Source organism: Ovis canadensis, chromosome 1, assembly GCF_042477335.2.
Source record: "Ovis canadensis isolate MfBH-ARS-UI-01 breed Bighorn chromosome 1, ARS-UI_OviCan_v2, whole genome shotgun sequence".
Taxonomy (NCBI): Eukaryota; Metazoa; Chordata; class Mammalia; order Artiodactyla; family Bovidae; genus Ovis; species Ovis canadensis.
The window spans coordinates 194,156,509-194,291,167 of record NC_091245.1 but is presented as its reverse complement, the minus strand read 5'-3'; the positions used below and the strand labels follow the sequence as shown (position 1 = coordinate 194,291,167).

At 38.9% G+C, this 134,659-nt stretch overlaps 3 protein-coding genes, 2 long non-coding RNA genes, 2 other non-coding genes and 1 pseudogene across 8 annotated transcripts; 3 read left to right on the top strand and 5 right to left on the bottom strand.

Annotated features, from left to right (window-relative positions):
- Positions 1-4,397: 4,397 nt before the first annotated feature.
- LOC138422340 (uncharacterized) lies at positions 4,398-33,262 on the bottom strand. The gene is made up of 3 exons (XR_011249841.1): positions 33,056-33,262; positions 14,573-14,655; positions 4,398-4,920 (listed from the first exon to the last, which is right to left on the bottom strand). It is a non-coding gene; the product is annotated as an uncharacterized lncRNA (long non-coding RNA).
- Positions 13,217-13,288, bottom strand: TRNAD-GUC (transfer RNA aspartic acid (anticodon GUC)). Its single transcript has one exon. It is a non-coding gene; the product is annotated as a tRNA-Asp (tRNA).
- Positions 13,996-14,102, bottom strand: LOC138431354 (U6 spliceosomal RNA). Its single transcript, XR_011253623.1, has one exon. It is a non-coding gene; the product is annotated as a U6 spliceosomal RNA (small nuclear RNA).
- On the top strand, positions 25,129-32,005 carry SMCO1 (single-pass membrane protein with coiled-coil domains 1). The gene is made up of 3 exons (XM_069557001.1): positions 25,129-25,312; positions 28,765-28,914; positions 31,080-32,005. The coding sequence occupies exons 1-3, from the start codon at positions 25,263-25,265 to the stop codon at positions 31,522-31,524; spliced, it is 645 nt and encodes a 214-aa protein (XP_069413102.1). The 5' UTR covers positions 25,129-25,262; the 3' UTR covers positions 31,525-32,005.
- RNF168 (ring finger protein 168) lies at positions 32,973-50,899 on the top strand. Its single transcript, XM_069556694.1, has 7 exons — positions 32,973-33,683; positions 33,997-34,333; positions 38,074-38,154; positions 40,829-41,004; positions 43,553-43,674; positions 45,404-45,485; positions 48,178-50,899. The coding sequence occupies exons 2-7, from the start codon at positions 34,033-34,035 to the stop codon at positions 49,135-49,137; spliced, it is 1,722 nt and encodes a 573-aa protein (XP_069412795.1). The 5' UTR covers positions 32,973-33,683; positions 33,997-34,032; the 3' UTR covers positions 49,138-50,899.
- A 6,140-nt stretch (positions 50,900-57,039) lies between these two features.
- LOC138430892 (small ribosomal subunit protein uS14-like) lies at positions 57,040-57,369 on the bottom strand (annotated as a pseudogene).
- Positions 57,370-62,543: 5,174 nt separating this feature from the next.
- On the bottom strand, positions 62,544-84,534 carry LOC138422331 (uncharacterized). 2 transcript variants are annotated; one of them, XR_011249836.1, is made up of 3 exons: positions 83,686-83,831; positions 63,405-63,498; positions 62,544-63,299 (listed from the first exon to the last, which is right to left on the bottom strand). It is a non-coding gene; the product is annotated as an uncharacterized lncRNA (long non-coding RNA). The 2 variants fall into 2 exon arrangements; XR_011249835.1 differs by lacking the exons at positions 62,544-63,299; positions 63,405-63,498 and adding an exon at positions 67,539-68,088 and having other exon boundaries at positions 83,686-84,534.
- UBXN7 (UBX domain protein 7) lies at positions 83,848-134,450 on the top strand. The gene is made up of 11 exons (XM_069556877.1): positions 83,848-84,056; positions 103,285-103,432; positions 106,750-106,817; positions 116,887-116,952; positions 118,459-118,571; positions 123,751-123,897; positions 125,231-125,321; positions 125,969-126,096; positions 130,600-130,993; positions 131,111-131,190; positions 132,475-134,450. The coding sequence occupies exons 1-11, from the start codon at positions 83,984-83,986 to the stop codon at positions 132,634-132,636; spliced, it is 1,470 nt and encodes a 489-aa protein (XP_069412978.1). The 5' UTR covers positions 83,848-83,983; the 3' UTR covers positions 132,637-134,450.
- The last annotated feature ends 209 nt before the right edge of the window (positions 134,451-134,659 follow it).

The window sequence follows — 134,659 nt, the reverse complement described above, 5'->3', positions numbered from 1 at the left end:
GAAACAACCTAAGTGTGTATCAAAGGATAAGTTAAGATGTGGTACATATATGCAATGGAATACTATTCAGCCGTGAGAAAAAGAAGTTCTGCCTTTTGGAACAATGTGGATGGATCTTGGGAAAAATTTGCTAAGTGAGATATGTCAGAGTAAGACAAATACTGTATAATATCTATTATATGTGGAACCAAAAAAACCCAAAAGAATAAGAGAGTGAAGTGGTCATTACCAGAGGCCAGGGGTGGGAGAATGGGAGAGATGTTTAAGGGTACATATTTGCAACTAGTGTATAAATAAGTCCTGGAGATCTAGTACACAGAACAGTGATTACAGACAACAGGTTGTGTTATAAACATTAGACTTGCAAAGAGACTAGACCTTGGTTGTTCACAGCAGTGAAAGAGTTGATAACTATGATGAAGTTGAAATGTTAGCTATTGCTTCAGTGGCAATCATATTACAATATAAATATCAAATAGTGTGTTGCACACCTTAAACTTAAACAATGTTGTATGGCAAATATAGCTCAATTTAAAAAAGAAAAAGTTGGGACTTCCCTGGTGGTCCAGTGACTAAGTAACTGCCTTCCAATGCAGGGGGCACAAGTTCCATCCCTGGTGCCAAGGGGCAACTAAGCCCATGTGCTGCAACTAGAGAGGCCCACACGCCATGATGAGGAGCCCCTATGCCGAAATGAAGATCCAGCACAGCCCAAAATGAAGAAATTTTTTTTAATTAAAAGAGAAAAAAAAATTACTGGGGCTTCACTGTAGGTCCAGTGGTTAAGACTCCATGCTCCCAATGTAGGGGCATGGACTCCATCCCTGGTCAGGAAAACTAAGATCTTATTCGTCACATGACATAGCCAAAAGGAAAAAGGAAAAAATTATTCAGATATAGTAGAATGTCATTATGTCAGATACAGGGGTTATATAACCGTAGATGATGAGGAGAGCCTTTTTTCTGTAGCTTGTGTGTGTACTCACCAAAGAATGAAAATTGAATAAATTGGTATTTGAACTGAACATATTTTTCTGAAGGACTAAAGCAAACATCTGTGACACAGGATCCTGGCTTCATCTTGCCATTTGATGACACTCCTCTGGGATTCTGTCCCTCCCTCTGAAAACAGGAAGTAATAGATGACACCCATACCTACCCAGGATCATTCTTGTATCTTGTGGTCCTTTCTCAGCCAAGCTCTGAGGCTGGCCGAAGTGTTCCCCAACTATACATCTTAGATTCAGGAGCTAGACAGAGCTGCAAACAGTATAAGCGTATGCAGACATATGCTGACATTATGAATTATAAAGACACAGGTGATGGCAGTTTCCTCCCTTCTCGATTATTTCTTGATTATTGATACATACAGTTGTTTGGAAAGAGGAATTAAAGCTATGAAGAAATTTTGTTTCTAATATGAAAATACAGGATGATATACAAGGAGAATTTGGAAGGTCACAAGGCTGAAGTCCTTTAACGTGAAGGGTTTGGGGAAGTAGCAAGCCATGTTCTCACTGGTCAGGTGGTACCCATGTAGCAGGAGGAAAACCAGAGAGTGAAACTGAGGTCTGACTGTATTCCCAGGGATCTGCAATTCTCCAGTATACTTTCTGTTTACTTTAGCTGCTTTGGCTTATGTAATTGACATCAGTAAAACTAAACCTTTTTTTAATATTAACGTGCTTTTGTATGTTTTGTGACTAAAAAAAGTTTTATTCTAACCATGTAAGAGAGGAGACAGCTGCTCTTTTGAACACTGGAAGTAATAGTTTTATGGCACTGGTAGAAACGAAAATGTAGCCTTAGAGAGCAAAAATTTTTAATCCATAATTTTGAAGGGAGTTTTTAAAACACCAGTTCAGTTCAGTCGCTCAGTCATGTCCGACTCTTTGTAACCCCATGAATCGCAGCACACCAGGCTTCCCTGTCCATCACCAACTCCTGGAGTTTACTCAAACTCGTGTCCATTGAATCAGTGATGCCATCCAGCCATCTCATCCCCTGTCGTCCCCTTCTACTGCCCCCAATCCCTCCCAGCATCAGGGTCTTTTCCAGTGAGTCAACTCTTCGCATGAGGTGGCCAAAGTACTGGAGTTTCAGCCTTAGCATCAGTCCTTCCAATGAACACCCAGGACTGATCTCCTTTAGGATGGACTGGTTGGATCTCCTTGCAGTCCAAGGGACTCTCAAGAGTCTTCTCCAATACCACAATTCATAAACATCAATTCTTCGGTGCTCAGCTTTCTTTATAGTCCAACTCTCACATCCATACATGACCACTGGAAAAATCCATAGCTTTGGCTAGATGGACCTTTGTTGGAAAAGTAATGTCTTTGCTTTTTAATATGCTGTCTAGGTTGGTCACAGCTTCTCTTCCAAGGAGTAAACATCTTTTAATTTCATGGCTGCAGTCACCATCTGCAGTGATTTTGGAGCCAAAAACAGTCTGTCACTGTTTCCATTGTTTCCCCATCTATTTGCCATGAAGTGATAGGACCAGATGCCATGATCTTAGTTTTCTGAATGTTGAGTTTTAAGCCAACTTTTTCACTCTGCTCTTTCACTTTCATCAAGAGGCTATTTAGTTCTTCGCTTTCTGCCGAAGGGTGGTGTCATCTGCATATCTGAAGTTATTGCTATTTCTCCCGGCAATCTTGATTACAGCTTGTTTCATCCAGCCCAGCATTTCGCATGATGCTAATGCTATAAAAAGTAGGAAATACAGAAAAAGATCTTGTGGCTTTCAGTTAGACAAAGGTTTCTTAGGACACAAAAAGCATGAACAATAAAAGAAAAAAGTGAAGTCCAAGTTGGACCTCACCAAAATGGAAAACTTCTGCTCTTCCCCTCTCCTCAAAAAAAAAAATCTGAAAATAAAAAGTCAAGCCATAAACTGGGAGAAAGTATTTGTCACATATCTATTAAAGGACTTACATACATATTCATTAAGTTCTTACAACTTAATGAAAAGACAATCCAGTTTAAAAATGAACGAAGGATTTGAACAGACACTTCACCAAAGTGAATTTACAAACAGCTAATAAGTACATGAGAAGGTAAGAAGATATGGACGTCCCTCGTACTTCAGTTGATAAAGAATCCGCCTGCAATCCAGGAGACCCTGGTTTGATTTCTGGGTCAGGAAGATCTGCTGGAAAAGAGAAAGGCTACCCACTCCAGTATTCTTGGGCTTCCCTTGTGGCTCAGCTGATAAAGAATCCGCCTTCCATTCCAGAGACCTGTGTTTGATCCCTGGGTTGGGAAGATCCCCTGGAAAAGAGAAAGGCTACCCACTCCAGTATTCTGGCCTAGAGAATTCCATGGACTGTATAGTCCATGGGGTCGCAAAGAGTTGGACATGACTGAGTGACTTTCACTTCACATGAGAAGGTAGCTGACATCAATAGTCACTAGGTAAACACAATATTACAAGGTTATATCTATACATATCCATCAGAATAGCTAAAATTAAAAAGACTGACAATATTGGAAAGGATGCAGAGCAACTGGAACTCTCTTATATTGTTAAGAATAAAAAAATGGATCAGCCACTTTGGAAGAAAAGTTTGGCAGTTTTTATGAAGTCAAACATACTTACCTATGACCCACCAAGTCCACTCCTAGATATTTGCCCAAGAGAAATAAAAATTTAGGTCCATACAAAAGTCCCTACTCAGAAGTTTATAGCTACTTATTCACAATGGCCAAATTGAAAATGAACCAAATGTCCATCAACTGGTAACTATTTAAACACATTATAGTATGTCCATATCATGGAATATTACTGAGAAGAGGAACAAACTGTTGATACATGCAAGAAAATTTCAAAAACATTTTGATACATAAAGGAAGTCAGACCAAAATACTGTATCATTCTACTTAAGTGACACTCTAGAAAAAGCAAAGCAGAAAGCAGATCAGAGGTCACCAGAGGTCAGAGGTGGGTATAGAATTGATTGCAAGTAAGTACGAGGGAAATTTGGGGAGTAATAGGGGTGATGTTCTGTGAGGTTTACCATGATTGTGGTGGTGGTCACATGACTATAAACATTTGTCCAAACTCAACAAACTGCACTTCTCAAAAAATTATTTTATTAAAAATTTTTTAATTATTTATTTATTTGTTTTGGGCTGCTCTGGGTCTTCACTGCTGTGTGCAGGCTTCCTCTGGTTGAGGAGAGCACAGGCTGCTCTCTAGCTGCAGTGAGCAGGCTTCTCCTTGTGGTGGCTTCTCATGTTGAGGAGCACAGGCTCCAGAGCCTGCAGGCAGCTGTGGCACATGGGCTTAGTGGCCCCACAGCAATATGGAATCTTCCCAGACCAGGGATTGAACCCGTGTCCCCTACACTAGCAGGCAGATTCTTCACCACGAGACCACCAGAGGTGTTCCTGTATTTTTTTAAATTTTTGAATTTTATTGTACATAAGTTATATCTCAAAACTGATTTTTTAAAGATTGCTTGCTATAAAAAGTACATTTTCAAGACAAGATTCTTAGTGTGTTCTTTCCAAACCTATTACTTACCAACCAATGTCCTTATACATAGAACATTTGAAGTTTTCATGCTTTTGAGGTTTGTCTTTCTTTGAGTTATCACTAATTTTTGACTTAAAATTAGAATTTTTTCCCCATAGATTTTACATGCTTTTTACATGCTTGCTTTTTCTAGTTTGAAAGTTGTGTTAGAAATAACAGTACAAACAGGGTTTAAACTGGGCACATTTTCAACAGAAACACTTTGGTTGTTCAGCAGGCACAGGTCCCCCAGAATTAAAAATGTCACTCAATATGTGTCAATAAATGCCCTCCCCAATCTTCCATCGTCATTGCTCCACTCATCAACAGCAGTAGCAGAAGTAAGAGGAAAAACGTATCTTCTAAATCATGTTGTTAACAAGGGTTCAAAGAATGGAGACCTGGTAGAAGCAAAAAAAGAAAGAAAAAAAGCTTTTATTTGGGGTTTGTTAAGACTTCAGCCTGGGAAGCACAAATCTAAGAAAGCACTTGAAATGTGTTCTTCTGGACTACAAAATGGAGGAAGCTTATACAGGCAAAAACTGCAAGGTCACAGTTAGTTACATAAATTGTCAAGAATTAGGATTGGATCTGGCAAGTAAGGGTGCTTGTTAAGCAAGGATTAGTTGGGGTTCAAGACGATTACGTAGTTGCTAAGTAGAGTTGGGGGGCTTTGAAACTACAAGGTTGCATCTAGGAGCTGCTAGTAGATATTGTTTTGAAAATGGCTGATGGTGTCTGAGTTATATACAGTTCCGAAGGTTCAAGTTCTCAGTGATACAGGGACATGTCTAAAACCACATCCACAATGGCCACCCAGCTCCATTTTGGATGCCTGAACCATAGTTACTCCCATTTTAGTTTTTAAATGATCTTAAATATGTCATCAGTGTCTGCTTTGGAAAAAACTCATAAAATCTAAAAATTTTGCAAAATACATGGCAGGTGTAACTATTCAGGTTATTGTGTTTCTTTCCATCTAAAAGTCACGAACTAAGAATGCATGCATTAAGTGATAGATGTAGTTCAGTTACAGAAATGTTTTGTCACTGAGTCATTACTCTGCCCAAGGTAGTATTAATTTGCCAAATGAAAAAAAAAATCTCCTCTAAAGCAGTTAGTGTCAAATCCATAATAGAGGTGATTTAGTTTCAGCAAAATAACATCAGCCATCGTAATAAATTATTACTGGCAATTTTATTAGTTGTGATTTGGTTTGTGTTCAATATGTAGGTTTGTTTTGATTTTGTAGTTACGTAAGAGTTGTAAGAATCTCATACCTAATATTGGATTTGGACAAACAACTTTGGTATAATAATTAAATAACAATCAATCATAGAAGTCTAATAAGTTTTTTCTTTTGAAAGTGGACAGTACTCAAACTTGAATGCATTGGCTTGCACACAGAGTCCTGAAAATCCTCTTGAGTAGTCTTTGGCGTCTCTAGGTAAGACTAAATCAGTCAGGTTGCTGGGGAAGGTGGGAAAGTAGCAAAGTTAGAACCAATAGTGTGTTCTGGAGTGTGTTCTGAAGGAGCATTTTTCAGTATAAATTCTAAGGTAGCCAAGTAGAATAACTAGTCACATTTTCAGTAAGAGGTTTTGGAGTCAAGAAGGAAGCCCGGGTTTCCGGTTTCAGTGACTAGGTGGATCCTAATGCCGTAAATCTAGGTAAGGAGCACAGGAGGGTGAACAAGTTTGACTACTTAGACCTGATCTGCCCTGACTTGCCCTGACTAGCACTTCTGGTGTCATTACCATCAGTTCTCCAAAATGACACATAGCCGCTATTATTTGTCAGTACTCTTTGGTTGCACGAGACAGAATCCCACTGGAGAGGCAGGGGGTGGTTTGGGGTCTGTTACCAGAATAAGCCAGAGAGAGGACTAAGCAGACAATTCTGTTTCTCTTTGTTTCCCTTAAACCTCTTACTCCTAGGCTTGCTCCCTTTTGAATAACATATTCTAATTTTCTGATTGACGTTACTGATTTTCATGAGGCATTAACTTTTGGTTCTAAGAATTTTCAGTATTTTCCCTTTCTGCATTGCTCTGCAGAGATTTAGCTCCCCCTAGAGACACAATCCTGTGGCTGCAGTCCACGGGGTCTCAGGGAGTCGGACACTTTCTCCTCTCTGGGTCAATCTAATTGGAGCAAATCAAACTGTTTTTCCCTATTTCTTTCATACATCATCATTTAAGATCATCAAGAATTCCAGTTCCAGAATCTGCCCTTGTCTCCTTGCACAATATCTATTTCTGGACAGCTTTCATAAAGGAGAGCACTTTTGGCAGGTTAACCAGGGAAATTGCACAGGCTGACAGCAATAGCAAACTTGAACAAGACTGCAATGCCAGTCTCAGGAATATGCATGCCATTGGCTTCTGCATGGGATTATATGCAAAATCTTAGAGCTCTGATTCACCTCATTTGTAAAGCTTGAAACAAATGGAAACAGCTATTATTTGATGTTTCCCTTGAAGACACTTCCAGCTCTGGTTTCTGTTTCCCAGAGGCCTAATGTTACAATCCTCTTGATGTCTATGATTTTATACTACCACCAAAGGTCAAACAAGAGATAAACAGACAGTAGGTTTACTGCTATTTTGTCTCTTCTTTGTTACCCACAGTACTTTTATAATAATCCTGTTTGGAGGGGAAAAAAAAAAGAAGAGGGGAGGGAGAGAGGAAGGGAAAACGGAAAGAAGGCAGGCTGGCTCTTTCTTTGTAGGATGACATTTCCTTCAAAGCTTGTGTCTTTTGAGACCAAGGTATCACCATAATTTTGTTTGTAAATCAGATTCACCAGTGAAGATTTTTTAAATATTTAGATGCCTGTGCCCTATCACTCAAATACCTGATTCAGTACCAATTTCTATTTCATTAGTTCCTTTATTAATCCCTTCATTCTTCTATCTTTAGCTTTGATTTCCTCTTTTTCAGACGTCTTGAGACGGATACTTAGAGCTCACTGATTTTCCTTCTAAGTGTGGTGTTACCTGCATCCTTCCAGCTACATGTACCACACTTTCATTATTGTTCCAATCAGTTCAGTTCAGGCTTTCAGTCAGGTCTGACTCTTTGTGACCACATGAACTGCAGCACACCAGGCCTCCATGTCCATTACCAACTCCTGGAGTTTAACCAAACCCATGTCCATCGAGTCAGTGATGCCATCCAACAATCTCATCCTCTGTCGTCCTCTTCTCCTGCTGTCCTCAATCTTTCCCAGCATCACGGTCTTTTCAAATGAGTCAGCTCTTCGCATCAGGTGGCCAAAGTACTGGAGTTTCAGCTTCAACATCAGTCCTTCAAATGAACAACCAGGGCTGATCTATTTTAGGATGGACTGGTTGGATCTCCTTGCAGTCCAAGGGACTCTCAAGAGTCTTCTCCAACACCACAGTTCAAAAGCATCAATTCTTTGGTGCTCAGCTTTCTTTATAGTCCAACTCTCACATCCATACATGACCACTGGAAAAACCATAACTTTGACTAGATGGACCTTTGTTGGAAAAGTAATGTCTCTGCTTTTTAATATGCTGTTTAGGCTGGTCATAACTTTCCTTCCAAGGAGTAAGCGTCTTTTAATTTCATGGCTGCAATCACCATCTGCAGCAATCTTGGAGCCCAGAAAAATTAAGTCAGCCACTGTTTCCACTGTTTCCTCATCTATTTGCCGTGAAGTGGTGGGACTGGATGCCATGATCTTAGTTTTCTGAATGTTGAGCTTTAAGCCAACTTTTTCACTCTCCTCTTTCACTTTCCTCAAGAGGCTCTTTAGTTCTTCACTTTCTGCCATAAGGGTGGTGTCATCTGCATATCTGAGGTTATTGATATTTCTCCCAGCAATCTTGATTCCAGCTGTGCTTCCTCCAGCCCAGCATTTCTCATGATGTACTCTGCATATAAGTTAAATAAGCAGGGTGAAAATATACAGCCTTGACGTACTCCTTTTCCTATTTGGAACCAGTCTGTTGTTCCATGTCCAGTTTAACTGTTTCTTCCTGACCTGCATATAGGTTTCTCAAGAGGCAGGTCACGTGGTCTGGTATTCCCATCTCTTTCAGAATTTTCCACAGTTTATTGTGATCCACACACTCAAAGGCTTTGGCATAGTCAATAAAGCAGAAATAGATGTTTTTCTGGAACTCTCTTGCTTTTTCCATGATCCAGTAGATGTTGGCAATTTTGATCTCTGGTTCCTCTGCCTTTTCTAAAACCAGCTTGAACATCAGGGAGTTCACGGTTCACGTATTGCTGAAGCCTGGCTTGGACAATTTTAAGCATCACTTTACTAGCGTGTTGAGATGAGTGCAATTGTGCAGTAGTTTGAGCATTCTTTGACATTGCCTTTCTTTGGGATTGGAATGAAAACTGACCTTTTCCAGTCTTGTGGCCACTGCTGAGTTTTCCAAATTTGCTGGCATGTTGAGTGCAGCACTTTGACAGCATCATCTTTCAGGATTTCAAATAGCTCCACTGGAATTCCATCACCTCCACTAGCTTTGTTCATAGTGATGCTTCCTAAGGCCCATTTGACTTCACATTCCAGGATGTCTGACTCTAGGTGAGTGATCACACCATCATGATTATCTGGGTCATGAAGATCTTTTTTGTACAGTTCTTTCATGTATTCTTGCCACCTCTTCTTAATATCTTCTGCTTCTGTTAGGTACATACCATTTCTGTCCTTTATTGAGCCCATCTTTGCATGAAATGTTCCCTTGGTATCTCTAATTTTCTTGAAGAGATCTCTAGTCTTTCCCATTCTGTTGTTTTCCTCTATTTCTTTGCATTGATCACTGAGGAAGGCTTTCTTATCTCTCCTTGCTATTCTTTGGAACTCTGCATTCAGATGCTTATATCTTTCCTTTTCTCCTTTGCTTTTTGCTTCTCTTCTTTTCACAGCTATTCATAAGGCCTCCTCAGACAGCCATTTTGCCTTTTTGCATTTCTTTTTCTTGGGGATAGTCTTGATCCTTGTCTCCTGTACAATGTCACGTACCTCCATCCATAGTTCATCAGGCACTCTGTCTATCAGATCTAGTCCCTTAAATCTATTTCTCACTTCCACTGTATGGTGATAAGGGATTTGATTTAGGTCATACCTAAATGTCTAATGGTTTTCTGCACTTTCTTCAATTTCAGTCTGAATTTGGCAATAAGGAGTTCATGATCTGAGCCACAGTCAGCTCCTGGTCTTCTTTTTGCTGACTGTATAGAGCTTCTCCATCTTTGGCTGCAAAGAATATAATCAGTCTGATTTCAGTGTCAACCATCTGGTGATGTCCATGTGTAGCGTCTTCTCTTGTGTTGTTGGAAGAGGATGTTTGCTATGACCAGGGCGTTCTCTTGGCAGAATCTATTAGCCTTTGCCCTGCTTCACTCTCTACTCCAAGGCCAAATTTGCCTGTTATGCCAGGTGTTTCTTGACTTCCTACTGTTGCATTCCAGTCCCCTATAATGGCAAGGACATCTTTTTTGGGGTGTTAGTTCTAGAAGTTCTTGTAGGTCTTCATAGAACTGTTCAACTTCAGCTTCTTCAGTGTTACTGGTCGGAGCACAGACTTGGATTGCCATGATACTGAATGGTTTGCCTTGGAAACGAACAGAGATCATTCTGTCATTTTTGAGATTGCATCCAAGTACTGCACAACATTTTAAATTCCATTGTGATTTCTTCTTTGAGATATGGGTTATTTAGAAACATAGTAAATATTAACATGTTTTCCCCTGATATTGGGAACAAGAGAAGAGAAGGATATGTCCATCCTTCATTTCTATTTGACATCCTCCAGAAGGTCCTAAGTAGTATGAGGTAAAAAAAAGAAAAAAAAAGCTTAAGAATTAGAAAGTAAGAAGTAAAACTGTCATTCACAGACAATATGGTTGCGCATGCAGAAAATCAAAGAATCTACAGATGAATTACTAAAATTAAAAATAAATTTAGGGTGCTGAATAAAAGGATAAATTTATAAAAATTGCCAATATTACTATATAACAGCAGCAATAGGGAAAAAATTTTAAATGTCATTTACAATAGCATCAAAAAACACCAAATATTTAGTATTAAGTCTAAAGAAATACATGCAAAAGGTCTACAGAGAAAGGTGCAAGATGTGATTGAGAAAAACTGAAGAAAATTTAAAAGTTTTTCTCATATTTATGAATTAGATGATTAAATATTATAAAGAGATCAATGTAACCCTAATCAACCTCCCAGCTAGTATTATTATAAGAATTAGTAAGCTTGCTGTAAATTTTATATGAAAATGCAAATGGTTCAGAACAGCCCATTCTTGAAGAACAGACGTAGAAGACTCACTATGTGATATTAAGGCTTATTATATAAAGCTACAATAACTAAGACTGTGGTATGGGCACAAGAGTAGATAAACAGATAAATGGGACAGAATAGAGGACAGAAATAGAAGCTTATAAATATGGAAACTTGATTAATGACAAAGGTGCACTGCAGAGTAGTGAGAACAGGACAGTCTTGGTAATAAATGGAATTGGGTCAACTGCATATCCATATGAAGGAAAAATGCATCTGATCTCTTCTTCAAACTCATCAAAAAGCTATTTCTAGATGCGTTGCAAATCTAAATGTGATAGATAATGTAATAAAGCTTCTAAAGAGAAAAAGAACATTTTCATAACCTTGGGAAAAGGAAAGATTTCATATGTAAGATGAAATGAAAACATTGATAAATGAAACATTGATAAATGGGGCTACATTAAAATTAAGAACATCTGTTCATCAAAACATCATTAAGAGGGCAAGCCACAGAGGGGAATAAGATATGTGCAATGTGTATAACTGACAAAGGACTCTGAGTAAATGATTAAGTGATCAATCAATAAGAGAAAAAAGCAAATCCAATAGTAAAATGGGCAAAAGATGTGAATGGGCCAGTAGATATCCAAAAGAGCAATAATTATATGAAAAGGTGATCAGTTTCATGGAAACCAGAAAATACAAACTAAAACACACCCACCAGAATGGCTAGCATCTTAAAAACTGACAATATGAGGTGCAGATGATATATGGAACAACTGAGACTCTCATACACTGCACATGAGAATAAAAATTGGTACAACCATTTTGCAAAACTAATTGGCTACCTGTGTAAACTTGACTATCAGCACAGCTTGTGACTCAGCAATTCCATCACTAGATATATACCCAACAGGAATTCTATACTGAAAGACATGTACAAGAACGTTCATAGCAGCATTATCTATAATAGCCCACCAATGGCAACAACTCAGATGTCTAACAACAATAGAATATATAAGTAGATGGTGATATAGTCATACAATGGAATACCATACAAAAATGAAACTAACTACTTCACTCAACAACAAGGATAACTCTTCCAAACATAATGGTAAGCAGAAGGAACCAGTCAAAAAATAATACATACGTCAAGCCATGACAGAGTAACTGGTACCAGACTAAAGCTCCTGCAATAAGAAATTAGATGACTGTACAATATATATGAAATAATATGCATGTCTTCAGTCATTGGACCATAGGCAGCCCGGGAGAGTGATTTCTGAAAGAAAGGAAAAGTGAAGTGAGCACTACAATTTTCCTAGCTTTCTACCTGGTGGCATTTACCAAATATCAGCATAAGAAGAGGGATTCCAAGTAAAGCATGACAGACTTGCTGAGCTGAGGAGAAAAGAGTCAGAGCTTGTAGAGAGTGAGGCAACTAAAATTTCTGGAACCAGACTACAAGAGAGACGGGAGCAGATATATGCAAAGAAGGAGACCCAGAAATCTGTGTAGGAGTTGCAGTGTGTCTTTTGCCAAATATGAAGCCAAGGAAAGAAACCTATAGGGGAGAATCTTTCCTTGTCTCTTCCTACGTTCCTACCAACCTTCGGTGTTCCTTGGCTTTAGCTGTAGGACTACAATCTGCCTTTGTCCTCACAGTGGCAACCTGCCATTGTGTGTGTCTGTCTTTTCTCTTCTTATAAAGACACTTGCTATTGTCTGAAAATGTTCCCCCCAAATTCTTATGTTGAAACCTAACTCCGGAGGAGATGTGGAGACTTTGGAATGTGCTTAGGTCATGACGGTGGAGGCCCCATGAATGGGATTAGTAAGTTTTACAGTACGAGCTTTATAAAAGAGGCTCCAGAGATATCCCCAACCCCTTCTACCACTTGAGGACACAGGAAGAAGAGGCCAGCCAGGAAATAAGAAGTGTATCCCCACAGGAAGGCAGCCATGCTGGTACCTTGATCTTAGAGCTCCCGGCCTCCAGAACTGTGAGAAATAGTGTCTGTTGTGTATAAGCTATTCAGTCTGTGGTGTCTTGTTATAGCAGCCTGTAGGGGCTAAGACAACACTAGTCTTAGTGCTGTGTTAATGACCCACCCTACTCCAATCTGATCTTTTTTACTTGCAAATGTCTTTTTATTTCATCTTCATGCTGAAGGGTAGTATTACCAATCATGGGTTGATAATTTTTTACCCCTTGTTTTTGTTTGGTTTCATCAGTTTCAAGATGATAGTTCAATTTCTCCTGACTGGTATTTTTTCTGAGAAGTCAGCAGTAATGTTTATCTTTGCTTCTCTGTATTTAATTTATCATTTATTCTTCAGTGCTTTCTATTTGTTTATAATCCTGTGTATTTTATTTTATTTTGGCCATTGCATAATGAGCTTGTGAGATCTTAATTCCCTGACCAGGGATTGAACCTGGGCCCTATCAATGACAGCACAATGTCCTAACCGCTGGACCACCAGGGAATTCCCTATTCTTTTGTGCTTTTAAAATATTCTCTTCATCACTGTTTTTCAACTTGATTTTGTTGTGCTTTGGTATGAGTTTTGTCAGTATTACTGACAAATTAAAATTATATTTAAAGTGTACAACATGATGATTTGATATACACTGTGAAAGGAGTCCCCAATCCAGTTAATTATCACAACTATCACCTCTTTCTTTCTCTTCCTATCTGTCTTTCTTTTTCTTTCCTTCTTGGTGAGAACATTTAAATTTCACTGTCTTAGTAAATTTCATTTATACAATACAGTGTAATCAACTATAGTCACATTGGTATGCTTTTCCTTATGTATATTCTGCTTGGACTTCTTTGAACTTCTTGGAATTTAATGTGTCACTAAATTTGAAAATATTTCTGACATCAAATGGCTTTTGCTGCTTCCCTCTCTTGTTGGAACTCCAGTACACATATGGCAGAACTCTTTATTATCGTCTCACAGATTACTGAGGCTCTAGTTAGTTATTTTTCAGCCTTACTTCTCTGTGCTTCAGTTTAAAAGGTTTCTAGTGCCCTGTCTTCAGACCCGTTGCTCCTTTCATCTCCAGTGCATAATTTACCCAGTAAATTTTTTAATACATTTTAAAAAATATAAATTTATTTATTTTAATTGGAGGTTAATTACTTTACAATATTGTGTTGGTTTTGCCACACATCAACATGAATCCACCAAAAAATATGGAACGCTTCACGAATTTGCACGTCATCCTTGCACAGGGGCCATGCTAATCTACTCTGTATCATTCCAGTTTTAGTATATGTGCTGCTGAAGCGAGCACAATACATTTTTTTAATGCTATTTGTTTTGGCTGTGTTGGGTCTTTGTTTCTGCACGTGGGCTTTCTCTAGTTGCAATGTGAGGGCTTCTCTTTGCAGTGGCTTCTGGTTTAGCAGAGCACGGGCTCTAGAGCATGCAGGCTGCAGTAGTTGTAGTAGGTGGGCTTATTTGCTCCACAACATGTGGAATTATCCCAGACCAAGGATCAAACCTGGGTCCCCTATATTGGCAGGCAGACTCAACCACTGGACCACCAGTGAAGTCCAACCTAGTAAATTTTAAATTTTAGATTCCGCATTTTTCAGCTCTAGGAATTCCATTTGGTTCATGCATTAGTCTACTGGGGCTGCCATAATAGAATACCACAGACTGGATGGCTTAAACAGCAGGAAATTGTTTGTCACATTTCTGGAGGCTAGAAGTCCAATAACAAGGTGCTGATAGGTTTGGTTATCCCCTGAAACCTCTCACCTTTGCTTGCAGATGGCTGCCTTCTCACTGTGTCCTCACATGGCCTTTCTCTCATGTGTGTACCTCCCTGCTGACTCTTCTTCCTGTAATGACAGTAGTCACATTGGATTAGGGCTCCACCCTTATAATGTCATAAAATTGTAATGATCTCTTTAAAGTTCCTATTTCCAAATCACATTGGGTGTTAAGGCTTCAACATGCAAATTTACAGTGAGGGTAGGGGATACGATTCAGTCCATAACATTGCATAATGGAATATTATTTGGCAATAAAAAGGGAATGAAATACAAGCACAGGCTATAATATGGGTGAACCTTGGAAACATGCTAAGTAAATGAAGCCAGTTGCAAAAGACTACATATTGTATGATCCCATTTATATGAAATGTCCAGAATAGGCAAATCTACAGAGACTGAAAATAAACAGTTGCTAGTGCTGGGGGCAGTGGGGTGAAGGGTTGGGAAGAAACAGGTAGTGACTGCTGAGAGATATAGGGCTTCTTTTTGTGATGATGTAAATGTTCAAAATTGAGGTAATGATAGTTGCACAACTCTGAATATGCTAAAAACTCTTGAATTGTACATTTAAAATGAGTCACTTGTATGATATATGAATTACATCTCAGTAAAGCATTACAAATACATACTGTATGATTCCATTTGTTAAAAGTTCAAAAATAAAACTAATGTTTAATGAGAGATTGTGGTTATCTTTTAGAGAGAGAGGAAAAGCAATAAATGAGAGGGGCCACAAAGGCCATGACAAATCTGGCATATTAGCAACATTCTTTTTTTTTTTTTTAATTTAGCTTAAGGTTACATGAGTGTGTTCACTTTGTGATAAATCATTAAAAGGAAAAACACCATTTCCTCTCTATATGCAATACTTCTGACACCAGATGTGTGGGGTTTTCCACACCAAACAATTCTCTAGTTCTTGGCAGACACTGGCTGGATGTCCTACAATTTAACCCAGTTCTAAAACTAACTGCCTGGAGTTGGCACAGACCCACAGGTTAAGGGCTGAGTCACACAAGATTGCCCCCACTTCAGATGCCAAAGTGTAACTTGTACTTCTGAATAACTGGGGGGCTACATATCAGGGGTTCCTGTGACCGCCTCAAGTTTGGCAATTTGCTAGAATGGCTCACAGAACCCTGGAAAACAGTTTACTTACTGTTGCCAATTTACTGGGGTTTCCCAGGTGGCATTAGTGGTAAAGAACCTGGCTGCCTATGCAGGAGATGTAAGAGACGTGGTTTCAATCCCTGGGCGGGAAAGACCCCCTGGAGGAAGGCATGACAACCCACTCCAGGATTCTTGCCTGGAGAATCCCATAGACGGAGGAGCCTGGTGGGCTACAGTCCATAGGGTTGCAAAGAGTTGGACATGACTGAAGTGATGTAGCATGCATACACGTGCCAATTTATTACAAATAATAAATTAAAGAATACAAATAAACAGCCAGATGAAGAGATACATAGGGTGAAGGGTCCTGAGTTATAGGAACTTTTATCCCTGCTGAGTTTGGGGTGCACCACCCTACTGGCATATCGCTGTGTTCTTGTTCACCAAACTGGAAGCTCCCCAAACCCTTTGATTAGGACTTTTATGGCAGCTTCATTTCATTGGCATTAGTGATTGCCTTAACATTTAACCACTTCTCCTTCCCCAGAGGCTGAGGGGAGGAGCTGAAAATTCCAACCCTCTAGTCACATGGTTGAGTCTCTTGGTAACCAGCCCCACATCCTTAGGGCTTTCTAAAACTCACCTCACTAACATAAACTCAGGTACTGTTGAAAGGGAGTTGCTATGAATAACAATGGGCACTCCTTTCACTTTTATCACTCTGGAGTCATTTCAGTAACTGGGAATTAAACCAAATGTTATAATAAAAGATGCTTCTTTTACCTGTTTTAGGACCTAAGGACAAAAAACAATTATAACAAGAGATGTTCTGTTACTCTTACCACTTAGGAAGTTATAAGAGTTTTAGAAGCTCTGTGCCAAGAACCAGGACAAAGACCCAATAAGTATTTCTTATTATATCATAACATCACATCGAGCGTATTGATCTTAAAAGTAAGTTATTTTACTAGCAAAAAATGGGTTTAGTTGGGAATAGCAGAGAGCTGCAGTTCAAGACAAACAAGCCACAGCAAAAACCATAAGCAAGTTCAACAAACAAAGGAGAAGAACATTATTTTATAGAGAAAAAGGAGGAAGTATAAGATTATTATCATGAGTGAAAGCCCATTGGAAAAAAGTGGGAGTTCAGGGTGATGACAGTTTCTTATTGGTTAAGTTGCTGGGGTAGCTGATTTCTTGTAGGATAATCAACATACACCTTGTCTGGTTGGGGCCTGTAATTGATGATTCTTTCTTGTTGGTGATTCTTCTATTGGGGTCTGTAATTGACAGTTTTCCTGTAATTAACTGACTTGAGTGGTACTGCATAAAAGCTCCCCCTTCCACCTCTCAGTGCCATTTTAGTGACATTTTCCTTTATTAATTTTCACAAACTTATGATACACAGTGTTCTGTGTGTGTTACACTTCAATGTTTTAAAAACACTTATTCATTTAAAAAATACCAACATATTCGGAGTGGGTAAACTATTTGTATGTTTTTCGCAAGTTCCTTAATGGAAGTTTCCATAAGAACCCCACTGTCTATGAGTATGCCTGTCACACTGACACATCTGGGGATCAGTAGTCAATCTAGCAAGTAGAGTCTGCGGAGATTCTTTGAGATTAACATTTGAAAAAGAAATGTCATACAGAAAAATAAAAAGTAAAGAAATGTCATACAAGTATAGACGGATAGAATACAGGTGAATTCTATAGAATACAGGTGTATTCTTAATTTGGCTTTACCCCAGAGCAGGACCTAAGATGAGAATTGCATTTGGCGTGTGAGATGATTCCATTACCTAACTCAGGTTCGGCTGCTAATGGCTCAATAATCCTATACAGAGAGAAAAATGCTAAATAAAAGGAAAGGTAGGTTGATTGAGGAAGCTGGCAATCCTGGGAAAGAAGTAGACTCATGTCCAAATGAACCAACTCCCTACTCCCCAGAAATTATTTAGGGAAAAGAGGAGGAGGATACATGCTAAGAGAGGTTATGGGATGTGTGATCAGCTCATGGACATTCTTCTGATTGATTGGTGGTGAGATACTCAGGAGTCAACATCATCAACCTTCTGGTTCCAACCAATCTGGGATCTACGTGCTTGTGGACAGGAAGCAGTTAACTTCTTCCATCTGGTGGGGGCTTCATTGTCTGCAAAATACCTCAAAGAATATGGCTCAGAATATTATCTAAGTCCTTGAGGAAGAACTAAAGTTCCTTGACTTTGCTTGATGACTAAACTATTATTATTTTGTCTTGTTTGACTGTTTTCCTTTGTTTCTGCGTTTTCTCATTTCTCTGATTAAATTTATTCTTCAGAATTCATGGAAGGCCTAGGAGGCTAAAATTTTTCTACAAACAAGAGGCAGGCAGGGGACCTCCCTGGTGGTCCAGTGGTTAAGAACCTGCCTGCTAATGCCGGGGACCCGGGTTCCATCCCTGGTCAGGGAAGATCCCACATCCTGCAGAGCAGCTAAGCCCATGTGCCACAACTGTTGAACCAAAGTGCTGCAACTATTGAAGCCCGCATACCTAGAACCCATGCTTCACAATGAGAGAAGCCACCACAGTGAGAAGCCTGAGACAGCAGCTAGAGAGTAGCCCCTGTTTGCCACAACTAGAGAAAGTCCACCTGTAGCAATGAAGACCCAGTGCAGCCATAAATAAATAAATTAAAAGGCAAGTGGAGGACGTGTACGGGGGCGTGGGTAGTGCTGTGTCCTGGGAAGGCCCTATAGGGTCCTGCTCAGTTACAATTCCAGGAAGCGCCCATAGTACAGAAGTAGGAAAGTGAGACAGAGAAGGGAAGGAAGCCAGCACAGAGTACAGGTTCCCTCTGTGGGTAATTAAGGGTCAATCCTTCGAAAGTCCTTTGATAATGGCCTCTATTTTAAAATACAGAAATAGGGACTGAGAGATATTAAGTAACCTGCACAAGCTCACAGATCTAATTTGAAGGGGTAGAATAAGAATTTATACCAATCTGATTAGAGCCCAAGGACAGTTTGGCCTGAAGGACAACAAAGTTTTAGAAACTGGGATTTAGAAATAAGAGGAAAGAAAACCAAGCAGATTGCAAGCAAATGGAATGATTGCCTTGAGTCAATGCTGTTGTCTGGATCTTGCTTTTATCCAATGACTGGGCCAGATGAAAGACTGAGTCTGGTCATGGACATGATAAAACGTATGGAATTCTCTTTCAAGAATATGAACTCAAACATTCTCAATGAATCCTTTTTGTAATCTTTATAAATTTGCAAGCTAAAGAAATCTTCTTCTGATGTACAGCTGTAGACAAATATCTGGACTGAATGCATTTTCCTGAAGTTTGAACAGTGAGCAATCTAAAAATGTGGGGGAAATTGGGTTGGCAGCCCCCTGACAAAGTGTTCAATATCATTTTAACAAGTCTTATTTCTATCCACATGAGTACGCTTGCCTGGAAAATCCCATGGATGGAAGAGCCTGGGAGGCTGCAGTCCATGGGGTCGCTGAGGGTTGGACACGACTGAGCGACTTCACTTTCACTTTTCACTTTCATGCATTGGAGAAGGAAATGGCAGCCCACTCCAGTGTTCTTGCCTGGAGAATCCCAGGGACGGGGGAGCCTGGTGGGCTGCCGTCTATGGGGTCGCCCAGAGTTGGACATGACTGAAGTGACTTAGCAGCAGCAGCAGTACTACTCTTAAAAGAACTTGTAGAGCAAGGTGGCTATTAGTAAACTTTATGGTAACTTAATATCTGGCAAAAACTCCTGGGTCTTTTCCCTGAGTCAGAAATAACACTACTCACTTAGCATCTGTACTTTGAGTTCAGTACTCAAAGTATTCAATTGTTAGTATTTGATTCAGCTCTAGGATAAACAACGAAAACCTGCTGCTGCTTTAGATGCTTATTTCTCAGATGCTTGTTTTCACCAACCAAAGTACTATTTACTTCTCATCACTGCTGTTTAGTTCTTGAATACAGCGTTCTTTCAAAGACCTGTACCCTGCAACAGAAAGCAGATAGGAATCTAGGTTGCAACTTTGCTATAAAAAATGTTTGTGGGAAAAAATTTTTTTAAGACACAATTGATAAAGAACTATTGTTCAAAATATACAAAGAACTTTTAAAACTCAACAATAAGGAAACAATCTGACTTTTAACAAGGCAAAACCCTTGAACAGACATTTTACCAAAGATGGCAAGTAAGCACAAGAAAAGATATTCAGCATCATTTGTCATTAGGGAATTGCAAATTAAAATAATGATATACCACTATACACTTATTAGAATCACCAAAATCCAAACCAATGATGACACCAAATGCTGGTAGGAATGTGGATCAACAAGAACCCTAATTACATTGCTGGTAGAAGTACAAAACAGTACAACCACTTTGGAAGACAATTTGGTTGTTTCTTACAAAACTAAACATACTCTTACAATGCAATCCAGCGATCAAGATCCTTAGTATTTACTCAAATAAACTGAAAACCTATGTCCACAGAAAAACCTGCACATTATTTATAGCAGCTTTATTCATAGAGACCAAAACATAGAAGTGTCCAAGATTCCTTCATAGGTGAAAGGATAAAAGAATTGTGATACAGACAATGGAATATTGTTCGGAGATAAAAATAAATGAGCTATCAAGCCATGAAAAGACATGAAGAAAATTTAAATGCATATTACTAAGTAAAAATAAGTCAATCTGAAAAGACTACATACTGTATGATTCCAGCCATATGATATTCTTGGAAAGGCAAAATTATGGAGACACTGAAAAGATCAGCAGCTGCCAGAGTTTGTGGGAAGAGAGAGAAGAATAAATAGGCTGAGCATACAGTGAAACTATTCTGTATGACATTCCAATGGTGAATACCTATACTGTATTTGTCAAAAACTATATACTAGACAAGGTTTCCCTGGTGGCTCAGACTGTAAAGAATCTGCCTGTAATGCAGGAGACCTGGGTTTGATCCCTGGGTCTGGAATATCCCCTGGAGAAGGGAATGGCTACCCACTCCAGTACTCTTATCTGGAGAATTCCATGGACAAAGGAGTCTGGCGGCATACAGTCCATGGGGTCGCAAAGAGTCGGACACGACTGAGCGACTTGGCACACACAGACTGGACAACACCTAGAATGAACCTAATGTAATCTAGAGACTTTGGGGGATAAGGAGGTGTCAGTGTAGGTTCGTCCCTTATAACAGATATACGCTATGGTACAGGCTGTCTATCATGGCGGGGGGGTGGGGCAGATGTGGTTAAGTCTGTGTGAGGGCAGGGATATATAAATTTTACCTGTGAACCTAAAGCTGCTGTAAAAAAATAAAGTTCACTAGCTAAAAAAGTTTGAAAACCAGTATGACAGGGGACAAGGAGGGTGCAGAAGGCGAGACTGGCAGAAGAGATAAGAGATTCAAAATACTGGGCAGACAACAGGCCAAATAGCAGAGAGGCAATCGAGGATGCAGCAATCAGCAGGCCCTGTTTAGGCGTACACAGACAAGAAGCGCCGGTGCAAGTGTGAGGAGGGGACCAGTCCTGCATCTGGACAGGCAGGCGGCATCCTGGAGGAGGCGGCGCTGGGGGTGGAACTGCCAGGCTCTGATCCCACAGCAGAACCGTTTGCCCTCTACCCTATTTTAAACGTTCTTCCAGGGCCTGGGGGTGGTTCCCCAATGGCTTACTCTGAGTGATCTGAGGACAGAAATGCCAGGTTACGTCAGAGTTTCCACCCATTCCTCTCTTCCTTTCCTGTTTTATTTCCTTGTCAAGATACTAGCCACAGGTCTACCCAGAAGAAAACTAATGTTAGTTCTAGAGAAGTGAAGTGCTTCCGAAGAAACCCCAGCAAAGAAGTCTCTGATGTATAAGGTCTCCTTGGTGGAAATCCCTGACTTCTGGTGGTTAGGTTGCCACACTTCCACTGCAGGGGGCCTGGGTTCAATCCTTGGTCAGAGAACTAAGATCCTGAATGCTGTGTGATGGGCATCCTACACACCTAGACAAAGTCTCTTTCATTCGCTGAGTTCCTTAAGGACCAAGTCTGAACTATAAAGGCTTAATCAATAAGGCAAAGTTGCTATTCCTTATAATAAGCATACTATGGAGAAGGCAATGGCACCCCTGTCCCATGGGTGGAGGCACCTGGTAGGCTGCAGTCCATGGGGTCGCGAAGAGTCGGACATGACTGAGCGACTTCACTTTCACTTTCCCCTTTCATTCACTGGAGAAGGAAATGGCAACCCACTCCAGTGCTCTTGCCTGGAGAATCCCAGGGAAGGGGGAGCCTGGTGGGCTGCCGCCTATGGGGTTGCACAGAGTTGGACACGACTGAAGTGACTTAGCAGCCCCAGCAGCAGCAGCAGCAGCAGTGAAACAGTTCTAGGGGAGATAAATTCAGTGACAGCGTCTTTCTTCTTTTTTATTTAACTTTACCATTTTCCCAGTCTCTTTCTTCCCCTGACTCCAAGTCCCTGGCAATCACTTTTCTACTGTTTATATGAGTTTACCTTTTATTTATTAATAGATTCCACATATAAATGATACCATGCAGTACTTGTCCTTCTCTGACATTTTGCTTAGCATCATGTCCTCAAGGTCCATCCACATTGTTGCAAACATCAGGATTTCCTTCTTTCTTGGACACTTAGCTTGTTTCCATATCTTGGCTATTGTGAGTAACGCTGCAGTGATCATGGGCATGCAGGTCTCTCATAGACACCCTCTTTTAATTTCCTTTGGATGTGTATATCCAGAAGTGGGATTGCTGGATCATATAGTAGTAGCTCTATTTTTAAGTTTTGAGGAAGTCCCTGAGCTGGTTCCCCTCATGGCTGTCATAGCTTGGATGCTGCAGTCCCAGGCATCACGTGAAGGAAGACCCAACAATATTGAGGGGTTAAGAGAGCATTTTCTTCCATGTACTTCTTTTTATCATTAGAAAAACTCTTCTTCCAGTCACAAGAGGACAGGATTCCCCTTATATAAGGAGCTAGAGTAGTCAACATCATAGAGATGAAAAGTAGAATGGTGGTATCAAGGGCTAAGAAGAGGGCAGAATGTGAAGCTGATGTTTAATGGGTGCAGAGTTTCAGCTGCAGAAGATGAAAAAGTTCTGGAGGTGGATGGTGGTGATGTTTGAACAACAGTGTAAGTGTTCTTAATGTCACAGAACTGTACACTTAAAATGGTCAAAAATGGTAAAACTTTTAAATTGAGATATAATTGACATATAATATTGTATTAGTTTCAGGTGTAAAACATGATTCAACATATGTATGTTTACGTAATAATCACCACACTGAGTCTAGTTAACTCCATCACCATAAATAGTTATAATTTTTTTTCCAGTGATAAGAGCTTTTAAGATCAACTCTTAGCAGCTTTCAAAAATACAAAACAGTGTTATTAGCTATAGTCACCATGCTGTACATTACATTCCTAGAGTTGATTATAACTAGAAGTTTGTAACTTTTGACTACTTTCCTTCATTTTTCCCACTGCTCTCCACCAAAAAAAATGGTAAATTTTATATTATGTGCATTTTATCACAAGTTACAAAAAAAGTTTTTTCTCAGAAGCCCCACAGTAAACCTCCTCTCACATTTCATAGGCCAGAATTCTGCCACCTGCCGCTTCCTAAACCAATGATAATGGCAACATTAATGAAATTACTGATTGGCTTGTTCTCATCAAGATTTACCCTCCTTGTGACTGGATAGGGTGGATCCCAGAGACCCCTGAAGCACACAGCTGCTGAATACTTGAACAATATTTGGATTTAGATTCTGTTAATGAGGAAAAATAACGAAGATGGGGAGATATTGGGGATGATGGCCACTGGATAGAACACCAAGATCCTGGCAAGGTTTTCCCACTGAGACAAGGAAGGACTTGATTCCTTCAGGGCACCCAGGCTTCTCTGAAGATTCACATGAGACTTACTGACTCCAACGCCCAGGGGTCCTTGAGCAGTTATATTGTCTCTCAAATCTCTTCCTGAGGACAGACATTGTAATTTCATCACCTCACAGCTGACTGTGATATCAGTCTCCTGAGGGACATCTCTGCCTCTGGTTTTATCCCTATTTGGATCCATCTTAAACACCCATACTAGAATAACTTTGCAGAACCAACACATATGTCCAAACTCCTTACCAGGCTATCTAGAACCATCCACTTTTTTTGTAATCCTTGTTTTCAGCCTCCCTACTAGTATGCTTCTTAGGGTAAGGATTTTGCCTTACTCTTCATTTTATTCCCAGTACCTAGAATAGTGCTGGTCATTCAGTCACAGGTTTTATCCATTCAATTGGAATTTATGGCAGTCAGCAAATATTGAATAAATGAATAAGTTATTCAATGAATGAATATATCCATGACCTGACTCTTAATCAGTTTAAATGCTGTTGTTTTTCTTTTTCTCACATACATTTTTTGCTTGAGAGACACTCACTCATTGTTCCCTGACCACATCACATAACCTTGCCACCCACATGTGTGATTTTATTCAGTTTCTCCGGTTTGTAATACTCTTCTCTCTCTTCTCTGATAATCAATGACCTACATTTCCTTTAAGGCCAAAACCAAATTTCACCTTCAATGTGAGTGATACTCACATCCAAGGCTTCAGTGACATACTCTCTCATCATATATGATTTTTATGGTCTGTATCTACTCAGCACACAATATTTTTATCTATTTTTTCTTTTCAATATATTTATCTTTTAAATACCTCTTCAGTTAGTATTTAAACCTTTTGAATTCAGAAATCTGCTTTATGCCTGTTTTTATTCCTAATACTTAATCTAATACTATAAGCTTAATAAATATTTATTAGTTTCTAAGGATGGTTGGAGAAGGCAATGGCACCCCACTCCAGTACTCTTGCCCGGAAAATCCCATGGATGGAGGAGCTTGGTAGGCTGCAGCCCATGGGGTCGCTAAGAGTCAGACACGACTGAGTGCTTTCATACATTGGAGAAGGAAATGGCAACCCACTCCAGTGTTCTTGCCTGGAGAGTCCCAGTGACGGCGAGCCTGGTGGGCTGCCATCTATGGGATTGCACAGAGTCGGACACGACTGAAGCAACTTAGCAAGGATGGTTAGATAAAAGGTCTGAAGCTTCTTTAAAACTAATTTAAGTTCTAAGTGAATAATTAACCTCTTAAAATTTGAGAGTAGTATTTCCATCAGATTTAATCCTAGTATATGTATACATTTGTGTACCTATATATCCATTTACCAGAATATACACTGAGTCACAGTTACATCTGGTTGTTTTACTATGTTGATGTACTATGGGTCATTTTTCAAAGGCAAATATTATAGTGCATCCCAGGACACCTGTGTTCACACGATCAGTTCTTTGAAACTATATTTGGATGTACAAGCTATTAAAAGCTTCTTGTACTGAGTGACCTTTCAGGCAGAATTTAGATCGAATACTCACACTGCTGCTGCCTGTTGCTGAGTGGATAGCAGCAGAAAACCCTGGATTCAAACCTCTGTGGGGCTTTTGTTTTGCTTGTTTTGTTTCTTTTCATTTTGCCTTAAGAAGATGAACAATGAAACCACAACCCTGATATCCTTAAAGGAGGCAATGAAAAGGTTGCTAAGGGCTACAGGGAGGGAGCAAGCATGGGTCAGCTTTTCTGGGAAGATGGGTAGGAGAAGAATGAAGAATAAAAACAGGCAAATAGCTACAGGCATGCTAATTAGAATTCTTTTTCTGTTAATGTGTTCAGGTTCAAAAATTGTGTCCATTAATAATAAAAATCTCCTCCTAGGTGCTATATTCCATTCAATTAATGCATGCACTATATGCTGGGCTTACAAAAATAAGCAAAATGTGATTTCTGTCCTCAAGGAGCTCACAGCCTTTGGAATAACAGATTTATTCAAAAATGCTTACAATTTAATGTGACTGACCTTATAATGGTGATGTTCCTAAAGGGCTATGAGAACATGAAGAGAGGAATGAATTTTGCTTTTGATAGTGGGAAAAGGAACCCTTCATAGAGGGACGTTTAGACTGGATCTGAAAGTGTGAGTAGGAGTTTGCCAGAAATAAAAATATGGGAATTCGAGGGTGAGGAAAGTCTGTGTAAACCCCAGATGTTTGGACTATCATACCGTATTCAGTCAGCAGCTAGATGTCTCATGTGACTGGTGACTAAGTCGTGCAAGAGGACTGACAGAGGATGGGGCAAAGGTTAAAGAGTCTACAATTCCTGCTGAGGAGATCTGACTTGACTCTAGCAATGTCACTAGGCAAGTCAGGGCAGCATAAAATGTATATAATAGTCAAGTTATGAGAACAGAATTGTGTTTTAGAATAGCTCTCGGGGATGGATTGGAGGTGAAAAGCAGAAATCTAGTTAGACTATTGTAATCCTAGGTTGAAGTGAAAGATGGTGATTAACTGATTTACTAGAGATAGAGAGGAGGGAATAGATTAGAGATATGTTGATGGAGAGAAAGGGGGAAAATAGTGAGTTATTCTGAGATTTCTAGTTCAAGGAATTGGGTAGATGGTGATCCCATTAACTGAGCGGGACAACTGTCACAGAAATGCAGATTTGCAGACATGTTCCTTAGGATTTATTTGAAACAATCTAGGAATGCCTTTGAACGATCAAGGTTATGGTTTTTCCAGTAGTCATGTATGGATGTGAGAGTTGGACTGTGAAGAAAGCTAAGCGCCGAAGAATCGATGCTTTTGAACTGTGGTGTTGGAGAAGACTCTTGAGAGTCCCGTGGACTGCAAGGACATCCAACCAGTCCATTCTAAAGGAAATCAGTCCTGGGTGTTCTTTGGAAGGAATGATGCTAAAGCTGAAACTCCAATACTTTGGCCACCTCATGCGAAGAGTTGACTCATTGGAAAACACTCTGATGCTGGGAGGGATTAGGGGCAGGAGGAGAAGGGGATGACAGAGGATGAGATGGCTGGATGGCATCACTGACTCGATGGACATGAGCTTGAGTGAACTCCGGGAGTTGGTGATGGACAGGGAGGCCTGGCGTGCTGCGATTCATGGGGTCACAGAGTCTGACCCGACTGAGCCACTGAACTGAACTGAACTGAACTGAACTGAACTGCAGGATGCCTTTTGGTGAAAGGATTCCAAATAATTGTTTCAATTTATGTAAACCTATTACTGATTGACAAGCTAGAGTTTATCTCTAGAGTTCAAGCTGGAGATGACTTATAAGAAGTACATTCTTAAAGGTCTAAAAGTTAATACAAAGAGTTTACCAGATTTAATAGTTTTGACTTGTAGCCAGATTGCTGGCATATTAGGTCATGTAGGCCTATGTTCCTATGAAAATGCATATTTCATACAGAGCCTTGAAAAAAGTGAAAATGTTAGTTGCTCAGTTGTATCTGACTTTTTGCAACCCCATGGACTCTACACTGCCAGGCTCCTCTGTCCCTGGAATTCTCCAGGCAAGAATATTGCAGTGTAGCCATTCCCATCTCCAGGGATCAAACCCAGGTCTCTCGCACTGCAGGCATATTCTTTACCATTTGAGCCACCAGGGAAGCCCAAGAATATTGGAATGCATAGCCATTCCCTTCTCCAGGGGATCTTCCCAATGAAAATGCACATTTCATACAGAGCTTTATCTATATGCATATAGAATCCAGAGCAATGAGAAAATTCCATTGCTGCAATTTCTGAAGATGGAGTGCAAGGGGAGGGGTTTACTTAGTAAATTCGGCTTAAGACAGTTGAGTCTGATACTACCATCTAAGTGGAGAGCTTAGGACAGGGGTGCTGAAGTGAAGTGAAGTGAAGTAAGGTGGCTCAGTCATGTCCGACTCTTTGCGGCCCCATGGACTGTAGCCTACTACGCTCCTCTGTCCATGGGATTTTCCAGGCAAGAGTGCTGGAGTGGGTTGCCATTTCCTTCTCCAGAGGATCTTCCTGACTCAGGGATCGAACCCAGGTCTCCTGCACCGTAGGCAGACGCGTTACCCTCTGAGCCACCAGGGAAGGACAGGGGTGGTACCTGAAGCTAATTAACCTTGGAATAAAGTGAAGACCAAGAAGAGAAGATGGTCAAGGACAGAACCCTAAGCAATCACAGCAGTATTCAGGTCACTGGGGACATAGAAACTCAGGAAACTGGCTGTGTATCACTTCATGAAAGACAGTGTGGGTGACTTCACGCAAGTGAGTTGTGGGGTTTCAGGTCTTTGTGGTTCAGTTAGATGTAATTTTTGTGCCACAGCGCCCTCTAATGATCAGGGTTGTTCAGAGCAACTCAGGTGCCCCTTTTGCTGTTAAACTGCCTAGCATTTCACCAATATCACAAATGTCATAGAAGACATGTTTTATTACTTCTGTGTAAGACCTCTGCTGGGTATTGGGGCACAAGCATAAAGATGTTCAAGAAATAGTCTACGATCCTCTCTCTTCAAGAGTTTACAATTTAGATCACGAAAAGCTAACTCTTAAAAATAAAGGAAGAGGTGGGGAGTGACAAGTAATAGAGACAGTGTCTGTGACAGAGAAGCAGGCAAGGAGCAGATCTCCAGGTAGAAAGGCCGAGGGATCCAAGCAGGCATGGCGTGAGCTTATGCCTGATGGACAAGACTTTGACAGTCAGAATAAGGTGGAGAAAGCCACCTTAATAAATACGGGTCTCAGCACTTGTTAATAGCTATATGATGGTTAAGTCCTGATCTTTTTGAGACTCAATTTCTTTATCTGTAAAATAGTAAAAATGACTGCTTCACTACTTATGGTTGTGATGAGAATCAAATTAAAGTTTGTATAAAATATTTCTTAAAGTATGAAGTACAATATATTAATAAAGATGAGGCAGATAGTTGAGATAATTAGACAATTCACATGTTCGGCAATATAAGGAATGCAAGAACTAGGATGATGACTAGAGAGAATGGCAAATGGGAACATCTATCCATAACTGTTTAAAATTTAAGCAGCTACTGATAGTGACTGGAAATAATGTATTGTAGCTTTATCTTTAGGCAAAATCTTAGTTTTGTGCTCTGACCCAAATTAACCTTTGATTCTGTTATACTATAGAGTAGACCACAAGCTCCAAGCTTTAGAAGCACATTTTAAAGAACTGGACTTCATCAAGGATAATCTGACACAGAAATTCGAAGATCATAGCAAGACTTTGGCAAACCAGGGAGCCCAAGATGAGCTATGGACAGCAGTTCTGTCACTCAAGTGAGTATCTAATCAGAAATCAGTGGAATTTTGTGGTTTCATGAGAGCTTGTAGTGGTCGTTCTAAAACTGCGCTTCTTAATATGGTTCCAACAATGGGTTGTGAAGAAATCATATTTTTTCAGGCTCATTCATTCAAAAAAGATTGAGTGCTGGTTTACTTCCCATACTGTGGTACACATCTCAGAGTCCCTTGCTTGGCAAAGTTTGAATAACACAGAGATGGATAATGTAAGTGCTCTGCCATTGAAAAATTTGTCGTACAAGTGGCCTGAGATCTAAGCTACCCAGTTTAGTGCAAATCCTCTTTTCTTTAAAAAAAAATTATTTTAATAGTATATATCTGTTAATTCTAAATTCCTAATTTATACTATGGTAACCATACAATTATTTTCTGTGTCTGTGAATCTATTTCATAAGTTCATTTGTACTATTTTCTTAGATTCCACATATAAGTGATATTGTGATGTTTGTCTGTCTTAGTACTGTAACCTCTAGGTCCATCTTGTTGCTGCAAGGATATTATTTCACTCTTTTTTATTGCTGAGTAACATACCATTGTAGATATATACCACATCTTCTTTAGCCATTCATCTGCTGATGGGCACTTAGGTTGCTTCCATGTCTTGGCTTTTGTAATAGGGCAAGCCCTATTTCTAAAGTATTTTCTAAACTATAACAGCTGCTTCTGTTCTGAACCCAAAAGCTGGGTTGGCCTCTTGGTGTGTGTTGGGTCAAAAGACACAACCAAGCCAAAGATTTGGACAAGGAAGGATTTATTACTTGCAGCAAGTAAGGAGAACAGCAGGGATCTTTCCCTAAGCAGTGTCTTCCCAAATATCAAAATCAGAAAGTTTTAAGCTAAGGATAGATGCATATTCATGAAGGAGCTTGAACAGAGGAGACCAGCACAGAACTGGGGCAAAGGTTGACAGAATTCAAGCTTTAATGATTGAAGTCAAAAGGGTCAGAAAAGGTCAACATCATCATTCTATCCTCCACCTGGGCTCCAAAATCACTGTGGATGGTGACTGCAGCCATGAAATGAAGACACTTGCTCCTTGGAAGAAAAGCTATGACAAACCTAGACAGTATGTTAAAAAGAGGAGACAATACTTTGCCGACAAAGATCTGTCTAGTTAAAGCTATTTGAGAGTTGGACCATAAAGAAGGATGAGCACCAAAGAACTGAGGCTTTCAAACTGTGGTGCTGGAGAGGACTCTTGAGAGTTCTTTGGATAGCAAGATCAAACCGGTCAATCCTAAAGGAAATCAATCCTAAATATTCATTGGAAGGACTGATACTGAAGCTGAAGCTCCAATACTCTGGCCACCTGATGCAAAGAGCTGACTCATTGGAAAAGACTCTGATGCTGGTAAAGATTGAAGGCAGGAGGATAAGGGGTGACAGAGGATGAGATTATTGGAGGGCATCATCAACTCAATGGACATGAGTTTGAGCAAATTCCGGGAGATAGTGAAGGACAGGGATGCCTGGTGTGCTACATACAGTCCATGGAGTTGCAAAGAGGTGGACATGACTGAGTGACTGAACAACCACCACTGCCACCTGGGTGGGGCTTTAGTTCCTGCAGAACTCTAAGATACATATCAGATTGTTACGTATATCCTTTTAGGAAGAATTGGGCTTCCCTGATGGCTCAGATGGTTAAGAATCTGCCTGCAATGCAGGAGACCCAGGTTCAATCCCTGGGTCAGGAAGATCCCCTGGAGAAGGAAATGGCAGTCCATTCCAGTATTCTTGCCTGGAGAATCCCATGGACAGAGGAGTCTGGTGGGCAACAGTCCTTGGGGTCACGAAGAGTTGGACACAACTGAGCAACCAACACTTATCACTGAACTATTGTTTCTTGATATCCTTTCCTTTGTTCCAACATTCCATCACTTCCCTTAAGATCATGAATTACTGAGACCTGTTCTAGGGCAAGCACTGTGGCCAGGCTTAGATCACAAAACTGCTTAGATAAACAATGGCTTTTATGTCAAGAGATCCAAGTCTTGTTCTCTTTCACTGGAAACCTCTAACCCAATCTGTTTAAAGTTCTCCTAGTATGTTTATACTTCTTTGAATTATCCTAATAAAATTCACTTTATGGCTGCACATAGAGAGTTCTACTGCTTAAGAAGTGCCCACATTTTTTGTAGGTTCACTTCAATGGAATTGAATATTTTATACAGCTACGTCATTGAAGTACTTGTCCACTTGCACACTTGTGTGCTTGAGAAGCTGCCAGATCTGGTGAGAAGTCTTCCCACCTTAGCCTCCATCCTTAGACGAAAAGTCACGAACAAGCGCATCAGAGTTGTATGGGAGTCTGTTCTGGAGAAGTATGGGTTGCAAGAAGCAGATATCACAGCACTGTGTATCTTCTTTGTAGCACATGGTAACAAGGCAGAACACTACATTGCTAAAGTAAGGCAGATGTATATAAGAGATATCAATTTCATGATCTCTAATATGGTAAAGAACCAGGCTCTGCAGGATGGTTTGCTGAAGGCTGTGCAGGTCATTGAGAAGGGGAAAGCAGAAATGGCCCCTCAAGAGAAAAAGTCAACCCTAAAAGAGTTGATACCATCAGTCAAAAGCTAATCTGTTACACTGGACTCAGAGATTCCATGTCTAGTATAATTTATCTTGCAAATGGGAAGCAATACATATACACAATTTAATACAGGCTTATTTTTATAGCAAAAGTGAAAAGTGTTAAATCATAATACACTGGTACAATGGATACTTTCTGTGTAGCAATATAAAAGAATGAAGAAGCTTTCATGTAACTGTATAGTAACACAGAGTTATCGCCAAGATGTGTTTTAAAATATTTCCAACATTATTGCTCAGTGGGAAAAAAAGGGCAAAAACAAATACATAGGCTACTATATCTATAAACTTCTGGAGAAATACATTAAAAAGGGGTAACATTGTTTGTCTTAGGGAAGAAAACTAATTAGAGGCTAGGGATCAAAGGCAGGAAGAAGTCTTTTCACTGTTAATTCATTTTGTACTTTATGAATTTTGAAACATGTGAATGTATGATGTAGTAAATAAAAAAAATCTACTATATTTCGTATGTTGATGTGTATTTTCTTTCTGGTACAGTTCCATAGGTATTTTATACTAGAAAGGGAATTCCCACACAGTGATCATATATTTTATAATCTTTTTTAAACAAATGCCATGCAATATGTAGTGTCAACAATAGAAACATTTTAAAGTATGGATCCTGCCCTACAGGCAAAAGTTACTTAATTTAGAAGGTACAAATTCAGGACAACCAGAATGAGTAACACCTTGGAGGGAAGTTAGGTAGAGAAGGATAAATAATACAAGATGTGTTACCTTGCTGGTTCCTCCTTGAAAATAGGTTGGTTGCCAGATACATGCACTTAGTCTTATCCTTCTCCAGACACATTGTTTAGAGAAACCATGCCACAAAGGAGAGAGAGACTGGAACTATGTCTTGGAAGTGTTACTAAATCAAACTTGGGTCTGCAACAAAGCCAATCTACTGACATGCGGTTGTGTTAAGATAAAGTACAGCATTTATTGCAGGGCACCAAATAAAGAGAACAGGCAGCTTGTGCTTGAACAGACAGCATTACCAAGTCCGAGCTGGTTCTACTCACTGACCAATAAGATGGCAAACTAATGTCTCAAAATAACCATCCTATCTGGGTCTGGATGCCAGGTTCTTTTACAGAATGAGTGGGGTGGAGGGGGTGGGGTGAGGAAGAGAAGTAAAAAGCCCCTTCTTCTTGCAAGTATCTCCTAGAATGGCAAGTCTGGGGAAGGTATGTGTCAATTTCTTCCTTCCTGTAGCCATCCACAGGTGAGCAGGGTCCTGAACAAAGGTCCTGATTTAACAGTCAGGCAGAGGGGCAAGGTCCCCTGAGGCAGGCCATCATGTATAAACAGTACAGAAGGGTACTACAGAAAGGTAGGCTGAGGAGTACAGAGGGAAGAATTTTCAAGTTACCGCTCGGGTCTCAGTTTGTTTTGAGGTTTCCCTTTTTCTGCCCAGAGTCCAATCTTGCGACACTGCCCGGTTTCCGCCGTCCCCGGGAGCAGAACCACGCGAGAAAATTAGAGCCACAACGACCCGAGGGGGGCGGTGGCTCACCGGTAAAAGAACCCGCCAATGCAGGAGCCGCAGGAGACAGGGGTTCCATTCCAGGTTTGGGAAGATCACCTGGAAAAGGGCATGACAACCCGCTCCATTATTCTTGCCTCAAGAATCCCAAGGACAGAGGAATCTTTCGGGCCATAGACGATAGTGACGCAGAGTCCAAAAGGACTGGACCGACTTAGCAAGCAAGCACACACGCCTACCAAGGGGAGGGGCGGGCTCTCTCCCGGCCGGGGGGGGGCGGGGCCAGCAGGGCAGGCAGTGCGCGCGCAGGCCCGGAAGTCCCGTCTGCGGAATGTTAGCTGTCTGTGTCCTTTGTCGGTTTTGTATGGTGGGAGGGGCTGTTTTGGCGGGCAGTCGTGACGCCACTAGCCCTTGCGGGATTCTAAGGCGCCGCCGCTAAGATTAGGCTTTCTGGCTGACTTTAGAGAGGACAAGGGGTGGGCTCAGAATCCAAGTAAGGCGCGAACGCGGACCCGCAGCAGCGGTGAAACGGAAGTCCTGCTCCAACGGAGCCCGCGTCCGGGGGGAGCTGCAGTCTTCCTCGAGCGATGGCCCGAGGGCTGTGCGCCTCGGCGGCCTCCGTCTTGGCTGCCAGGAGCTAAGGGAGCGTTCTCACCTGGTAAGTGGGAGGAGGGGAACTTGGCGCGTGAGCTGGAGCCCACTTTCCGCCCTGCTGCAATGATTGTTAATGCCTGGGAGCAGCCAAGATTCATTTGTTTTCTTTCCGGATGTTTATCTTAAACATGGACAAATACACCGCCTTCCAGGGTCGTACTGTTTACCTGACCTGTAGAACACCATTTTTACTTCTAGACATTTGATGCTTTCAGTCTCTGAATTATGGCAGACTACTGGGCATAATATTTAAAACGCAAAACTGTTACTTTGCTTTTTTCTTATTCGGACCGGAAACAAGATTCTTTCTCTTTCAGGTATTGATATTGAATATGCCTTATTAGCATATTAAAATGGCTGTACGCAAAGACTCCATCCCTTCCTTGTTAGAATGTCAATGCCAAATCTGTGTGGAAATCCTCTTTGAGCCTGTGACACTGCCTTGTAACCACACGCTCTGTAAACCATGTTTCGAATCGACTGTCGAAAAGGCAAGTTTGTGCTGTCCCTTCTGTCGCCGCCGGGTCTCTTCGTGGGCTCGGTACCGTACCCGAACAAATTCTCTTGTTAATATGGAACTGTGGGAGACAATTCAAAAACACTATCCAAAGGAATGCAAGCTAAGAGCCTCTGGGCAAGAATCAAAGGAAATTGGTGAGTAAAACCCAGCGCGTTTGTTGTCTAAAAACCAAGGTCATTTTGAAAGCCAACGGCCACTAATCCATTTTTTAAAGGATGAAACAGAGAGCCAGTTAGTATTTGTCTAAAATTTTCAGAGGTATTTGGGTTTTTTTGGCCTCAAAATGTTGATTAAGGTCAATGGCAAGATTTTGTTCATTGTTATAATGCCCAGCCTGTGTTCACTTGGTGTTTGTTCGATTAAAAGTGAAAAGAAAAACCCAAAACAAAAGAATTGCCCGATAGTCTTCAGTCGGTGTGAAAAGTTATATAGTCTCAGAGGAGCCACAATCGCAGTATAGCAACAGCAGAAGTAAGGATTCTTGTGTTAATGTCTTTTTCACTTTCAATTATTTTCTCTAACTTGCTTGCCTATATATTGCCATTCATTTAATTCTTAAGCTTGCAGGGAGCCTAAAACAGCTTTCTGTGGCCATCTAGTTCAGCCGTTTTTATTCAAAGGTCCTCCACAGTGTGGACTCTTCTTTATGCCCCAAACTGAACACTTTATGTGCTCAATAAGTCATGCGATGTTTCTTGTTTAGGCTTTGAATGCAATGCTTAATACTTACCTTTTTTTGAAATTCTTTTTACTTATTGTCAGTTCAGTTCAGTTCAGTCCCTCAGTCATGTCTAACTCTTTGTGACTCCAGGGCCTGCAGCACACCAGGCTTCCCTGTCCCATCACCAATTCCCGAAGCTTGCTCAAATTCATGTCCGTTGAGCTGGTGATGCCATCCAACCATCTCATCCTCTGTTGATCCCCTTCTCCTCCTGTCCTCAATCTTGCCCAGCATCACGGTCTTTTTCAGTTAGTCAGTTCTTCCCACCAGGTGGCCAAAGTATTGGAGTTTCAGCTTCAGCATCAGTCCTTCCAGTGAATATCCAGGACTGATTTCCATTAGGATGTACAGGTTCAATCTCCTTGCAGTCCAAGGGACTCTCAAGAGCCTTCTCCAGCACTACAGTTCAAAATCATCAATTCTTTGGTGCTCAGCTTTCTTTATAGTCCAACTTTCACTTCCATACCTGACTACTGAAAAACCATAGCTTTGACTCTACAGACCTTTATTGGCAAAGTAATGTCTATGCTTTTTAATATGCTATCCAACTTGGTCATAGCTTTTCTTAGTTTGCCATTTTTATCATTTTTAAGTGGACGCAGTAGTGTTAATTACATTCACAGTGTTTTGCAACCATCACCACTATGTTTCCAAAACTTTTTCATCACTTAGCAGCAGACAGACTCTAACCATTAAGCTATGACTCCCACTCTTCCCCACGCCCTTTCCAGAGTTCTCTGTGAATTTGCTTGTTTTTTTAATTTCTGTGAAGCCCCAGTAAAACACACACACCATCTGTTTAGCAGAATTAAACATCATAGACATCATTTACCACAGAATTAGCTCATAAAATGTTCCCATAAACCCCAAAAGATACCAGGACAAATCACCAAAATCAGATCTCCGTGGTATAAGCAAGAAGGAAGCATCTGGGCTGTTTGATGGATCTGAGAACAAAAGAACTTCAGAATAAGCAATAGGTATTCATTGGGAAGGGCTTCCCAGGTGCCTGGGCAGTAAAGAATCCATCTGCTGGATACAGGATGCTTGGGGCTGGTGCACTGGGATGACCCAGAGGGATGATATGGGGAGGGAGATGGCAGGGGGATTCAGGATGGGGAACATGTGTACACCCATGGTGGATTCATGTTGATGTATGGCAAAACCAATACAATATTATAAAGTAATTAGCCTCCAATTAAAATAAATAAAGTTAAAAAAACAAAAAGAACCACCTGCCAATGCAGGAGATGCGGATTCAGCCCCTGGATCAGAAAGATCCCCTGGAGAAAGAAATGGCAACCCACTCCAGTGTTCTTGCCTGGGAAATCCCATAGACAGAGGAGCCTCATGGGCTACAGTCCATGGGGTCCCCCCAAAAATTAGACACAACTTAGCGACTCAACAACAGCAATATAAGTGTATTCATAAAATATGTGATCTGTTATGTCTGGCTTCTTTCACTTAGCATAATGTTTCCAAGGTTCATACAAGGTTCTATTATTTATTAGTACTTCATTCTTTTTTAGGGCTGAATAATTTTTATATATATATTTTTTCATTCATTCATCAATGAACATTTGGGTAGTTTTCACCTTTTGGCTGTTTGAATGGGTGCTGATATGAATACTCATGCACAAGTATTTGTTTGAATATGTTTTCATTTTTTGTGTATATAGGAGTGGAGTTGCTGGATCATATGGTAATTCTATGTTTAGCCTTTTGAGGATCTGCCAAACTTTTTCACAGATCTGCATCATTTTAAATTCCCTTCACAATGTGTAATGGTTTCAGTTTCTGTACATCCTAACCAACACTAGTTCTTTTCTGCTTTTTAAAAAATTTTTTTCATTTTTTATAGCCATCCTAGGAGGTGTTAACTGGTATCTTAGTGTGTTTTTTAAAATGTGGTAAAGTATACATTACAAAATTTACCATTTTAACCGTTTTTAGACATTCAGTTCAAGGCATTGAGTACATTCACATAGGTGTGCAAGCATCACCATCATCCCTTTCCAGAACTTTTTCATCTTCAAAAACTGAAACTCTGTACCCATTGAACAATAATTCCTCAGTTCCTCTCCATCCAGCCCTTGGCATCACCACTGTTACTTCTTGTCTCTATGATTTAACTACTTTATGTACCTTATATAAGTAGAATCATAGTAGCTATTTGTAGCTTTTTTTGTCCCTTCCCTCCTGCCCTCCCTTTCTCTTTTTCTCCTCTCTCTCTTTTTCCCAGTATGGGCAATTTGGCGACTTCATTTAAAAAAAATAATCCAAGTATAATTACCTTACAATGTTATATTAGGTTCACTATTTCACAACAGTGATTCAGTAATTCTACATAGTACAAAATGATCACCACCTTCTTTCACTTAACATAAAGTCAGACTTTATGTTGTAGCATGTGAATGAATTTCATTTCTTTTTATGGCTAATATTTTATTGTATGTGTTTACTGTGTTTGTTTATCCTTTCATCTGTCAGTGGGTCATTGGGTTACTTCCATCTTGGGCTTCCCCCTTTTGGCTATTGTGAATTAACATTGGTGTACAAGTGTCAGTGTCCCTGCTTTCAACTCTTTTGAGCATGTACCCGAAAAGAAATTGCTGGATCATGTGGTAATTCTATGTATTACTTTTTTGAGGAACTGCTATACTCTTCCATAACAGCTGTACAATCTTAAATACTCCTGCCAGCAAGGGCAAGAGTTCCTTTTTGTATCTTTGTTAGCATTTGCTACTTTCTGGTTTTGTTTTCTTTGTTTGATGGAGTAGTGGGGAGATGCTGTCTCATTGGTTTTGATTTATATTTCCCTAATGACTAGTGATTGTGAGCATCTTTTCATGTGCTTGCTGGCCATTTGTATATGTCTTTTTTGGAGAACTATCTGTTTGCTATTATTGTGGGATTGTTTTTTTAAAATTCCTTTACTGTTATTTTAATGGCTTCTAGAGAAAGAGCTTAGTATACATATTTGTGTGCCATTTTGAACCAGAAAACCTCTGGCCTTTTTAAAAATGGAATTCCATATTGTACACTTATTTTAATTTTGCATTTTATATTAATATGGGTTTAATGGAAGCTCAAAGCTAGCTATAGAATTCTGTAATTGCCTATAATGTAATTTTCTCTCTTGATCTGAAACAGTTGATGACTATCAGCCAGTCCGCTTATTAAGTAAGCCTGGGGAATTAAGAAGAGAATATGAAGAGGAGATAAGCAAGGTAGGTCGTAAATGTTCTTTTTTGGAAAAATTTTCTGCTATGTTTTTGCATATAGTTTTATGTGCCTATATAAATAAATAATAATATATACTGAAATGTTAATGATTTTAATATAGTTTATAAAGGCTTCAGTTGTTTTATTTTAATGTGGACCATTACAGTTTTGTTTCTGTTTTGTTTTGCTTTTTGGCTGCAAGTCATGTGGGATCTTAGCTTCCTGACCAGGGGCTCAAACCCTCACCCTCTGCTTTGGAAGGCAAAGTCTTAATCTCTGGACCTCTAGGGACATCCCAAAGCTCCAGTTTTTACATGTGTTCAAAATAGTTAAAATTAGTTTTAGTTTATTTATATGTGTTTGGTGCTCTTCTTATGTGATAGTGATCTATAAGCATTTAAGTGTGAAGGAGATTTTTTAAACTTCCCTGAAGCTTTAAGCATAAAGGATGGGAAAACGGTGGTAGATTATGGTGTCTTAAGTCCATTTAGGCTCAAAACCACCATAGACTGGGTGAATGAAGCAACAAACTTGATTTCTCACAGTTCTGGATCTGGTGTTGGGCAAGGGTCTGTTTCCTGGCTTCTCAACAGCTGCCTTCTCACTGTGTTCTTACATGGTAAAGAGAGGGAGGGAGAGATCGATCATCTCTCCTGTCTCTTCTTCTAAGGCTACTAGTCCCTTTCATGAGGACTCCACCCTCATGATCCTGTTACCTCCTGAAGGCCCCACCTTTAAATATCACATTGAGGAGTTAGGGCTTCAGTATATGAATTTTAGAGGCACAAACAATGCCTTTAGATGAGGAAAGCATAAAGGGCTAATTGTGAAGTTGTTTTTCAGTCTTTCAGTCATGTCCGACTCTGACATCATGGACTGCAGCACACCAGGCTTCCCTGTCCTTCACCAGCTTCTGGAGCTTGCTCAAACTTATGTCCATTGAGTCAATGATGCCATCCAGCCATCGTCCTCTGTCATCCCCTTCTCCAGCCTTCAGTCTTTCACAGCAACAGGGTCTTTTCCAGTGAGTCGGCTCTTTGCATCAGGTAGCCAAAGTATTGGAGTCTCAGCTTCAGCATTACCCCTTCCAATGAATATTCATGGTTGATTTCCTTTAGGATCGACTGGTTTGATCTCCTTGTTGTCCAAGAGACTCTCAAGAGTCTCATCCGCACCACAATTCAAAAGCATCAATTCTTTGGTGCTCAGTCTACTTTCTTTGTCGAGTACCTAATTAGGAAAAGAGGGGTCTTTGGATTTCACTAGTGCTAGGAGAGCCTTAGTACTCTTCTACCCTGATTAGTCTAGAGCAGTGTTGTCCAATAGAAGCATGATGTGGGTTCATACACAGTTGAAAGCTTCCTATTAGCCACATTTTAATTTTTTTAAAAACATGAAATTAATTTATATATATATTGTACCTGAAATATTTTATTATGTAGTCAGCATAGAAAGTATTGATTATTCTTATTTAGTCTTCAACTGTGTATTTTGTACACTACATCTCAATTTGGACTAGTCACATTTCAATGGCCACATGTAGCTAGTGGCTACTGTATTAGACCATGTGAGCTCTACAAGAGCTAATAAACAATCATAGTATTTAATTGTCAGCGTATTGTCTAAACAATATCTTTAAGTAAGGGTTTAAGAAATAATGTTCACAACAATGTAGTGAGAACAGGTTTTATCAGGATGATTTTGGGTATAGATGAAAAAAACTAATTTATTGGAATTCCAGAGATTAGTAGGGACTTCAGGGCTGGTTTCATCCACAGCTCTGGTTCCAATTCTTTGCTCACTTCTGTTGCCTGGCTTTATCCTCAGGCTAATAGCAAGACAGCTGCACATTTCTGAACCTCAGCTGCATATACAATGATACGCAGAGGAAGAAACAGCAGTCTCTTCCAATGGCTTTCCTCTAAGAGCAAGAAAACTTAACAAGTCTTTCCTCCTGTATCCTTCACTTGAATTGAATCGAGGACTTACTTATTTTCAAGTCAGGTCTTTGGGTTTCTAAAGTAATTCTTAACATTATTTCTTCCAGGAAGTATAGTTTAAATGCCCCCAAGCATGGTCTTAGGTCCAGAAAGCTGAGTTTGAGCCTCCACTCTGTGACTTACTGAGCTAAGAAAGTTAGATCACTTACTGATCTATTAAAGTTTTTCTGTCTTTCCTCATCTGTAGATCATATAATGACCATTGTTGTTTTTTTAGCAACTACTGCACCCTTGCCCACCGTGTTTGGAGATTCATCCCAACTTCAGGGAGAGACCCTGATTAGTTTAATTCAGTTTTTATCATTCCATTCCCTTGCTAGTGTTTGGTTCAGAAACCTATGCCAAAGTTAGAACGTGACCTTCTATTACCTAGGGAAAAATATCCACTAGGAAGACTTCCAAAACTGTATTATAGTGTAATAGAAACTGTGATAAGGACTGAAACAAGGAGGGATGAGGCTTTGATCAAGATTTCATTGGACCGACTGGGGAGGCTTCCTAAAGGAGACTTCCTGAACTACTTTACAGGAAATTGCCTCTCTAGATTTGACCTTAATTTGAGGGATTTTATTTCTTGCCAATTTGTTGTTTCTTTTTTTTTTTGCTATTCTTATTAAGAAATATTGCAAGTGTACTCAAAAGTTCAGAGAAGGATTGTTCTTTATTAACTCTCTTTAAGGTAGAGGCAGAGCGGCGAGCCTGTGAGGAAGAAGAAAACAAAGCCAGTGAAGAATACATTCAGAGATTACTGGCAGAGGAGGAAGAGGAGGAAAAGAGACAGGCAGAAAAAAGGCACAGAGAAATGGAGGAACAACTGAAAAGTGATGAAGAACTGGCAAGAAGACTAAGCCTTGATATTGTAAGTTTCAAGAAAGAACTTTGAAGTATCTCCATTATTACTGCTTTGTTTGATTTTGAACAGTCTAAAGAGGAAGCATTCACCATAACTGAAACTATTTCTGACATATTTGCTCTACCTAAAACAAAACTTTTTTGGCATGTTGTTACCTATTTGCTCTAATCCAAGTATGCGGTTTTCTGGTTTGTTTGGGGATTTTTTTGTTTGTTAAGAATTTTTTTTTTAATGTAGATCATTTTTAAAGTCTGTTGAATTTGTTACAATATTGCTTCTCTTATTCTCATGTTTTGTTTTTTTGCCATGAGGCATGTGGAATCTTAGCTCCCTGACCAGGAATTGAACCCGTACCCCCTCATTGGAAAGCAAAGTCTTAACCACTGGACTGTTGAGGAAGTCCCCCAAGTATTCTATAAAAAACTTTTATTTTTCATAAGTAAATTCAGTTATGTAGGAAGCTGTTTAGTGGAAAATGAAAAGTCCATTTCCCCCTCCCACTTCTCCACTCCTGTTCTTATTCCATTACATCAGGCTCTTTCCCCAAAGGTTAGCACTATTAATGGTTTCTTTCTTATAACTTTTTTTTTTCACCTAAAAATGATATATGAATCACACTGTTTTTTTTTTTTTCCCTGACTTTTTTTTTCCTTTTGAATGTGGCTTTATTTAGTATTTTATGTTCACAAACTTCTTCATCATTTTACATGTAAATGGGAAATGGCATCAGTCAGCATTGCAGAGGTAACAAATGATCCCCATATCTCAGAGTCTTTCAACCACCCACATTTATGACTTGTTCATGATTCATGTCAGCTGATTTGGTGGTGTTCCATGTGAAGAGGGAGTCCTCTTTAAGCCATGCCATTCTTATGGAAGAGGAAAGAGAATAAAAGCCAACCATGCAGTGGTTCCTAACGCTTCTGTTTAAGCATCATGATAGTTTACATGCCATTTAATAAAGCAAATCACTTGACTTGGTCCAACATCAAGGGTCAGGAAGACATTTAGTTTCATAAGAAACTTTCCTGACCTTTTTCACTTGATATTTCATAAGAGATTTTTCATATTGCTACATATAGTCTATAATTCTTTTGTAATAGTGGTAAAATATTCCATTGTATGGATGCCAATCACTTTTTGAAAGTGAAGCACATTAAATTCTTTTTTGTCCGTGCTGCGCGGCTTGTAGGATCTTAGTTACCCAATCAGGGATTGAACCCATGCCGCCTGCTTGGAAGCACAGAGTCTTAAACACTGGACCACAAAGGAGGTCCCTAAATTCTTACATAACATATTAAACCTGGATTTTGTTATCTCGCCATGGTTAAAAATTACTGCCTAGGGCACAGTGAATTAAGGGAAGGATGATAGAACACATACTGTAAGACCAAAGGATACAGTGAGACCCAGTGATTTGAAAGGACCTAGCAGAATCACTTGAAGTTCTTTTAAAATACAAAATCTCTGGGGATGGGATTTAGGGAATATCACTCCCCTCTGGGGGTGTGTGTGTGCAGGTTTGAGAGCCTCTAAAAACAGTTCTTCTGCTTTCAAACAACAGATATCTTAAAATATACTTACCAAAGTGAAGTATATCCAGAATTGATTTTTTCCCCCATTTTTTGAGAGGCTTGCCATTCATAATATAACTGAGTTTTAGAATGTCCACCCTTTTAAAAATTATATTTCCTTTTAAAATTTAAGTGGAATAGCTTCAGAACTTTACACAGTTGAGAAATTAAGTAAAAGACATAGACCATGGAACTTCCCTGGCAGTTCAGTGGTTATAACTCAGCACTTTCACTGCCATAGCCCTGGATTCAATCCTTGATTGGGGAACTAAGATCCTGCTAGCTGAGCAGCAAGGCCACAAAAAAGACCAATAGAATAACAAATGGGATAAGAAAGAAAATATATCAAAGAGGAAACCCTGGGGTCAACTTTGTCTTTCAAGAATTATTGTTCTAATTCTTGTTTTCACTAATTCTAATTCTTGTTTGGGATTATAAGAGCAAATCTATTGATATTTTGGAATAAAAGTTTTTTGGTTCAAGGCCAAATGTCAACCACCACCAAGTATGTTAATTTTTCAAATGACATAGTAGGAAACTTATGGGTCTGTCATGAGATAGGAAGTAAATATTCATGCTTATTTATTGGTATGCCCTTAAATTCCCAAATTAAATTATTTTTCATAAAATAACTTTTATTCCAGGTATAGCCCCAGCTTTTTCAATTTTCCCCTATAGGTTAAAGTAGTTATAAATATATGAAATTATTCATTAGAAAAATTAAAAAATGATCAGTTAATGAGATTAGTATCATCATGCTCTTTGTTTATCGAACGTAGGGTAATAATGCAATTTAGACCAACTTAGATAAATTTATTAATCTTGTTTATACTAATTTTTGCATGGCCAGTATTATTTCACAGGATATATAGAATTTAAGCATAATGAGCATAATTCCTGAAAAATTCTATTGTGGATTCTGAGTTAATTAATAGCTTATTTTATTTTAAAATTGTTCTATGCTTTTTCTGTTGTCAAAGAACAATTTCTGTGAGGAAAGTGTTTTGGCTTCGCCTTTGAATTCCAGAAAATCTGATCCAGTCACAACCAAATCACAAAAGAAAAGTAAGAACAAACAAACAAACACTGGAGATATTCAGAAGTAAGTGAATATAGAACACTGCTGTATCAAAATTTGGTCCATCAGCTCTGCATGAAAACCCTCTAGATTGTCTGACATTAATATAAAGTGAAAATAAGAGAGATGCTCACATAGCTTACATTTCTGGCTAACATGAAGAGAAATGTGAAACTTTTTTTTATCTTGACTGCTTAGGATTTCCATGTTGGTACCATTTTCTCAAAATCAATCTGTTGGATTCCTTCTTCTCTTGGTTTGGATTCAAATGAAAAAAAAGTAGTCCAATATAAGGTCATCTTCATTGAAAGAGTTTACAGTTTGGCATCTAGATCTTACCCCACTCTGTTTTTCCCAGTTTATATATTACATTTCTTCCCTACTGTACAAAAAACATGAGTCAGGTAGTCAATAGTAGAGTGAATTTAGTTGCCCCACTGTGCCCCTCTTAGCAGCAAGACAAGTTGATAAGCTTTCCCATAGTAATTCATAGTCGAAGAAGTTTATCAACTACAATCTAGACTTCAAAAACATGTAAGGGCTTTTGGTTCAACTAGATAAATATGTGCAACTGATTTACCCCCTTCCAAAATTCATAGAAATTTAGGATTTGAGATAGTGGAAATTTGAGACAGGGAGATGAAGATTTATAGGGAGAGGGCAGTGTTAAATGAGGTGGTTGCTATTAAGAGAAAAAGCAGACATGTAGCCTCAATATTGTTAATGCTGATATTATGTAAAGTAGAAATCAAAAGAAAAGCCATTAAAAGAGAAAAGCAGGGATATTTCAAATTGATATAATATTATTCAGCATAAAGGATATAGGGGGCTTCCCAGGTGGTGCTATTGGTAGAAGAACCCGCCAGCCAATGCAGGAGACATAAAAAGGGACAGGCTTGATCCTTGGGTCAGGAAGATCCCCTGGAGAAGGAAATGGCAACCCACTTCAGTATTCTTGCCTGGAGAATCCTTTGGACACAGGAGCCTGACAGGCTATAGTCCATAGGGTCGCAAAGAGTTGGACATCAGTTTGAGAAGCAACTTAGCATGCACACACATAAAGGATATAATTGTCATAAATCTTCATGAATCTAAATATATACTTTGAAATATATAAACAAAAATGTATCACAAATACAAGAATAAACTGATGGTTAGATAGAGACATGCTCTTATGCTAACATATTGATAAATCTCATATCTCTAAGCAGATAGTTGATATAAATTTGTATGTAATAAAATCTCTATACCAAAATGGTAAAGAATCTGATCATGGACCATTTTTCAGAGATAAAAAGTGTAGAATTTCTGACATTAAAAAGAAACTAACATATTCTTTCTCCTAATTTAAAGTGTCATTTCCGTTACTTTTGGAAAGACTGTACAGTCTTAGGTTGTTTTGATGCCAGGACCTACCTATTTAGATTCTTTTGAGAATTAAGGAATAATTTAAATTTGACTTTTGCTTCCTTTTCTCCTGTTTTTCACTAAAATATCAATACTCGGACTTTTAAGTTTTGTTCCAGAGCTAGACCAAAATACCTGAGACAGGGAGATAAAATAGCACTTTTTCTGAGAAATAAGCCAAGTAGCAAGTGAGACAGCTTTAAGCATAAATAGCTAATCTGGCTTTATTTCATTGGATACATGCCACTTGTGTTTCAAAGCATTCAAATTTGGCAAACTTTTTATATATATATATATATGTATATTTTATTGAAGTGTAAATAACTTCGAACTCTTTTTTCTAAAGGTATTTGTCACCTAAATCTCAACTTGGGTCAGCATCACAGTCTGAAGTTGCACAGGAAGACAGAAAAAACTCCATGTCTAAGGTTTGTGGATGCTAAAGATATTCTTGGCTTGGCAAGTTTATTAATGGTATAGATCGTTAATACTTATAGTTTCCTACTTTTTTTTTAAAAAAAGTCACTGTAGTAAATGGAATACACCTTCTTAATCATCTTAGTCTCACCTAAGCTAGGAGTCAGCAGATTTTTTTCTCTAGAAAGCCAGATAGTAAATATTTTAGGCTTTGTAGCCCAGGTGGTCTCAGTCACAACTATTCAGTGATTTGTTTTCACGTGGAAGCATCCAGAATAAAATGTAAACAAATGAGCTTGTTTTTGTTCCAGTAAAACTGTTTACAAGAACAGACACCAGGTTGGATTTTGTCCATGGGCAAAATTTGTAGATCCCTAACCTAGATCATCAGACTCACAAAACTAAATAGGCTACCCCTGGTACCAGCTTCACTTAAAAGATAACAGAATGGGAAATAAAGCGTGCTAGTAGGGCAGCATCAGGCATATCTGTTCAGCAAGAATCCTCACTGCAGAGCTCCTAAGTGATGGCCTGGAAGTGAGACCATGCAGAGGAGTGTAGTCACCATGAAGATTTAGAAGTCCCATGCCCCATAAGAGTCAATTATTTACTGTAACGACTCATGGGTGTAGCTTCCAGAGGTCCTGGTAAGGAACACAGCCAATCAAAGAGTTCTAAGTCGTTTACCACAGCCCTGAACCTTGGCTTCCTGTAGGGGGTTAAAGACCCCTCCTAGGTCTCCTAGTACAAATGCAATTCAACAATAAGGGTCATTTTTATCATAAGCTATGAGGCCTAGTGACACAAGTGACATTCCACCTCTATCATATTTCCAGGAAAATAGCACTAGAAAAAATGAGCTGACACCAAGATCAATACCTACATAGAATGTTTGTTAACCAAAGTTTTGTTAATAGGTTCATAAATTTTTTTCAATTCAGGTAGGTGGTTTTATAGTACCTAACACTTAATGGACATTTAGGTGCCCAAAAATGTATATATTTTCTTTAATCTTCATCACAACCACCAATTCTGTAAGGTATCCTTGTGTCCAATTATAATTGAGAAAACTGAGGCATGCAGAGGCTAAAGAATTGCTCAGAGTCCTGTGAAAGTGAGAGTCACTCAGCCATGTCCAACTCTTTGTGACCCCATACACTGTACAAATCCATGGAATTCTCCAGGCCAGAATACTGGAGTGGGCAGCCATTCCCTTCTCCAGAGAATCTTCCCAACCCAGGGATCTAACCCATGCCTCCCACATTTCAGGCAGATTCTTTACCAGCTGAGCCATAAAGAGTCTCTTAAGTAGAGGTAATAGAGGGAAATTCAAGTCCAGATAGTCTGGCTTATGCTGGGGCTAACGATTGATGGAAGGAGGCATTGAAGGCTGGGATTTTTTTTCTCCCTATCCTGATATTAATACTCACAGCAAAACGTGGTAGGCAGCTTAGAATTTGTCCAACCCAGACTACATTGGTTCACAAGAAATGTTATGAGGAACAATAAATGCAAAGCAAAGTAGGTAAAAGAACAGAGTTAAGATCTTGAACAATAAATAACTTTTGTCTTGAAGCAAATTCTCATTGAAGCCTTTCTTAAGGCTTTCCCATGGTCAAAACTAATCCTAGATCTTAATTTACCCAAGACCTGTAAGTGAGAAGAATTACACTGGCTAAAGCAAGGGTTCTTAACCTAAGGTCTGTGGGTAGAATCCATAGAGTAAATATGAACCTGGATAGAAGAAAAAGTTTATCTTCCACCTGACCTCTCATTTTAGTGTTTCCTGTAGTCATGAATCGGAGAAGGCAATGGCAGCCCACTCCAGTACTCTTGCTTGGAAGATCCTATGGACGGAGAACCCTGGTAGTCTGCGGTCCATGGGATCGCTGAGTCGGACTCGACTGAGCAACTTCACTTTCACTTTTCACTTTCATGCATTGGAGAAGGAAATGGCAACCCACTCCAGTATTCTTGCCTGGAGAATCCCAGGGACAGGGGAGCCTGGTGGGCTGCCGTCTGTGGGGTCGCACAGAGTTGGACACGACTGAAGCGACTTAGCAACATAGTCATGAATATAAGCAGCAAACCATAATACTGTCAACAGTACCTGTGTCTTTGTCACCAATAACATATTACATTTGTTGTAGATCTCTTGAAACATTTATACTCATCCCTCCTTCAGAGTTACAAATTATTAGACTTGTTACTAGATCTTATTATTTAATGTATTAATGATATGCATTATTATATCATAAGATTTTAATGATTATGTTGCAATATAAATTGATCCCTGTGTATTTATTTTTATGTTTTAAAATATTATTCTCAGAAGAGGTCTGTCAGCTTCACAAAAATGCCAAAAGGAAGAGGGTTTGTGACACAAAAAGGTATTAAAAGTCCCTGGGTTGGAGGAAGTTTAAAAGATGAAAGGTCAAGTCATGGTGCCAGCTGCTGGCCATATATAAAACTGGCTTGTGGGTTTTGAGCTGTAGGTTTTCATGGGAGTGAAAATGAAGAAATACCTTAAGTTGGCACACAGAATAAAAATACTATTAAAAACTAATATATCTTAGTAGTAGTGATAATCAGGTAATTATAGTATATAGTGACAACTCAGTTTTGGTGTCAGTGTAAGAAGACTTATCTGTTATGACTTGATGGTTTCCCTTGGTTCATTCAGTCTTTTTCTGTTTTCTACAGAAAATTGACGACAACAGTGATGTGAAGAGCCCTACATGGCAAGACACAGATGTTGAAGAAGATATGCCAACGCTTTCTCCTCAAATATATCTTGCAGTTCAGGAACTAGATGCAAAATCTTCAGTGGAGTCACCTATGCCTCAGTTATGTACCAGTGGTGGAGAATGGTGCCTTGAAGGAAAAGTTGAAACAGGACCAAGCAATCGTGAAAAAGGGTTATGTGTCATAAGTCTCGAGGAACCTAAAGCCAGAGTTCCCTACTCTGGAGATGCTGCCACTGAGGCACGTGGTGAAACAGAGAGTGAGTGTACTGTAACAGATACGACACAGTTCCTTAGAAACAACACGGTTGGGACAGAAAATGAAGAGTCCCACCTACCGGTCAGTAAAGGTACCTCCAAAAGAAGAAACCTAGAACCTTTGTCTGAAGCAATCAGAGAGCCATGCTTTTCTGCAAAAAGAAAGAAAACGTTCCCCAAAGCCTCCTCAGACCAAGAGGAAACAGAAATCAGCTTGACCCAAAAACTGATAGATTTGGAACATCTACTTTATGAGAGACATAAGCAAGAAAAGCAGGACAGGTTATTAGCATTACAACTTCAGGAAGAGGTGGATCAAGAGCAAATAAGGCCAGACCGGCAAAAAGGATCCCCAGATGGATATCAGCTACGGACTGTGTCCTCACCTCCAGACAAAGTACTAAATGGACAGAGAAAGAATTCCAGAGACAGAAACTCCAAAAGACAAACTGAGCTAGAGCAGCCAAAACCTCAGACCGACTCAAAAAATGAAAACCATCGGCAACCTTCTTTTAAGGTCCAGTTGAAATGTTCAGTTAATGGAAGAAAGGTAGCAAATTCTACTAGAGATAATTGTAATGTACCTAAAACTGCTCATTCCCTACAGCCTAGTAAGTCACAGAAAAGTATTTTTCAGATGTTTCAGAGATTCACAAAGTAATGCTTGAGTAAGAAGAGTATTTTATAATCCAGTAAGGTTGAGTTGTAAAGCTTTCTATCATAGGTTCTTTATAAATTTTTCATTATCTCTGCTCTGTGGACACACTCATTGTCTCTAACTAAAGGAGCATGTGATTACAAAGGAGAAATATACAAATGTGTTTCTGCCAGACTCAGTTGTAAGCAAGAGTCCCACTCCCTTCCTTTTTCAAATAACTGATGTACTAAGTATAGGTTGACAGCCTTTACGGATATAAAATTGCATATGTCAACTCCCAGGAAATCTTCAGTTCTGTGCATTCCCCCCAAAATGCATATTTTATGGCCTTTGAGCCCCTTTTTGTCCTGACTAGTAATCAAAGCAACATTAGTACCAAGTAGCTAAGGGATCCAGGCAGGGTTTAAAAGCTGTTTTCTTGCAGCTTTCCCATATATTTGCAGAGCACTTGACATACATCTTCCATAACACTAATTTCCATCTCTGCTTTAATTAAGTATTATAATATTTTCTTTGACTTAAAATGGGTTGGGGTCAGTGTTAAATCAGAAAAATCGGGGTTTTCTGGAAAATTAGTACTTAGTTGACAAAACTAGACCGTTGATACAGAGGAGCTTGTTTTGGGATGAGGCTAGGGGGGTAGATGAACAGTGTGGGATGATCAGACCGCTGGATCTAGAATGGAGTAGCAGGTGTAGTCTGGCAGAGTGTTCTTCCTCGTCCTTTCTTTGCTGAATGACACAAGAAACATTTAGATTTTATAGTTTTACACACCATACTATCTAATCTACTTTTCCAGAGGAAAAAATGGAAAGTTATGTCACAGTATCCTATATTGTAGAACCTGACTAACCATGTGTTTATTTCCTTAGGTTATTTGTGTTTATGGACAAAAATAGAAAGGATGATACTTGGGTTTAGCCCTATCTTACCCCGAAAAGTTAAAAAGGAAGGCAGCAATTTCATTTTATGAAATTTAACTTAGAGATCTTTTGTTTCAGTAGTATGAACAACTTTGAGCAAATAACAGGTTTAACAGCATTTCTGATGGATGTCTAGTTAACCATCCTATTAAGGTAATGACATAATAAAATGTCCTAGAGTTAATAATTGTAGTTTAAATTTATCAGTGCTTTTGGACATTGATTTTTTTTTTTCCTCCAAATTTTGTAACCAAAATTCTGTAATCTGCACCTGATGGCATCTCCTTCGATATTGATTAATTATGGGTAGAATCCTGATGCTAACTTAAAATTTAGTTTGCCCTTTCTCAAAAATGATTGTCTCCTGAGTAATGATTGTACTGAAATGAAGTGTACTTAGAAACTAACCAAATTTTTCTAAAGTAGACTAAAATCTTTTCATCAAACCAATATTTTTTAAGACCAATTTTGCTTTACATTTTAGGGATTCCTCAAATAAAAGTTATGCAGTTAAATCTTCCTGGAATAGTCCATAACCAAAAAGGGAGAAAAATAGTATAATGTATTTAGGATTTACATATATAACCACTTATTTGTCTGTGAAAAGTCTTCCTGACTAAAATTGGTTTTAACACAAATTTTAACTTCTTAGTCTTTCTGATACTCCTAGCATGTATGCATCTTTGTGAGAAACTAGTAAATATTTCGTGTCATTAGAATGTATTGATACTTTTCCTTCCATTTTTGTGGAAGGGATATGAGAGTGTTTAATTTCTCAAGGAGTGCTAGAACTGTGCAGAGGCTGAAAATCTGAAAATTAAAATAATTATTAAAAATTAAAATGGACTATATGTTTTATCACAGTTAAAAACTAAAACATGAAAATAAGTTATATGTAAAAACTACCATAAAGGAAAACTGGAAGACATGGAAGACTAGGGAAAAAGTAGATACAGTTCACCACAAAAAGCTAATTTCTTTTTATAAAAAGTGTCTGCCAGTACATTAAGAAAAAGACTAACAACTCAAAAGAAAAATTAGAAAAGTTTATGTTCCCAAGAAACAGTTCTCAGGAAAGGAAATACAAATGGCTCTTGAATGTGTGAAAAGATGCATAATATCACTTATACCAATGCTCATATGTTTTTCTATCCTTCATTAGTAAAGATAAAGGTGCTTTTTTGGTTTTGTTTTTATCTGTGTATAGGTTTGTTTGTTTTTTTCCAGTCTTGGCAAAACTGTAGGGAAATAGGCACTCTTATATGTTGCTTGATATGATAGAAAATTTTAAAGCCCTGAAGAGGTAACCTTGGCAGTTTACCTCTAGTAATTTCTTACTGTTTTCACACATATGTATAATGGCATGCACAAAAGATTTTTGTATGGTATTGTTTATAATAACAAGTTAGAAACAACCTTAAGCATATCAAGAGACAATAAATGATGGTAAAACGGAATACTGTACAGCAGTTAGACAAAAAAAACCGACTTTACTGTTATTAAAAGCACTATAAGATATAGAGTAAACAAAAAATACAAGTGTAGAATAGTGTGCAACTATTTATCCAAAGAAGAGAATTGAGAAACCTGTATGCAGGTCAGGAAGCAATAGTTAGAAATGGACATGAAACAACAGACTGGTTCCAAATTGGAAAAGGAATATGTCAAGGCTGTATATTGTCACCCTACTTATTTAACTTATATGCAGAGTACATCATGAGAAACGCTGGGCTGGATGAAGCACAAGCTGGAATCAAGATTGCTGGGAGAAATATCAATAACCTCAGATATGCAGATGACACCACCCTTACGGCAGAAAGTGAAGAGGAACTAAAGAGCTTCTTGATGAAAGTGAACGAGGAGAGTGAAAAAGTTGGCTTAAAGCTCAACATTCAGAAAACGAAGATCATGGCATTCGATCCCATCACTAAATGGCAGATAGATGGGGAAACAGTGGCTGACTTATTTTTCTGGGCTCCAGAATCACTGCAGATGGTGACTGCAGCCATGAAATTAAAAGATACTTACTCCTTGGAAGTAAAGTTATGACAGCATATTAAAAAGCAGAGACATTACTTTGCCAACAAAGGTCCATCTAGTCAAGGCTATGGTTTTTCCAGTGGTCATGTATGGATGTGAGAGTTGGACTGCGAAGAAAGCTGAGCACTGAAGAATTGATGCTTTTGAACTGTGGTGGTGGAGAAAACTCTTGAGAGTCTCTTGGATTGCAAGGAGATCCAACCAGTCCATCCTAAAGGAGATCAGTCCTGGGTGTTCATTGGAAGGACTGATGTTGAAGCTGAAACTCCAATACTTTGGCCACCTCATGCAAAGAGTTGACTCATTGGAAAAGTCCCTGATGCTGGGAAAGATTGAGGGCAGGAGGAGAAGGGGACGACAGAGGATGAGATGGTTGGATGGCATCATTGACTCGATGGACATGGGTTTGGGTGGACTCCGGGAGTTGGTGATGGACAGGGAGGCCTGGCGTGCTGCTGTTCGTGGGGTTGCAAAGAATCAGACAGGACTGAGTGATTGAACTGGCTGAAGAGAGAAAAATAGTATTGCCAGCAGGGAAAGAAACTGGGTGGCTGGGAGACAGAAGTGGAAGAGTGAGTTTAGATGTTTTTCTACTGTTTGAATTTTCAATCATGTTGAATGTATCATCTACTCAAAACTTAAATATTATAAGATTAAGGCTATTTATGCATCTAAGCCTATACCACTCTAGACAGTTCTTTTTTCCTTTAAATTCTAAGAATCATAATTTAGGAAGAGTTTTCAACATGAAAAGTTAACAGTTTTCGCAAATACCATTGTGAATGAATATATTTAGCTTGAATGTACTATTTTTAAATTATCTGAGAAGCAAAGCTTATGCTTTTCAGGTAGCAATGCTGTAGACCTGCAGTCTTGCTGAAGACAATGAGAAGAGCCAGATAAAAGTATACAATGTTCTACTTAAAAACATCAGAAAGCTACTGAAACAATGAGGACTAAGTTAGGGGCTAAGATTCTAGAGAGGGGAGACCTGAGAGGTGAACTGATGCTTGAAACCCTTCTTCCACTTGTAGTGTGTGCCTATTCTGAATGCAGAATGAGAATGAGGACTTCTGGTGAACAGGTCTGCTCTACTGGCAGAACTCTTGGCCAGCTCATGAAGCTGGAGTTTTTAGAGACTTGAAGGTTATCATCATCAAACACAAGTTACACTTTCTCATCAAGATAACTACAGTTTTGAAACTGTTAAGAGCAGAGGCTAAAAGGCTAAAAACCTTTGAAAAGCAGAGAGGAGTCATCAGGCTCACACTGCAGATGAGACAGAACAGAATTCAGGACCTACCAGAGGAAGGAAGCTTGTTGAACAGACCAGAAGCCTCAGCTGAAAGTCCCCCAGCACAGAAGTCTGTGGAGCCAAATCCCAGGAGCCAAATCTTCACTCTGCAATACTCGGAGGACCTGTGAATGGCTTTAAACAGACTCCTAGAGGGACTTATCTGGTGGTCCAGTGGCTAAGACTCCATGTTCCCAATGCAGGGCACCTGGGTATAAATACTTAAAACTAAATAGCTCTTAGATTCCTTAGTTCACATATAAGGAACTGAACTGTGGGAGTAGTAATTTGTGCATGAATTTTGGACCACCAAAAGAAGGGGCGTGTGGTGCAGGAGGGAAGAAAATAATGTCCTTCTTAACTTGGTCTCTACCTGTATGACCTTAGGCAAGCTACTTAATCTGTCTTAATTTCTAAACAGGAATCAATGTAACCAAGAGTTGCTATGGAGAATTAAGGGAAGTAATAGAGCAACTGGCACAGGCCCTGACTCAACAAAGAACCTTAAACGATAGTGTCTCTCCTGGCTCTCCTCCAGTCCCACTACATCCAACCCCACTATTGGGAGAGTCAGTTATCTAGTGACTTCGTGTACTCTTAAGTGCCCATGTATAGCATCCAGTAAAGTGCAGTTGCCTTCTGTATACTTGTGAACACTACTCACCTCTCCCTTACCGGATATATTTTTAGCTCTGTGTCAGAAGAGGCCCCTGACCATGAGTTTCCCTGTGTTACGGCTCCCAGATCACAAGTGACTTCAGCCTCAGAGGAAACCATTCCTCAAATATCTTGTGGCTTCTTTAAATTCCTATACAAGTTCTATACATTTGGTATGCATAAAGGTGTGTAAAACAAACTGCAGTGGGGAGGTGAGCCTCTACTGTGTTTACCCATAACTTGATTCCCGTGTAAAGATCTTAATAAATAATAATTACTTTAAATTTTGTCTTGTTTTTTTAACCCTTCAATGTAAGTTGCCTTGTGGCAGGACTTGGAGCGACATGGACCTTGAATTCAACTGAGAGGACCCTTCCTTCTCGTTACATTTCACTTTACATTTCTCTTCAACTTGGCTTTTGTGGTCCCAGGCTGCTGCACCTAGGCTCTGTGAAACTAGTTCAGTCCAGGTTTTCACTCAGTTGGGGATCATAAATTGAGTTTATCCATCGTTTGTATCCTTCCACTTCATCTCTTAAAACCCATAAAAGGTTTGGGTGTCTGTTTTTTACTGCAGGATTAAAATCCCACTCTCTGGTCAGTTTATACTAGACAGATGAAGGTTATACTGGGTTTATTGATCACAGTCCACTAAAGAAGAAAACTGTAATAGGTATTTGAACAGAGTATACAGTATAGAAAAATGGTTAGACAGGTGTTGGAATAAAAGGGAGCACAGATAACCCAAAAGTGATCACTGTGAGAAGTGGCTACCACCCTCAAAGCTGGGAAACATATGGGAAGGATTCTGGTTACTAGAATGTAGGTGCTCAGGATGTGTGGGAAAGTGGATCCTACAGACTTGGAATTCAGATTTTTGAGAAACAACTCCCAGCTACTGCTGGGGCTCTGAAGGTTCTAGAGGAGTTGAAGGCATTTGGAAGCTGGGATCAACTGCTGACACTGAGAGGAACAGCAAAGAAATGCCCCCTTTTCCCTTTCCTCCTAGTACCTCTTAATAGAACTTAATAGGAAGCTTGCTGGTGAAGGAGTCTGGAAAAGGGGTTGGGGGTTTTTTGTTTCTTCAGCCTGGCAGCATGTGGGATTGCTTGGAACCTCACCCATTGGACTGCCAGGGAAGTCCCTGGAAATGGTGTTTTTTATATCCCAGGAGACTTTGGAATGACAGGCTTGAGAAAACAGGCAGGAGATAAGCAATGAGAGGAGAGAAAACAAGCACAACAGAGTTTTCCTTTAATGGGTTCTGGGACAAAAACATCTTGAAATCTCTAAGGGAAAAAACTGGAAAGCTATCCTGACAAGATGGAGTAATATGTATGGGAAATGATGCTTAAACACAAATGCCCAGGAGAGGTAAAACCTCATTAAGAATGTATGGAAGTAAATTGGAGAACCTTCCCAAGCACCTGTAGAAAGCCCTGCCAGTTGTTTAGTACCTATTGCTCTGATTATACTTTAGTGTCCCCATCTCAACCAGAATTGATGATTAGAGAGTAAGGTTTCTCTGTGCCACCTGTTGGACTAACAATCACCTGAAGCCACCACTGTCCTGAGTCCCTAAAAGCTTTCTAATTCTCACCCACAGGAATACCAAGAACCCCTCTCTGAAATTTCCTCTACAGAAAATTAAGGCCATCAGACACCATCACTAAATTTCTATAGCTCTTAGGAGGATATCCTAGAAATAATAGAACACTAGGATAAGATTTAAAGGAGGGCATTTTAGTAATTGAAATAGATCATAATGAAGTAACTCCAGAGTAATTCTAGACTGAAAAAAAAAAATTAGATGACAAGAATTATGTAATAATCTTAGCAAGAGCCACTGAAATACTACTAAATCAATTTGCTTTTAATGCGAGAGAATCTACTTCCAAAGAGCTTGAAGTGCTATAGTTCATGCAACTGCATTCCAAGTTCACTGACTTGAAAACAGTGTTCAAAAATCTCAAGATCTCAAAAACGATTCTGTTTGGAAAAGCACATTGTAAACAAAAAATGTACTTGATTCTATTGGAAAATGCTTAGAAAACTTACATTTAAAGCTTTTACATATAAAGCTAAAAATTACATGAATTTATTTTTAGAAGTTTTTTTTTTCTTTTTTGTGCTGATAAGTAGGTCACACACCAAAAAGTAGAGAAGAGGTCTAATTACCTAAGACTCAGGTCTCTGGTTGGAAAGAAGTGGTCATTTTAATTTTGCATGATAGCAAAAGCTACCATGGGAGCTGAAACACAATCACGCCTCTTTTGGCTTAAAAAAATAATTCATGCATTATGTATTTTATACTGAAACATTTATTCCAAATTCAGTGGCTTCTTGGGCAGAAGGATAAATTAGAGGCTGGGGTTAACACACACACACACTGCTATATATAAAATAGACAAGCAACAAGGACCTACTATATAGTACAGGGAACTATAATAAACTATATGGGAAAAGAACTTGAAAAAGTATATATATAATATATCAGGCTTCCCTGGTGGCTCAGATGGTAAAACGTCTGCCTGCAGTGCAGGAGACCAGGGTTCGATCCCTGGGTTGGGAAGATCCCTTGGAGAAGGAAACGGCAACCCACTCCAGTACTCTTGCCTGGAAAATTCCACGGACTGAGGAGCCTGGTAGGCTACAGTCCATGGGGTCGCAAAGAGTCGGTTAACACACACACACACACTGCTATATATAAAATAGACAAGCAACAAGGACCTACTATATAGCACAGGGAACTCTACTCAATATTTTATAATAAACTATATGGAAAAAGAATTTGAAAAAGAGTATATATATTATATATATTAAAATATATATATTACTGTTCTGTACATCTGAATCTTAACACCACATTATAAATCAGCTATAATATTTTAAAAAATTAAATTTAGTGCCTTCTGCATTAAATTGTCTCTAAATGTCAAAAGTTATTTTGACAGTTTAATTTTACAGAAGGTGGTTTGTGTTTTTCTCCAGTCTTGACGGCAGTTGATACAGGAAGCATTTATTTTAAGTGAGATTGAGGGTTGTTTTTTTTTTCTTTAAGTTTTTAAAACTTGTATTTTATATACAAAGAGCTAGTATTGTTAAGGTAGAGGTGCTGGATGATCCATTTAAGGAAGTTCAATTAGACCAACTTAATGAAGCCAATGTCCTTCGCATACTGGCGGAAACACTGGCGGCACTATTGAGGCCGTATTTCCGGATCAGACCGTGCCGGTTTGGGCAGACCTGGCAAGAGCGAGAACCCTGGCCACATTTTCTCGAATGGCTCCAGGAGAGCTGCTGGTGACCCATGTTGCTTTCTCGGCTGCAAGGAGGCAAAAGGGAGGAGTTTTCTTTTCCTCAGTGTTCCAAGACCATTTGTATTTATTTTCAGTTTGCATCTTTTGCTTATTTTTCTATTGGTTTGTTAGACTTTCTTCTCAATTCCTATGGGCTCTTAATGTAATTAGGAAGATTGACGTTTTCTTAGTAATTAGTTACAAAAAATTTCCCTATAGAATTGAGTCCCCGCACACAGGTAGGAAAAGATTGATTGTTTGATAGTCATGGTAATAAGTAACCACCAGAACCGGTTATAAAACCTGTCTAATCAATCAATGACAGTTTGGTTCATTGAATACGTATCTGAAAACCAACCAATCAGTAACAGCCTCATGCTTTGAAAGTCAGCTTTAATCATCAGTGGTCTCAGGCCAGTAAACACTTCCTGCACAGACATCATCACACTTCCCTATTTCCTTCCAGCAATGCTGATCACTTTACCACTGTGGCACAGGTATGTACTAACCACCGGACTGCCAGAGAATTCCCAGGTCTTGTATTTTGATACCACTTTGCCATTTATCATTTGACTTTAATTATAAGGCTTTTTTTTTTTTTGCCATGCTAAAGTTTTTGACTTTCAGATAGTTTAATTTTTCAGACATTTGAAAAAGTGGATTGATTTTTTTGTTGTTGAAAGAATTTTCTTCACGCTATAAAAGTTACCTTTTCCCCTCAATATATGTATATTTTATATGGTTTCATTTTTGACATTTCAATATTTGACTCATTTGATGTTTAACCTGGTGTAGGGAGTAAGTATTGTCCAACTTTATTATTTTTTTTCACTCTCTATTCAACTTCCCTAACACCATATTTTTAAAACCCATTATTGACACTAATCTGATTTCCATACACATTAGAGTCTATATCTGGATTTCCTGTTTTGTTCCACAAGCATGCTATCCACTCATGTCTTGATAGCACATTATTTTAGTCACTGAAGTTTTATGATAGAGTAAGGTACCTCCCATGGCTCTTTTTTCCTCTCATAATATTCCAGCTACTCTTATTTTTCCATATCAACTCCAGAATCTCATACTGTTTCTGGCAGTCTCTTACCCCTTTCACTTTCTTTCCTGCCTCACCAGCAGCTGCTACCAAGAAATACTGCCTCTGCTTTCTAAAGGGATTCCCTCTCTTAAATCTGCCACCACTGAGCCTATGTAATTTTTTGACCTTTCCTCTCCACCTCCTTCTGACCCCCTCTAAGGCTCTTGCCTTTGCCCTTCTCTACTTGTCCTGGGATCCACTCATAGGGCTTCCAACTCAGAATGGGCCCTCACTTTCCACAGATGAACACTTGCTGATGTTTTTCTGGGATCTGCTACTTCTGGGACCCCTTGGTACTTCTTATTCTTCCCCTTTGCACTTTTTTGACTTCCCAGGTTGATTATTCTGGTAAAAAAAAAAAAAAAAGTGCTTGAGGCCATGCCTCACGTGGCAGGGGGCTGTGAATGGGCTCCAGGAGCTGAGGGCACCCTCCCTCCAAAACCAGCAAAAATTCTCAAGTTCTCTGTACTACAGCTGCAAGGAACTGAAAGCTGCCAACAACCACGCAAGCAGGGGAGTGCATCCTTCCCTCAGTGGAGCCTCCAAAGGAGAATTGGCCCTGGCCAACACTTTGACTGCAGCCTGGTGAGACCCTAGCAGAAAACACAGCCATGCCCAAGCTCCTGGCTGAGATAATATAGGTGTGTCATATCAAGACACTAGGGTTATGTTATTAAGCATCAGGTTAATTAATATGGGTCCTATGGCATGGGCTGAGGAACTGCTGAGCTTGAAATGATCCTTCCTCTACATTCACCACCCTCAAAACAAGAAGTCTTGCTACTGAAGACTCACTAAGCAGTATAACATATATCTTTTGATCACCCTTTTTTTCACCCTTGTCCTGGGAACGACCCAGGAGGACTGTATGCTGTAAGGACTAAACCAGAGGGCTCCCTGGCCCTCTGATGCCTAGTGGAATTATGCCGAGGGGAGCCCTAGCAAGAAATCAGAGAAGGGAGAGTGTGGCTGAACCATACATCTCCTTGACTGCTCTGCAGGATCGCCACAGATTGGCGGGCTATGCCTCTCAACTGAAGGTCACAATTCCTGTGAGAGCGCGCCCTCTTTACCTTCTCCCTCGCACCAGAGCCTCTCCTCCTCGGCTCTGGTGGCTACTTCCTCCTTTCTGCCCCGCAATGGAGTGGGAACAGCTGTCTGGCGCTGCTACACGGAACCATCTTGTGCCTTCCCTGCACCACGCCCACGCCTTTGTAAATAATCCCTCTTCTCAAATTATCCAGTGTAACTGGCCATCTATTTCTTGCCAGGCCACTGACTGGTACTGTTAGCTCCACTAGGAAACATACCAGATATTAAAAGTCATGTAAATGTTCAAATATCTTGAAAACTCATTAAACAGTACTCCTAAAATGGATGCACTATTCTTGCATGTAAATTATACCTCAGTAGATTTTTTAAAAATTAGCCCGTGAAATGCACCCGTGCCCACTGGTTCCCATGGCTCTCTGGATGATCCTTTGCATATTTCCCATGACACAAGGGACCCCTGCCTACATGCTCCCCTGCAACTCAGGAGATCCCTGAACCACAGAAAAAGTAGTTAACAGGGGAAAAAAATCGTTCATGTCTTGCTCAAGTTGTTACACTATCTTCAAATATTTGTTCTAAATAAAGATGTATATATGTGTGTGTGTATATACACAAATATATATAATTTTTAATTGGAGTATAGTTGATTTACAATGTTGTGTTAGTTTCAGGTATATAGCAAAGTGATTTATACATATATATATATATATATATTCTTTTTTAAACAGACCTTAGGAAAAGGTAAATTTTTTAAAGTTTGTAATCTGAAAGTACTAAGAGAACTGAACCTCAGCTGTACGTGTGCTTCTCTATTTCTTCTTCCTGACTGCAGATCTTAGGAAGTGACAGTCTTACTTTAAGTTTGGAGACTGTCATCTGTTTCCTTTGCCTGCTAAGTTGCTTCAGTCATGTCTGACTCTTTGCAACCCTATGGACCGTGGCCTGCCAGGCTCCTCTGTCCATGGGATTCTCCAGGTAAGAAGACTGGAGTGGGTTGCCATTGCCTTCTCCAGGGAGTCTTCCCGACCCAGGGATCGAACCTGCATCTCTTACATCTCTTGCATTGGCAGGCAGGTTCTTTACCAGTAGCACCACCTATTTCTTCTACTCTCTATTAACTCTCACTTTAGCTATTTTCAATCAGTAGTTAGGAGAAAAAGACACTTATTCCTATGCACTGTTATGTAACTACCTACTGTATTCAAAATATTATTTAATAATTTCAGTGACAGATATCCAGGCATTTGAAGAAAAGTTCAAATTCAGACCATTTCTGGAAATGTGTTGAAAAATGACTTTGTCCAGGATGCTACCAACCTGCTTTCCCTCTCAAGCCACTTCTTCAGAATTTCGGCTTTTCTAAACACCTCTTGCATTTGGGCTCTCATAAATGTCCAGCAGTGCTTACTATGGTAATAGGGCTGTAGCTGAGAAGCCTGCAGGAGCAGTACCAGGGAAGAAAGAAACTGCGTGGTCTTTTGTGTTTTATAACTTGGACATTAGACAAAGACTGGACTATTAATATCACATACATTTTGATATAAATATAAGGATGTTAATTAAATTTAGAAATTACTAAATTTATCCACCTCCATTCTAAAGAAAAGAAATCAACTTATCATTATGTATATTTTTTAAAGTATTTGTTTGGCTGCACCTGGTCTTAGCTGCAGCATACAGGAATTACAGACTTTATTGTGGCATGTGAGTTCTTTAGTTATGGAGTGTGAGCTCTTCGCTGCAGCATGTGGGATCTAGCTCCCTGGCTATGGATTGAACCCAGGTCCCTGCATTGGGAGTATGCAGTCTTAGCCCCTGGACCACCAGGGAAGTCCCTTATCACATATTGTTAAAATCCCAATTGCAGGCATCAAATGTCTGGGTTTGGGATTAAGATACTATTATGAATCACACTCAGGATTCTAATTTATTCTGATATTATTGTTGTTGTTTAGTTACTAGGTCTTGTCTGACTCTTATGCAACCTCATGCTCTATAGCCCAACAGGCTCCTCTGTCCATGGGGTTTTCCAGGCAAGATTATGCAGTGGGTTGCCATTTCCTTCTCCAGGAGATTCTGTGACCCAGGGATCGAACCCACACCTACTGCATTGGCAGGCAGGTTCTTTACCACTGAGTCACCAGTGATGCCCACTCTGATACTAGCCTTGGTAAAATATGTGCCAAGAACCTCAAGCTATTCAATTTCATTCTAAATTATGCCTTGCTTGGGGAAAACTGTAGGAGCTCCAACTAATTAAAATTAAAATACAACTGCATAAAGGTGTGAGATGATCATGTTCCCAAGAGTTAACATTTACTGAAAACTAATTATGGACTAGGCAAGTGCACTGGGTGCTGAATATCTCATTTAATCCTTTCACCAGTTCTGCTAAGGAGACACTATTATTGTGCCTATTTTACAGATGAAGGAAACCGAAACTCACAGTATTTGCCCAAGGTCAAATCGCAAGAATAAGGCCAAGTCAGGATTTAAACACAGGACTATTTGACTCTAGAGACTGAACTTGGACTACTCGCTGTTCTGTTCAGAAAGGAAGTGTTATTAGGTAAGTAGAATAGGGAAAAGGAGTCCAAAATGGCAGTAGGTAAAAGACAAGGAAGGTCAAAGGAAGGTCCGAGGACCAGAGTGAAGACTTCAGTTAGAACAAAAAGCACTCCTGGCTAAGCCCAATTTGTATAGGGCAGGCCCAGGTGGAGGAAAAAAACATATAAAAGGAGGAGCCAAAGCACTCTCTCTCTTTCTCTCTGGCATGTGTGCGCTCTTTCTCTCTCTCTCTCTCCCTCCCCTACGTGCTCCAACACTCTCTTCTCTTCGAGTCTTGGCATGCCCTCACACTTCGAGAATGGATTCTCCTGCTATCTTCTAAATAAAATAGAGCTGTAACACTGATTTGCCTAAGAGCTATAACACGGTTTGTCCAAGACTTGAGAGCTGTGACAGGCTGAAGGCTTTAATGTCCATCGCTCCAAATCTTTGCTGTGACGAGACAAAGAACCGAGGAACATACACTCATGTGACAGAAGTAAGCTACAATCTGATTTATAAGAAAAAAGAAAGGACTTCTATGCAGTTTTAGACACATTTTTAGACAGTTTGCATTTTAGTCTCCCATTTCACATTCCAAACAGATTTAGAAACTTCCCATTTTATAGAAGAAGAGATCAGGGCAGGTGTCACTGCCCAAGGGCATTTTGACAGTAAATGGAAAAGGCCAGGATCTGTATCCAGATTAGAGTCTAAAGGCCATGTTCTTTCAAACAAAATATGCTATCTTGTCAAATATAAATTATATAAAATAAATATAAGGATTAAATATACTTATTTAACAGCTGAAATTTGTAAATCTTATCTATTCCTGATTATTAGAACTGAGGGTATGGTAAGAGAGGTGGCCCTGGGCAAGTCTTAGGACACAGTGAAAGGCTGATAGGAGGAATAAGCTGCAAAAGAGGGGAGGATCAGGAAGACAGGACAAAAATCAGCAGTTGTGGTCCCAGGAAATCAAGAGTGAGACTGTTGTAAGAAGGTTTAATAAGGAAATGCCAAATTCTATTGAAAAGTTAGTTTAGATAAAGACTGATAAATGTCTATAGGAATTAACTTTGAGGTATTGGGGGACCTCAGTAAAAGTGGACTCGTGCATTGTCAGCAGAAATCATATTAGAGTCTGTTCTGAAGTGAGCAGGAGGGGAAAAAATGGAGAATATTCTAGAATCAGATAGATGTGGATTTGAATTTTGCTTCACTCTGTGCAGTCTTCTTAACCTCTGTTTCCTGAACTGCAAAAAAGAAACAAAAAGACCTTCTTAACAGAGTTGTTGAGATGAAATGACATGGCAAATGTGTGTCAGGATAGGTTTTTGGAATATTAACCAATGTTTTACCTGGTCCTTGCATTATTTGGTCTTTTCCAAATAATGAAAATAAGCCCATAGTCAGATGGGCTATTGGACATTCATTCTTTTGGGAATGATTCACCTAGGAAAAAGCAGAGGAAAAAGAAGTGCTATAGAGTCTCAAGATCTACTCCCCAGAAAGAACTCAACACAAAAAGAATATATTTTTTAAAATACCTGATGTTGAGTGAAGGGAATCAGAATTTGCCACCCCAAAATATGCTATTTGGTATAAAGATTATTTTAAGCTGAAAACATTTGAGATTTAACAGATGCAGAAAAATAGATTTCTCAAAGCCTCCTTATGTGACTCGAGGCAACAATATTTTGGAAATAAGGCTGCCATATATTACTCTTCAGGGCAGATCTATTCCTGGAAGGGAAAACGAGAATAAAATCTACCCCAAATTCCTTCTCCAGGGCAATTTTATGGCCCTGAAGGAGACAGGAAGACCACTCATACCTATATAAATGTAATAAACATTATTGTGACTTTCTTTTATCCTGTTTATCCTCCTAAAATCCCCAACTTAAAAAATTTTTCCAAAAAGTCATTTATCTTGTTATAAGTCCCCTTCCCCACCCCCACGTTTACTTGCCTGGATGGTATCTAAGCTCCCGATTCTAACTACTCCTCTGAGTTACTCATCACTGAATTTTCCTGCATGTATGTGCACTGCATGCGAAAGAAAAACAACTCTTTCTCTTCTGTTAATCTGTCTTCATGAGTTTAATTTGCATGACCTCAATAACTGAACTTACTGCTGCTGCTAAGTCGCTTCAGTCGTGTCTGACTCTCTGCGACCTCATAGACGGCAGCCCACCAGGCTCCCCCATCCATGGGATTCTCCAGGCAAGAATACTGGAGTGGGTTGCCATTTCCTTCTCCAATGCATGAAGTGAAAAGTGAAGGTGAGTCGCTCGGTCGTGTCCGACTCTTAGCGACCCCATGGACTGCAGCCTACCAGGCTCCTCCATCCATGGGATTTTCCAGGCAAGAGTACTGGAGTGGGGTGCCACTGCCTTCTCCAACTGAACTTAAGGATAGGGGAAAAGGTTTTTTCTTCCCCTACATGAGTAAGCTAAGATTCCCTGACCTCAGCCCAAATAAAGACTGTCTGGGCTGGCAAAAGGGAGGAGAAGCATGACATGTTCAGGCACAGTATGCCTCTAGAGAGGGAAACTTTGTCCATGTACATGCTTGTCTCAGAAACATGTTGCTTTGGCCCATTGTGGAATAGGAGCAGTAGGGCATTTCTTGTTTGCTCAAGAGTGACACAGACATGTGGCCCTAAGGGCTTTCAGACTCAAAGAAATCCTGCAGATAAGAGAACACCATGGTGCTTGGGGGCCACTGAAGACCACATGGACTGTGCCAATATCTCTAAGATGCTGGTATGAATGGATGATAACCAAGGACCACGTATATCCCCCAAGGGAACCAATCAAGACACCCTAGAACTTAGGAACAATTTGGGTAAAGCATGAGGAAATCAACTTAACTGAAACTTGCCATCCCAGATGACAAGGGCTCAGTAGAAATTAAATTGAATTATAGAAAACTAAGGCAATTCATGAGTTTCCCAGGTGGCACAGTGATAAAGAATCTGTCTGCCAATACAGAAAACACAGGAGATGCATGTTCAGTCCCTGCGTCAGGAAGATCTCTTAGAGTAGGAAATGGTAATCTACTCCAGTATTCTTGCCTGGAGAATCCCATGGACAGAGGAGCCTGGAGGGCTACAGTCCACAGGGTTGCAAAGAGTCGGACACAACTGAGTGACTGAACACGCATACAGTACACACACAAGGCTATTCTACAACTACTTCTTGTTCAAGATTAGTATCAGCTATTTGTGGGGCTCATCCAGGATGTCTTACAATTCTGGGGTAAACCATATCTGCTTGAAGACTGAGTATTAACCCTAGAGTAGGATTAGAACTGAGCCATCCTGAGACAAAAACCATGATCTGGTTGGAAATTTGATGTAGAGGCGGTGTGACCTCTCAGAAGTGTCTGTTGATTTCAGAAGTACCACTGGACAGTGATGAGACCAAGCGAAAGAATCCTACAGAATGATTAAATGCCCTAGACAGACATAGGGTGATTAATAAAAGAGGGCATTGGAGTTCGTGTTTATGATTAAATTTCCTAAATCAGCGATGAGTGAGGTCCTTGTTATGGATTGAATTATGTGGCCCCCCAAAATATATATGCTGAAGTCCTAAACCCCAGTACCTCAAAATGTGACCTTATTTGGGAATAGGGTCATTGCAGACATAATTAGTTAAGATGAGGTCATACTGGTTTCTTTGCAAGAAGATAGCCATAAGAAAACAAAGAGACACATAGGAAGAATGTCATTTTCTGGCAGAGGCAGACATTAGTGTTATATAGCTCTATATCATGGAATGCCAAGGATTGCTGGGGAAACCAGAAGCTAAGAGATAGGCAAGGAGTAAATTCTGCCCTAGAACCTTCATGAGAGCATGGTCCTGACGACATCTTGAACTTCCAGTCTCGAAAACTGTGAGAGAATAAATTTCTGTTGTTTTAAGCCACCCAGTTTATGGTTATTTGCTGCAGCAGCCCTAGGAAACTATTACAGTTATTATAGTTCTCTTCTCCCAGGATGTCCTGAACCTCTTTTTAGGTAAGGAATAGCAATTTCAATGGCACTAACCCCAGTTGCCAGAGCAGACAGGCACTCAAAACACTTCCAAAACTGGTGTATCTCTTAATCTGCTGTAAAACTGGTGGCTTGGATATGTGTCAACAACCGAGTTTTGGAGGATGAAGCTAGTCTCTATAGCACTGTCCAGCCCCTGGCTGGGCTTATTTAGGACCTTAATATTTCTGCTAAGAGTTTAGGAAAGTGCAAACATTTCTCTCCCCATCCCCTGCTACTGCTACTTTGTGGTAAAAATAGACAATTCCTAAATTCACAAAAAGAATCTATTTAAGCAGAAGCTAAGAGTCATCAGCCCTGACTTCACTCAACCAGTACCAGTCTGCTTACCCCTGGACATCTTGGTACGTAAGAGAAACAACTCTTTATTAAGCCAGTGATATTCAAGCTTTCTGCTGTTGATAGCCATTGCTAACTATAATGCCAATAACAAAGTAGAAAACAGGAAAAAGAAAGGAGTCAATTCTTGTCTTTTGAATTTTAAAACCTAGATGTCAGGGTGGTAAAAAACCACTTCTAGCCTCAGGGTATGGACAATAGGTTTGGAAGATTAAATGATGGCTACTCAACCCTTAGGCCACATAAATATTCCTTGGTCTGGAAATAATAAAAAATAAATTGAGTTACGGAAAAAATAAAATTACATTTCTTGTTACATGAGTTTCTACACTAAGATTTATATTTACCATATGATAACTCTCACTTGACTGAAAATGTTATTCCTGTCTTACCCTATGAAGTCTTGCTGCTGCTGCTGCTAAGTCGCTTCAGTCGTGTCTGACTCTGTGCGACCCCATAGACAGCAGCCCACGAGGCTCCCCCGTTCCTGGGATCCTCCAAACAAGAACACTGGAGTGGGTTGCCATTTCCTTCTCCTATACATGAAAATGAAAAGTGAAAGTGAAGTCACTCAGTCGTGTCTGACTCTTAGCGACCCCATGGACTGTAGCCTACCAGGCTCCTCCGTCCATGGATTTTCCAGGCAAGAGTACTGGAGTAGGGTGCCATCACCTTCTCTGTATGAAGACTTACTACCACTCAGAACAGTACCCATGCTTGTTATCTGAAAATTCACTTCTATTCTATACTTCTTAATAGAAATCACCATTCTCTCTCTTCCCAGACTTGAAGACTTGAGGTTGTCCTTCACTTTTCCATCTTTTTTGTCTCAGGATACATCCATTATTTCTTGCCTTTTCTTCTATTTCTCTTTCCTTCTCCCTCTCCCACTCTCTCCCCTCCCTTTTAGTCCACTTGCCTCCCTCTCTCTCCCCATTTCCTTCTTGAGGACTTCCATTATTGGGACTGTTGACATTTTTAGTACATTAATTCTCCCCCCTAAATGGAACTTCAGCTCCAGCAAAGCTGATCTGTGGAGGGAGGTGTTCAGATAGACTGTCTCACACAAAACAACTAAAAATGCTGGATACTATTTTAAAACAAACAAAACTTCTTAAAACCATTAAAGAGATGACAAGGTAATAAGGAATCATTGGGCCAAAGTCAATGTGGAATCTCAGAAACAGACAGGGAACACAGAAATCTCTTCTCTTTGAGTGTGTATGACAGATCCAGCGAACATGAGCTGCAATTTTCACAGCCCCTTGGGGCCTGGAGTAAAGAAAAAAGCCAGGGTCATGCAAAGTGGGTGGTGGTGTTAGTAGGGCTGCCATTACCAAGTACCACAAATTGGGCGGCTTGAACAGCAGAAATGCATTTTCTTCACAGTTTTGGAGGCTAGAAGTCCAAGATCAACGTCCGCAGGTTTAGTTTAACTCTGAGGCCTCTCTCCTTGGCTTACAGATGGCTACATTTTCTCTGTGTCTTCACTTGGTCTTTCATCTGTGCATGCAGCCCCTGGTGTCTTCTTTTGTATCCACATTTCCTCTTAATGAAGACACCAGTCAGGGAATTCCCTGGAAGTCCACTGGTTAGGGCTCGGTGCTTTCACTGACAGGGCCTGGGTTCAGGAAAATGGGATCCTGCATGTCATGCAGCACGGGCAAGGGTAAGATAGTAAATTGTTTTAGTATTAAAAAAGAAAAAAGAAAAACACCAGTCAGAATGTATTACAATCGCCCTAAGGACCTAGTTTTAACAAACCATCTCTTTCAAGTCCCTGTCTCCAAATACAGTCACATTCTAAGGTGCTAGATACTAGACCTTCACATGCAAATCTGAGAGTGACACAATTTAGCTCATAAAAAAAGAGTACAGTATAAAACACACCCCATGCATTTGACCCCTCTGATGACACAGAACCAGAAGTAAACAACCTTTCCACCCTCTGTCACCATGGAGATGCATGGACGGTTGCCTCAATGATGTGTAATGGGGATGAGGGCTCTCTCTGAGAAGCTGTAGCCCCAGGCCTGCTCTCACTGTTGATTAGCAACCCCAATTCATTGGTTCAGAAAGTCTCATGAGCTTAATTCAAATTGGTCCTGCTGTGGTAGCGCTGACCTAAAGCAAACAAACTGCCAGGTATTTCTCCAGCAAAGATGGGTTTATTCAGGATCAGCAAAGAACTGCAATTGGGGGCCTACAAATGTGATGAGCCATGTGCAAGTTCCCACAGAGCAAGGGAAGGAAAAGCTTTTACAGAGAGGAAAAGGAAGTTGGGGGGGGCTAGAGTAATTGAAGAGCCCATGGCTTCTCATTGGTTGAGCCCTCACCAGGAAAGACGTTCTTCTTCATGTTGGGATCTGCTAGGGCATGGGGCATGAGCGGTCCCCTTTTTGGTTTCCAGACTCTTACTTAACTGAGATTTCGATTTATTAACTTTTAAATAGTAGTGCCTCTAAATGGTTGACGGGATCAAAATAAATCTCTAGAGAAATATAACTTCAATCTTAAATTTTGAAGAATTCTTAAGTCATTTTGCAAAAAATAACCACCTCAGGGTTAAAATAAATAAATAAACTAAACAAAGGGCTGCACTCAATATGCCAGCAAATTTAGAAAACTCAGCAGTGGCCACAGGACTGGAAATGGTCAGTTTTCACTCCAATCCCAAAGAAAGGGAATGTCAAAGAATGCTCAAACTACCGCACAACTGCACTCATCTCACACACTAGTCAAGTAACACTCAAAATTCTCCAAGCCAAGCTTCAGCAACACGTGAACCATGAACTTCCAGATGTTCAAGCTGGTTTTAGAAAAGACAAAGGAACCAGAGATCAAATTGTCAAAATCCGCTGGACCATCGAAAAAGGAAGAGAGTTCCAGAAAAACATCTACTTCTGCTTTATTGACTATGCCAAAGCCTTTGACTGTGTGGATCACAATAAACTGTGGGAAATTCTGAAAGACATGGGAATACCAGACCACCTGACCTGCCTCTTGAGAAATCTGTATGCAGGCCAGGAAGCAACAGTTAGAAATGGACATGGAACAACAGACTGGTTCCAAATAGGAAAAGGAGTATGTCAAGGCTGTATATTGTCACTCAGCTTATTTAACTTATGTGCAGAGTACATCAAGAGAAATGCTGGGCTGGAGGAAGCACAAGCTGGAATCAAGACTGCCAGGAGAACTATCAATAACCTCAGATATGCAGATGACACCACCCTTATGGCAGAAAGTGAAGAAGAACTAAAGAGCCTCTTGATGAAAGTGAAAGAGGAGAGTGAAAAAGTTGGCTTAAAGCTCAATATTCAAAAAATGAAGATCATGGCATCCTGTCCCATCACTTCATGGTAAATAGATGGGGAGACAGAGGAAACAGTGGCTGACTTTATTTTTCTGGGCTCCAAAATCACTGCAGATGGTAACTGCAGCCATGAAATTAAAAGATGCTTATCATTGGAAGAAAAGTTATGACCAACCTAGATAGCATATTCAAAAGCAGAGACATTACTTTGCCAACAAAGGTCCTTCTAGTTAAAGCTATGGTTTTTCCAGTGGTCATGTATGGATGTTAGAGTTGGACTATAAAGAAAGCTGAGTGCCAAAGAATTGATGGTTTTGAACTGTGGTGTTGGAGAAGACTCTTGAGAGTCTCTTGAACTGCAAGGAAATCCAACCAGTCCCTTCTAAAGGAGATCAGTCCTGGGTGTACATTGGAAGGACTGATGTTGAAGCTGAAACTCCAATACTTTGGCCACCTTATGCGAAGAGCTGACTCATTGGAAAAGTCCCTGATGCTGTGAAAGATTGAAGGCAGGAGGAGAAGGGGACAACAGAGGATGAGATGGTTGGATGGCATCACCGACTCAGTGGACAGGAGTATGGGTAAACTCTAGCAGTTGGTGATGGACAGGGAGGCCTGGAGTGCTGCGGTCCATGGGGTTGCAAAGAGTCAGACATGACTGAGCGACTGAACTGAACTGAAGCACACATAGAGAGATCCAGGCATCATGTATGAGAAGCAGGATAAATCACAATGAACGAACATGCAAAGTCTTCAGATACTGAATTTACCAAACAAGGATTAAAAATAACTGCAACTATCATGTTTAATGGCATTCTATCATGTATACTATCATGTAAGAATCGAATCGCCAGTCTATGTCTGACTCAGGATACAGCATGCTTGGGGCTGGTGCATGGGGATGACCCACAGAGATGTTATGGGGAGGGAGGTGGGAGGAGGGGTTCATGTTTGGGAACACATGTAAGAATTAAAGATTTAAAAAAATAATAAAATAAAATAAAAAAGAGAAGCTACTTATACATTTATAATATATATAATATAATTTACTAATGATTATTGAAAAAAAAAGAAATAAATGAAAGTTTGAAAGCACCTGCAAGTAACAAGAAAATTTTTAAATACTTAATCAGATTTGAAATACAAATAGAACTTATAGAAATAAAAAACACAATAATTTGATTTTTCCAGCTATTTCATACAAGTTTTAAACAAACAGAAAATCTGAAAGAAACCTGTACACTACTACCTAGATTCAGTAATTGTTAACATTTCATTATAGCTATGTTACATATTTTTGAATTTGCTGAACCATTTAAAAGTAAATTGCAGACATCATTAATAGTTTACCCCTAAATATGTTAGAATGTACTTCTGTGAAATAAAAAACCTTTTTTATAACTACAATGTCATTATCTTAAGAAAATTAATAATTGCCTAATGTCATCTCATATTGAGTCCATATTAAAATTCTGTCTGCAAAAAATGTTTTTTATAGCTGCTTTCTTTTTTGTTATTTTATAACTAGCATCCAATTAAGGCCTTGATTTTGGTGGTTTCCTTTTCATTCCCTTTTCATCTAGAAGAATCCTCTTGCCTTCTCCCTCCCCAACTACCTGCCTGCCCCCACCTATGACACTGATTCTTTTGAAGAGACTAGCATGGTGAAGGCTTACATTCTGGATCTACCTGATTGCTTCCTTATAGAATTCTTTAACTTATTTTTTGATTTGTCTTATATTCTGGAAATTAAGCCTGGAAGTGTAAGTTTTGCCAAGAATATGTCACAGGTGATGCTTATTTCTTAACATATCACATTAGGAACTTCCCTAGCAGTCCAGTGGTTAAGACTCTGTACTTCCACTGCCAGGGGCATGGGTTCTATCCCTAGTCGGGGAACTAAGGTCTCACATGCTGTGCAGTCAAAAGAAAAACGAATACAATATATTATTCTGTCTCATTCTTAGTAATATTAACTTTAATGATTTGGTTGAGGGGATGATTGCCAGACATCTTCCCCAAAATGAAATTTTAAAAATATCTGGACAGTTTATCAATTTCTTATAAAGTTAAACATACATTCACTATATGACCCAGCAATTCTACTCCCAAGTATTTCCCAAAAGAAGTGAAAACTTATGTTCACAAAAAAATTCTACATGAGTTGGTAGTAGCTTTATTCATAATAGCAACTGGAAACAACCCAAATACCCTTCAACTGATGAGTGAACGACTGTAGTACATGCTTACAACTGAATCCTATTTAGCAGTAAAAAGGGATGAAATACTGATATAGACAACATATGGGTGACTCTTTTTAAAATTTATTTATTTATTTTTGGCTGCATTGGGTCCTTATTGCTGCACGCGAGCTTTCTCTAGCTGCAGCTAGTGGGGGCAACTCTTCATTTTGACGTGCCGGCTTCTCATTGCAGTGGCTTCTCTTGTCGTGAAGCGTGGGCTCTAGAGTGCTTAGTAGTTGTGGCGCACGGGGTTAGTTCTTCTGTGGCATGTGAGATCTTCCTGGATCAGGGATTGAAGGATCAAATCCATGTTCTCTGCATTGGCAGGTGGATTCTTTTTTTTTTTTTTTTAAATTTTACTTTACAATACTGTATTGGTTTTGCCATACATTGACATGAATCCGCCACGGGTGTACATGAGTTCCCAATCCTGAATCCCCCTCCCACCTCTCTCCCCATATCATCTCTCTGGGTCATCGCAGTGCACCAGCCCCAAGCATCCTGTATCCTGTATTGAACCTAGACTGGCAATTTGTTTCTTACATGATAGTATACATGTTTCAATGCCATTCTCCCAAATCATCCCACCCTCGCCCTCTCCCACAGAGTCCAAAAGTCTGTTTTATACATCTGTGTCTCTTTTACTGTCTCGCATACAGGGTTATCATTACCATCTTTCTAAATTCCATATATATGTGTTAGTATACTGTATTGGTGTTTTTCTTTCTGGCTTACTTCACTCTGTATAATCGGCTCCAGTTTCATCCACCTCATTAGAACGGATTCAAATGTATTCCTTTTAATGGCTGAGTAATACTGCATTGTGTATATCTACCACAGCTTTCTTATCCATTCATCTGCTGATGGACATCTAGGCTGCTTCCATGTCCTGGCTATTATAAACAGTGCTGCGATGAACACTGGGGTACACGTGTCTCTTTCAATTCCGGTTTCCTCAGTGTGTATGCCCAGCAGTGGGACTGCTTGGTCATAAGGCGGTTCTATTTCCAGTTTTTTAAGGAATCTCCACACTGTTCTCCATAGTGGCTGTACTAGTTTGCATTCCCACCAACAGTGTAAGAGGGTTCCCTTTTCTCCACACCCTCTCCAGCATTTATTGCTTGTAGACTTTTGGATCGCAGCCATTCTGAATGGTGGGAAATGGTATCTCATTGTGGTCTTGATTTGCATTTCTCTGATAATAAGTGATGTTGAGCATCTTTTCAGTTGTTTGTTAGACATCTGTATGTCTTCTTTGGAGAAATGTCTATTTAGTTCTTCGGCCCATTTTTTGATTGGGTTGTTTATTTTTCTGGAATTGAGCTGCAGGAGTTGCTTGTATATTTTTGAGATTAGTTGTTTGTCAGTTGCTTAATTTGCTATTATTTTCTCCCATTCTGAAGGCTGTCTTTTCACAGCAGGTGGATTCTTAACCACTGGACCACCAGGGAAGTTTTGCATGAATCTTAAATGCATTATGCTAAGGGAAAGATGCCAGACTCAAAAGGCTCCACTGTGTATATTCTATTTATGTAACATTCTGGAAATATTAAAAAAAGTGGGAACAGAAAACTCTAACCCTAAACCAAGTACCAGTCTTCAAATCTCATATTGAGAGACAGAAGTTTCCAATGACCAACATACTCACACACTGTTTTCCTGGTGTGAAGGAACCTAGAAAGGTAAAATATCATTGGGAGGATTCTAGGTAAAGGTAAAATCAGAACAAAGGAGTACAGGGGTAATTCATCAGGCTCAGAGTGAAGCTTTATGAATGGAGCAGATTTTGACAATTGCCTAATTAACACCCATTCCCCTCCTTCTTCCTAAAAGGACCAGACTTCAGGGAGGTATCCACCTTCCTCCACAAAGCCATATGCTTTACTAAAAACCAGTTATGTTTATCTCACATTCTTTGGCAGGGACAGCTTTAGGAACAGAATTGTGACTCAATTCAAACCGATGAAATCTGAAGGAAAGTCTCTCAAGGGATTTCCAGGGAATGTTTCCTTTCTCAATTAAAAAAGAAAAGAGAAAAAGGCAGAAGAGATGAGCTGGCTCTTTTTCCTCTGGATGTTATTGTATCTGGATGTGATGTTTGCAAACAGGTGGATTCTCAACCACTGGACCACCAGAGAAGTCCAGACATTTCTAGTTATAGTATAGTCAAGTTTATTACTTTTTGCCTTCATAGTTTGTGATTTTATGTTTTAATAATTTTTTCACTTCCTTGATCAAAACCTGCTGATCCACAACTTTAGGGCTTTCTGTATATGCAGGTCAGGAAGCAACAGTTAGAACTGGACATGGAACAACAGACTGATTCCAAATAGGGAAAGGAGTATGTCAAGGCTGTATATTGTCACCCTGCTTATTTCACTTATATACAGAGTACACCATGAGAAACGCTGGGCTGGAAGAAGCACAAGCTAGAATCAAGATTGCCAGGAAAAATATCAATAACCTCAGATATGCAGATGACGCCACCCTTATGGCAGAAAGTGAAGAGGAACTAAAAAGCCTCTTGATGAAAGTGAAAGAGGAGGGTGAAAAAGTTGGCTTAAAGCTCAACATTCAGAAAACTAAGACCATGGCATCTGATCCCATCACTTCATGGTAGATAGATGGGGAAACAGTGGCTGACTTTATTTTTCTGGGCTCCAAGATCACTGCAGATGGTGATTGCAGCCATGAAGTTAAAAGACGCTTACTCCTTGGAAGGAAACTTATGATCAACCTAGACAGCATATTCAAAAGCAGAGACATTACTTTGCCAACAAAGGTCCATCTAGTCAAGGCTATGGTTTTTCCTGTGGTCATGTATGGATGTGAGAGTTGAACTGTGAAGAAAGCTGAGTGCTGAAGAATCGATGCTTTTGAACTGTGGTGTTGGAGAAGATTCTTGGGAGTCCCTTGGACTGAAAGGAGATCCAACCAGTCCATCATCCTAAAGGAGATCAGTCCTAGGTGTTCATTGGAAGGAGTGATGCTAAAGCTGAAACTCCAATACTTTGGCCACCTCATGCGAAGAGCTGACTCACTGGAAAAGACCCTGATGCTGGGAGGGATTGGGGGCAGGAGGAGAAGGGGACAACAGAGGATGAGATGGCTGGATGGCATCACGGACTCGATGGATGTGAGTCTGAGTGAACTCCGGGAGTTGGTGATGGATAGGGAGGCCTGGCTGGCATGCTGAGACTCATGGGGTCACAGAGTTGGACACGAATGAGCGACTGAACTGAATCACCCTCTGGCCTATATGAATGGTGCCCCCTGGAGCACTAGGTACATAGCACTCCCTTCTTAAGTTTTGCAAGGCAGTCTGACTTAAAGTCTTTAGGAGAAGCCCCTATAAATATGCTATCATGAAAGTTGCAAAGTTTTGCTCCTCTTACTTAAATCTTAATGAATCTATAATCTATTTTTGTCTCTAAGGTTAGGATCTAGTTGTATTTAGGTCCCAGGATTATTGATTGGTTAGTCCATCCTTTCCCTCACTAATCACCATGACCTCACCTCTGTCATGGTGTCCATATAACTTTGTGTTTGTGTATGGTCTCTCTGTTCTGTATTCTGTCTATCCCCCACCTATACCATACAGTCTTAGTTACTGTACCTTATGTTTTGATATCTTGTAGGCAAAACTTCCACCTGTTCTACTTAAAAAGTGTCTTATTATTGATTTTTTGGTTTTGAATTTTAAAATCACTGTAGTAAAATGTTAGAGAAATTCTGTGGGATTTTGATTGGAATTACATTGAATTTATCAATTATTGTATAGAAAATTAGCATCTTTATAACACTGGGTCTTCCTACACATGAATATAGTAGATTTTTTCATTTAATGCCTATCAGTAAAATTTATCATTTTCTTTATAAGGCCTTTTGAATTTTTGTTAAATCTATACTTAAACATATTTTATGTTCTGTTTCCCCATCTATCTACCATGAAGTGATGGGATCAGATGCCATGATCTTAGTTTTCTGAATGTTGAGCTTTAAGCCAACACTATCTTGAATGGGATATTTTTAAAATTACAGTTCCAAACTATTTGCTGTTCATCTTTAGGAATAGTTTTAAAATATGCATTTTGGTTTTATATCCAGAAATATCCTTGAATTTTTCTGTTGATTTAAAAATTTGTTAGTTTGCTTAGATTTTCTGTGCAAATAATCATATAGTATACAATAACAATTTTTTCTTCTTTAAAAAATTTTTAATATATTCTTTCTTGTCTTACTACTATGGCTAGGACTACTTGTATATCACTGAATAGAAATAGTGTTAGGGTGCATACTTGGTTTTTACTTTAAATGTTTTATTATTAGTTATAACACTGTTTACTCTGTGCTTTTAGTAAATATACTTCATTAAGTTAAGGAAGCTTTTTCCTCTACCTAGAGCATTAAGGATGTTTTTAGTTTTGTTTTGTGGAAGGATATTGATTTACATCAATGTTTTTTCTGTGTCTGATCAAATGGATCAAATGGTTTCTTAATTTATTCTACTATCAAAATTACATTGAAAAAATTTTGTTATAAAATTATACCTGCATTCCTGAATAATTCTAGTTAAAAAGTAATGCATATATGTGCGTGTCTTCTTGGATTTCTAAATTTTGGTTTAGTATAGCATTTTTATCTTGATTAACCATGAGTGAGGCTGAGTTTCCATTTACTGCTTTGTTTTCAGAAGGAGTTATTTGTCCCTATTGTTCCTTTTCTGGAATAATCTGCATAAGTTTAGGACCACCTGTTTCTTTTCTTCTTTTTTTTTTCTATTTCTTTTTGGTAGAAATCACCTGTAAAGTCATCTGGGTCTGGTTGTTTATTTGTGTAACTAAGTCAATTTTGTTAACTGTCGTAAGTCTACTGATAGTTGAGTCAATTTTGGTAAATTATATTTTTCAGGAAACTGCCATCTATTTCCTAATTCACAGGCATAATGTTGTTCATAATATTCTCTTATTTTAAAAATCACTGCTCTGTGGGAGGGGGGTTCATGTTTGGGAACGCATGTAAGAATTAAAGATTTTAAAATTTAAAAAATAAAAAAATAAAAAAAAAATAAAAATCACTGCTCTATCTGTTACATCCCTTTTTTTTCTTAATCTAATTTGTAAAAGGATTTCGATTTTACTTGTTATTTCAGAGAACTAGCTTTTGTATTTTGTTTTCTATTTTATTGATTTCTGCATTTTCCCCTTTAACTTTCCCTGGGTTGATTCTGTTGTTCCTTTATTAACCTCTTGATTATTGAGGTCCTCATTTTCTAACCCTCTCTAATATAACCATTTAAGGTTGCAAACTTGTCCCTTAGGTAGTCTTAAAACTGCATTTCACAAATTCTGATATGTATTTTCTCGACAATTAGTTTTAAATATTTTTCACTTTCTACTTGTGCCTAACAACCTGCCTTTGGCTCTCCAGACCCACTCACTGTCTTCTCTCTCCACTCTACTCTCTGCCCCACAGGCTGTTGTGTCCTCTGTCTTCCAGTTGAGTCTCTTGGAGCTATCTGAGATGCTGCCTCCAGGCTGCAGTCCTCATTTTGTCCCAAATAAAACTTAACTCACAACTCTCAAGTTGTACATCTTTTTTGAGTCGACATTCTCATCAACTAGATTTAAGAGTTTCATTTGCTTTACATACTCTCTAACACTTGGTATAGTAAGTCACTGAATCATTCTGGTAAGTGTGGCATGGTATTTGACTGCAATTTTAATTTGTATTTGTCACAGGGAGGCCTGGCATGCTGTAGTTCATGGGGTCGCAAAGAGTCGGACAAGACTTGAGCGACTGAACTGAACTGAATGACTAATAGGGTTTCCTTGGTGGCTCAGACTGTAAAGAATCTGCCTGCGATGCAGGAGATGTGGATTCAGTCCCTGGGTCCAAGAAATCCCCTGCAGAAGGAAATGGCAACCCACTCCAGTATTCTTGCCTGGGAAATCCCATAGACAGAGGAGGCTGGCAGGCTACAGTCCATGGAGTTGCAAAGAGTCAGACACAACTGAAGCAACTTACCACTTAGCACTCATGCTGTCTTCCAGTTGGGTTGCTAGTAGATTCCTGGCAAGATATGGTAGAGGAGGAGGAGAGTGAGGTTAGGGTATTTATTTTCCTGGTCTTATAGTGATATACTTACTGCTGCTGCTGCTGCTAAGTTGCTTCAGTCGTGTCCAACTCTGTGCGACACCACAGACAGCAGCCCACCAGGCTCCCCCGTCCCTGGGATTCTCCAGGCAAGAACACTGGAGTGGGTTGCCATTTCCTTCTCCAATGCATGAAAGTGAAAAGGGAAAATGAAGTTGCTCAGTCATGTTCGATTCCGTGCGATCCCATGGACTGCAGAACACCAGGCTTCCCTGTCCCTCACCATCTACCCGAGCTTGTTCAAACTCATGTCCATTGAGTCGGTGATGCCATCCCACCATCTCATCTTCTGTCATCCCCTTCTCCTCACGCCTTCAATATTGCCCAGCATTAAGGTCTTTTCCAGTGAGTCAGTTCTTCTAATCAGGTGGCCAAACTATTAGAGCTTCAGCTTCAGCATCAGTCTTTCCAATGGATATTCAGGACTGATTTCCTCTAAGATTCACTTGTTGGATCTCCTTGTAGTTCAAGGGACTCTCAAGAGTCTTCTCCAGCACCACAGTGCAAAATCATCAATTCTTTGGTGCTCAGCTTTCTTTATAGTCCAATTTTCACATCCATACGTGACTACTGGAAAAACCATAGCTTTGACTCTGAGGACTTTTGTCAGCAAAGTGATGTCTCTGCTTTTTAAAATGCTGTCTAGGTTGGTCATAGCTTTTCTTCCAAGGAGCAAGCGTCTTTTAATTTCAAGACTGCAGTCACCATCTGCAGTGATTCTGGAGCTCAAGAAAATAGTCTGTCACTGTTTTCACTGTTTTATCATGTATTTGCCATGAAGTGATGGGACAGGATGCCATGATCTTCATTTTTTGAATGTTGAGCTTTAAGCCAGCTTTTTCACTCTTTCACTTTCATCAAGAGGCTCTTTAGTTCTTCTTTTCTTTCTGCCATAAGGGTTGTGTCATCTGCATATCTGACGCTATTGATAGTTCTCCTGGCAATCTTGATTCTAGCTGTGCTTCATCCAGCCCGGCATTTCCCATGATGTACTCTACATATAAGTTAAATAAGAAGGGTGACAACATACAGCCTTGACATACTCCTTTCCCAATTTGAAACAAGTCAGCTCTTCCACGTCCAGTTCTAACTGTTGCTTTTTGATCTGCATATACAGATTTCTCAGGAGGCAGGTCAGGTGGTCTGGTATTCCCATCTCTTTCAGAATTTCCCACAGTTTGTTGTGATTCACAGAGTCAAAGGCTTTGGTGTAGTCAATAAAGCAGAAGTAGATGTTTTTCTGGAATTCTCTCGCTTTTTCGATGATCCAGCAGATGTTGGCAATTTGACCTTTGGTTCCTCTGCCTTTTCTAAATCCAGCTTGAACATCTGGAAGTTCTTGGTTCACATACTGTTGAAGCCCCACCTGGAAAATTTTGAGCATTGCTTTGCTAGCATGTGAGATGAGTGCAGTTGTGTGGTAGTTTGAACATTCTTTGGCATTGCCTTTCTTTGGGACTGGAATGAAAACTGACCTTTTCCAGTCCTGTGGCCACTCTGAATTTTCCAAATTTGCTGGCATACTGACTGCAGCACTTTCACAGCATCATCTTTTAGGACTTGAAATAGCTCAACTGGAATTCCATCAACTCCACTAGCTTTGTTCGTAGTGATGCTCCCTAAGGCCCACTTGACTTTGCATTCCAGGATGTCTGGCTGTAGGTGAGTGATCACACCATCATGTTATCTGTTCATTAAGATCTTTTTCGTATAGTTCTTCCATGTATTCTTGCCACCTTTTCTTAGTATCTTCTTCTGTTAGGTCCATACCGTTTCTGTCCTTTATTGTGCCCATCTTTGCACAAAATGTTCCCTTGGTATCTCTAATTTTCTTGAAGAGATCACTAGTCTTTTCCATTCTATTGTTTTCCTCTATTTCTTTGCATTGATCACTGAGGAAGGCTTTCTTATCTCTCCTTGCTATTCTTTGGAACTCTGCATTCAGATAGGTATAACTTTCCTTTTCTCCTTTGCCTTTCACTTCTCTTCTTTTCTTTTCTCAGCTATTTGGAAGGCCTCCTCAGACAGCCAGTTTGCCTTTTTGCATTTCTTTTTCTTGGAGATGGTCTTGATCACTGCCTCCTGTACAATGTCATGAACCTCTGTCCATAGTTCTTTAGGCACTTTGTCTTTAAGATCTAATCCCTTGAATCTATTTGTCACTTCCACTGTATAATAGTAAAGGCTTTGGTTTAGGTCATACCTGAATGGTCTGTGGTTTTCCCTACTTTCTTCAATTTTCTTGAATTTGGCAATAAAAAGTTCATGATCTGAGCCACAGTCAGCTCCCAGTCTTGTTTTTGCTGACTGTATAGAGCTTTGCCATCTTCAGCTCCAAAGAATATAATCAATCTGATTTCAGTATTGACCACCTGGTGACGTCCACGTGTAGAGTTGTCTCTTGTGTTGTTGGAAGGGAGTGTTTGCTATGACCATTGTGTTCTCTTGGCAAAGCTCTGTTAGCCTTTGCCCTGCTTCATTTTGTTCTCCAAGGCCAAACTTACCTGATCCTCCAGGTATCTCTTGATTTCCTATTTTTGTATTCCAGTTCCCTATGATGAAAAGGACATCTTTTTTTGGTGTGTTCTACAAAGTCTTGTAGATCATAGAACCACTGAACTTCAGTTTGTTCGGCATTAGTGGTTGGGGCATAGACTTGCATTACTGTGATACTGAATGGTTTGCCTTGGAAATGAACAGAGACCATTCTGTCATTTTTGAGACTGCACCCAAGTATTGCATTTCAGACTCTTTTGTTGACTATGAGGGCTACTCCATTTCTTCTAAGGGATTCTTGCCCCCAACAGTAGATATTAGAGTCACCCATTCCAGTCCACTTAGTTCACTGATTCCTAGAATGTTGATATTCATTCTTGCCATCTCCTGTTTGACTACTTCCAATTTACCTTGATTGATGGACCTAACATTCCAGGTTCCTATGCAATACTGGCATCGGATATTTACAGCATTGGACTTTACTTTCATCAGCAGTCACATCTACACCTGGGTGTTGTTTTCACCTTGGCTCCATCCCTTCATTTTTTCTGGAGTTATTTCTCCACTCTTCTCCAGTAGCATATTGGGCACCTACTGACCTGGGGAGTTTATCTTTCAGTGTCATATCTTTTTGCCTTTTCATACTGATGTTTAAGTTTGGGATAGTTGCTCTTTGTCATCCAAAACTTTAATTTTCCATTATTCAATGTACAACATTTTTGCAATTTAATTTCTTGAGCATAATCCATGATTTTTAAAGAATGTCTTTTCCATGATTTGGGGGACATATTTAAATATATTTTCTTGTGATTCTAAAGAACTTTCATATTCTTTAAAAATCAAAAAAACTCTATCAAGGTTTTGCTATTAATTTCCTGTCTCCTTTCTTTTACCTTATTTTTAAAATTTCAACAAAATCTTTTCTAGAGTCGTGGATATCACAATCTTTACCACTTTTTCATAAGATTTATTTAAAAATGATATCATGATATCTGAACCCTAAGACTTTGGAAATAAACCTACAGATCTCATTGTTAGCCTCTGCATTTAATGAAGATACAAAAATAATTGCACATAGTTTTTGTAGTCAGTGGTGTTAGATTAACTTACTTGGAACCTGATTTTGCATGATGGCTTCAGAGACACAGACTTTAGGATTAAGGCCTTTAGGAAGGAAGAGGTCACACTGTTTCTTGCTCTGGTTTTTCCTCTCCTTTTTTTGCAACTTTGTGTGAATGTGAACCAGTTTCCCAAATCCACGACTGGTTCCTGGGCTTCCTCAACCCACCTAGAAACTGTAGCAACCTGGGAGGTGTGTCATTTAACTGACAATACTCTTGGTTAGGAATACAGGCCAATCATATAACCCTACGGTTACTTTGGTTTGACTTGTTTTTAAAATTCATCTCAATAGCACATTTACAGACTTTTAGGATGGGTCAATTCTCCAGATGACTCATCTTCTCTTTTATTGGGTCATTTTTCTGTGTAGATGCAAAATATGTAGTTGGGAGGTAGTCTAAGAGCCTAAATTGAGTCTTTTTAACTTTATTTTCAAGGTAAGGGATCATCAGATTTAAGCGTACTTCTATAATTGTTTTTAAACATATTCTAAGTCATATAATCAACAAAATAATGTTACCTTTGCTTAAAAATAAAGGATGCAGAGTACATCATGAGAAATGCCAGGCTGATGAAGCACAGGCTGGAATCAAGATTGTCGAGAGAAATGTCAATAATCTCAGATATGCAGATTAAGACAGAAAGTGAAGAGGAACTGAAGAGCCTCTTGATGAATGTGAAAGGGAAGAATGAAAAAGCTGGCTTGAAACTCAACATTCAAAAAATGAAGATCATGGCTTCTGGTCCCATACTTCATGGCAAATAGATGGCGAAACAACGGAAACAGTGACTTTATTTTCTTCAGCTCCCAAATCACTGCAGATGGTGACTGCAGCCATGAAATTAAAAGACGCTTGCTCTTTGGAAGAAAAGCTATGACCAAGCTAGACAGCATTTAAAAAAGCAGAGACGTTACTTTGCTGACAAGGTCTGTAGAGTCAAAGCTGTGGTTTTTCCAGTAGTCTTGTATGGATGTGTAAAGAAAGCTGAGCGCCGAAGAATTGATGGTTTTGAACTGTGGTGTTGGAGAAGACTCTTGAGATTCCCTTGGACTGCAAAGAGATCAAACCAGTGAATCCTAAAGGAAATTAATCCTGAATATTCATTGGAAGGACTGATGCTGAATCTGAAGCTCCAATACTTTGGCCACCTTATTCAAAGAATGGATTCATTAGAAGAGACCCTGATGCTGGGCAAGTTTGAAGGCAGGAGAAGAAGGGGAGGACAGAGGATGGGATGGTTAGATGGCATCATCGACTCAATGGACATGAGTTTGAGCAAGCTTGGGTAGATGGTGAGGGACAAGGAAGCCTGGCCTGCTGCAGTCCATAGGGTCGAAAAGAGTCAGACATGACTGAGTGAACAACAAGAAGAAAGGATTAATAAAGACCATCAAAGTCCCCTTTCACCATGCCCTCCATTCCTCCTCTCTAGAGGTAACTATTATATTTTGACCTTTCCAGTGACCTTTCTATACATTTCTTTTCTATTCTACACATTCTGTTCTATTCTTTTTTACACATATACACACTTTTTTCCCTTGCATGAGGAAACTGAGACCTTGAAGGGAGACCTATTGCAAATTTATTGAACGAAAGCGGACTGGACAACCGTTTACTAAAACCTACAATGTGTCAGGCTCTGCGCCCAGAACTTTCTTTGCACTAATGATCCTGGTATTTTACTTCTGCTGGATGGGCTGCCGCACTAATCAGTTTGGAAGTTGGGAAGCAGGTGCAAAAGTCGCTTCGGTGTAGTGATATAGTATATGTATTTTGATGCCAGTTGCAGGAAACCTAGCAGAGGGCTCCAGAGTTGCAGAAACAACAAAACAGTCATACGAAGTTGGGTCTGTTAAAAAAAAAAAAAAAAAGCTTGTGAAGCTGAGACGCTAAACGTGTACTACTTACCAAGACTTTCGGAAACTTATGAAGCGATATCGCATCTATGAGATTAGTCTTGGAGCTCAAAGAAGGCACCAGAGGTCGCAAAGGATGCGGCGGCAGGCAGCAACACGGCAGCCAACCGGGAGAGCCGAGAGCGCTCCCACCGTCTGGAAGTGCGCCTGCGCTGATGGCCGCGGGGAGGCGGGGCGGGGGGCGGAGCTTGGGGTGGTCAATGAGCCTGCGCAAGCCGTGAGGCGAGTTGGGGGAGGGCGTTCCGTGTGTGTCTGTGTTGTTGTTCGGCGGCAGCGGCGGCGGCGGTAAGATGGCTGCCCACGGGGGCTCCGCGGCGGCGTCGGCGCTGAAGGGGTTAATTCAGCAGTTCACCGCCATCACCGGTAAGAGACGCGGTTACCGGAAGGTGGAGAGTGGGGTCTGGAGCGGGCGGCCGGTGTGCCCAGGGCTTCTCTTTACCTTCATGCATTCTTCCCTCGGGCTTTACCCACAGCTCCCGTCCTCCCTCCTGAGGAAGAAGCGACGACTGCGTCGGGTCTCCGGGTTCAGGCGGGAGACACCCCCCCATCCCCGTGCACCCCATACCTTCATTCTCGGTCTTCTCGCAGTGTGGAGGGAGATCTCCCCACCCCCTTTCAGCCTAGACTCAGGGAATGGGCCGAGCCTATCCGCCCCCGCCGGCCCGGGGACCTGGGGGCGGGAGAGGTGGGGGGCCGCACCCGGGCCACCGCCCTCCTCCTTCATCATCATCTCCTCTTCTCTGTGCAGCCTTGGGGTGCAGCGCATCCCCTCACCTCTTTTTCCCTTTCTTCCATGGCCAGGTCATTCTTCACCCGTCCCTGGCCTGCCCTTCCCCTTTCTGGGCCCCTCGGAGCCATCGCTGTGGCCCTGGCGTGTTCGGGCCCTCCCGCCTTAACGGCGAGGCTGGTGGGTTCGGCAGCGCCTTTACCGATCTCGGGGGATAGGCCGCCAGAAAGCCGGGGGTGCTGAGGAGTACCCTCCAGACTGAGGTTTTAAGAAAAGAATGAGGGGGAACCCCCCAACCTTAATTGGAAAGACCTGGAGGAATCCTTGGTGGCGTTTCCCACCTCCCCATAATAAAATAATAAAGACTGAAACGATGGCGCCCAGGCCTCCTGCTGATAAAATAGGAATGACGGCAAAAACTTCTTTGAGACAAAATCGGTTTTTGGATGTCAGTATCCCCTAATCCTCGGTTTTTCTTTTCGTTTGGACCCCTGCGAAGGGCACACGCAGATCCTCTTACTGCCTGGAGGAAAGGCCCTAAGCCATTCTATGAATTCTCTGTGTCTTGTTCTCTCTGATGGTGCTGAACTTTTTTTGCATGAGTTATTAGAGGGCGGAGCAAATGATGAAGTTCTCTGTGGAGTGATTTGAGAGAAGAGTACTCCATGTGCCTGAGTGTAATTTTGCCGTTCTAGTTTGTCCTTTTGGAAGGAGGTCGGAATGTTAGCAGATCTATACTTTATCTGGTAGTTAGATGCAGGGAACATTGCCACTTTTAGTGTATCCAGCGTTTGATGTGCAAGCTGGTTAAGTGAAATTTTATATTTTAACCACTGCCGGTTGTTTACGAGCTGCCGTTTCATGGTTAAAGTTTTATTTTTTACTTTGCAAGGATAACTAGATGTTCGATGCATTGTCTAGCTTGTGGGCATGAAACATCAGGTCAAAGTTGATAAAATTTGTAACAAAATTGGGATGAAGAATGGAATGATAACTTTTCTTAATATTTTAAAATTGTGTTTGGAGTATTATATTAGAGATATAATGCATTTCCCAGTGTGTAAGCAGGTCATTATTAGGAAAATTTAAAAAATTATTGTATATATAATACATTATGTTTATACAGAAAAATCTTAGTAGTGAATCAGATATCATTTCTTTAGATTTTCTAGAGATGGTTTAAGATGCCACCTATTTAATTCCAGTTTTTTGGCTAACTGCTAACTACCACTTTAGTAACTCAGATTGTGTTAGACTTACATTATTTTTTCTAATGCAGCATTTTTGGTAGGTGTAGACAAAACCCAAATGTGGTGAGATGAAGTGATTCACATAATTGTTTTAATTCTGTTTCTGTCTGCTAGTCTTCATGGCTCCTTTCCTGGTCACAGGCCTTTCTACTCCTGAATCAAGTTGGAGACCCTCAGTAGACAGTGGTATATGGAAGTCTGCAAAAGGGAAAATACCTTAGATTGTTCTTAATGTATTATGGATTTCTAATAACAATTTTTTACAAGATTATAATTAATTATTAGAAACACATAATTGACCCCTTTAGTCCATTTCATATATCTTAAAAAAATTGGTGGGGTCTGTCCACATATATTTTAGATTATACATGACAAAAAGGTATTTGAAATTTATTTATTGCTAGATGAATGAAATGGACCTTAAGAACTTACACTCTATTTCAGAAATATTTTACTTACTTGGAAGCCCAACATTCTGATAAAAGCAATACATTTTCAAAAATATGAGTCTTACCTCTTCTGTGGCATTTAGAAATAGAAGAGAAAATTGAAAGAATTTTAAGTTTTATTTCTCACTAAATAGAATAAATTTCTCCCTGTGATATGTGAGTATGAAATAGTGACTCTGACTTTTAAAAAGTACTAAAAAGACATCTAACGTGAACTAATTTTGAAAAAAAAATCCATTCTCACAATAACAATATTATTTATTTCACATATTATCTTCCAGTTCTTATTTACATATGTATTTCTTAAATTACTTTTAAATTATTCTTACATTATGGATCAAAATATATATAATTTAGAATCCTGAAACTTGATTAACATTACATCATAAACATTTTTCCTATTATTAAACTTTTATAAGCAAATAGCCAGGGAAATGATGGTCTTCAAAGTGATCACTGAGCAGTTTTGTACCTTTACTATTGATGCCATTTATATTATTTCAGGCTACATAGAAAACCTTCCACTTATTTTATAGTCTACCACATTTTATAGTATTGCTCAGTTTGATCTCCCTTAATATTCTCATACATGGCTTTGAATGACTGCTGACTACTTTCAGAAGTTATGTCAATTCTCAAAACCTGAGGAAAGAATGTGTCACTGGATCTGAAGTTAATTCCAAAAGAACAATTTTTGAAAATGTTTTTGAATCATGGCAGTATCCCATTAACACCAACTTGAGCTGAGATCCAGCCATACATATACAGAATGCATAGATGTAACTAGAATAAATCATGAGATGAAGGATACATAGATGCTATACAGTGGGTAAAAAATACACAATCAGAAAACAGACTGAAGTGTGAGGTAATAGAAAGTGAGGCTGAGAAGAGTACAGGTGATTGCTAGTATAGCATTCCTTCATAAGGCTTGGTGCGTAGTAGGCATTCACCAACCTTAGGAAATTATAGAGCCACTTTCCTTTACTCTTTCTTTAAAATTGTTGAATGAATCCATATTTGTTAAAGAAATTAGAAACTCTCGTATTATTTGGATTTGTGGTCCATTTCCATTCATATTCTGTACAATATATTTTTCTTGGTTAATATTTAAGTTCTCTGAAGAAAGCTGGTTGCCAGTGTTCTAGATATTAAAAGAAAACCCTTTTGGAATTTTAGGAGCTATTTCAAAGAGTGTTAATGAAGTTTGAGTAAAAATTTAGGGAGGAAATACATTTTTTTGAGTTGTGAATAGACTCTTACTAGTAAACTCAATGTTTATTAATAGGCTACCAAGTGCCAGGCATGGTTCAGGTCTTGGGGATACTACCATGAATAAGACGTGGTAAGGCTGTCTTGAAAAAAGCTTAAAGGTTAATGGGAATACAGACACATAGGTATTGTAACACACTGGAATCATGGTAAGGAGCAGTTAAGATAGCACAGAAGAAGGAGATCAAGAAAGACTTCCTAGAAGAAATAATTTCTTAGCTGGAGGAGAGATAAACATGTGCAGAGACCTGAATGAGAGAGGCACAGATAAACATATAGGAACAAGAAAGGAGAGATGGTTGAGGGAATTGATGAGAATTCCCAATGAAGAGAGCATAGCTCCTGGGAGATGAAGTAAATGGGATTGAAGAGGTAAGAGGCTACCAGATTAGGTAGGGCCTTACAACTCATGTTAAGAAATCTTGGCTTTATTCAAAATGTGTGGGAAGTTAGTGAAAAGTTTTAATTAGGGGAGTGACATGATCAGATTTGGGTTTTTTCAAACGAGCTACTTGGCTATAGTGGAAAAGAGGTTAGGCATAGAGATGAGTAGAAGACTGTTAAAATAATTGAAGATACTGATGCCCTGAAATAAGATAAGGAAAGAAGTCAGAGGAGTCAGAATGAAGTTTAGGATTCTGTTTTCGACATCTAAGCATATCTAGTACAATTACTAGATTTAAAATAGTAGAAGATTTAGAATAGTAGAAGAGGTTTAGGGAGATGATTAGTTCAGATTTAGATAAGTTGCTGTCTTTAGGACTTCTAAATGGGGCTGTTCAGTAAGGAAATGAATATTTGGATCCAGAAAGAAGAGTGACATCTAATGAGTCATGTTGATGGCAACTGAAGCTGTAAAAGTGGATGGCATCTTGTAGGGAGAGTGTCGTGTGAGACTATAACAGGCTGTAAAGCTGAAGAAACACATCGAACAGATAGTAAAGAAGAAAGTGCAAAGACTGCAAGAAACTAAAGATGTAGGAGGAAAACCAGGAGACTGGTATTTCAAACATCAGGAGTAGGGTGATACCTTAGATAGTATGTAGGCACTTTAGGAAACTAGAAATTATAGATTTTTCCTGGTTAGGGCTGGAAGACATCTTCGCAACCATACTGACCCATTTCTGAGTTAAAATGAGGAATTGAAGGCTCAGAGAAGTAAAATGATTTAAGGTTATATGTTTAGGTCAGTGCATCTCAAACTTATTTGTAGGAAGAATCCCCTCCTCCTTTAAAAAAAAAATCTTTATAAAACAATGTATTTTTCTGGCCATGCCACATGTGGCTTGTGGGACCTCAGTTCCCTGACCAGGGATCAAACCCAGGCCCTCAGCAGTGAAAGTGTGGTGTCTTAACCACAGGTCTGCCAGGGAGTTCCCCATTGACCAATACTTTTGTAAAACTACAACAAAAATTTATTGCTTAAAAATTGAAATAAAAAGAACGCATACCAAATATAAGCCTAAATCATGTTTTTTAAAAAAGGTATAATTTGCATACAGTAAAATTTAATGTTTTTAGTGTATAATATTTTTATATGTGCATACAATTGTAAAGCCACAGTCAAGATGTAGGCCAGTTCTAGGCTCAGAATTTCCTCCTTCCCATTTGTAGTCAGCCCCTCTTCTTACCTGTAACCTAATGTTTTTGCCTATTCTTTTCCAGAATGTCATATAAATCAGCGGTCCCCAACTTTTTTTTAGCACCAGGGACTGGTTTTGTGGAAGTCAATTTTTGCACAGACTAGGGGAGCAGGAGATGGTTTGGGGATGATTCAAGCATGTTGCATTTACTGTGCACTATATTTCTAATCTCATGCCTGTGGCCTGGAGATTGGGGACCCCTGACATGAATAGAATCACCATGTGTGGTCAGGTTTCTTTTTAGTCTGGCTTCTTTTACTTAGGATACTGCGTTTGAGACTCATTCATGTCATTGTGCTATGAGTGGTTCCTTTTTATTGTGAATAATATGTCATTGTATGGATATACTGCAATTTGTTTATGCAGTGATGAAATGAATGGATAATTGTTTCTTGTTTGGGAGAGTATATAAATAAAGCTGCTAAAAATGTTAGTGTACAGTGTATGAATGTAAGTTTTCATTTCCTTTGGATAAATAACTAGGAGTGGGATTGTATGATAGGTGTGTAATTTTAAGGAATTACTGTACTATTTTCCTGAGTCTTAACCATTTTATGTTCCTGTCAGCAGTGTATAAGAGTTCCAGCTGCCCTTCTGGTATTTTTAATTTTCTATAACTATTTTAATAGATGTGTTATTGTATGGCATTGTGGTTTTAATTTGCATTTCCTTAGTGACTAATAATATTATTTTTTCATATGATAGTTTGCCATCCAAACATCTTTCAAGCCCAACTTTATTTTATTAGAGACAACAGACATAAAATTACTCTTAATCAGATTGCTATGAAAGTTTCCATGTCCCCTGCATTGTAAGGTGTATTATAAACCACCAGGGAAGTCCCTATATTCATTCTTTTTTAGATTCTTTTCTCATACTGGTTATCACAGAATATTGAGTATAGAGTTCCCTGTGCTATACAGTAGGCCCTTGTTGGTTATCTGTCTTATGTATAGTAGTGTGTGTATGTTTATCCCAAGCTCCTGATTTATTCCCTGCTCCCCTCCAACCCACGTTTCCGCTTTGGTAACCATAAGTTTGTTTTCAGTATCTGTTTCTATTTTGTTAATCTGTTCCTTTGTATTGTTTTTTAAAAAATAATTACGTTCTACACCTGAATATCTTATGATATTTGTCTTTCTCTGCCCGACTTACTTCACTTAGTATGATAATCTCCAGGTCCATCCATGTTGCCGCAAATGGCATAATTTCATTCTTTTTTTATGGCTGAGTAATATTCCTCTGTGTGTGTGTGTGTGTGTGTGTGTGTGTGTGTGTGTGACATATCTTCTTTATCCATTGCTCTGTCAGTGGATATTTAGGTTGCTTCCGTGTCTTGGCTCCTATAAACAGCACTGCAGTGAACATTGGGGTGCATGTATCCTTTTGGATTATCGTTTTCTCTGGATATATGCCCAAGAGTGGAACTGCTGTATCACATGGTAGTTCTGTTTTTAAGGAACCTCCATACTGTTCTCCATAGTTATTGTATATAAAATAAAAAAAGTATTTTCTATTCCTCAATGCTTAAAAACTCCTGGATGGGAAACTGATGAGGCGGTTGAACTTGCATTTTACTTCTTGCAACTATCACTGACTCTCATTTCCTTGGTAGACTGTCTGGCTTACTTTGTTATCATTTCTAGGGGAAATGTAGAACCAAAATGTAATCAATTTGTGTCCCTGTCATTTCTGTGCTGTAACCCTTTGGGAAAGAAAAGGTCTATAGAGGGATTTTTTTTTCTTTCTTTTAAAAGAAGTCTCTGTGACTGCTATACTTAGGTTCCTTGATAATAGTGAAGAGACTATTTGGGCATTGAAAATAGTGTAGAGGATAGGTATAAGGGACTACTAAAGTTTGGAATGTCTGTTCATCCTTCCAGCTGTGGTAGAGACATAGACTACATTATAGGTTTGGTGCTCTTTCCTATATTATGTCGTTAATAGGGAAGGTGTAAACTAAGAGGCATCAAGCAACAAGGAGATGGCCACTGATAAATTGTGTGCCAAAGCTGGGTTAACGCCCTTTGGTGCCATTAGCAAGCTAAAGCATATGGAAAAAAAGGTAATGGATAGGTAAAAAGAGCACAAGTGGTGAGAAACAGTAAAGTGAGATTCCTGCTGTAGATATGATTACTGGGTTTTATGGACTGAGTTTTTGTGTCCTTCCCCAAATTCGTATTTTGAAATCCTGATTACCCCCTTGCCTAGTGTCATGGTGTTAGGAGGTGGGGCCTTTGGAAAGTGATTAGTTCATGAAGGTGGGGTCCTTATGAATGGGACTAGTCCTTAACAGAGAAGGAAATGACAATCCCCACCAGCATTCTTGCCTGGAAAATCCCATGGACAGAGGAGCCCTATCATCCATGGGGTCAAAGAGAGTCGGACACGACTTAGTAACTAAACCATCACCACTAGTGTCCTTAAACTAGAGACCCCAGAGAGTGTCTGGCCCCTTCCACCATGCAGGTACACACTGAGAGCAGAACTGTCTTATCAACCAGGAGGAGGGCCTGCACTACACACCATATCTGCTGGAGGCTGACCTTTAACTTCCCAGCCTCCAGAACTGTGGGAAATAAATGTATGTTGTTTAAGCTACCCCATTATGATATTTTTGTTACAGCAGCCTGAACAAACTAAGACACAGCAGGATTAAGCTGTCCTGCTGCTACCTATATTATTGAGACCTCAAGCTAAGCCCAGAACAGCTTTATAGATAGTTTGAATCTGCAAGCTGCTTTGTTGTTTTTGTTTTTTTGCCACAATATAGGGCATGTGGGATCTTAGTTTCCCAACCAGGGATTGAACCCATGCTCCCTGAAGTGGAAGGGCAGAGTCTTAACCACTGGACCACCAGGAAGACCCTGCAAGCTTCTTTTAAAGGTCTCCCCTTCCCCTTTAAAAAAAGATTTGTTCTTCATTCTGAATGTAATTAGAAGTTCAAATTTTTTACTGCTGACTCGTCAAAAATTGTTACTACCTCTAAGTATATATGTAAAACTTGTAACTTGATTAAATTTGTTTTATTGCTATTCCTTTCCTCTATATCATTTAGGCCTCCTTCACTTTTCCTCTGCCCTCTCAGTTAACTTTCTGTTGCGCTATTTAGCTAAGTGGAAGTATTGTTGGTATTTCGGCTAGAACAATGTTTTGTTCTATAGGTCTGTTCTATTCATTGCAGAAGATTTAGCACTTGTATTAGTGTCCTGTGGCTGCTATAACACATTAATACAAACTACATTGCTTAGCATAGTTACTCTCGCAGTTCTGGAGGCCAAAATTCTGAAATGAAGGTGTGTGCAGTCTTTAGGGGAAGAGGGACATTTTCCAATCTTCTGAGGCACATCTGGCTTCTCTATTAAATGCCAGTAGTGCTTCCGACCCCGTATTCATGAAACATAATGGTATCTCACATTACTAAATGCCTCTGGTACTTCCTGACATTAAGAACCACTAGAACCTTTAATTATCCTTCAGTTATCTTTTGTTTCTAAAAGGATACACTTCGCGACACAGCAAGTGATAAAACTTAGAATGCCTGATTATACAAGCACAGATGGCTCAGATAATACGACTTTATTTAAAAAAGTGAATTGTGTACTTTGCTTCTTGAGTCCCTCCCTAATACTGCCTTCTTCAGTCATGCCAGGATTTAGCATGTGCTTCTTTTTGAAAAAATCAAATAGGTAGAGACCCTTTCTTTGGGAAAGCTCTTAGGTCATCCTGCCAAGCTCCAGTGTTGGAAGTTATCCTGTCAAATTTTCGACAGGTTTACAGTAGGGCCCCCTCTAGGATATGCTGCCTAGATTCTAGCACTAAATGGTCAAGTGAGGATTACAGATAGGAACAGCAGTTCCAAGCCGTGAATGTTGACACCTTCTGTCCCCAGCTGTCACAGTTATTATTTCCTTTATTATAGCTTTAGTGTCTTCAAGTCATTCCTGGTATAATCCCTTTTAATAAATTGTTTTAATCTGTAGTTCAATAGATCTATGGAATGCTCACTTAAACTTTTATTACAGTTTCCTTGGTCTCTACATCAGCTCTTTTTTTTTTTTTTGCCACACTGGCTTGTGGGATCTTAGTTTCCCTACCACGGATTGAACCCAGGCTCAGGGCAGTGAACGCCCCAAGTCTTATCCACTGGACTGCCAGGAAACTCCCTGCATCAGCTCTTAATGCTTCTCCTCAGCCACACTGGTATGCTGTCTAGCTGTTACAGATTTTTTTCAGAGCAGATCCCTTTTTTGTATTTTACTCTTTATCCATAGCATTCACTTTTTTAGAGTAATGTTTTTGCTTCCTCTATTATACTGCTTTAAAAAAAACGAATGTTTAACATGAATGAAACATATGTTCATAGCAGCAGATGAACGAGGGAAAGAAAACAGTGAAATGTCTTACTCTGCCTATTTACTCTCTGATGTAATGTGGTTCTCCATAGCTATAAATAAATATTCATGCTTCATACTTCCAGTATCTTTCATTTTATTTCATTGATGTATAGCTTGACTGGTGACTCAGATGGTAAAGAATTCGCCTGCAATGCAGTAGACCTGGGTTTGATCCCTGGGTTGGGAAGATCCCCTGGAGGAGGGCATGGCAGCCCTCCCTAGTATTCTTGCCTGGAGGATCCCCATGGACAGAGGAGCCTGGCGGGCTGCAGTCTGGAGTCACAGAGAGTCGGACACGACTGAGTGACTTAACACACAGCGCACATCATATAACTGGAGACAATCTATTTTTAGTAACAGCCACTATTTGCCAATAAGGAGCTGTGCATTCTTTAATGTGCATTTTCTTAATCCACACAAGGACTTCATGAAATTGGTAATATCTGCATTTTGTAACTGAGAAAAATGAAGGCTAGAGAAATTAGTGACTAGCTCAAAGTTACACAACTAGTGAATGACAGAACTAGGATTCAAATTCAGGTTTATCTGATAGTATTCAGGCTCTTAATGGCTCTATTATACTCCCCCACATGAGAACAGAAGGAAATGTGAATCTTTTCTCTTCATTTTGGGGTATAGGACTGGCCAGAACAATAATTTTGATACTTTCTTTTGAACTGTTTGGTGTGTCTATCCCCAGGAGCTCTGTATCTTTTTGATGCCCTGAGTTACTCCTCTGTACCACCAACCATGTGGCATTTCATGTAGGCCTTTCTTGTCTTTCCCTCCAAAGGCACTTGGGATGCTAAAGCCACTGACATCCCTGTTTTCCTGAACCAACTCCCCTCCCTTAACACTCAATTTATTGTTACTGGATGTCAGGTGGAAGTGGGTTTTAGGGGCTTTGGAGAAGGCAATGGCAACCCACTCCGGTACTTTTGCCTGGAAAATCCCATGGACAGAGGAGCCTGGTGGGCTGTAGTCCATGGGGTCGCTAAGAGTCAGACACGACTGAACGACTTCACTTTCACTTTTCACTTTCATGCATTGGAGAAGGAAATGGCAACCCACTCCAGTATTCTTGCCTGGAGAATCTCAGGGACTGCGGAGGCTCATGGGCTGCCGTCTATGGGGTCGCACAGAGTCGGACACGACTGAAATGACTTAGAAGCAGCTGGTGGCTCAGGTGGTAAAGAATCTGCTTGCAATGCAGGATACCTGGGTTCGATCCCTGGGAATATTTGCTGGAAAAGGGAATGGCTACCCACTCCAGTATTCTTGCCTGGAGGATTTCATGGACAGAGGAGCCTGGTGGGCTACAGTCTATGAGGTTGCAAAGAAAGTGAAGTCGCTCAGTCATGTCTGACTCTTTGTGACCCTGTGGAATGCAGCCCACTAGGCTCCTCTGTCCATGGGATTTTCCAGGCAAGAGTACTGGAGTGGGTTGCTATTTCCTTTAGGGAATCTTTCCAACCCAGGAATCGAACCTGGGTCTCCTGCGTTGCAGGCAGATTTTTTTTTTTTTTAACCATCTGAGCCACCAGGGAAGCCCAGAGTCTTGGGATGGCAAAGAGTTGGACACAACTGAGGGACTAATACTTCCGTGTCCTTCATTATCTCCTGGAGTTTGCTCAAACTCATGTCCCTTGGATCGATGATGCTATCCAGCCATCTCAACCTCTGTCACCTGCTTCTGCCCTCAATCTTTCCCAGCATCAGAGTCTTTTCCAACAAATTAGTCCTTCACATCAGGTGGCAAGAGTATTGGAGCTTCAGCACCAGTTCTTCCAATGAATATTCAGGACTGATTGCCTTTAGGATTGACTAGTTTGATCTCCTTGCAGTCCAGAAGACTCTCAAGAGTCTTCTCCAGCAACACAATTTGAAAGCATCGATTCTTTGGTGCTCAGCCTTCTTTATGGTCCAACTCTCACGTCTGTACACAGCTGTTGGAAAAACCATAGCTTTGACTATATGGCCTTTTGTCGACTAAGTGATGTCTCTACTTTTTAATACTCTGTCCAGGTTTGTCATAGCTTTCCTTCCAAGGAGCAAGCATCTTTTAGTTTTATGGCTGCAGTCATCAAGTGCAGTGATTTTGGAGTCCAAGAAAATAAAATCTGTCACTGTTTCCACAAGTAATTGATATATCCTTAACTCTTCAGTTAAGTGTTTATACTTTCAAAAAGGGTGTTTGTTTACCCAAATTAATACCTTAAGTGGTAGCATTTTAGGCAGCATCATAAAGTGAAAAAATTTCTTAGGCATTTAGGAAAAGACTTTTGGGATAGGCAGACCATATTTTGATGGGCCAACTTGCTTGAGGATTGGTTTTAAAGCTCCTGATTTTCATGGCATCTTCTATTTTACTTCAGAACTCACAGGTTCTCTAAATGGTTCCCATAACAGGGGTATTGAAATTCAGATAGTTGAAGAGTGATGAGAAGGATGACAATAACCATTTGGATGCAGTGGTCATTTTTATTTGTTTGTTTATGTTTTGCTATGCTGCGAAGCTTGTGGGACCTCAGTTCCCTGACCAGGGATTGAACCCTGGCCCCAGTATTGAAAGGGCTGAGTCCTAGCCACTGGACTGCCAGGGAATTCCCAGCAGTGATCATTTTTAAGCTGAATTTCGTTACGAAAAAACTTCAAAAGGAGTGAAAGCAGTCAGGATTGGTTGCTGTTATAGTAGAAGAGAGTTTCAGTTCCCCATCAGCATGTTCTTTGTACTTTTTGTAGTGCTTTAGTGCAACGTGGTAAGCACCTCAAGAGACAAGAGCCAGAATGGTGCAAATTTCAGCCACTTAATTCTCTGAAAAGAAAAAGATCAGTAGATGTCATTCAGAAACTATTTTTATAAGGCAAAAGTTACAGTTCATTCATCTCTTGCTAAAATAAACAACCAGAGTAGTTTACCTGTGTGAACCTTTTAATTTTCAGAAACTGCTGTGTGGATGAGTAAATTAAAATGGTGGAGTACAACAGACACTGAACTTTTAGACTAGCATTTAAGAAATAGAATAACATAACCCAGTATGCCTAGACATAATGTAAAAATACTAAAAAGGCACTGAAACAAAGCCTTAGGTTTTATGAGTAATAATATGGAAATTTTTCATCAAATCTGTGCTGTTTATGCCCCCAGTGAAAGTGAAAGTTGCTCAGTCGTGTCTGACTCTTTGTGACCCCATGGACTGACATATACAGTCCATGGAATTCTCCAGGCCAGAATATTGGAGTGGGACTGGAGTGGAGTTTGTATTAATTATCTAACATAAAGTTGTCTACCAGAATATTTGAATTCCTCTTTTCCCTCAAAAAGTTGAATTTGTTTTTGTTTTGAGATTTCATTTTTTAAAGTGTTTTCTAATGGTGAGAATGTAAATCTGTACATATTAGAACTTGAGAACTTATTTAAAAAATTACTTTTTATTGAAGTATAGTTAATTTTTGCAGTGTAGTTAGTGTACAGCAGAGTGATTCAGTTATACGTATTCTTTTTTCATATTCTCTTCCATTATGTTTATTACAAGATATTGAATGTAGTTTCCTACGCTATACAGTAAAGCCTGTTGTTTGTCTATTTTATATGTAGTTTAGAACTTGAGAACTTTTGGTTTAGCCTGACTGAGAATTTAAGGAGAGAGAACTGGTTTGAGAAAAGTAGGAACTGGCCAGTTGAGTGAGTATCCAAAGGCTGTAAGATAGAAGAGCTAGCAGAGACAAGGATAGCGATAAAGCCTTGTGGAAAAGTAGTGTCTGTTCCTGTATTTACTTCAGAGTGAGGAAGAGGGGTCACAACTTAGCAGGTGGGTATTTGGTATATTGTCAGGAAAAATGAGGGGACCGATGTGACTGCTATCACTCTCCATATCATGCAAAGACATGGCACTATAAAGCGCCACCAGAGGATCTGCCTTGGTTACAAAGACATCTGCAGCCGGAAGAAATGGCACAGAGGGCTTAGTTGCTCTGTGGCATGTGGGATCCTTCCAGACCAGGGATTGAATCTGTGTCCCCTGCACTGGCAGGTGGATTCTTAACCACTGGATCACCAGGGAAAGTGAAAGTGTTAGTTGCTCAGTTGTGTCCGACTCTTTGTGACTCCATGGACTGTACCCGCCCCCGCCCCCCCCCCCCCCCACTGGCTCTGTCCTTGGGATTTCCTGGGCAAGAGTACTGGAGTGAGTAGCCATTCCCTCCTCCAGGTGATCTTCCTAACCCAGAATTTGAACCCGGATCTCCTGCATTGCAGGTGAATTCTTTACTGTCCGGGCCACCAGGGAAGTTCTTTTTTTTTTTTTTTTAGACTAGCATCTTAGATGTGTATTTGTCAGCTTTGTGACAGAGCTTTAGCTACTCTATCATCTGACCTTTTTTTGTAGCTTATGATTATCACTTTATATTGAGATAATACCATTTTAAAAATTGTATGTGATGCTTTAAGTGGAAGTTTTATTTTAAGTTCATTTTTCCTAAATACCCACTTGCTGTTAGTGATTTCCACAGTGTAACCATATCGCTTTTATAAGGGAAATTTAAAACATAAATATATGTGGTTTAAAATTCAAAGAATAGAGGAATTCTCTGGCAGTCCAGTGGTTAGGATCCAGTGCTTTCACTGCCAGGGCCCTGGTTCAGTCCCTGGTTGAGGAACTTAGATCCTGCAAACATTGGCTTGGCCACGAAAAAAAAAATTCAAAGGATATAGAAGGCTTTTTTGATTGAAGTCTGGCGCTTCTTTCCCTGTGTACTGACTGGTTAGCTGAAGTACTATGAGATAGTTGTAAGCCTGCTGGATGTTGGTAACACGCAAGCAAACGATAGGGCTAGGGCTGGGGATACTGAGACAGAAACGAGTCCCTATGTTAAAGAAGCTCCTGCTCTTCTGGAGGAAACAGAAAGTAAACGAGCATTTAATGCTTAGCAGTATATCCATGTATGTAGTAGAGTATCACAGCGGTGAGAGTGGGGAGGAGGTAGTATAGAGAATGCTCAGCACAGGAATTGACAGAAGTAACGCTTACAGTGATTCCTGAGCGTGCATGAACTGGATGAAGGGGGAGATAAGGAGAATAAAGACTTTGCAAGCATGTAATTTGGTGTGGCAATCCTGAATTTGTAGGATGGTGAAGAGGAGAGGCAAAGCCAGAGAGATAGGCTGAGGTCTGATCACAAAGGACTTGCCAGATCATAAGGACTTTGAAATTTATACTGTAGGTGTCAGAGAGCCATTAAAGAATTTTAAGCCATTTGTGTGTATTTGTGTTTGTATTTATGTATGATAATTACACTTGTATTTTAGAACATAACCTCAGCAGCAAGGTGGAAAATGGAATGATGATCAGTTAGGAGCCTATTGCAGTAATCTAGGTAAGAAGAGTTAAAGACTTGACTTAAATATTTATTTTAAAAAATGTTTCAGTATGCCTCACTGGGCTGGCAAGGAAATAAAGAATATTCAGAAGCTTAAATATTAAATGAAATTGGGAATGAGATGTTAGCTAGGTTTAAGCTTTCACCCTGGTTGAATTTGCCCAAACTGGATGGCTTTGAATTTCTCTTTTGATAGCCTTATAGGGCACAGGAAACAAGCCTGTTGCCTTTCTAAGGAGAAGAATCTGCAAAGAGACCCTTTCCATTCATGACACTGGGACCTTCGCATTTGGGGAGTAGTAGGAGAAATCTTCACTGAGAATTTATAGCAAGGATTCTTAGAAGGTCACATTTCCCATGTGGTCGTATAAAACTTCAGGCCAAGAATGTATTTTAAATAGCCTCTGTTTGGTAGTGCCCTCAGGTACCTTATAAAATCTGTTAAATCATCTTCTCTGAGAAGGGGTGTACCTTCAACCCAGGCTTCATAAATCTACAGATTAAAATTCTAAGCCACTGGAGATCACAGTCAGAAAAATCACAAAATGCACAAGAAACCATGGCACAGTGGGCAAGAGACAGTGAGCACTAGAAACTGCCAGATAGTTTATCTTTTGTCTCTGTAATTCCTGTAAGTTTGATTCATATATTAGAATAAATGAAAAAGATCAAAGTAAGAGTATGAAGTAAGGGTCTCTGAAACATGACCAATCAGATGAGGAAAAAACCCAGAACTTCTAGTTATAAAAAATTAAAACTAAAAGTTCGTGAGGGCTTCCCCAGTGGCACTATGGTAAAGAATCTGCCTGCAATGCAGGAGATGCAGGTTTGATCCCTGGGTCAGGAAGATCCCCTGGAGAAGGAAATTGCAACCCACTCCAATATTCTTGCCTGAAAAATCCCATGGACAGCAGGGCCTGGCGGGCTATAGTCCATGGGGTTGCGAAGAGTCAGATGCAGCTGGTCATAGCACAACACAAAAGCTCGTGAACAGGCGAAAGACAAATTGGCAGGGACTTCCCTGGTCCAGTGGTTAAGAAATCCATCTTCCAGTGCAGGGGACACTGCAACAGAAGGTCGATGCATCCCTCACTAAGACCCTTAAAAGAAAATGTCTGAGAATTTTTCAGAATTGGTAAAAGATAAGTCTTTATGGTTGAAGTCCAGTGAATCCTAAGAAGGATAAATAAAGTCAGCCCCAGCAAATCAGAGTGAAACTGCTGAAGACCAAAGACAGAGAAGATCTTAAAAGCAACTAGAGAGAAACAACAGATCGCTATAAAAATGTTTTCCTTTAGTCTGGCAGCTTACTTCCCACAAGCAGTAGCAGAAGCCAGAAGACACCGGAATGCTATCTTCAGTGTACTGGGAGAAAATAACTGTCAGCCCTAAAATAGAATATCCACTGAAATTCTTTCAGGAACAATGGCAGAATAAAAGGCGTTATCAGATCAAAAACAAAAAACCAACACACCATCAGTCTTGGCTGGAGGAGACTCTAAGGGACAAAATTCAGGTAGAAAGAATATCATCTCAAATGGAAAGTCTGAGATGCCTTTTTTTTTCTTTTCCATTGTGGTTTATTATAGGATATTGAATATAGTTCCTTGTGATCTGAGATACTTTTTAATGCTCACAGAATGTCCCACCAAATAGATTTACAATTTAGATTCTACTACTGTTAGCCATTTATGTTGTCCAGTTTTTCTGTATTAATTGAAGTTATATTGGACATGTATATAGACATGATTATGGATTATGCATGTATTTTATATAGATTTATTTAGACTAGATTTATATAGATTATTTAGACTTGTATAGACTTATATAGGTTTATCTAGACTACAAGTCCAAATTACTGGGTCAAAAATTGTAAAGGGTCTTTTTATGTTTCCTGATAACATTTTATAAAATTGATTTCTTAGGACTTCCCTGGTGACCCACTGGCTAAGACTCTGTGCTCCCAATGTAGGGGGCCCAGGTTCAATCCCTGGTCAGGGAACTAGATCCCAAATGCTGCAACTAAGAGTTCATATACTTCAACTAAAGATTCTGCATGCCACAACAAAGATCGAAGATCTCATGTCACACAACTAAGACCCAGTGCAGCCAAATAAATATTTTTTAAAAATTGATTTCTTAAAGGGCTTTACCAGTTTACATTGCGTCAAACAGATTATGTTTGCTTTACTGTACAAATAAATGAGTAACTATGTAATAGGACCAGCTTTAAATGATGAAGATTGACATTTCGTAGCAGATTTTGATTTAATTATATCTTTGACAAAAAATGTAGCTTCTCTCCCATTATTACAAAAATGCTTCCTTTCTGATAGAAATTGCTAACTGAACTGCATTCTTTCTAATGAAGTAGTTCTAACTTTCTAGGATACAATGTTTTACTTTATTTTTCAGTTTATTACAAATATTGAATATATAGTTGGTTTATTTAAAGAAATAGCAAATAAATGCTTTATTTAGTTTTTGTTTCATTATGAAATTTCACACTAATCAGGCAACAGTGTAGAATTAAATAATTATTTTTTAAAAAAAGAAAGCAAGATCCTCTATGACCCATCTCCTAGAATAATGGAAATAAAAACAAAAGTAAACAAGTGGAACCTGATTAAACTTAAAAGCTTTTGCACAACAAAGGAAACTATAGGCAAGATGAAAAGACAACTCTCAGAATAACAAACACACGAAAAGATGCTCAATATCACTCATTATTAGAAAAGTGCAAATCAAAACTACAATGAGATATCACCTCACACCAGTCAGAATTAGTCACTTGGTTGTGTCCAATTCTTTGCGACCCCATGGACTGCAGCATGCCAGGCTTCCCTATCCATCACCAACTCCTAGAGCTTGCTCAAACTCAATGTCCATTGAGTCGGTGATGCCATCCTACCATCTCATCCTCTGTTGTCCCCTTCTCCTCCTGCCTTCAGTCTTTCTCAGCATCAGAGTCTTTTCAAATGAGTCAGTTTTTTGCATCAGGGGGCCAAAATATTGGAGTTTTAGCTTCAGCATCAGTCCTTCCAATGAGTATTTCAGGACTGATTTCCTTTAGGAAGAACTGGTTGGATCTCCTTGCAGTCCAAGGGACTCTTGAGAGTCTTCTCCAATACCACAGTTCAAAAGCATCAATTCTTTGGCCCTCAGCTTTCTTTATGGTCCAACTCATATCTATACATGACTACTGGAAAAACCATAGCTTTGTCTAGATGGCCCTTTGTTGGCAAAGTAATGTCTCTGCTTTTGAATATGCTGTCTAGGTTTGTCATAGCTTTTCTTCCAAGGAGCAAGCATCTTAATTTCATGGCTGCAGTCACCATCTGTAGTGATTTTGGAGCCCAAGAAAATAAACAGTCTCTCACTGTTTCCATTTGCCATCTATTTGCCATGAAGTAATCGGACAGGATGCCATGATCTTAGTTTTCTGAATGTTGAGTTTCAGCCAACTTTTTCACTCTCCTCTTTCACTTTCATCAAGAGGCTCTTTAGTTCTTCTTCGCTTTCTGCCGTAATAGTCATTCTTCTAGTCAGAATGGCCATCATCAAAAGGTCTACAAACAGTACATGCTGGAAAGGCTGTGGAGAAGAGGGAACCCTCTGGCACTGTTGGTGGGAATGTAAATTGATACAGCCACTATGGAAGATGGTATGGAGATTCCTTTAAAAAACTAGGAATAGAACCACCATATGACCCAGCAATCCCAATCCTAGGCATATATGCTGAGGAAACCAAAATTGAAAAAGACACATCAGTCAGTGTTCACTGCAGCACAGTTTATAGTAGCTAGAACATGGGAGCAACCTAGATGTCCATTGACAGATAAATGGATACAGAAGTTGTGGTGCATACACACAATGGAATATTACTCAGCCATAAAAAGGAACTTGAGTTAGTTCTGATGGGGTAGATGAACCTAGAGCCTGTTATACAGAGTGAAATAAGTCAAAAAGAGAAAGATGAATATCATATATGCATGTATATGAAATCTAGAAAGATGGTACCAAAGAATTTATTTGCAGGACAGCAGTGGAGAAACAGACAGAGAGTAGACTTAAGGACATGGGAAAGGGGAGGGGAGGGTGAGATTTATGGGGAGAGTAACATGGAAGCTTACATTACCACGTGTAAAATAGGTAGCCAGTGAGAATTTGCTTTATGTCTCAGGGAACTCATACAGGGGCTCTGTGTCAACCTAGAGGGGTGGAATGGGAAGGGAGATGGGAGGGAGGTTCAAGAGGGCGGGGACATAGATATACCTATGGCTGATTCATGTTGAGGTTTGACAGAAAACAAAATTCTGTAAAGCAATTATCCTTCAATTTAAAAATTAATTAATTAAAAAAAATTCTAAGGGAAAAGTGCTATTAATTTCCTTGGGCATTCTGTCTTCTAACGTGAACTGAATGTAAGAAAATGTCTTTGTTTAACTTTTTTCTTGTTTTTATACTATTTCAGGTGCAAGTGAAAGTGTAGGGAAACATATGCTTGAAGCCTGCAACAACAATCTGGAGATGGCAGTCACTATGTTTTTGGATGGTGGAGGAATCGCTGAAGAGCCCAGTACCAGTTCAGCAAGTGTCTCCACTGTCAGACCACACACAGAGTATGAATTTAATATTTATTATTAGGAGCTACCTGCTGCCAACATTGAGCAGTTACGTTTTTGTCAATTAGATTAATTCTCTATTTTGAACAAATAAAAAGTTGAAAGCAGGTGACAATTTTTATACTTACGTGCTTTAAATTCTCTAGAGCACTGTCAAGTCTATTATTTAATCCTCAGAAGAGTCCTATAGGTGGGTATTATTTTCCATGTTTTACAGAGGAAGCTGAAGTGTAGCCATTTCCCCAAGCTATGCAGCAATTAAGTAGCAGATATGCAAGTAGAGCCCAATAAAAGTCAGATTTCCCATTTTTAGATTTTCTTACATTGTCCCAGGAAAGTTTTGAATTGTCATGAAAATTTTTTGAAAAAAATTCTAATCCTTTATAACTTTAAATAACTATAGGTATCTGATGTTTAGAAGCACCTTCAGCATATAGAAGTGTAATATATGGAGAATAGTAATGTACTTATCAAATGACAAGTACATTGATGTTTTCCACCCTTTACATTTGATACCAACGAGAGTTTAAAATGAGTATCTGTTAGGCAAAATTCCAGTAGTCTTTGGAAAATATTAGAGGTGAATGATCCTCAAATGAAAAACATTGATTTTTGAATCAAAATTTCAAAGATACTTAAATAAGATTTTAATACAGATAGCCCTTCATAACTCTTTAATGTTTACAAATGATAGAATAGGCCAAAGGTGCAGATTTTATATTTACTAAGTTAGAAACAGAAAGTAAGCCACAGAAACATTCCAGGACATGATTGCTTTTTTTTAAAAATCTAGTTCCAGATTCTAGAGTAGTATACTGTTTCCCCACAAAGTGTGAACTTTAAAGATTTTTATTTGTATCTTATGAAGTTTTTTCCTGTCTGTATTGGTTTTGTATTTCAAGTTCAGTAATCCAATCTCCACCAACATAACTCAAATCTTTAATGGAAATCAATATGAAAATACGATTTAGTTTGTAACAGGTATTCATAGCTGACTTGTGGGGACATACCAGTCTTCACTGTTTAAAACATGTTTTCTTAGTTGTACTTAAAAATACTTTTGATTAATGGATGTCTTTTCCTACTGAATTACGTTATAATTTGGCTTAGCTTATTTGTATTACTAATTGATTAGCATTTGATAGTGGCACCTACTTCCTAAGCCAGTGTCAGTGGCTCAAATGGTAAAGAATCTGCCTGCAGTGCAAGAGACCCAGGTTTGATCCCTGGGTGGGAAAGATCCCCTGGAGAAGGGAATAACAGTCCACTGCAGTACTCTTGCCTGGAGAATCCCCTGAACAGATGAGCCTGGTGTGGTCCATGGGGTCTCAAAGAATTGGGCACAACTGAGTAACACCCTAGCCTACTTTGTAAACAGGTTTTCTTTCTATACAGTTCACCTTCTGTTCCATTCTTCCATTTCATTAGGTAGCCAGCAGTCTTGGAATAATGACCTAAAATATGTCTTTCTGTATAAGGACTACTAATTAAGCCATGGCCCTAATTGATGTATTTCATCAGATTTAAGACTTGTTTCTAGAGTAATTAAATTGCCCTCTGTGTGAAAGTCACTCACATGTGTCCAACTCTTTGCGACCCCATGGAGTATGCAGTCCATGGAATTCTCCAGGTCAGAATACTGGAGTGGGTAGCCGTTTCCTTCTCCAGGTATCTTTCAACCCAGGGATCAAGCCCAGGTGTCCTGCATTGCAAGCGGATTCTTTACCAGCCTAGCCACTAGGGACACCCAAGAGTACTGGAGTGGGTAGCCTATCCCTTCTCCAGGGGATCTTCCCAACCCAGGAATCAAACCGGGGTCTCCTGTCTTGCAGGCAGATTCTTTACCAGCTGAGCTACCAGGAAGCCTTAGATTGAGATAATTCTGTACATGCATACACATTCACATAAAATGTAAAATGAAGTATACCAATAATGGAAAGATCTATTCAGGTAAAAGTTGTCTGTTAAGATATCTTTTTCTTAAGATAATGGCCTGTTCTTTGGTGAAAGAGATTTAATAGAGCGTCTATTTCTTCAGAGTATTGCAGTTCTGTTTGCGAGCAGTGACTGAAATCCAGTAGGAAAGAGTTTTTAAAGTAATACTGAATTATCGTTTATGCTTCACTCATTTGGCTTATTGTAGATTTCTTGGTCTGACTAGTTCTTTATTTACAGTATGTTAGTTTTTGTTGACAAATGAGTATTGATACTTCATTAAATAAACCATGTTTTGATGTTTCAACTTTTAGGTGTCAAAAACAGAGCCTTAAGCTCAGTTATTACTATCAGAAACACCTGAATGAAAAACATTGGCCTAAGTTAAATTAACATTTAAGAGGAATATATTAAATTTGGAACTTACTACATGCTATGAACATTAATCAGCAGAGTTTTGCATTTGAATTAAAGCTAAAATAACCAAATGATATATAAAGAGATATGTACCATTTTTACAGCATATCTAAATGAGTATTGTTCGCTAGAAGAGATGGATTATTAGTAAACCCTCTGGAGGTAAACTCTGAAGAATTTCTAGGCTTTTAAAGATGAGTGTTTTTTCCTGTTATTAGTGTCTCTTTAATGAATAATCAAGAGTGCTGTCTAGGTTGGACTTCCCTGGTGACTCAGTGGTAAAGAACCGCGTGCTAATGCAGGGCATGCAGTTTGATCCCTGGGTCAGGAAGATCCCCTGGAAAAGAAAGTGACAACCCACTCCAGTATTCTTGCCGGGAAATCCCATGGATGGAGGAACCTGACAGGCTACAGTCCTTGGGGTCACAAAAGAGTTGGACATGACTTAGTGACTAAACAACAAAACAGCAACTACTTACTTTAGTTCTCGTCAAAACTAGTATAAAAGTAACTGCCTGTTTAAACTTACATTAATATATCTGTGTTTTAATTCACTATTTAATGTAGTAGTGATGTAATATTGCTTTTATTAAGCTCATATTTTTCCATTAATTTATTCCCTGAACCTTTTTTGTGTGTGTATAAATTTCCTATCTTCTTTTTCCGTAAGAATTTAGGGTAGGGAGCTTAAGAGGAAAGGCACAGTATTTTTTATTTTTATGTTTGTTCTCTTTCTTAAGCCCATTTGCTTTGTCTATGCCAGGTACCTTGTCCCAGTTGATCTCTATTTGGAAATCACCCAACAAGCACTTGTCATAATTTAATGTGGTTCCTTAAAGTCACTAAGTCTGTTGTTCATTTTACTTGTTAATTTGAATGTATTCATAATAATTACAGTGAGAATAGGTAGCAGAAAAGTTTTCATTTGGATATTTTCCCACTTATTTCTTTTTTCTTAATAGAGAGGAAGTTCGTGCCCCAATTCCTCAAAAGCAAGAAATACTGGTGGAACCAGAACCTTTGTTTGGTGGTAAGTTTACCTTTTTTTCCTAGCTTTATTTGCCTTTATTGTTGCCTTCAGGATTTTAATGAAGCTATCAAAAGATGTGAAGGCTTGCTCAGAGATTATTATTTCAAGTACAATCACTTCTTACCTTGTAATTCCATACTGCACTGAGGCAAGTTGCACAGTTGGTTCTTTCTGAGGAGTGAATCAGATTAAAAAGTTGATAGCTTTTTCAGAAGGCCAAAAGGAGGAAAATAAGCAAAAGGAATTGCTGCCTTATAATGGAAACAAATCTATCATTAGATAAAAGACTCTGATTGGTTTTTTTTTTGAATACCCATTTGACTGCCATGTCCTTATTGTCTTGATACACTATGTCTTCACTCGTTTTTTATTTTAAGTATTTATTTATTTGGCTATACCAGCTCTTAGTTGACGCATGTGGGATCTAGTTCCCTGACCAGGGATTGAACCCAGGTCCCTTGCATTGGGAGCGGAAAGTCTTAGCCACTGAACCACCAGGGAACTCTTATTTAATTTCTAAAAGTGCTATTCCTGTATTGAAAAAAGGAGAAAATAATCTCTAATCCATGCAAAAAATTACGGTATCAGTCTAGGGTACATAGAGAAGATGGTAGGAAATAGAACATTGATTAAAGAAAAATTATAGTTTTTTAAATAATACAATAATTATTATTGTATTTTATTAAAAATATTTATTTATTTGGCTGCATCAGGTCTTAGTTGCCCCAAGGCATGTGGGATCTTAGTTCCCCGACTAAGGACAGAACCTTTGTCCCCTGCATTGGAAGGCAGATTTTGTTATTCTTTAAAAATTTGGGTGGGGGCGATAATTGCTTTACAATATTGTACTGGTTTCTGCCATACATCATGAATCAGCTACAGGTATACATATGTCTCCTTTCTCTTGAACCTCTCTATCTCCCACCCCATCCCATCCTTCTAGGTAGTTACAGAACACTGGGTTGAGCTCCCTGTGTCACACAGCAAATTCCCACTGGCTGTCTGTTTTACGAATGGTGGTGTGTATGTTTCCATGCTACTCTCAATTCGTCCTGCCCTCTTCTACTGTGCCTACAAGTCTGTTCTGTATGTCTGTGTCTCCATTGCTGACCTGCAAATAGGTTCATCAGTAACATCTAGATTCCATATGCATGAGTTAATATACAATATCTGTCTTTCTCTTTCTGACTTACTTCACTCTGAATATTGGGGTACATGTGTTTCTTTCAGTTATGGTTTTCTCAGGGTGTATATTTAGTAGTAGGATTGCTGGGTCACATGGTAGTTCTACTCCTAGTTTTTTTAAGGAATCTGTACTGTTCTCCATAGTGGCTGTATCAATCTATATTCCCGCCAACAGTGCATGAGGGTGCCCTTTTCTTCACATCTTCTCTAGCATTTATTGTTTGTAGATTTTTTTAATGATGACCATTCTGACCAGTGTGAGGTGATACCTCATTATAGTTTTGACTTGCATTACTGTAAAGCTCTTAAAGGAAAACACCAGCAGTACAGTCTTTGACATACATCATAGCAAGATCCTCTTTGAGCCACCTCCTGGAGTAATGGAGAAAAAAAAAGCAAAATGGAAATATACAAATGGGATTTAATTAAACTTAAAAGCTTTTGCACAATGAAGGAAACAAATAAGATTAAAAGACAACCCTTAGAATGAGAGAAAATAATTGCAAAGAAGATAACTGACAAAGTATTAGTCTCCAAAATATACTACAGCTCATGCAGTTCAGTACGAGAAAAACAAATAACACAATCAAAAATGGGCGAAAAACCTAAACAGACATTTCTCCAAAGAAGACACACAGATGGCCAGCAAACACGTGAAAAGATGCTCAGCGTTGCCTATAATTTTATTTTAACAAGACTTACCTTTTGTGAGCCAGATATTTTAGGCATTAAGAGGTATATTAAAACTACAGAAGATAAGGAACTTCCCTGCCAGTCTAGTGGTTAAGATTCTGCATGTCCCACTGTTATATTAAAACTACAGAAGATAAGGAACTTCCCTGCCAGTCTAGTGGTTAAGATTCTGCACTTCCCACTGTTAGAGGCAAAGGTACCATCACTGGGTGAGAAACTAAAATTTTGCCTGCCATGTAGTGTGGCCAAAAAAACTTAAAAAGAAACCCAAACCCAGAAGAAGAAGTTATGATTTGTATTGTGTATATTGAGAATAGTGATTCCAAAAAATAGGTATATAAGAAGTCGGTAGGCAGGCTAAAAGAAGAAATAAGTTATAAGAAAAAGATGAAGAAAATTATATAAACCATGTCTTTTGATTTGAAAAATCCAGATAGTTGAGAGTTTTAAGATTGATCTTTAACCTGGCAGCTTTGGAGTTTACTGTAGAAAGAAATAAAGAATGTACTTTCCAGCATCAGAAATAAAGATGAGAGGAAGATTCAGAAATAAAGATGGGAGAAAGAGCACTATAAGGTCTGAATGCCGGGAAAGTCTCATGGATGGAGGAGCCTGGTAGGCTGCAGTCCACGGGATCGTTAGGAGTCGGACACGACTTCACTTTCACATATTGGAGAAGGAAATGGCAACCCACTCCACTGTTCTTGCCTGGAGTATCCCAGGGACAGGAGAGCTGGGTGGGCTGCCGTCTATGGGGTCGCACAGGGTCGGACACGACTGAAGTGATTTAGCAGCATTGAAGAATAATATGTGCTTTCTGCTTTTTTTTTTTTTTTTTTTTACATATAAATGTAATGGAGCTCAGGAATAATGCCCTTGGAAGCTTTCTCTTTCCTTTATTGCAAGGAATAAGGCAGGATCTTTGTGTGGGGAAGACTACAGTAAATGGGTTCTATCCTGTTTTACTGTTTGAAGCGAAAGAGTTTCTATTTGAAACATCACTTTCTTTTATCTCTGGTTTGATGAGAGTCAGGGGTAAGAATGACCTTATACAGTTAGGAAATCAGTCTTAACTTTCATTAGTAGACCTTATTATAACTTTGAAAAGGTTTTTGGAGAACTGTTTTCTTATTAGGAGTAGTATCGATTTAAAGTATGTTTCTCAAAGTGTGGTCTGAGAGTCCGTGGTACCCTTTCACTGGGTCTGTAAGAACAGAACCATTTTCATAATAATACTAACTGGTTATTTGCCTTTTTCACAGTGTTGACATTTGGGCTGATAAATGAGAAGCAATGATTGGTCAAACTACTGCCGTCTTAATTAAATCAGGACAGTAAAACCAAACTGCTGCTACTTGTTGAATTCTTCACTGATACACACTTGCAGTTTTTAAAGAAAGCCAATTTTACTTATTAATGTTCTTGGCAAAGCAATAAAAATTAATTTCATTTGATCTTGACCCACATTTTTAAACTATTCTTTTTGATGAAATAGGATGTGTACATAAAGCACTTCGTATACTGAAGTGCTCTGGTTACTTTAAGGAAAAACACTTGTACTTGTGTTTGAGTTGAAACCTAAACTAGCTGCTTTTTTTTATGGAACACTATTTTTCTTGAAAGATTACTAACAAACTGTAGTTATTTAGAGTTAGGCATTTGGCAGACATTTTCTTGAATGTGAACAAAGCCTGTTAACTGCTTCAAGGCAAACAACTGACATTAATTGTTGCCAGTCATTTAAGGAAAAAACAGCTTTCATGCAGAACTTAGAATTTTAGAAAGTTTATGTCCATGATTGTGATCTTGTTAGCTTCCTAGTATTTAAAGGCTTTCCAGTGAGATTCAGTTCAGTTCAGTGGCTCAGTTGTGTCTGACTCTTTCCGACCTCATGAACCGCAGCACACCAGGCCTCCCTGTCCATCACCAACTCCCGGAGTCCACCCAAACCCATGTCCATTGAGTTGGTGAGGCAGTCCAACCATCTTTTCCTTTGTCGTCCCCTTCTCCTCCTGTCCTCAGTCTTTACCAGCAGCAGGCTCTTTTCCAATGAGTCAGCTCTTCACATCAGGTGGCGAAACTATTGGAGTTTCAGCTTCAACATCAGTCCTTCCAATGAATACCCAGGACTGATCTCCTTTAAGATTGACTAGTTGGATCTCCTTGCAGTTGAAGGGACTCTCAAGAGTCTTCTCCAACACCACAGTTCAAAAGCATCAATTCTTCAGCACTCAGCTTTCTTTATAGTCCAACTCTCACATCCATACACGACTGCTGGAAAAACCATAGCCTTGACTAGATGGACCTTAGTCGGCAAAGTAATGTCTCTGCTTTTTAATATGCTGTCTAGGTTGGTCATAACATTTCTTCCAAGGAGTAAGCTGCAGTCACCATCTGCAGTGATTTTGGAGCCCCCCCAAAATAAAAGTCAGCCACTGTTTCCACATCTATTTCCCATGAAGTGATGGGACCATCTGCCATGATCTTCGTTTTCTGAATGTTGAGCTTTAAGCCAACTTTTTCACTCTCCTCTTTCACTTTCATCAAGAGGCTCTTTAGTTCTTCTTCACTTTCTGCCATAAGGGTGGTGGCATCTGCATGTCTGAGGTTATTGATATTTCTCCCAGCAATCTTGATTCCAGCTTGTGCTTCCTCCAGCCCAGCATTTCTCATGATGTACTCTGCATATAAGTTAAATAAGTAGGGTGATGATATACAGCCTTGACGTACTCTTTTTCTTATTTGGAACCAGTCTGTTGTTCTGTGTCCAGTTCTAACTGTTGCTTCCTGACCTGCATATAGGTTTCTCAAGAGGCAGGTCAGGTGGTCTGGTATTCCCATCTGTTTCAGAATTTTCCACAGTTTATTGTGATCCACACAGTCAAAGGCTTTGGCATAGTCAATAAAGCAGAAATAGATGTTTTCCTGGAACTCTCTTGCCTTTTCGATGATTCAGCAGATGTTGGCAATTTGATCTCTGGTTCCTCTGCCTTTTCTAAAACCAGCTTGAACATTTGGAAGTTCACGGTTCATGTATTGCTGAAGCTTAGCTTGGAGAATTTTAAGCATTACTTTACTAACGTGTGAAGTGAGTGCAGTTGTGTGGTAGTTTGAGCATTCTTTGGCATTGCCTTTCTGCTCAACTGGAATTCCATCACCTCCACTAGCTTTGTTTGTAGTGATGCTTCTTAAGGCCCACTTGACTTTACATTCCAGAATGCCTGGCTCTAGATGAGTGATCACACCATTGTGATTATTTGGGTCATGAAGATCTTTTTTGTACAGTTCTTCTGTGTATTCTTGCCACCTCTTCTTAATATCTTCTGCTTCTGTTAGGTCCATACCATTTCTGTCCTTTATTGAGCCCATCTTTGCATGAAATGTTCCCTTGGCATCTCTAATTTTCTTGAAGAGATCGCTAGTCTTTTCCTATTCTGTTGTTTTCCTCTGTTTCTTTTCATTGATCATTGAGGAAGGCTTATCTCTCCTTGCTATTCTTTGGAACTCTGCATTCAAATGGGTATATCTTTTGTTTTCTCCTTTGCTTTTCACTTCCCTTCTTTTCGCATCTAATAATAATCTGATGAGATTAGTGGTGACATTAACAGTTATTTTTTAAAATACTTTATGATGAAAAGGTCAAATTTGGAATGTTTTGCATAACTCAGTGAACAAATATTTTCAAGCCACCAAAGCACACTGTTACAAAATTGTACATGGGTGAAATACCTCTTCTGATCAATATGTATTTGTATATGCAATATATGTTAGATATCTGCTGCTGTTTAATAGATTGTTTCAAAATTTAACATCCTGAAACAACAAACGTTTGTTATATCACCATTTCTATGTGTTAGGAATCCAGGTGTGGCTTAGTCGGGTCCCTCTTCTATGGTCTCTCAAGCGTATAATCAAGGTGTCATGCAGGGCTACAGGCATCCCAAAGCATGACTAGAGGAAGAGTCTGAATTCACTTATGTGGCTGATGGTTTACTGGAGACATCATCAGTTCCTTACCACAGAGCAAATGAGAGAGCCAGAGAGGACAGCTCAGGATGGAAGCCACCATTTTTGTAACCTAATTATTGGAAGTGACATCCTGTCACCTCTGCCTCATTCTGCTTGATCCTGCCCATGCTCAAGATGTTCATGTACAGGTCATGAGATAGGGATAATTAGGTGCTGTCACAGAGCCTGCCTACCACATAGACCAGTAGATTTAAATGGAGCAGAGTATGAAAAGTTCATTGATAATATTTCAGATTCCATGTTGCTACCAACCTTTGGAAATGGCAACCCACTCCAGTATTCTTGCCTGGAGAATCCCATGGACTGAGGAGCCTGGTGGGCTGCAGTCCACAGCGTCACAAAGAGTCGGACAGGACTGAGTGACTTTACTTACTTGCTTACTTACTTAACCTACCAACCTTTAAGAAATTACCTCTGATTGAGTTTGGTGTAGTAGCCAAGGAAAATGTTCACAATTATCTTAAAACTGTTAAAATACTCTTCTCTTTTACAATTTACATGCCTGTGTGAAGTTAAATATTTTTCTTCATATACTTGAATTAAAAGAGTAGCAGCAGATTGAATGCAGAAGCAGATCTAAAAATTCAGGTGTCTTCTCATACTAGTTATTAACAGAGATTTGTGAAAATGTGCAACAGTGCTGCTCTTCTCATAAAGCTTTTTTTCTCTGTTTCTCCCCTATTCTGACTGTGAAGCTCCGAATGAATCTCTTTTAGCTCTTTGCAGCTTAGTTTCTTTGACCTCAGTGACCAGTACTCTTACTTTGTGGGTAGTAGAGTAAGAATAAAGAGGACTGATGTTTACTTTTAGCATATGGTTTGGAAGAGTCTGGAAACCATGTATGAAGAGGCAGGCAGGAGTAATAATTAATAATGGTCCTGAAGCTAGAGGTGTAATGGCCTGAGGAGAGGTTCTTGCTTAGACTTAGGATAAATAAGGGGGAAACAAATGGGAATAGGTCATGAGTCCAAGAAATACGAGGGCAGTTGGAAAGCTAGCAGTAAGGACCTAGATGAATCTCTAGGAGATTGAGAAGGGCTAAATTGGAGGCAGGGTTGGGGGAGTGAATATGTATATGTGTAAAGAACATAGAATGTTGATTGGCCTGCCACTGGTAATTTCAGAATAGAAAAAAACTACCTTTTATATATTATGTACTACCTCTCTAATAATAATATGCTTTCTTAAGCAGCTGTTCTATGTCTCACCCGAAGATAATTCTTATTATGGTTAACAATTGGTTAAAACTTTCTTAATTGTTATGGGTAAATAGTACTTGATAATGAGTTTTAAGAAATCATTGAGAAATTATTACTGCTAGAAACATATTTAAGATAGGAACTCTCAAATAAAAATAGTTCCAAGATTGAAAAGAATATTTCTTGCTTCTTCTATATAAAGAGAGGGAGAGAGAAATAATGCAATATTTAAATTTTATAAGTTTAATAAAATTTAAAATAAATTTGTATAATTTATTCAATAAAATAAAACAATTTATATGTAAAATTCAGGTTAAATTTGAAATTCAAAGCAAAGTTAAAATATAGTAGCCTCTCATTTTTACCAAATTCCTTTTCCTAGAGATAATATTGTGATTCTTTAGTGTAAATACTGATATGCATATGTGCATAAATGATATGTGCTAAATCGCTTCAGTTTGTGTCCAACTCTTTGGGACTCCATGGACTGTAGCCCACCAGGCTCCTCTGTCCATGGGATTCTCCAGGTAAGAATACTAGAGTGGCAAAATGGATTAAAGATCTAAACGAAAGACCAGAAACTAAAACTGTTAGAGGAGAACATAGGGAGAATACTCTCCAACATAAATCACAGCAGGATCCTCTATGACCCACCTCCCAGAATATTGGAAATAAAAGCAAAAATAAATGGGACCTAATTAAAATTAAAAAGCTTCTGCACAACAAAGGAAACTATAAGCAAGGCGAAAAGAGAGCCTTTGGAATAGGAGAAAATAATAGCAAATGAAGCAACTGACAAACAACTAATCTCAAAAATATACAAGCAACTCCTGCAGCTCAATTCCAGAAAAATAAATGACCCAATCAAAAAATGGTCCAAAGAACTAAATAGACATTTCTCCAAAGAAGACATACAGATGGCTAACGAACACATGAAAAGATGCTCAACATCACTTATTATCAGAGAAATGCAAATCAAAACCACAATGAGGTACCATTTCACACCAGTCAGAATGGCTGCAATCCAAAAGTCTACAAGAAGATGTGGAGAAAGGGGAACCCTCTTACACTGTTGGTGGGAATGCAAACTAGTACAGCCACTATGGAGAACAGTGTGGCGATCCCTTAAAAAACTGGAAATAGAACTGCCTTATGACCCAGCAATCCCACTGCTGGGCATACACACCGAGGAAACCAGAATTAAAAGAAACACGTGTACCCCAATGTTCATCGCAGCACTGTTTATAATAGCCAGGACATGGAAGCAGTCTAGATGTCCATCAGCAGATGAATGGATAAGAAAGCTGTGGTACATATACACAATGGAGTATTACTCAGCCATTAAAAAGAATACATTTGAGTCAGTTCTAATGAGGTAGATGAAACTGAAGCCGATTATACAGAGTGAAGTAAGCCAGAAAGAAAAACACCAATACAGTATACTAACACATATATATGGAATTTAGAAAGATGGTAATGGTAACCCTGTATGCGAGACAGCAAAAGAGACACAGATATATAGAACAGTCTTTTGGGCCCTGTGGGAGAGGGAGAGGGTGGGATGATTTGGGAGAATGGCATTGAAACATATAATACCATATATGAAACGAATCACCAGTGCAGGTTTGATGCGGGATACAGGATGCTCGGGGCTGGTGCACTGGGATGACCCAGAGGGATGGTATGGGGAGGGAGGAGGGAGGGGGGTTCAGGATGGGGAACACGTGTACACCCGTGGTGGATTCATGTTGATGTATGGCAAAACCAATACAATATTGTAATTAGCCTCCAGTTAAAATAAATTTAAATTAAAAAAAAAAAAAAGAGTACTGGAGTGGGTTGCCTTGCCCTTCTCCAGGGGAATCTTCCAAATGATATACTGACAGATAATGCTTTAAACAAATAAGTAATTTTTTAGCATGTGGTTCTGCATTTTTTTGTTATTTTTCTGTTTTGCTTTTTACTCAGTAGTTCTTAAAAAATTACCCTATATAATGGAAAATGCAGGCTGTTGTGAAGGATGCTTTGAAGATGGGATTGGGGGACTTTAATAGTTTCTATCTGATCTTACTATCTAATCATCATTTCTTACAGAGTATTGTTCTAGTTACATGCTTTCTGGGCTTGCCATAAGCCAACTTAATAACTGTCACTCATATTGAAAGAATCATTAAATGTCCTTATTTAATGTATATAAAGACCTGGTAATTAAAAAAAAGTTTTATATTATAGTTGATTTACAGTTGTGTGTTAGTTTTCGGTGTACAATAAAGTGATTCAGTTACACATAATATACATGTATCTATCCTTTTTCAGATTCTTTTCCCATTTAAGACCTGGTAAATTTTTTAGGTTTAAGAACATACAGGAAGATAATATTTTGATGATTGCTTTTGAAACTTTATCTGTACAATACTTAAGAATTGGGTAGTAGACCCTATTCAATAGTATAAGAAGATATTGGTTCTATTTATTTATCTGTAATTATAGGAAAAATTTACACTCTAAAATTGTTTTATTGGTGTTTATAATTCTACATGTGTGCCACTTACTAAGAAGTAGTTCTTAAATATTATGGTTTAAAATTTACTCAAGTATTGTACTAAAGGGTAAGCAGATCCTTTAAAATAACCTGAATTTGGTATTTGGAGCATGTGTAAGATTCATCTCCATGTGGAATCATGTTCACAATCTTTCTTCCTGTCTTTTTACATAAATTTGGCCAAGTCCTTGACTGGACCTTAATTTTCTTTTTTATATAACAAAATGTTGGTCTGAAGATGGTTACGTTAAGTATGTATGAATGACTTGAAGGTTTTAAAAATATTTTATTTTTTGGAAGAGGACACTATTATCAATCTGAGTGTCTTAAAATAAGAAATTCTTATAGATAAAGATATTTTAGAATTGTTAAAAAATTAATGTTTAAGCTTTTGTGTCAATTCTGTTTTTTTCTCCTAAAGCTCCTAAAAGACGACGGCCTGCACGTTCAATATTTGATGGTTTCCGGGATTTTCAAACTGAAACTAGTAGGTATCTATGGATTAGTTTATCATCTCCTTTTCTCTTCCTTCTTCTCTCCGCCTCCATTCTTGTCTTTCTCTCCCTCCCCGTCTCCCGCAGATAAAACCAAGGTGGAAAAGCACCCATACACTCCCCTTCAGGTCAAGATCCTGGTTTGTTTTATATAATTGTTTTATTGAAAAAAATGATTAATATTAGGCCTAATAACTTTGAGGATTCATCTTATTTAAAAAAGTAAATTATGAATTCAGTCTGTGATTGTTATTAACTCCCCCTTGCTGCTGCTGCTGCTAAGTTGCTTCAGTTGTGTCCAACTCTGTGCAACTCCACAGATGGCAGCCCACCAGGCTCTTCTGTCCCTGGGATTCTCCAGGCAAGAATACTGGAGTGGGTTGCCATTTCCTCTTCAGTGTGTGCAAGTGAAAAGTGAGAGTGAAGTCGCTCAGTCATGTCTGACTCTTCACAACCCCATGGACTGTAGCCTACCAGGCCCCTCCATCCATGGGATTTTCCAGGCAGGAGTACTGGAGTGGGTTACCATGTCCTTCTCCACTCCCTTGAGCTGAATTATTCTAAATTCTAACCTACTTGATTATAGAAGAATAAGAGAGGTGGATATAATATTAGAAATCTAATAATTTACAAACAACCCATTTCTGAATGAGCAGTTAAATGCTGACTATAATAAAATAAAAACTGATTTTCCTCAGGAACCTGATATATGTCAGTTAAAGGAACGACTACAATGAAAATGATTATTATAGGGATTGAAAAATAGAAGAAAAAGCCATAATACCCCACGCAGCCACTATTAACATTTTGGCTACAGCTGTTTGAAATAGGTTTATGTCTTTCTGTGGAATAAATCAGAACGAGAATCTTGACCATCTACTTTTAGTGGATTTAGTACTGATTTAGTAATGGAACCCTAAAGAAAAGGACAGATATGTTTAGAGAATATGTGAGGAACTTTTGGACCATATTTGAGTTTGTAATTATTTATAATGAGTTCATTGAAGCTCATATAGGTCTTATAACTTGAGAGAGTGGAATCCAGACTGACATAAGGCATCCAGGGAATCCTGTGCGCTCCCAGGAGCAGATGACAGCGGTAGTCATTGTCTCTCACTGGCAGAATCTTTCAAGATTGGGAATTTTGCTAGAAACAGCTGGAATGTAGCTAGATAAATTAAGGTGACTTTCAGAATTAGATAAATGGAGATGAAAGTTTTCTTGTATGCTTAAGTTCAGTTTGAGTATGTGAAGGAAATATTTTGAATAGTGACTCTTAGATAATTTTTGCCTTTATCCCTACCTTTGGATAGAGAGCACCAAGTCTTAAGACTTTCCCCCCAACTCACTTTGTATTATTTTTCAGAGTCAGCCTTAGATCTTTGCATTTGAGATCAAGCACATTGTTCATTAGTTCTTACAATTGATACATTTTCTTAATTGGGAGATTTCATGACTTTTATGGCTAATTGAAACTTTCTTATCCTCCTGTGTTGCAGTTCGGCAAGAACAGGAATTAAGAAATGGAGGAGCAATAGATAAGAAACTAACTACCCTTGCAGATCTGTTCCGGCCACCCATTGATTTGATGCATAAAGGCAGTTTTGAAACAGTAAGTTGTTGGAGATTCTAAACCCAACCTGTGAATCCTTTTGCAGTTTTTAGTGGCATTTTTCTAAGAGCAAAAAAAAGTTTTCAACATATAGAGAAATTAGTGTCTTAATGAGATATCTAGAAAGTTACATTGATTTATGTTTCTACCACCAGTATATGATATTACCTAATAAAATCACTTTATTGTGTGGCATCATTTTAGAATCTGCCATTTTTTTTAATTTATTTTTTTAATCTTTTAATGTTTATATGTCTTTACTATTGGGAATAGTCTCTGTGTGTTTTGGCCATTTGTGAATTGTTTATAGTTACCTTTTACTCATTTTTATAAGGATCCAGGTGTGTTTGAAAAGAGTATCTCTAGTTGCAAAATATGTTCTCCTTCAGTTCTTGGTTTTAATTTAGCTGAAACCAAAGGAAAACCTTCTGGAGCAGGTTTATTTGATTGTCTGCTAAATTATAAGCTCAATGAGGGCAGGGGAACCATGTTTCTTTTTATTATGGTAATCCTTTTGATCCAGTCTCTAGCGTTTAATAGGAACATGATGTTTGTTAAATGAAAGAGTTTAGTTGGGATTTTAAATATTCTTCTGTGGGTGTTCAAACAGCTTGATTTTGTGTGTTGACTGGCGTGTTAATGCTCTGTTGAATCAGAAGAGCATTTCTATAGCTGTGTAGCACTTAAATTTCAGGTAAGTCTATTAGGATAAAGTAGGGCAAACACTTAACTACAAAAATGACATTAGTAGCTACATATTTGGAAGTGAATTATGATTGTGTTTTTAAAAACATTTTGCCCTTTAACGTAACACTTACACTAGCCTAAGTGAAATATTTAGGTTAAGAAATTTATTATAAGCTACTGCTTTCTGCATTCTTTAATTTTCTGAATTATAAAACCTGAAGGTGTTTGGCTGCATGTAACAAAATCCAAATAATGGAGGTTTGATCAGATGTGTTTCTTTTTGTTGTGTAAATAAAGTTCAGGGAGTCTGATGTCAGGTTATCAGCTCAAAAATGTCAGGTTAGATGTCTCCAGTTTTCTTCATCTTTCGCTCATGATCTTTAACATGGCAACTGCCTATCCTTTCTAATAACCATTAATGGAGAATAAGATAATATGTAAGAAAGAAAAAGGATCTGAGTTTGTTTTGATGTGCTTTCTATTTTCATTAGCTTCTGTGTTGCTCAGGGGCTTAGTGAAGTAACTCTGAACTTGACTTAATTTGGACACTTTGGCCTCATAAAAAGCAGTTAGTCTGCTGCTTGTTCATTAAGGGAAGATGTGAATCTTTCAATATTGTCATCTGGAGTTTTTTCAATTTGTTGTATCACCTTTTATTCTTTGTATTTTGTGACCTATGTTTTCAACTGTATTTTTTCACTGATAATACTCAACTTTATCATTTACAACTCTTTAAATGATATAAATATTCCCAGAAAAAGTAGGCATTTCATTATGATTAATGATATATCCATTAGTTTTATAAAAATTAGAGAAGCAATATGCAAAATTAAGTTGCTGAAACTTAAGAGAGATGAATGTTAAAAATTAAAGGAATGATGAGGTTGCAAAGATTCGAACACGACTAAGTGACTTTCACTTTCTTTGGTTGCTCAGGCAGGACCCATAGGTTTGGATTAGATGTAGATCTGAGCTACAGTTTTACAAGTTTAGAAACTAGACTTTGTTGTTTCTTAGTGTAACTAGAGGTGGACCATGTTCAAGGGTTCTGCCTCATGCCTGTGAAGTTCATTCAGTATTTAACAAGGCCTCCTATTGTAAGGCCTTGTTCTAGGGGATGGCTATTATATTTATTGGAATAAAGATTTAACTCCATGTGAGAGAGACCAGGAATGAAACAATAGCTTAAACAAGATAGAGGTCCATGCTTTTAGGATGGTTCTACTCTATGAAGTTACTAGGGATGCAGCTTTTCCTGTCCTCTTCTGCTGTTCCTTAGGCCTTGCTTGCCCTTGTCTGCATGATGCAAGGTGGCTAACCACCATCTTTGCTTTTCAGTTAGCATGAAGGAGGGAAGTGACTGAGAAGGGTACACCTTTTCCATTTAAAGGAACAACTTAGAAGTCACACACATCACTTCTCACATTCCATTGATCAGAACTTAGCAATGTGGCTACACCTAGTTGCAAAGGATACTAGGAAATTAAGATGCTTAGCTGAAAGTTGGAAATTCTGTTACTAAGGTGAAGGGAAAAATGGGTATTTGTTATCTGTAAGCAGCTTCTGCCATAGGAAGGTAGTGGTGAACAAATTATACGAAGTCCTTTGACATCAAAAAGTTTATAATCTGTAGGGAGAAACAGACTAAACAAAAACCAAAAACAATATCTATATAACATATTTAGTATATATATATGTTTTATGTATGTTTGACACACAAAAATTTCAGGTTACAGTAGTTGCTGGGAGAAAGTATAAAATAGAGTAAGGGAAGGAGAGAGAGGACTCGTGTTTGGGGACAAAGTGAGAGAATGTAAACCATAGAAGGATCTTAGGGAAGAGTAGAAAAACAGTTAAGTGTAAAGATACTAGTGTTGGAAAGAGTTCAGGCATATTTTTGGTATAGCCAAGGAAATTCATGTAGCTGGAGTTGAGTGAACAAGGCACTTAGGGTGAGTTATCTGACCTGGGGAAGGAAATATTTCTTATGTTTTCCTCTTTCCCTCTTAGCATGTAAGTTTCTTCTTTCCCCTTTAGCATGAATACAGGGATTTTGTTTTATTTACTGTTCTGTGTCCATGGTGCATAGAAGGGTATCTGGCAAACAATTGCCCTCCATAAATTATCTAGTGGTATAATCTAGAGTATATTGTACAGAAAGAATCAGAACAATTTCCATAAAGTATTTCTTGTTTTCATAACAAATGCATATTTATTTGTAAAATTGCCATTCAGTTGGACATCCAGTTGGTTCTTCTAAAAGTACTTTAATTTCCAAAGTGCTTGCTATAAATGCAAATTAAAATATTTTAATTAAAATGTAAAGAACTGACTCAGTAACAAAATACATAAGATAAAGTTTTTCTAGATAAACTTTATACATAGCTTATATTTTTATTCAAATTAAGCAAAATTTAGAGAAAAATTAAAAACCAACAAGGAGGGACTTCCCTGGTGGTCCAGTGGTTAGGACTGCACTGCCAGTGTAGGTGTGGGTTTGATCCCTGCTTGGGGAACTAAGATTCCATATGCCATGAGGCACAGCCAAAAAAAAGCAACAAGGAAAAATAATAGTTTCCATTTCCATAAGAAAGTATAGTGCATATTTTAGTATATTTTGTTTTCAACTTTATACATATATATTTATTGAAATAGATTAAGTTTTCCTCTATATCCTCTTTACGTACTTTTCCAACAGTGTAGGAGGGTTCCCTTACAGCCTCTCCAGCATTTGTTTTTTGTAGATTTATTTATTGATGGCCATCCTGACTGGTGTGAGGTGACACCTCATTGTAGTTTTGATTTTTGATTTGCATTAAAAGTAATTTCTTAACATCTTTCAGTTGCTTTTGCTTATATAAGGCTTCTCCCATTGTAAGCTTTGTGCAGGAAGGGATTTTTTGGTTTGGTAACTGCTATAACTCCAGCATCTATAGCTCTACCTGAAACATGGTAGATACTCAAATGTCTGTTGAATGAATGAATTTGAATGAATGAAAGCATGACTGTGAATAGATGAATTTTTAAAAACAGTAGCAGATAGCTCTCATTGTTTTTGAACTCTGCCTTTTAAAAATTTTTCAGTGTTACGTGGGGTTTTTTTGTTTGTTTTTTGGGGTTTTTTTTTGGTCAGTGTTGCAGTTAAGGCAGACTTAGTAAATTTACCTTATAGGGATGTGTACTATTTAGTCTGTCCCTCTAGAATGTTTTTTCTTTCTTCTCAAATACTTTTCTTCAGTTAAAGCAGTATAATTACTCACTTATCACCCATTTTTTAAATCCACATGCTTGCTATAGGCAAGGGATTAAGTGGAATACTATCACTTCCTAGAAGCAAGGAGTTATTAGATTTTATATACTTAAAAATAAGCTTTTGACCGGTTAATTGTAGCTTTCTGGCTCATTATAAAGCTACTTCCTTTTAGAACTTAGATTTTCACCTTTGGAATCAGTAATGAATATTATAAAATTATTTTCTCTGGAAGATGTGTATAGAAAAGGAGAATAACAATTTTTTAAGATTGTGTAAACCTGCTTATTAAACAGAAGATAGTCTTACGTTTTCCAATACCTCCGAAATGATACATGTTCTTCAGTTATTATTAATCTGAGTTTTAGCTGATTCTTAAGACTTTCCCATGTCACACTGATTTGGGGAAAAAATATATTGTTTCTCTGACAAAATCATTTAAAAGCTATGACTTCCATTTCATTGTTTCTATAAGAGGGTTTGAGGTAGCTTTTGCTCATTTGCTTTTCTTCCATCCTTTTCCAGTTCAGTAATATTTCTTAGATCAATGTTGTGATAAGGCAATGTAAGGGAAAAAAAAGTACACACTCATAACTGATACTTGTGCTGTAAATTGGAGAGTCTTTTGGAGATCATTCTGAAACATCCTTTCATCTGTAGTTTCAGTTTTTAAACACACACCTAGGAAAACAACCCTGAGAGAAAAAATCCTCAGCAGCTTCTAGTCAAAGATTCATAGAGTGAATCTATAAAATGCCATGTGCCTAATAATTGAGATGAATATGATATTTGGAAATGTATGTAAAATGATGTTGAAAAAAATAACAAACTAATACACACATACTGGTTACAGTTATTAAAAAGAAGAGGTATATTTTTGGATAGGGATTAGTAGAGAAAGCACAATAGAATCGTACCCTTGTTTGTGGAATCTTTTTCAGGTGAAGAGGTTTACATGTTTACCAGTGCAATAAAATGCAGCCACTCTAATAAATAACAATGGATAAAAGGAAAACAGTTCATTTAAATTCGAAAAATGCTTGCAAATGGACTGTATAATGTATATACATGTATATATAAGCAAAAATGTAATTAATGTTTATACACAGAAAACTCTAGGTGTCATACTTGAGCGAAAAAACTTAGTATTTACATGGAAAGAAGATAACTTCTGAATTCTGAAACACACCTGTTACCAAGTAGAAACTTTCTAATAATTGTTATGTAACTTTATTCTTACAGGCCAAAGAGTGTGGCCAAATGCAAAATAAGTGGCTGATGATAAACATTCAAAATGTACAAGACTTTGCATGCCAGTGCCTCAACCGTGATGTATGGAGCAACGAAGCTGTGAAGAATATTATCCGGGAACATTTCATTTTCTGGCAGGTGGGGAGAGTTAATCAAACATTTTATAGCATTTTACTTTGGTAGTATGTGGTGTCTAGGAGGAGGAAGTAGGTTATAAGCTAAAAAAAAACCAGCTGAATTGAATTATTACATATGAAAACATAAAGCCACCCATAATGGGTAAGATAGTAAAGACAAAAGAAAATTAGAGCATCAGTGAAGGGAAGGAGGAAAAAAACGGAAGCAAGCCAAAAAAAAAAAGAACCAAGCCATATAACCATATAGTACGCATACTTCAGAAGAATTTTAACATCATTTTTTAACCATCTTGATAAGAGTGTATAGCTGTACTGTTTAACAGAAATGTAATATGATTAAAATTTATTGTAGCCACATTTTTAAAAGTCAAAAGAAACAGGTAATTGATTTTAATATATTTTAAAAATCAGTATCTGTGATATAAAACTAATGTTAAAATATTGATTGAGGCATTTGGGTTGTGGGTTTGTTTTTTTGGGGGGTGTTAAGTTTTCAGGATCTAGTATGTATTTTACATTTATAGTATAGCAGTTAGGATTAGTCACATTTCAAATGCTTCAGTAGCACATGTTCTGAGGGCTACTATAATTGATAGTGCAGCTGTAGAAGATTTGAAGGAATTGAGAAACTTTTGTTTAATATGTTGATTTTAGCTTGAGTTTGGTAATCTTTAACTGTATGTCCTTAAATTTGTCACTTAGTCTTTCTGGCTCTGGTTTCTTTTTATATAAATTACCATGCTAACAGTAGGTGATCTTGTTCCAGCACGGATTCAATCTCTGGTCAGGGAATTAAGATCCTGCATGCTGTGCAATGCAGCAAAAAAAATTTTTATAAAAAATAAAAACTTCTGAATTAATTTTTTCCCCACTCTAAGATATGCTGTTAATGTTAGTAATTTGCCAGTTCATTCTTTACAGGCCCCTGAATTCAGTAAGTTTTTTTCTGAACAGTAACCTTTTATTCAGCAACTATTGATTGAGCATCTGTTTGCCTAGAGGTATGCTGGGCACTTGAGTTGATAATCTTAACATATTGTGATTTATTAAGATATGTGTAGTTGAGAATCAGAAGTGACATAGATGGACAGGTGACTTGAAAAGGAAGAACTGGGTCAAGGAGGAAGGATGGATTGCTGTATTTCTGTAAGGGTCAGAAGTGACTCTGAAGGCAGGAAGTGAAGAGTTCACATTAGGTGACCTTCATTTTCTCTGTAGGCAATGAGAGCCTAATATGCCAAAGGTGTTTTTGGAGAATTAATAGCTGTTGGTATATAACAAGGTACTTTTTTAAGAGGCTGATTTTTTTTTTAATATGTATAATGACTTAACAGGTCTATCACGACAGTGAGGAAGGTCAGAGATACATACAGTTTTATAAGCTAGGGGATTTCCCCTATGTTTCCATCTTGGATCCACGGACAGGTAAGGTGTATTTCAGCTTACGGCCTTTAACCTATCGTGTATCTTTCAATTACCTAAATAATCTTCAATTTTATCTTGGGTCCAGTTTCAAGATTGTCTGTAGTAATGTATATGAAAGGTTCTTGTTCATGTGCCTCTGAATTACTTAAAAATCTATTGATGTGTGTATTTAGGGAGTTTGTTAGGAAACAACTTTGGGAGATGGTACTATTTTAAATTTGCAGTTCTGTTCTTTCAAAGAATAACGGTTTATCTTATCACTTTTAAGGATCCGCTTAGGTCATTTATTTAAGACTGTTCAGATACTCATTGTAATCCCACCAGAGAAGCAGAGGGTAGAGCTAATTTCATTATTAATTGATTGAGTTTTGTATATATATTGCTTTGTCTGAATCTCTTCTTCCTAAATAGCAATAAATGATACCAGCAGATAACGTAGTTGTTCTGTCATGAAGGCTGGGAATCTCTTAGGTTCGTTATAATTAATGTATCTTCTAGGTTATGAAGACACTGTAACTTAAGTGGTGATGGGTGGAGATATATTCCCAGTAAATTTTAATTGTGGTATGCTGAAAGAAATACTTAGTGAGAATTCAGAAAGGATGTTGGTTTTATTATATTTCTATATCCTGGTTTTTAATCTTTAGGTCAGAAGCTTGTAGAGTGGCACCAGTTAGATGTATCTTCTTTCTTGGACCAAGTAACGGGATTTCTGGGTGAACATGGGCAATTGGATGGACTTTCTAGCAGTCCCCCCAAAAAATGTGCCCGTTCAGTAAGTATGACTGAGAGGTGGTGATGGGCAATTAAATATAATTGTATAGCAGTGCCTTGTGTAAAATGTTTGAGGTTAAGATGGTAAAGATAATAATGTAAGTGGCAGACAGTTAAAATATGTGGCTGTACAGCATCTTACATTTTGATAGTTTCCCACATAAGGGTTCTTTCTTCTCAGTGAAATTGCAAGATTCATATTTCCACTCTCACTTGCCGCCAGGGTCAGGCATGGGACCTAAGGCCTGGATTTAGAACTGAACAATGTGAATGTGTAACACTGAGCAGGGCAGCTCACCTGTGAGCCCAGTAACAGAGAAACCCACGTTTTGAGAGGCAGTACTGTTTGGACTGTTGGAATCCATGTCTGAGCAGCAGCAGAAATGATATTTTTGCTAGAACATCTCTCATGGTGTAGTTGGGCATTATTTCTGATTACATAGCTTTAGGCCCTAGCTCTCAGGCCCACCTAAAGATTATTTCTATATTTAGTTCTATAATATGCTATTACTAGGCAGATCTACTTGATAATTGATAGCAAAATTAGTTTTAAGTAAGAGACCTTCAAAGTTGTGGGAATCTTTCATTGATTATAGGAACTATTTGGGTTTGATGGCAGTGAGGATGGAATTAATTATAGAGAATCTGACTTTAGTAGTCTAGTACCATGCAGTAATGAAACAGTTCCTTAAATTATTACTGAAAGTAAAGTGCACATTTAAGGAGAGGCTATGAATACTTGCCAAGGGTTTGTATAGAATTCATTTTTCCTCCTCCATTACTCATGAATTTTACTTAAGTAGAATTCTTTTTTAAGACATTAAAAAATCGAGGAAGTTTCTGTGACTTCGCTGAGAGGGTTTTCTCATCTTTTGCAATCATAGGCTGAAATTGTCAAAATCCAGAGCCTGAGCTTTCGAGTTGCTGAATTACAACATAAATTTGGTTTAATATTTCACCAGATGTCTTATAAAAGTTAAGGAACTTGGTAGGGAAAAGAGTGGGGCCATAAAATTGGACAGTTACATAGGGCTTATTTAGGTGACTAGTACCTCAGACCCCACTTCTGAACTAAATAATTCTCTGACTTAAATTCTGATCAACTCTGTACAAGAGAAACTGCAACACATAATAGCTTAAACAAGGAAGACATCTTTTCTCAATAAGAAGTTCAGAGGGAAGCAATCTAGGACTTTACTGCTGTGGATGTCATCAAGGAACCAGGTTGTTTCTCGTTTTTTCCCCCCCACTTCCATCCTTAGTCTTGGCTTTTGTCCTCATGATTATGGTATAGATGCTGTGCTCCCAATATCACAGTCTAATGGACAAGGAGAAAAGAGGTAATATCTTTATTACGAAGATAAACAGCCACAGATAAAGAATTCTGCTTATTTTTGCTGGACACAGTTGCTTGGAGACCATTGAGGTACCTTTTAATAAGGAAGCAAAGATGCTAGTTATGTCTATAAAAGGAAGCATGCCCCACTAAAAAACTCCATTTACCAGTTTCCCTTGCAGCTAAAAAAAAATTGTGGAATGGAACTAAAGCATCACTTACAGAGAAAGTAAATAACTAAGTGCCTGTATTAAAAAAGAAAGCCTCAAATTAATGACTTAAGTTTCTATCTTAAATGAAATGAAAAAGGACCCACACAGAAAAAAATTAAATCAAACCCAAACTATGCAGAAAGAAAAGGGGAAAGAACAAAGATCAACCAGTAACTTAGAAAACAAAAGAAAAAATTAAATGAAACCAGAAGCTTGTTTTTTAGAAAGTCAATAAAATTGGTAAGCCTCTAGTCAGATGGTCAGGGGAAAAAAGCCACAAATTACCAATTACAGGATTGGGAGAGGAGCCATCCATATAGATATTACAGTTATTGAAGAAATAATAAGTAATACAGTGAATAACTTTATGTCAAATACTTGACCCTTTAGGTAAAAAGGACAAATTCCTAAGAAGACACAACCTGCTAAAGCTCATTAAAGGCAAAACAGATACCTGAATAGTCCTATTAATATATCTATCAATTAAATTGAATTTGTAGTTTAAAACTTCCACAAAGAAAACTATACCCAGGTGGCTTCCCTGGTAAATGTCTTTAATTTTTAAGGAAGAAATAATGCTAATTCTACACAAACTCTTCCAGGAAACCAAAGGGGAAGAAATACTGCCTAGTTCATTGTGAGGCCAGCATTAACTTGATATCAAAACCAAAACCAAAAACTGAGCTTTGTTTTACAAGGAAAACAAAAGACAAAGAAATTAAACCAATAACCCTTATTAACAGGGATACAAAAATTCTTAACAAAATTTTCATAAATGAGTCTGATTTATAAAAAAGCAGTGTATTCTAACTAAGCAGTTTATAAAAAAGCAGTGCATCCTAACCAAGTGGGTTTTAGCTCAGGAATACAAAGTTGGTTTAATGTTAGACAACCAACCAATGTAGTTCACTAAAAAAGAAAACCATATTATCTGCCTCAAGTACAAAGTTAAATAGAAGTAGGATCTTGTAAGTTAGGAATCAGAGGAGAATGAATGTTGACTAGGAAGCCAGCAGTATCTACTACGGTGGCAGTCTTTAAAATCAAGCTGCATGCTGTGTAATATCATTATTTTAAACCTACAGTTCACTTAAGCCATTGCTGGTCACATGGGTACATCTACTTGCCTTTTTATTTATTTATATATATATATACTTGGTGCTAAATTAGCCTTAGTGAAAGTGAGTGAAAGTCAGCTCGCTCAGTCATGTCCGACTCTTTGTGACCCGTGGACTAAGTCTCTTCAGTGTCCAACTCTGTGCAACCCCATAGACGGCAGCCCACCAGGCTTCCCCATCCCTGGGATTCTCCAGGCAAGAACACTGGAGTGGGTTGCCATTTCCTTCTCCAATGCTTGAAAGTGAAAAGTGAAAGTGAAGTCGCTCAGTCGTGTCCACCCCCCAGTGACCCCATGGACTGCAGCCTTCCAGGCTCCTCCGTCCATGGGATTTTCCAGGCAAGAGTACTGGAGTGGGGTGCCATTTACTTCTCCAGGGGATCTTCCCAACCCAGGAATCGAACCCAGGTCTCCTGCATTGCAGGCAGATGCTTTACCCTCTAAGCCACTAGGAAAGTCCAATTTACATATATTTTTTGGTGCTAAATTAGCCTTAAGTAAGTAAGTAAAGTTGCTCAGTCTTGTCCGACTCTTTGCGACCCCATGGACTGTAGCCTACCAGGCTCCTCCCTCCATGGGATTCTCCAGGCAAGAGTACTGGAGTGGGTTGCCATTTCCTTCTCCAGAGGATCTTTCCAACCCAGGGATCGAACCCGGGTCTCCTGCATTCCAGGCAGACACTTTAACCTCTGAGCCACCAGGGAAGCCCCAAATTAGCCTTAAGTTGCCTTAAAATTTAAAAAAAAAATTTTTTTATGTTATTGGCAGGTAGGGTAAGCCAAATTGAAACTCCTTTAGTTTTTTGTTAGCAACCTGAACTTTTTATTGTGGAAAATTTTAGAACAGAAGGAGTTTATTGAGCTTCTGTGTGTCCATTAACTAATTTCAGTCATTAACAACTTGTGGTGAGTCTTGTTTCAGCTATACCCCGTCCTTTGAAGCAAATCTCAGGATTCATTGTTTTATTTATTATTAATTCTTTGGCATGTATTTTTAAAAGATAAAAGATTCTTTTTATTTTTAGAAATAATCACAGTATCCCTAACACATCCGCAGAAAATTAACTGTAGTTCCTTTATATCATAAAATATCCAGTGTTCAGCTTTTGACTACCATAAAAAATCTTTTTGTATAGTTTGGATTCACTCTAGTAATGCCTGTTTTGCGACTCAACAAGTTTAGTGAAATCTGTGACAGTAGGACTTTTCCACGGGGAGGACTGTTGAAAGTCGCTTTTCGTGGTCGGTCACAATCAGAACCTTCACTGAAATTAAGTTTGGAAAAATGTAGTTGTTGTTTCACATTTTTTATACAGTATTTTGTTTTGTTTGAATGTTAAAGGTCTGACTGTTAGATTTTTTTGTAAAATGATCATTACTAAGTTATTTATTTACTGATAGCCTTCTGTGTGCCAAAGCAGTGCTGGTTAGTGAGCAAGATAGACATCTTTCTTTGTGCTTAGTCATGTTAAAGACTAATGTTTTGACTTTTATATTTAAAACCTTAATTCCTTCTGGGCAAGGAATAAGTTGTTTTCTTGATTTTATTCACTTTGATTTCCCCCACCCCACATCCTGCCAAGTCCTGTGCTTGCAATCATTGTGCCAGATGGTGTGACAGTTTTTATTTTTGTGTTTAAAATGGCATTCCAACTTGGCTGTTTAAGACAAAGTTGTTGCCCTCAAATAGCTTAAAATTTAGTAGAAGAGATATATCCAGCAGACAATAATAATGGCAAGCTGACTGTTTGATTTCCCATGCCCTATTTGACTTGATTATTTTTTTGGTTTAACTGTTTTCTTTTTCTTTCTACCTATGTTGTATGACTGCATCTTACAGGAGAGCCTTATAGATGCAAGTGAAGACAGTCAGCTAGAAGCTGCCATCAGAGCCTCCTTACAAGAGACACATTTTGATTCCACACAGACAAAACAGGATAGCCGCTCAGATGAAGAATCTGAATCTGAACTTTTTTCTGGCAGTGAGGAGTTCATATCTGTTTGTGGCTCTGATGAAGAGGAGGAGATAGAGAATCTTGCCAAGTCTAGAAAGTCTCCCCACAAAGATTTGGGGCATAGAAAAGAGGAGAACAGAAGGTCAATGACTGAGCCCCCTGCCAGAACTGAGCCTGGAACAGCCACAAACCACCAAGGATTGCCAGTCATGGATTCAGAAATATTGGAGATGTCACCTGAAAAATCAGATGGAATAGTAGAGAGCATTGATGTAAATGGTGGGTCACATTTTAAACTTCCTTTACTTAAAACTTTAATATTACTGAAGAGAATTATTTGTTTAAATTAGTGTTTTGTCACACAGCTATATATATATTTTTTAACCCTTTCTTTAGGACCAAAAGCACAGCTGATGTTGCGGTATCCAGATGGAAAAAGGGAACAAATCACTCTTCCAGAGCAAGCGAAACTACTAGTAAGTTATATCTAATTTTACTTGAAGCAGAAAAACTACTTGGTGTAATTTGCTTGATGATTCTTTGATATGGGTGTTGGTTTGGTCTCTAACTGGAAACTTCATTGTGGTGAATGTTTAATTCTCACTGCTTTATTTCCTCCCCACCTTATCTTGGGCATCTTGCATAGTCTGTTCTAGTCAAGGCTTCTCTGTTCCATAGCTGCTTGAAATAGAAACCCAACTGAAATTACTACCTGGAAAAGGAGTGAAGTTTGTTTAAAGACTGTAGAGGGCCTCCTGGATTTCCTAGTAGTTAAGAACCATGACTATTTTCTGTGTGTTTCTCTTGTGGGGCCTGTTGAGTTTCCCACTTGTGATTCTCTGCTTCATACCATTCTTCTCTCTGTATTCTGATGACTGTTTGGAAAACAGCCTGTACATAATCCGTAATAGGGATGTATTGAGAGCTTTTCCTCTAGAGTCCATAGCTGATAAGCCTTTCTTTTGTGTTTTTCAACTCCTGGAAAAGAGAATGAATCTGACTTGTTTAGATTAGCCTATGAATGAATCCTCCTTGGGTCAAGTGTTTATACCTGGCCATTGCTGTGGCTGAAAATAATTAGACTCTTAAAGACTGTGATGAATGCAGGCAGGCTCTAGCCTCTGGTGTTAATACCTAGAATGTCTCCTAGTCTAGTAATTGGAAAGGAATGGGAGATGAAACAATGAATACAAGTATAGACCACTTTTTTGAGAAGATTGGTTTTGAATCTAGAGTGAGGAGTGAGCAGCAATCAGGGAAAAAGATGATTGAAGGAGAGACTAAGCATGTTTAAGTCTGATGGGAAGCATCTGTAGAAAAGATGTTGAAGATACATGTAAAAGAATAGTTTGTGGTGGTGGCATGGCAAGAGAAGGCAAGAAAGGATTCAGTGCACAACTGACAAACTAGGATGAAGGATGCATCTTCCCTGATAAATAGCAGGAAGGAAAACTAATGAAATGTTTAAAAATGAGGATAATAATTTTATAATCAGAAATTAGGTTTGTTTGTTGATGAGACAGTAATAACCCTGAACACTTCAATGTCATTTACTGGCTATTAATTATTGAGTACAGGTTTAGTATCTCCCCATGCAAAGTGTTATATTGCCATTTCTACAAGAGTAAGCTTCAGTTTTTATAACTTAAACTTACATCTTATCTGATATAAAAATGAATATTGTATATTTTTTAATTATTCATTATGTTCTGTCTTGTGTTCCCATTTAACAACTTTGTCTTTTCTCTTGTTTTTCATAGGCTTTGGTGAAGCATGTCCAGTCTAAAGGATATCCAAATGAACGTTTTGAACTTCTCACCAATTTCCCTCGGAGGAAACTCTCTCATCTGGACTATGATATTACATTACAGGAGGCAGGCCTTTGTCCTCAAGAGACTGTCTTTGTACAGGAAAGAAATTAACATCATGGCCTGACCTCTCTCAGCTTACCCCTTTTTTTCCCTTTTTCTGTGAGATACCATGTCACTGAGTATGCATTTTGGCTCATAGGACTATAGAGCCAAAGTTGGGCAAGCAAGTCACCTGCCTTCTCTTCTGTTTCTTGTTCTCTCCTGTAATCAGCCTCACCTCCCGCCCTCCCCCCCTGCCTTTTTTTCCTCCTCTCCCATTTCCTTCTTTTTCCTACTTTTTTCTCTCTTTCTTACCTAATCTGGTGACCAAATGGAAGTGTTAGGATAAGACCTCCTAGTACTGGCAGCAGGAAATGTGTGTTCCAATAAGTGGTCTCTTACACAGCACTTTTAGGGGATCAAATGAAATGTTACTCTTCAGACTCCATTGGTAGAGGAATGGCCAGATTCAGAATAAGAACAGCCTCTCTGTTTTGTAAGCCCTTTTTTTAGTAGGGAGAAGAAATTCTCTAACACATGTTTTGTTTTGTTGTTCATGTAGGAAATACCACGTAACAAAGTGCCCAGGCTTTTGTTTACATGGAAAAAGCATCCTTTATAATTACTGCTCATTATATTTAATATTTTTCTCAAAGAACTGCCATCTGGAATTATTTCCATGATATGTGTTATTGACAGAAAGAGTGTTAAATTAGGGTGAGTAGCATGGAGTGGCTTTCAATATCCTAGCCTGAGACAGCTTTCTTCGTTATTACTCTATAAACTATCTTGATCCTGCTAATCTTGGAATGGACATTTTGTGAGCACGTTGTGGTGACTAGAATAGGAAGGTACTTGCCAGTACAGCATATTAATTCCTTTGGCCCTTCCATTGTTTGGGTCCAGAAGTGATCTATAGGAAGGCAGCTGTTCAGTAATCATGAGTACAATGGCTTGTAGTTGTAACCACTATGGTTATTGATTGTCCTATGTGCTTTAAGGCATACTTAATGTATGCCCTGGGGGAAAAAGAAGTTGAAGCTGAGAGTTGCTAACCATGTTCCTTTGGTTAGAAATAATGATTTATCTTTTACCCTTGGTTGGAACTGTCTCTGAAAGGCTCTGGTGATTGAATGAGCTTAATTCCTCATGCAGTTTTTTACAAAAGGTATCAAAACTGAAAACTTAGCTCTAATAGGAGGACCTTTAAAATCAGTTCATAAGACAACATTTAGTAATGGAAGTGGGGAAGATTACCTGTAATTTTCGGGTGTGAGTTTTTTGTGCCAACAAAAGCTACATTCAAATTGTAGTTGGTGAGCGCTTTTTTCAGTGTTATTTAGAAGAGGTTGTCTTGAATCTGTAATACGATTAGACTTACCAGCTTCACGTTATGCTCAATTCTTATTTTGAGCTTTAGAGTCCTCTGAACGGGTAGTAGTAATTCTGGTGGCAAAATCAGAACTTTAACTTGTTATAAAATCATAATACAGAGTGAACCTGTTTTGTTGATTGGGATTTAGATTGATTCTTCTACTTGAGGAACATAAATTGCTATTACTCAGAGACCTTTAGGTTCCCATCTATTTTATTAAGATCACTCTCTTGGCAACTGGGGGATTTAAAAAAAAATGCTTGTGTGTTGCTAGTACACAATTAGAGAATACGGTTTCTAATGGTTGGACTTTGAGGGACCCTCCCTAAAGAATGAGTTATGTATGTCCTCAAGGAAATCATGGAAAATTCTGTTTATTCTTCAGTGAGTCCTTTTGAATTAATGTTCTTACATTTTTTTCTAAGTCTGTGTAAGTGCTTATGTATAAGTATATAATTGTATAAATATTTATAAATATATTTATATAATTACAATTTCATTTATACCTTGAGTCAAAGTTCTCTCTTTAGATTGGTGACTGAGTAATACCACTTTGGTGTATTTTCATAGGCTCTCGAGGCTAACTAGCAGCTTCTGATTTATTGAGGAAGCATGGTTTTCATGTTAATTCCTCAATTGTTTCTCTGAACTTGGATAATATACTTGCTATCTGAAGAACAGAGCTATATACAAAGGTGCATTAGAGGGTTAAAAAAAAAC

What these genes read in the sequence shown, in the direction of transcription:
- UBXN7 (XM_069556877.1), top strand. Translation starts at nt 83,984, where the DNA reads ATGGCTGCCCACGGGGGCTCCGCGGCGGCGTCGGCGCTGAAGGGGTTA. An exon ending in AACATTTCATTTTCTGGCAG is followed by an intron (nt 123,898 to 125,230) that starts GTGGGGAGAGTT and finishes ATGACTTAACAG; the next exon opens with GTCTATCACGACAGTGAGGA. An exon ending in CAGAGCAAGCGAAACTACTA is followed by an intron (nt 131,191 to 132,474) that starts GTAAGTTATATC and finishes TGTTTTTCATAG; the next exon opens with GCTTTGGTGAAGCATGTCCA.
- SMCO1 (XM_069557001.1), top strand. Translation starts at nt 25,263, where the DNA reads ATGAACAATGAAACCACAACCCTGATATCCTTAAAGGAGGCAATGAAA. An exon ending in TTAAAGGAGGCAATGAAAAG is followed by an intron (nt 25,313 to 28,764) that starts GTTGCTAAGGGC and finishes GTTATACTATAG; the next exon opens with AGTAGACCACAAGCTCCAAG. An exon ending in ACAGCAGTTCTGTCACTCAA is followed by an intron (nt 28,915 to 31,079) that starts GTGAGTATCTAA and finishes CATTTTTTGTAG; the next exon opens with GTTCACTTCAATGGAATTGA.
- RNF168 (XM_069556694.1), top strand. Translation starts at nt 34,033, where the DNA reads ATGGCTGTACGCAAAGACTCCATCCCTTCCTTGTTAGAATGTCAATGC. An exon ending in GCAAGAATCAAAGGAAATTG is followed by an intron (nt 34,334 to 38,073) that starts GTGAGTAAAACC and finishes GATCTGAAACAG; the next exon opens with TTGATGACTATCAGCCAGTC. An exon ending in GAAAAAACTCCATGTCTAAG is followed by an intron (nt 45,486 to 48,177) that starts GTTTGTGGATGC and finishes TGTTTTCTACAG; the next exon opens with AAAATTGACGACAACAGTGA.